General features: G+C 44.3%; 3 protein-coding genes across 3 annotated transcripts in view; 2 read left to right on the top strand and 1 right to left on the bottom strand.

Moving 5' to 3' along the window:
• LOC135504241 (uncharacterized) overlaps positions 1-30,531 on the bottom strand; it is a gene marked incomplete at its 3' end in the record, with an annotated part of 44,894 nt that extends 14,363 nt beyond the window's left edge. Inside the window, exons 1-6 of the mRNA XM_064922623.1 lie at positions 30,419-30,531; positions 29,014-29,171; positions 28,706-28,904; positions 27,891-27,987; positions 27,369-27,540; positions 26,391-26,554 (exon numbers count right to left, since the gene is read on the bottom strand). Coding sequence (XP_064778695.1) covers positions 26,391-26,554; positions 27,369-27,540; positions 27,891-27,987; positions 28,706-28,904; positions 29,014-29,171; positions 30,419-30,531 — 903 coding nt within the window. The remainder of the gene's footprint in view (positions 1-26,390; positions 26,555-27,368; positions 27,541-27,890; positions 27,988-28,705; positions 28,905-29,013; positions 29,172-30,418) is intronic.
• A 1,637-nt stretch (positions 30,532-32,168) lies between these two features.
• Positions 32,169-45,272, top strand: LOC135503850 (methyl-CpG-binding protein 2-like). The gene is made up of 3 exons (XM_064922016.1): positions 32,169-32,200; positions 33,525-33,917; positions 34,867-45,272. The coding sequence occupies exons 1-3, from the start codon at positions 32,169-32,171 to the stop codon at positions 36,866-36,868; spliced, it is 2,427 nt and encodes an 808-aa protein (XP_064778088.1). The 3' UTR covers positions 36,869-45,272.
• Positions 45,273-65,891: 20,619 nt separating this feature from the next.
• Positions 65,892-121,517, top strand: hcfc1b (host cell factor C1b). Its single transcript, XM_064922018.1, is given in 30 exon segments — positions 65,892-66,148; positions 67,700-67,899; positions 70,057-70,205; positions 70,478-70,638; positions 76,915-77,123; positions 81,168-81,252; positions 81,603-81,709; positions 84,433-84,612; positions 84,924-85,046; positions 85,049-85,234; positions 85,431-85,582; positions 90,265-90,441; positions 91,291-91,515; positions 91,964-92,023; positions 92,508-92,618; positions 94,470-94,671; positions 94,929-95,062; positions 96,421-96,559; positions 96,876-97,012; positions 98,182-99,268; positions 100,800-100,951; positions 101,139-101,324; positions 104,122-104,317; positions 105,971-106,137; positions 112,332-112,925; positions 113,707-113,844; positions 115,448-115,633; positions 118,307-118,616; positions 119,075-119,138; positions 119,753-121,517. Coding segments are annotated over 29 exon segments (5,835 nt in total). The 5' UTR covers positions 65,892-66,148; positions 67,700-67,721; the 3' UTR covers positions 119,793-121,517.
• The last annotated feature ends 393 nt before the right edge of the window (positions 121,518-121,910 follow it).

Below are 121,910 nucleotides of genomic sequence, written 5' to 3' on the forward strand. Positions count from 1 at the left end.
GTATTGATCAAACATCTTTTAAACCAGTTGATCTTGAAAGGGTTATTTATGTCAACAGCATCCAACACTTCCAGACCGCCTTCAGCTCTTTTGTTAGAAATGACTGAATTCTTTAGTTTGAGACTTATTTTTCCAGATGAAGTCAAGAAAGGTCTTGTTGATCTCTTTACAAGTAGCAGGATTTACACAAAGATAATGAGGAGTATACAAAATGAGACAGTCCCTCTGCCTTGGACAGAAGTACTCTCCCAAGTATAGAAAGATCTCTGTAGCCGATATTTAAATATATTTTTGGTTTTCTTAATTTTAGGAGAGAAATTCAAATGTCTGACTACGGGTTTTTTTGACAGATATATTCCTAAATATTTAACATATATTAACATAATAATAACATAATATTTAGTCCTTTACAGGAATATTTTCTATTTCTTTATCAGAGTCAAATTAACATAAGATTTCACATTTAGAAATATTCCGTTTTAATCCTGATGCAATATAAAATGCAGTTATAGCATTAAGGGCATGGGAGACCTGGTCTTTGTCTCTTAAGAAAAGAGTAGTATCATCAGCCAGTTGGGAAATGTTGATTTCTTTGATAAAAAATGGTTAAGCAATACAAATTTGCATTATTCAGAATATCTAGAGATAGAAGTTCCACAACCAAAATGAATAAAAATGGTGAAATTGGACATCCCTGTCGTAGACTTCTGTTGATACTGAATCTTTTGGAAGTATTAAGGTTTAGTAGCACAGAACTATTTATAAATATCTTTGTAAAACATGCTAATTAATTTGATACAATTATCAACGAATCCCAAAAGTTTAAGAGACCTGAAGAGAAATTCATGTTCAATTGTGTCAAAGGCTTTACAGAAGTCCAGAAATAGGACAACCGCATCTGAGTCAATTACATCTGAATAATCTATAAGGTCCAAGACTAAACGAATGTTAGAGCTGATGTGACGGCCCGTCATAAATCCTGTTTGAGTCTCATTTATAATGGTATCTATTCCTTTCTTTTTTTTTTAATCTTTTGACATAAACCAGAGAAATCGATTTGTAATCAATATTTAATAAAGTAATTGGTCTCCAATTGTCAATGAGAGAAGAGTCTTTATCAGGCTTCGGAATCAATGAAATAATGCCCTGTTTCATAGTGGAGACCATTTTTAATGCAATCTTGAAACATATTGAAAATCGGGTCTTCTAGTAACTGTTATGAACTTGAGTGAAGACCCAAACGCGGTTTTAACAGAAAACAGAGTTCTTTAATAAAAAACAGGAATGGCATAAATCCTCTTCCAACGTAGTCAATGGAACAAAAGAACGTAGTATAATGCAGGTTGCACCTGCCATGCAGACTCCGACAGGACAGGACAAGGTGGAAGCAAACGAGACGACAGCTTGCCTCTGGCATCAAAAAACACAAACAAGAATCAGACACTGAAAGTAGCAGGAACAGAGAAAGAAATAGAGACCTAATCAGAGGGGGAAGAGAGAACAGGTGGGGAAAGAGAGAATGAGCTAGTTAGGAGAAATGTAGAACAGCTGAGGGATGAGAGACAGAGAAGGTAACCTAAAAAGACCAGCAGAGAGAGAGAATGAAGAGAAAGGACAGGAACAGACATAACAAGACATGACAGTAACTCCCAGAACTGTCTATAGAATTCAACTGACAGGCCATCAGGCCATCAGGGGGATTTCCCTTTTTTTCATTGAATTCAGAGCCTCTCTAATTTCTTCAATTGAAACAGGTGAATCACAAACTGAGTGGAAATCATCCTCAATTACAGGGACACAATTCTGAATGTGGCAAATGTAGCTTTCACAACCATCTTCCTGAAATTGAGAGCTGTAAAGGTTTTCATAAAAGGAATTGACAAATGATGATATTGTAATGGGATCTTTGCATAAAACATTGTTAATTTTGAGTGCAGTTATAGATTTTCTTTTGGAGGTTTCTCTTTTCAAGTGCAAAAAAAAGTACTAGTATTTCTTTCTCCCTCTTCAATACATTTTGCTCTTGATCTTACAAAGGCCCCCTTTTCCAAGATCTGTGTAAAGCTGTTCTAATACTAGTTGTAAAGACTTGAACACAGACTCCTCTTCTTCAGACAGATTATATTTCTTTAGAAAACTGTCAAGCTTGCTCATCATGTCCTTGTCTCTATTGTTCTTTAAGTTCATCAGCTCTTTGGGGCGTTTAATGGCTACCACTCTGACTTTAGAATTTGAACATTTCCCATCTTACTTCCATGACCCATGTCTTTTCTTGCGAAAGTATCTTTAGCTAACGATTTGATGTTTTCAATGAGAATCTTAAAGAAGTGGGTTGTTTATTTTTTCCAATTATCCTCGAGTGCCTTTTCATTTTTTTAGGTGCTTGTAAACTCAGGAAAATCAAGTGATGATCAGAAAAGGGAGCCAATGGGCCTCCCGGGTGGTGCAGTGGTTAAGGGCGCTGTGCCAACAGAGACTCTGGGTTTGCGCCCAGGCGCTGTCGTAATCGGCTGCGACCGGGAGGTCCGTGGGGCGACGCACAATTGGCCTAGCGTCGTCCGGGTTAGGGAGGGGTTGGCCGGTAAGGATATCCTTGTCTCATCGCGCACCAGCGACTCAAGTGTCGGGCCGGGCGCAGTGCACACTAACCAAGGTTGCCAGGTGCACTGTGTTTCCTCCAACACATTGGTGCTGCTGGCTTCTGGGTTCGATGCGCGCTGTGATAAGAAGCAGTGCAGCTTCGTCTCTCCCGAGCCCATACGGGAGTTGTAGCGATGAGACAAGATAGTAGCTACTAAAACAATTGGATACCATGAAATTGGGGAGAAAAAGGGGTAGAATTCAACAAAAAGAAGAAAAAAAGGGAGCCAACTAATGATCTACATCTATAACAAATTGTAACAAAAAGGGGGAAATTAGGAATACATCTATTCGAGATTTACGTGACATCGTTTTATTGGTCCATCCGGATTGAAATAAAGCCAGGCATCCTCAAAACAGAGATCCTTGCATGATCTAGTGATAATATTGCTATTTTGAGGGCTTTGATTCGTTCTAAGAGGAAAACGATCAGCAGATGCATCAGGTGTTTCATTAAAATCCCCTGAAATAATTACAAAAGCCTCAGAGTATTTGTTTAAATCTTGTACTTTACTGGTAAATTGGTTATTAGGAGCTTGTGAGTTATGTCCGTATACATTACAGATGATGAAAATAGCATTGTCAAGTTTAACAGATACTATGACCCATCTGCCGTCTTGTGAAGATGTGGATTCTAGAACGTCACCTTAAACTGTGAAGATGTGGATTCTAGAACGTCACCTTTGAACTGTAAAGATGTGGATTCTAGAACGTCACCTTTAAACTGTGAAGATGTGGATTCTAGAATGTCACCTTTCAACTGTGAAGATGTGGATTCTAGAACGTCACCTTTCAACTGTGAAGATGTGGATTCTAGAACGTCACCTTTAAACTGTGAAGATGTGGATTCTAGAACGTCACCTTTAAACTGTGAAGATGTGGATTCTAGAACGTCACCTTTAAACTGTGAAGATGTGGATTCTAGAACGTCACCTTTAAATTTGTGAATAAGTATCAAAACACCAACAGAATGATTTGACCCAAGACTGAAACAGGCCACATCTCCCCATCTTGCTTTCCAAAAATGTCAAATTACTTTCACCCGAATGAGTTAACTGAAAAAGGACAACATTTGCGTTACTGCGTATACAATATAAATATAAATCTTTCCTTTTTGTAAGATTTCTCAAACCCCTAGCATTCAGACTAGGGATATTGAGTGAATTGAAAAACAAAGAACACAAATGAGATAATACAAGTAGTAATGTGAACAATAAACAATCAGTGAACCTTGAGAGGAATACTCTGACGGAAAACTACGCTCAGCTTTGGTTAACAATATAACAAATCTATTTACTTCTGTTTTTTTTAGTTGACAAGTGTTCATCAGTTGTAGTTCGAACGGTACATGTATAACTGGCAGTACATTAACTGTACTCATGGTAGTACTCACAGTTCCAGTTTGGTTCATGTCAACAGAGTTACCCAGTAATCATTCTTCCTTGGATAAACGCGTGTGGGCCCTTGAACACAGCCTTCTTTCCCTCTTGTCGCCCCTTCTGTATAGGCGGCCACAGTTTCTCCCTGGCAGCCTGATTCTGCGGTATCAGAGCTTATTCCATGCGGAGCTTCTTCTCGTCCAGAAACTTGTTCCCCTTGGCCATTCTCCAGACGATGTCCCTGTAATGGCGCATATAAGTGCAAGATGACATTGCGAGGGGCTCCATCAGATCTTCGTTTCCCAAGTCTATGTACCACATCAATCACGTCTCTTAGCCTGTCTTTGATGCACGGTGCCACCTTTCCCAGGATATTAATGACTACTTAATGACTACTTCTCTAATATCCTCTCCCTCTGCCTCTTCTACACCTTGGATTTTCAGATTCCACCTGCGACAGTACCTTTGAAGTTCAGCTACATTCTCACACGGCTCATTATTTTGGGATTGCATTTTCTTCAACTCTCTAGGAATGTTATTTTCCTTGTTCTCACTGTCACGTTCATGGTAAAGATGAGACCAAGGCGCAGCGTGAGTAGAGTTCCACATGTTTTTAATAAAACCCGAATTCTCAGCTAAACAAAAACAAACCAGCACCGTGACGCTATACAAATAGTGCAGACAGGCAACTAAACAAGATCCCACAAACGCCAAAGGAAAATGGCTACCTAAATATGATCCCCAATCAGAGATAACGATAAACAGCTGTCTCTGATTGGGAACAAATTCAGGCCAACATAGACATACAAAAAAAACCTAGCCATACAAAAAAAACTAGACATACAAAAACCCTGGCCATACAAAAAAACTAGACATACAAAAACCCTAGCCATACAAAAAAAGTAGACATACAAAAAACCCTAGACAATACAAAACTAGCGTACCCACCCTAGTCACACCTTGACCTAAACAAAATATAAAGAAAACAGAGATATCTCAGGTCAGGGCGTGACACTTGCTCACAATTTTGTGTAGCTGACTGACAGTTTCTGACAAATTATCGATCTTCTTTGATGTTTCTTCGGTAGCCTATGATGGACACTTTGGAGAGCGTGGCGTCTTGTTTAGTAGACAGGGACTGGATTGCAGAGAAAAGATCTTTGAAATGTCGTCTTTTACTTTTTTCACCGGGGGATTTTTACTTGGGGTCTGAGGTAAAGAGGTTGCAAGGATTTCATCCTGGTCAGTTTTGTTCTTTCTCTTTTCTCTTGCTTGAGTTTGCGGCTTCTTGTGTATCCATGCTGCTCTGGTTCTCGTTGTGGCTCGCTAGCATGTCTTCCGTCTTCTGTGAGACTTGGATATTTCATCTACTATTGTCTTTCTGTCGGGTTCTTCCCATTCAACTTGTCAAAAACTCAAATCAAATCAAATGTATTTATATAGCCCTTCTTGCATCAGCTGATATCTCAAAGTGCTGTACAGAAACCCAGCCTGAAACCCCAAACAGCAAGCAATGCAGGTTTAGAAGGATGGTGGCTAGGAAAAACTCCCTAGAAAGGCCAAAACCTAGGAAGAAACCTAGAGAGGAACCAGGCTATGAGGGGTGGCCAGTCCTCTTCTGGCTGTGCCGGGTGGAGATTATAACAGAACATGGCCAAGATGTTCAAATGTTCATAAATGACCAGCATGGTCAAATAATAATAATCACAGTAGTTGTCGAGGGTGCAGCAAGTCAGCACCTCAGGAGTAAATGTCAGTTGGCTTTTCATAGCCGATCATTAAGAGTATCTCTACCGCTCCTGCTGCCTCTAGAGAGTTGAAGACAGCAGGTCTGGGACAGGTAGCACGTCCGGTGAACAGGTCAGGGTTCCATAGCCGCAGGCAGAACAGTTGAAACTGGATCGGCAGCACGGCCAGGTGGACTGGGTAGAGCAAGGAGTCATCATGCCAGGTAGTCCTGAGGCATGGTCCTAGGGCTCAGGTCCTCAGAGAGAGAGAAAGAAAGAGAGAATTAGAGAGAGCATACTTAAAATCACACAGGACACCGGATAAGACAGGAGAAGTACTCCAGATATAACAAACTGACCCTAGCCCCCTGACACATAAACTACTGCAGCATAAATACTGGAGGCTGAGACAGGAGGGGTTAGGAGACACTGTGGCCCCATCCGATGATACCCCCGGACAGGGCCAAACAGGTAGGATATTACCCCACCCACTTTGCCAAAGCACAGCCCCCACACCACTAGAGGGATATCTTCAACCACCAACTTACCATCCTGAGACAAGGCCAAGTATAGCCCACAAAGATCTCCACCATGGCACAACCAAAGGGGGGGAGCGCCAACCCAGACAGGAAGATCACATCAGTGACTCAACCAACTCAAGTGACGCACCCCTCCGAGGGACGGTATGAGAGAGCCCTAGTAAGCCAGTGACTCAGCCCCTGTAATAGGGTTAGAGGCAGAGAATCCCAGTGGAAAGAGGGGAACCGGCCAGGCAGAGACAGCAAGGGCGGTTTGTTGCTCCAGAGCCTTTCCGTTCACCTTCACACTCCTGGGCCAGACTACACTCGATAATATGACCCACTGAAGAGATGAGTCTTCAGTAAAGACTTAAAGGTTGAGACCGAGTTTGCGTCTCTCACATGGGTAGGCAGACCATTCCATAAAAATGGAGCTCTATAGGAGAAAGCCCTGCCTCCAGCTGTTTGCTTATAAATTCTAGGAACAATTAGGCGACCTGCATCTTGTGACCGTAGCGTACGAGTAGGTATGTACGGCAGGACCAAATCAGAAAGATAGGTAGGAGCAAGCCCATGTAATGCTTTGTAGGTTAGCAGTAAAACCTTGAAATCAGCCCTTGCCTTAACAGGAAGCCAGTGTAGGGAGGCTAGCACTGGAGTAATATGATCCATTTTTTGGTTCTAGTCAGGATTCTAGCAGCCATATTTAGCACTAACTGAAGTTTATTTAGTGCTTTATCCGGGTAGCCGGAAAGTAGAGCATTGCAGTAGTCTTACCTAGAAGTGACAAAAGAATGGATTAATTTTTCTGCATCATTTTTGGACAGAAAGTTTCTGATTTTTGCAATGTTGCGTAGATGGAAAAAAGCTGTCCTTGAAACAGTCTTGATATGTTCGTCAAAAGAGAGACCAGGGTCCAGAGTAACGCCGAGGTCCTTCACAGTTTTATTTGGGACGACTGTACAACCATCAAGATTGTCAGACTAACTCTAAACTTATCCTATGTCCCTAAAATAAGTTATAGTTAGTTTCTTTCAACATTAATAGACAATATTAGACTGTTAACCACCTAACCCTCTATGTTGCTTTGAAGAGCGAGAAAACACTCCCTCTCACAGCGACGCCATCTTGGCTTCCCCAAGCCATACAGCATTACCCCACTGAGATCTCCAGAAGTTGACGTCGGAAGCAGCTGAATGAGACTCTTGGGGGGGGGGGGGGGGTCTGTTTTAAGCTGTTTTGGCAAATTAAAATAATGCTTTGTGCTTAAAATGATTTCTTAACCCCATTGAGTGAAACTACAGACAACGACAAAGTGGAATATAGAACAAAGTGCTATGAGCTAAACAACAATCGCAAATTGAAAAATGAATGAAAGGAAACCAGCGTTGCATACCATATAGATATAAATGACTGAGTGAGAATTGTTTAGCAGAACAAAGCTAACTGCCAGAACAAGAAACAACAAAGAGCTTGCTCACTTCCTACACACCAGGTAAAAATATCAGAAGTGAGAGAACAAATCAAATAGGAAATACCCAGTAGTCCTGTGCAGTTTGAACGAAGGTCAAATCACCTTAGAGCCGGGAGTGAGATCTGCTCACATCAGTGGTGAACTATCAAGGTAGCCTATGTTGACCACCAGGCACAGTCTATATATTCTTGCTGCGGCAGGGTAGCCTAGTGGTTAAGAGCGTTGGACTCGTAACCAGAAGGTTGCAAGTTCAAACCCCCGAGCTGACAAGGTACAAGTCTGTCGTTCTGCCCCTGAACAGGCAGTTAACCCTCCATACAGTCTCAGATTCCGTCATCAGGAGTAGCTTTCGAGTTCCTCGATTCTTCTTTGGCACAAGTCCATCTTTCCCTCCTCCTTTTCGGACACGCTTTTCGATGTGGGCGACCTTCTTCTTATAACAGACCTTGATTTCCGTGTATGCAAACTCAATTGTTTTTATTTTATTTTTTAAAGCCCTCGATTTTCACTGCGTTGTTGCCAACCATTTTCTCTATGGCATCGGACCGGTGATGAGCCTGGAAGGAGTGGCCGTAACATCATTATTGGCAGCGGCATCTGGGTCCAGTTCAAACATGCCTTTCTTGAAAGCTGGACGTTTGCTTAGGCAAGGAAGGAAAATCCTCGTCTGACACGGTCAGACCAGTATAGTTGACAGTTGTCAATCAAAGCATTTGCATCCTGTGTAACTGTCATCTTTTTTTCTATGTTGTGTTTATGTGTTTGGCCTGGTGTGGTTCTCAATCAGAGGCAGGTGTCGTTCGTCGTCTCTGATTGAGAATCATACTTAGGCAGCCTGTTTTCCCACCTGTGTTTGTGGCGGGTGATTGTTTTCTGTTTAGTGTTTTTCGTCACCTTACAGAACTGTTTTGGTTTCGTTTCTTTCTCTCTGTTATTTTGTTTAGTGTTCTGAGTTTAATAAATATCATCATGAACCCATTCCACGCTGTGCTTTGGCCCTCACCTTCTTCCACCACAGACGATCGTTACAGTAACGACATTGGATGATGCCTGAGCATTACTAGCTGAGGAGTTAGCAATAAGATTTCTCTTTCTGTCAGCGCGCTGTGACATTTTAGAAAATATCATCTTTAAATCGTCAATAACCTGGTGTTTTTAGCAAGCAAAGTATTCGTTTGGTAGTTCAAAAGAATACACTTTTCACTATCTTTCAAAAGTTGGTATGCAAAGCTTGGTAGGAAACGTGCGTTCAAGCTGCCATCTTGGAGCCTCCTCTTAAATCTCTGTAATCTTGCATCGTGGCGCAGGCAGGGGATGGTAATATCATCACTGTATCACATTCAGAAATCGATTTATATTGATGAATCTCAAATCATTTATATATAAAAAAAATAAAATAATTTAATATAATTTAATAATTTATAATTTGCTTATGCAATATTTAGAAAGCATATAAGTAATTTAAAGCTTTATTCATACAGTTTTGTTGAAGAAAAAGGGGATGCCTGGTCAGTTGAACAACTGAACGTATTCAACGTGTCAATGTGTCTTCCACATTTAACCCAACCCCTCTGAATCAGAGGTGCGTGGGGGGGGGGGGCTTCCTTAATCGACTTCCACGTCTTTGGCGCCTGGGGAACAGTGGGTTAACTGCCTTTTGCTCGGGGGCAGAACGACAGATTTTTACCTTGTCAGCTCGGGGATTTGAACCTGCAACCTTACGGTTACTGTGTACTTGTGTTCGCAAAAGTGACTACATCTCAGCAGTGTATAACAATTTTTACCAGAAAGGTGAGATTTTAACCTTTTCTTTGAGTATGCAGCATTACTACTTATTGTTAATGGCCCTCTCACAATAAAAACATCCACTTTGGTGGATTACGGAGATTACATTTTTGGTTACATTTAACTGTTTAGTAAAATAAAATCGACTAACATTCACTCTTTAGAATTCATAACAAAGCTCTTGGATAAGAAGACGGGCAGACAAACAGACAGACGGTTTCAAGTCAATCCAAAAATAAATGTGACCAATATCCTCTTCAGAATTCATAGCAAGCGTCTTAGTTTCTAGAACTGCAAGCCCATTTTGTCCAATGGGAGGTCAAAAAATGCTTCCTGGTTGATTGACTTCAAATTTCTCAGGCCGTGTCCTCCATTAACAAATATGTCAAATTTAGGAAGATTTTTTTTAAAGTGTCCTTTCGAAACCGCCCATATGACCCCCAATTAAGTCACTTCTTGTAGTCAGACAGTCTGATAGACATACAGGCAGAAAGACTGTTTCAAGTTAATCTAAAAAAAAAATCAAAAAAAATGGGACCAATATCCTCTTCAGAATTCATTCAAGAATACACAAGGCTCTTAGCAACAAGGCTCTCAGTTTCTAGAAGTGCAAGACGATTGTGTCCGAATGGAGGTCAAAAAATGCTTTTAGCGTTGATTGATCACAACATTTCTCATGCCAGGTCCCCTGGTCACAAATATGTCAATGTACGGCCTCCTGGGGACATTCTTTATCAAGGCCCCGGGTCTTTACATTTAACATTTGACCGTTCTACAGAGGATATGGAAGCCAGTGTTTTTGTGTAACTGCAGGGAGAGACACTTCCTGTTGCCACAGGAAGCTGAACCTCAACAGGGCATCCCTAGAAGGTCGTGCACGACTGGTTGTGTGCAAGGACGGTTAGCTACCTCAAATCGCAGTCAAACGGGTGCGTCATGAGTATGTGAGAGCTATAGGTCATTATTTTCTGTGGTAGAAATTCATTCACTGTTCATTTGATTAAGGTTGGGGTTATGTCTACGGTTGAGGCCGTAACTCTAGCCCTGACCCCAACCCCAACCCTGACCCCAACCCTGACTAACCTAACCCTGACCCCAACCCCAACCCTGACTCTAACCTAACCCGGACTCTAACCTAACCCTGACCCCAACTCTGACTCTAACCCCGACCCCAACCCTGACCCCAACCCTGACTCTAACCTAACCCTGACTCTAACCTAACCCTGACCCCAGCCCTGACCCTGACTCTGACCCTGACTCTAACCCCACCCTCGCTTCATCTCCACATGTTGGCTGAACCGTTCTGCCGATGCCACGTAAAAGCACATCAACGCTAGGTAGAGCCCTGCACGGGCATGAATTTGATGCCCGAGCCCTACCCATGCGTGTGACGTTCAGGCCCGACCCAACCAAGGCCCGATTGCTTCTGTCAAATTTAAAGCCTGGCCCGAAATCTGAAATAACTTCCTCCGTTAGTAAATCCATTAGCTTCTCCTTTCGGTCTGTCACTCGCTCCCTGAGCGCAGCTCACTCTGCGTGCGCTCTTCTCAAGATGGCTCTGAGTCGGTGAGTATCCACAGCAACGGCTCTGGGCTTGCTCTACTCAATGAGAGAGCAGTTAAATACTTTCTTTGTCAGTCTAACACCATGCATGTTATGATCTTAGTCCTATATGACTGTACCTTGCAGCAGCAGAGGACGAGCAAATGGCTCAGCTTCAAAATGTTAGTGATCAATTTAATGATACCCGAGCCCTGCCCGTAGTCCAGGTATTGATGGGAAAAAAAGAGGCCCTAATTTGATGTATAATGTTGGGGCAGGTGGGGCTCGGGTTGGGTGGCAGAGCTCTAACTATAGGTCAGGGTTCAAGTGAGGTCTACCTTTCTGACATGTAGTGGGCAGGGACAAATTCATTCATTGTTAATTGGATAAAGGTTAGGGTTATGTCAAGAGTTGAGTCCACATGCCGGCTCAACCCTAAACCTCAACCTTTAACTTCATAGAAACCAACCGGCTCACCACGAACACTAACATGTTGTCCACAACAACCCCAACTCCAAGAGCTGAGTCAAGATGTAAAGTTAGCGTTGAGCTGGGATGTGGACATAAAGCTCGGGTCAGAGCAAGTGACGTCACCGATTGAAACGCCACCAGCGCGCACCATGCTAACTAGCTGGCCATTTCACATCCGCTGCACTCGGGTTAGGTTTAGGGTTGAGTTTAGAGTTTGCTGGTCTGCCTGTATGTGAGTTCATATATCTGTCTGTCTGCCTGTGAGTGGATGTCTGTCCGGTTTCCATCCAATTGGTGACACATTTTCATAGGAATATTCAAAAAATTCGCATTAAAAGGAAAAGCGCATTTTTCCCCACCAGAGATGTGTTTTCGTCAAATTGACTTGTTGCAGATTAAAGGCTGTGCGTGATGACGTAGTACACACCATACATTTTGAGGTTCAATTCTCATGTGTCAAATAAATCAACACAAGTAAAATGGTTTTTCATTGCATTTTCAACTACACTGATAGTTTTATCACTGAACAATTTTGCGTTATATTATTATATAGCAAGTCTGCCCACTCTGGTAGTGGTACGTGCGTTCCAGCCAACACACAGCGGGCAGACACGGTCCGTATCGACGCGCTGCTGGCTGGAGCGCACGTGTAGGCGACATGAGATTATTATGAACAAAAAGAGCAAGATTGACAAATAAAAAACAAACGGCAGCCAAGCATCGATTATCATATCACCACAATAAGACTTTTGATATTTATTGTAAAGGAGCATCAAGCTCACATTACACTTTCGCCACCCTGTGAAGTTCATCATGATTTATTTCGTGTGTCGCCTAATAAACTGCATGGATTCCCGACAAAATCGTAGTGAGAGGACCGCACGTCATCATCACGAAACTCGAAGTTTACTTCGATATGTTGGTTATTATATCAATATTTGTGCATAAAAGCGTTTCCACTGACATTGCTCGCATAATTAATTTGACCAACACAAAAAGGTCCCACCTTATCGAGCGTGTTTTGTTTTGTATGTTTCCATGAGGTCTGTCATAGATTTTTTATTTTTACCGACAAGTAATTTATTTGCATAAAAAGGGTTGGATGGTAACCTGGTTTGTCTTTCGCCAGTTTACCCATTACAGCTCTATCACCAACTTTTTTGCCTTGAATGAAATGTATGGATTTATGCGCCAATACCCTTGATGTATACACTATCTATTCTGCAATATCCTGTCTGTGGAGGGAGGAAAGTGGAGAGAGGTGGAGGTTGGAGAGAGAGGAGGGAGAAAAATAGATTAGAGGGAAGGGAAAGGAAAGGAGAGAGAAAAATAGATTAGAGGGAAGGGAAGGAGAGAGAGAGAGAGAGAGAGAGAGAGAGAGAGAGAGAGAGAGAGAGAGAGAAAGAAAGAAAGAAAGAGAGAAGTAGAAAGGGAGAGAGAATGAGAGAGGTCATGAACCCATGGTCTCCTGAGAGAAATAAAGAGAAAGGGGGAAATTAGAGTTGGTTACATGTAGATAAACATGGATTACATTACATACAGGATACAACCCTCTATATCAAAACCTTCAATCCAAATAAAAATGTTACCAAAATTGTGCAATGTTATTTTTAACATCAATTGGTACTGTACTGTAATGCTCCTCAAGGACCATCCAGAGACACTATTTGCTAACTGCTACAAAGAGGGGAATGTAAGCAACATCATTTTCCACACAGACCATCCCCTGGTACAGTGTTATATTAACCAGACCATCCCCTGGTACAGTGATATATTAACCAGACCATCCCCTGTCACAGTGTTATATTAACCAGACCATCCCCTGGCACGGTGCTATATTAACTAGACCATCCCCTGGTACAGTGTTATATTAACCAGACCATTCCCTGGTACAGAGCGATATTAACCAGACCATCCCCTGGTACAGAGCGATATTAACCAGACCATCCCCTGGTACAGTGATATATTAATCAGACCATCCCCTGTCACAGTGTTATATTAACCAGACCATCCCCTGGCACGGTGCTATATTAACTAGACCATCCCCTGGTACAGTGTTATATTAACCAGACCATTCCCTGGTACAGAGCGATATTAACCAGACCCTCCCCTGGTACAGAGCGATATTAACCAGACCATCCCCTGGTACAGTGATATATTAACCAGACCATCCCCTGGTACAGAGCTATATTAACCAGACCATCCCCTGGTACAGTGTTATATTAACCAGACCATCCCCTGGTACAGTGATATATTAACCAGACCATCCCCTGTCACAGTGTTATATTAACCAGACCATCCCCTGGCACGGTGCTATATTAACTAGACCATCCCCTGGTACAGTGTTATATTAACCAGACCATTCCCTGGTACAGAGCGATATTAACCAGACCATCCCCTGGTACAGAGCGATATTAACCAGACCATCCCCTGGTACAGTGATATATTAACCAGACCATCCCCTGGTACAGAGCTATATTAACCAGACCATCCCCTGGTACAGTGTTATATTAACCAGACCATCCCCTGGTACAGTGATATATTAACCAGACCATCCCCTGTCACAGTGTTATATTAACCAGACCATCCCCTGGCACGGTGCTATATTAACTAGACCATCCCCTGGTACAGTGTTATATTAACCAGACCATTCCCTGGTACAGAGCGATATTAACCAGACCATCCCCTGGTACAGTGTTATATTAACCAGACCATCCCCTGGTACAGTGATATATTAACCAGACCATCCCCTGTCACAGTGTTATATTAACCAGACCATCCCCTGGCACGGTGCTATATTAACTAGACCATCCCCTGGTACAGTGTTATATTAAAGGCTGTTGCTCAGCAACTCACTGCCTTCCTGAAGACAAACAATGTATATGAAATGCTTCAGTCTGGTTTTAGACCCCATCATAGCACTGAGACGGCACTTGTGAAGGTGGTAAATGACATTTTAATGGCATCGGACCGAGGCTCTGCATCTGTCCTCGTGCTCCTAGACCTTAGTGCTGCTTTTGATACCATCGATCACCACATTCTTTTGGAGAGATTGGAAACCCAAATTGGTCTACACGGACAAGTTCTGGCCTGGTTTAGATCTTATCTGTCGGAAAGATATCAGTTTGTCTCTGTGGATGGTTTGTCCTCTGACAAATCAACTGTAAATTTCGGTGTTCCTCAAGGTTCCGTTTTAGGACCGCTGTTGTTTTCACTATATATTTTACCTCTTGGGGATGTTATTCGAAAACATAATGTTAACTTTCACTGCTATGCGGATGATACACAGCTGTACATTTCAATGAAACATGGTGAAGCCCCAAAATTGCCCTCGCTAGAAGCATGTGTTTCAGACATAAGGAAGTGGATGGCAGCAAACTTTCTACTTTTAAACTCGGATAAAACAGAGATGCTTGTTCTAGGTCCCAAGAAACAAAGAGATCTTCTGTTGAATCTGACAATTAATCTTAATGGTTGTACAGTCATCTCAAATAAAACTGTGAAGGACCTCGGCGTTACTCTGGACCCTGATCTCTCTTTTGAAGAACATATCAAGACCATTTCAAGGACAGCTTTTTTCCATATACGTAACATTGCAAAAATCAGAAACTTTCTGTCCAAAAATGATGCAGAAAAATTAATCCATGCTTTTGTCACTTCTAGGTTAGACTACTGCAATGCTCTACTTTCCGGCTACCCGGATAAAGCACTAAATAAACTTCAGTTAGTGCTAAATACGGCTGCTAGAATCCTGACTAGAACCAAAAAATTTGATCATATTACTCCAGTGCTAGCCTCCCTACACTGGCTTCCTGTCAAAGCAAGGGCTGATTTCAAGGTTTTACTGCTAACCTACAAAGCATTGCATGGGCTTGCTCCTACCTATCTCTCTGATTTGGTCCTGCCGTACATACCTACACGTACGCTACGGTCACAAGACGCAGGCCTCCTAATTGTCCCTAGAATTTCTAAGCAAACAGCTGGAGGCAGGGCTTTCTCCTATAGAGCTCCATTTTTATGGAACGGTCTGCCTACCCATGTCAGAGACGCAAACTCGGTCTCAACCTTTAAGTCTTTACTGAAGACTCATCTCTTCAGTGGGTCATATGATTGAGTGTAGTCTGGCCCAGGAGTGGGAAGGTGAACGGAAAGGCTCTGGAGCAACGAACCACCCTTGCTGTCTCTGCCTGGCCGGTTCCCCTCTTTCCACTGGGATTCTCTGCCTCTAACCCTATTACAGGGGCTGAGTCACTGGCTTGCTGGGGCTCTCTCATGCCGTCCCTGGAGGGGGTGCGTCACCTGAGTGGGTTGATTCACTGATGTGGTCATCCTGTCTGGGTTGGCGCCCCCCTTGGGTTGTGCCGTGGCGGAGATCTTTGCGGGCTATACTCAGCTTTGTCTCAGGATGGAAAGTTGGTGGTTGAAGATATCCCTCCAGTGGTGTGGGGGCTGTGCTTTGGCAAAGTGGGTGGGGTTATATCCTTCCTGTTTGGCCCTGTCCGGGGTGTCCTCGGGTGGGGCCACAGTGTCTCCTGACCCCTCCTGTCTCAGCCTCCAGTATTTATGCTGCAGTAGTTTATGTGTCGGGGGGCTGGGGTCAGTTTGTTATATCTGGAGTACTTCTCCTGTCCAATTCGGTGTCCTATGTGAATCTAAGTGTGCGTTCTCTAATTCTCTCCTTCTCTCTCTCGGAGGACCTGAGCCCTAGGACCATGCCCCAGGACTACCTGACATGATGACTCCTTGCTGTCCCCAGTCCACCTGGCCGTGCTGCTGCTCCAGTTTCAACTGACCTGAGCCCTAGGACCATGCCCCAGGACTACTTGACATGATGACTCCTTGCTGTCCCCAGTCCACCTGGCCGTGCTGCTGCTCCAGTTTCAACTGTTCTGCCTTATTATTATTCGACCATGCTGGTCATTTATGAACATTTGAACATCTTGGCCATGTTCTGTTATAATCTCTACCCGGCACAGCCAGAAGAGGACTGGCCACCCCACATAGCCTGGTTCCTCTCTAGGTTTCTTCCTAGGTTTTGGCTTTTCTAGGGAGTTTTTCCTAGCCACCGTGCTTCTACACCTGCATTGCTTGCTGTTTGGGGTTTTAGGCTGGGTTTCTGTACAGCACTTTGAGATATCAGCTGATGTACGAAGGGCTATATAAATAAATTTGATTTGATTTGATTTGATTTAACCAGACCATTCCCTGGTACAGAGCGATATTAACCAGACCATCCCCTGGTACAGAGCGATATTAACCAGACCATCCCCTGGTACAGTGCTATATTAACCAGACCATCCCCTGGTACAGTGATATATTAACCAGACCATCCCCTGTCACAATGTTATATTAACCAGACCATCCCCTGGCACGGTGCTATATTAACTAGACCATCCCCTGGTACAGTGTTATATTAACCAGACCATTCCCTGGTACAGAGCGATATTAACCAGACCATCCCCTGGTACAGAGCGATATTAACCAGACCATCCCCTGGTACAGAGCTATATTAACCAGACCATCCCCTGGTACAGAGCTATATTAACCAGACCATCCCCTGGTACGGTGCTATATTAACCAGACCATCCCCTGGCACGGTGCTATATTAACCAGACCATCCCCTGGCATGGTGCTATATTAACCAGACCATCCCCTGGCATGGTGCTATATTAACCAGACCATCCCCTGGCATGGTGCTATATTAACTAGACCATCCCCTGGCATGGTGCTATATTAACCAGACCATCCCCTGGCATGGTTCTATATTAACCAGACCATCCCCTGGCACAGTGCTATATTAACCAGACCATCCCCTGGCATGGTGCTATATCAACCAGACCATCCCCTGGCATGGTGCTATATTAACCAGACCATCCCCTGGCATGGCACAGTGCTATATTAACCAGACCATCCCCTGGCATGGTGCTATATTAACCAGACCATCCCCTGGCATGGTGCTATATTAACCAGACCATCCCCTGGCACAGTGCTATATTAACCAGACCATCCCCTGGCACGGTGCTATATTAACCAGACCATCCCCTGGCACGGTGCTATATTAACCAGACCATCCCCTGGCACAGTGCTATATTAACCAGACCATCCCCTGGCACGGTGCTATATTAACCAGACCATCCCCTGGCATGGTGCTATATTAACCAGACCATCCCCTGACACAGTGCTATATTAACCAGACCATCCCCTGACACAGTGCTATATTAACCAGACCATCCCCTGGCACGGTGCTATATTAACCAGACCATCCCCTGGCACAGTGCTATATTAACCAGACCATCCCCTGGCATGGTGCTATATTAACCAGACCATCCCCTGGTACTGTGCTATATTAACCAGACCATCCCCTGGCATGGTGCTATATTAACCAGACCATCCCCTGGCATGGTGCTATATTAACCAGACCATCCCCTGGCATGGTGCTATATTAACCAGACCATCCCCTGGCATGGAGCTATATTAACCAGACCCTTGCATGGTGCTATATTAACCAGACCATCCCCTTGCATGGTGCTATATTAACCAGACCATCCCCTGGCATGGCACAGTGCTATATTAACCAGACCATCCCCTGGCATGGTGCTATATTAACCAGACCATCCCCTGGCATGGCACAGTGCTATATTAACCAGGCCATCCCCTGGCATGGCACAGTGCTATATTAACCAGGCCATCCCCTGGCATGGCACAGTGCTATATTAACCAGGCCATCCCCTGGCATGGCACAGTGCTATATTAACCAGGCCATCCCCTGGCATGGCACAGTGCTATATTAACCAGGCCATCCCCTGGCATGGCACAGTGCTATAAGAGTACACTACCCGCAGATCAGGGTGCCCACTCCGACAAGGTTAATTGACCCACAGTCCCACACGGTGACATGATATATGTATATATATATCTTTTTTTTAACCTTTATTTAACCAGGTCGGCCAGTTGAGAACACGTTCTCATTTACAACTGACAAGATAAAGCAAAGTAGTGCAACAAAAAACAACACAGAGTTACAATTGGAATAAACAAAAGTACAGTCAATAACAAAATAGAAAAATCTATATACAGTGTGTTCAAATGGAGAAAGAAGGTAAGGCAATAAGTAATTACAATTGAGCAAATTAACACTGGAGTGATAGACTTGCAGATGATGATGTGCAAGTAGAAATACTGGTGTGCAAAAGAGCAAGAGGGTAAATAATAATATGGGGATGAGGTAGTTGGGTGGGCTATTTACAGATGGGCTGTGTACAGGTACAGTGATTGGTAAGCTGCTCAGACAGCTAATGCTTAAAGTTAGAGAGGGAGATAAGACCCCAGCTTCAAAGATTTTTGTAATTTGTTCCTGTCATTAGCAGCAGAGAACTGGAAGGAAAGGTGGCCAATGGAAGTGTTGGCTTTGGGGATGACCAGTGATATATAACTGCTGGAGCACGTACCACGTGTGGGTGTTGCTATGGTGACCAGTGAGCTAAGATAAGGCGGTGCTTTACCTAGCAAAGACTTATAGATGACCTGGAGCCAGTGGGTTTGGCAACGAATATGTAGTGAGGGCCAGCCGACTAGAGCATACAGGTCGCAGTGGTGGGTGGTATATGGGGCTTTGATGACAAAACAGATGGCACTGTGATAGACTGCATCCAGTTTGCTGAGTAGTGGTTGGAGGCTATTTTGTAAATGACATAGCCGAAGTCGAGGATCGGTAAGATAATCAGTTTAACGAGGGTATGTTTGGCAGCATGAGTGAAGGAGGCTTTGTTGCGAAATAGGAAGCCAATTCTTGATTTAATTTTGGATTGGAGATGCTTAATGTGAGTCTGGAAGGACAGTTTACAGTCTAACCAGACACCTAGGTATTTGTAGTTGACGATAGCGTCCCACCTTAACTTCTTGTTAATCCAGCCGCTGTCAGATTTCAAAAATACTTTACGGTGAAAGCACAACATGTGATTATCTGAGGACAGCTCCCTCATACAAAAGCATGAAAAACATATTTCAACCAGGCAGGTGCGCCACGAAAGTCAGAAATAGCGATATAATAAATGCCTTACCTTTTATGATCTTTTTCTGTTGGCACTCCAAAGGTCCCAGATACATCACAAATGGTCCTTATGTTCGATAATATTTTTATATCCATAAAAACTCAGTTTAGCTGGCGCACTTCAGTCAATAATCCACCCAGTTTCCCTCCATCAAAATGCATGCAGAATGAATCCCAAACGTTACTAATGAACTTTTCCAAACAAGTCAAACAACGTTTATAATCAAACCTTAGGTACCCTAATACATATATAAACAATACAATTTAAGACAGAGAATCGTTATTGTCTTTACCAGAGAAAAATACCAAAGAACGCACTCTCTTCCACATGCTTGGAAACACTACAGCCAAAATGGGAGCCACTTAGAAAAACTACAATTTCTGGCTAATTTTTCCAAAAACAAGCATGAAACTCTTTCTAAAGACTGTTGACATCTAGTGGAAGCCCTGGGAACTACAATCTGGGAGGATTTCGCCTTATTATAAAAGTGACAGCCATTGAAATTAGTGGTAGGCTGATTTATTTTGGAGGGGGATGGTTTGTCATCGGGGTTTCACCTGCCATGTCAGTTCTGTTATACTCATAGACATGAGTTTAACAGTTTCAGGAACTTTAGAGTGTTTTCTATCCAAATCTACCAATTATATGCATATCCTACCTTCTGGGCCTGAGTAACAGGCAGTTTACTTTGGGCACGCTTTTCATCCGGACGTGAAAATACTGCCCCCTACCCAAAAAAGGCTAAGTCAGAACCGTCCAGAGCAGTGATGCTAGTTGGGCGGGCAGGTGCGGGCAGCAAACGGTTGAAGAGCATGCACTTAGTTTTACTAGCATTTAAAAGCAGTTGGAGTCCACGGAAGGAGTGTTGTATGGCGTTGAAGCTCGTTTGGAGGTTTGTTAGCACAGTGTCCAAAGAAGGGCCAGATGTATACAGAATGGTGTCGTCTGCGTAGAGGTGGATCAGATAATCACCAGCAGCAAGAGCGACTTGCAGCAAGAGTGATAGACAGAGTCGGAAGCCTTGGCCATGTCGATGAAGACGGCTGTACAGTACTGTCTTTTATCGATGGCGGTTACGATATCACTGGGCATGTGTAGCCGAGTGATCATAGGGTCCAGTTTGTAGCTAGGCGAGCTGGAGACATGGTGATTCAGACAGCTAGCAGGCCGGGACTAGCAGGTTAGCAGATGGGCCTCCTGGGGGACGTCGCAACGGAAGAGCCTGTAGAAACCCCTCGGAAGGTTACGTCAGAAGACCAGTGATGAAGATCGTGATCGGCGGGGCTCCATGTTGGCAGTAAAGGGGTCCAGGCCAATTGGAAAAAGAGGTATTGTAGCTCAGGAACAGGCTGATGGATCTTTGCGGCTAGCCGCGAGATGGGCCTTGCGCCAGGCTAACTGGTGCTTGCTTCGAGACAGAGACATTAGCCAGGAGTAACCACTCGGATAGCCGCTAGCTAACTGCGATGAGCCGGTGAAAAGGTTCAGAGCGTACGGTACGAATCCGGAGATGTGGTAGAGAAAAAGCAGTCTGATATGCTCTGGGTTGATACCGCGCTGTGCAGACTGGCAGGAATTGATCGGGCTGAGGCTGGCTGATGTCTGAGTTAACAGTGATGATCGCTAGCAGTGGCTAACTGACTACTAGCTAGTAGCTAGTTAGCTAGCTGGCTGCTGATGAATTCCGGTTCTGAAGTATTAAAATAGCAGATCCGTACCACATTGGGTGAGGCGGGTTGCAGGAGAGTATATTTAGTCTGTAGAAGGAAAATGAGATTTAAAATATATACGAAATATATAGGAAGAAAACGATATATACAAGGGAATAGACAAGACAAAAACAGACGTCCGACTGCTACGCCATCTTGGAAATCTCAGTCTCTCAGAGCGTTCACAGCCAGTCCACTGACACCCCTATCAGATCACAGCAAAATCAAAGTCTACTTGAGCAATACTCAATCATGAGGCATCAAAGCCAAAGGAAAATCAAAATGTTAAGAAATGCTGGTAGATGGAAGGAAGGTAGTGTAGAAACGTACCAAAAAACAATTAGGCAACAACGAATTCAATCAATTTTCCACAATTTCCTGGACGAAATGTTTCACTGTAATAGTGGCAGTAGAAAACCTAAAAAATTTGACTTCTCAGCTTCCCTATCATACCTAAACATTTCAAGCAGGCAACCTAAGAAAATGAACAACAATGACAAATGGTTTGATGAAGAATGAAAAACCTAAGAAAGAAATGAAGAAACCTGTCCAACCAAAAACATAGAGACCCAGAAAACCTGAGCCTAAACCTCCACTATGGTGAATCACTAAAACAATACAGAAATATAGCACGTCAGAAATCAGCTCAAAGTATTTGAACAATCTTTCAAATCTGGGAAAATTGGAAAACACTAAACAAACAACATGACGAGTTCTCTATCCAAAACAGAGATGTATGTATAAACCACTTCTCCAATCTGTTTGCCTCTATAACAAAGAACAAACAGCAAAAACATATACATGATCAAATACAAATCTTAGAATCAGCTATTAAAGATGACCAGAATCCACTGGATTCTCAAATTACATTGAATGAACTACAGGACAAAATACAAACCCTCCAACCCATAAAGGCCTGGGGGGTTGATGGTATCCTCAATGAAATCTAAAATACACAGACCACAAATTCCAATTGGCTATACTTAAACTCATTAACATCATCCTTAGCTCTGGCATCTTCCCCAGTATGTGGAACCAAGGACTGATAACCCCAAACCACAAATGGGGAGACAAATTTGACCCCAATAACTACCGTGAGATAAGCGTCAACAGCAACCTTTGGTGAATCATCTGCATTATCATTAACAGCAGACTCGTACATTTGCTCAGTGAAAACAATGCACTGAGCAAATATCAAATTGGCTTTTTACCAAATTATCGTATGACCAACTCCATATTCACCCTGCACACAAGCAAACAAACCAAAACAAAGGCAACGTCTTCTGATGCTTTGTTGATTTCAAAAAAAGATGTTGACTCAATTTGGCATGAGGGTCTGCTATACAAACTGATGGAAAGTGGTGTTGGGGGAAAACATACTACATTATAAAGTCCATGTACACAAACAACAAGTGCGTGGTTAAAATTGACAAAAACACACACAGCTTAAGCCCCACCCTCTTCAACGTAAATATCAACAAATTGGCACAGGCACTAGAACAGTCTGCAGCACACGGCCTCACCCTACTAGAATCTGAAGTCAAATGTCTACTGTTTGCTGATGTTATGGTGCTTCTGTCACCAACCAAGGAGTGCCAACAGCAGCACCTCGATCTTCTGCACAGATTCTGTCAGACCTGGGCCCTGACAGTAAATCTCAGTAAGACCAAAATAGTGGTGTTCCAAAAAAGGTCCAGTCGCCAGGACCACAAATACAAATTCCATCTAGACACTGTTGCCCTCGAGCACACAAAAAACTATACATACCTCGGCCTAAACATCAGCGCCACAGGTAACTTCCACAAAGCTGTGAACGATCTGAGAAAAGGCAAGAAAGGCATTCTATGCCATCAAAAGGAACATGCAATTCGACATACCAATTAGGATCTGCCTAAAAATACTTGAATCAGTTATAGAACCCATTGCCCTTTACGGCTGTGAGGTCTGGGTTCCGCTCACTAACCAAGAATTCACAAAATGGGACAAACACCAAATTGCTGAATTTTGGCAGAATACCTGACCACTGAAACTAACCCAAAATGAAGGAAAGCTTTGACTATGTACTCAGCCTTGCTATAGAGAAAGACCACCTTAGGCTTTGTGCACAAAATGAGGTGGAAACTGAGCTGCACAAAAGGATAGCTACACAAAATGGTCATATATATAATATAATATAATATATATACAGTGGACCAAAAAAGTATTTAGTCAGCCACCAATTGTGCAAGTTCTCCCACTTAAAGAGATGAAGTGTACCTATGATGAAAATTACAGGCCTCTCAACTATGAAAATACAAAATGAGAAAAAAAAATATCCAGAAAATTACTGTATAGGATTTTTAATGCATTTATTTGCAAATTATGGTGGGTCCTGTGTGGCTCAGTCGGTAGAGCATGGCGCTTGCAACGCCAAGCGTCGTGGGTTCGATTCCCGCTAGGGCCACCCATATGTAAAAGTAGTGGCCCCAGCCGACTTGTAAGTCGCTTTGGACAAAAGCGTCTGCTAAATGGGATATATATATATATTTTTTTTAAAATAAGTATTAAGAAAGTAACAGTAAGCTATGAGCATCATCTTTCAGATGGAGAAAAAAAGTGAGTTTCCGCTCGCTAGCCTTTGAACAAAATGATTAACACAGTGTGTTAACACACACACACATTAACACAGTGTTGGTCCCATGTTTCATGAACGGAAATAAAAGATCCGGAAATATTCTACACGCACAAAAAGCTTATTTCTCTCAAATTTTGTCTGCAAATTTGTTTACATCCCTGTTACATGCTGACCCCTCAAGTTACAAAATAATTGTACACATACGTTACTCAATAATTTCATCCAAACTGCTTGCGATCGTTGTTAATGTGCGTAGCCAGTCGCTAAAATAAAATGTGGTTCTATTTTTGACCCACTGCAAGTCCCGCCTCTCCCATCCCCTCATTGGTTATTAGGAGCATATACCCACGTGGGTGATTGAAAGATGAACTGAGGTCCACACTCCAGTCCAGTTGGTGGTGGTCATGCACCTTAAAGTTGGTTGCCAACTGCCAAAAAGGTCCACAGAATACTGAAGGAGCGATTACTAGAAACTAAATTTCCCCTTTTATGTGAGAATTAATTGTCGTCGTAGAGAACAAGATTTTGTGCATCTCAATATGGGTCAAAATTCTAGAAAGAAGAAATTCCAGAACAAAAAGGACCTTGTACATTTCAGGTAGAATAAAGTCCCAATGTTTATATCCCAGGACAAGTTATCTAGTAAAATGTTTGTTTCAACCTAAATGAACCCCCCCCCCTCCCTTAAATGATTTAGATGCACTATTGTAAAGTGGCTGTTCCACTGGATGTCAGAAAGGTGAATTCACCAATTTGTAAGTCGCTCTGGATAAGAGCGTCTGCCAAATGACTTAAATGTAAATGTAATGTAGTTGGTTTAGAGATCGTTCTGATATTTCCAGCTGCGTGTCCTGATCGCGTCTGGTGGACAAAATCAACATGCATAAATGTATTAGACCTAATGGATAAATAGACTAGTCAGTATTACACGCCCAGTGTAGTCAGCATGTTAGCGAGCATTTCTCCTTGGCCAAGATAATCCATCCACCTGACAGTTGTAGCATATCAAGAAGCTGATTAAAACAGCATACTCATTACACAGGTGCACCTTGTGCTGGGGACAATAAAAGGCCACTAAAATGTGCAGTTGTGTCACACAACGCCACAGATGTCTCAAGTTGAGGGAGTGTGCAATTGCCATGCTGACTGCATGAATGCCCACCAGGGCTGTTGCCAGAGAATTGAATGTACTCTATACTCTATTGCCTATGTCAATTTAGAGTATTTGGCAGTACGTCCAACCCGCCTCACAACCACGTGTAACCACGCCAGCCCAGGACCTCCACATCCAGCTTCTTCACCCACGGGCTCATCTGAGACCGGCCGATGAAACAGGATTATTTGTCAGTCTATAATAAAAGCCCCTATAAGGGTAAAAAAACGAATTCTGATTGGGATGGGCCTGGCTCCCCAGTGGGTGGGCCTATGCCCTCCCAATGCTGCGCCTCCACCCAGTCATGTGAAATCCATACATTAGAGCCTAATTTAATTTCAATTGACTGATTTGTATTTTTAAACTGTATAACTAAATCATCGAAGTGTTGCATTTATATTTTTGTTCAGTATAGCATTTCTGTACAAAGTTTGATACATTTATCATAAAATGCACGATTATTTCACCTATAGAGGACGACCCCTTTCACACAAACCTGAGATGAGGGTTTACTGGAAAACGGCCAAATCCTCCATCATACAGAAGACGGGTTAGTTTAATTGGAGCTCGACAGTCAGGTGAACACACACACAAAAATATTTTTAAAAGCTTTATTTACTTAAAATACACAAGATTGAGACCGTTTTGCATTACTACATTCCTGAAAACCAGTGATATTCATGGTCATGAAAATTGCCAATATTTAACACATGTATCGTGGAATCAGCTGCTTCACTGAACCAGACAGGTTGAAGCATGAATCATCTCAGTCCATAAAAGTATTTATTCCTTTAGCCAAGGCTGAAGAGCGTTTGGGTACACTTTGATCTAAATCAGTCGGTCTGTCAGTCCCTCGCTCTGTCTGTCCTCAGGCCCAAGTCAGTCCCTCGCTCTGTCTGTCCTCAGGCCCAAGTCAGTCCCTCGCTCTGTCTGTCCTCAGGCCCAAGTCAGTCCCTCGCTCTGTCTGTCCCCAGGCCTGACACAGAAGTACTCCGGTTCCTCAGATTGTAGCGTGTCTGCAGGGACAATCCATGACCATGGAGAGAGAAAAAAAAAAAGAGTTTAAACTAATCCAGGAACAGGGTTAGAGTTTAAACCTACAGGAGGGTCTCTCTCCGGGAACAGGGTGGGATAGGTCTGGAATCGAGAATATCACAAGTAGGGTGGCATAATTCAAGTAACTTTCCCCAAAATTGCCAGGTTTTCCAGAAATCTTGGTTAGGAGGGAATCAGCAGGGAAACAAACAATTCCCCCCCCCCCCAACATGGATTTCTGGGAATTTTTTAGAATGTTACAGAAAGCTTGCAACCCTAATCACAAGTCTACCTGCTTATCCTCCACCAGTATACTGTAGACCAAAGGGGAGGACGGGGCACGTCTAGAGACAGAGGAGCGACGCTGAGGTCTTGCAGGGCTGGGCAGGGTACGTTGGGTCTGGTTGGAGGTCTCCTCTCCTCCAAGGGTGCTGTGACTGCTGTCATACTGCCAGCCTGATGCAACACAAACAACTGGCTATGTTGCAGAATTACTGTCCCTCGCCATACCACATTCAGAACATATCAGACTGTCACATACATCATTCATGAGATGATAACGGAAAATGTGTTTTAATACTTAAGCGTTATACATGCAGACCTCATGCTAGGAGTCGGGTCTCAGACAAATACAGGAAAGTAAAAATATCTTTTTAATTTTTTTTTTACATTGAGTATAATATTGCTCACCATCATAGGTTTGAGTCATGTAGGGTTTCTCTGATGTGAAATCTGAAGTGCTGTTGTTTTCTTCCTTATTCTCGTTCCTACTACTGGGTCGTTGTTCTGACCTTCGCCCTCTTGCTCCGCTGCTCCTCCTGTCCACCGCCTCAGAGAGACACTCTGGACAGCAGTGTCATGTTTTATTTATTCACAACGTTAAAAAATTTACAACAAAAAAAAAATTTAAAAAAAGGGAAAGGGAAACAAAAATAAGTGGTGTTTATGGGACAAATTTAGGTTGGTCCCTCCCAGGTTTCATCCTGTTTGGTTCCTCGGGAATCCTCAGAAAACAATTTGACTGAATTAATTACATTTTTAAAAACGACTTTATGAATGGACTAAAGTCACTTGAAAATCAAATTGATCTGGACTTCTCTGTCTTGATAGTGGAGCTTAAAAACCTCTCAAACCGCTGTCTGTGCACCATGAATATCAGAGCCGTTTATGTGCTGTATAATAGCCAAGTCCCTGTGTCAACCACAAGTTGGCGAGACAATACAAACAGATCTGGGACCAGGCTAAAACTAAGCCGTATACCCAAACCTACCTGCTTTCTGCAGGGCCAGCTGAAGACTTGTACGGGTCTCTTTGAGTTGGCTGAGGATCTCCAGGCTCTCTTTGGTGACGTTACGATACCGTACAGCAACGTAGACCAGAGCCAATAGACCCACTAGAACCATGGCCCTTCTGAGGAGGCCCACCAACAGGCTGATTTGCTCCTGGGCAGAAACACAGGGGAATAGAGTTGAGACTGGTATTCGACCCAGACCATGAGATTAAGACTCCATTGCTGTTTAGAACACAGCACCAGGAGACATTTACAGATGCGTCAACAGACAGCACTCTGAAACGTTGAGTGAACACAGTCAAAATGTAGAAGTTATCCATCATTACTTTTGTTTTTGTCCTATGTGTTGCCATAGTTTCTCTATTAATGAGTAAGAGATGGTCCAACCCGGATCTAGAAATGAGTAGAATTTCTGGGTGGAATTTCCACGTTGTCACAAATGCTTTTAAGATTCCTTGTGGGTTCTCTTGAAGCATCTTAATTGGCACATGCTCTACTCACCATCTGCTGGTAGCCTGGTTCCGAGGAGTCCAGCACCGCTCTACAGAGCATCCTCTCCAGGTACACATTCAGCACTACCAGACCAAACAGGACAAACCTGGATAGGTGACATAAAAAAAGAGGACAGTCTCCAGAAGGGAACATGGGATCACCAACCATTCCAGGGGGCGGGCAGGTAGCTTAAATGTTAGAGGCAGGCAATGATTCAAAGTCAGATGGTGAATTTTTTTTTTTTTTTTTTTAAACAGGTCAGATTCTAGGTATCCTGCCATGGTGCCCTTGAGCATGGCACTAGCCCAGGCCCGGGCAATTATAGTCCTCGGGGGCCTGATTGGTGTCTCCCCCCCATCCCTAGCAAACACAGCTGATTAAATCAAATTGCATTCTAAACTGAAGATCATGATCAGTTGATTATTGGAGTCGGGTGTGTTAGCTGGGGCAAAAGTGTGAGACCAAATCAGAGAGAGAGACACACACACACACACCACCCCCCGAGGACTGGAGTTGCCCAGGCCTGGCATACATAGACACACTGACTTTACTTAAAGATTGAAAAAAAAAGGGGCCTAGACAGCTGCCCTGGAGAGTTCCTGATTCTACCTGGCTTTTGTTGGAGAGGCTCCCAATTAAAAGAACACCCTCTGTGTTCTGTTAGACAGTTAAACTCTTTATCCACAATATAGCAGGGGGGTGTAAAGCCATAACACATAGATTTTCACCCCCAATGGCACTATCCCCTAATCTGCTTTCTAACCCCTTAGGCTAAGTGTTCATGTGTAACTGGATGGATGATATAAACATTAAAAAAGGGACACCTGGCTGGAGCAGTCCGCTGTGTCGAGGTGAGGAAGAAGGAGACGAGGAACCCCAGCGAGTTGTAGAGTAGACTGGAGAGGGTGTGAGACTCTGACATGATGAAACTCTGGAGGAAAGTGACGCGGTTGAAGATCTCTGCGAATGCTACTTGTTGCTCCTGGGTTGACAGTCTCATCTCATCAAATACTGCTCTGATGCCTGAGCAGAGGTGTGATAGGAGACGTGGAACTTCCGTGGATGAGGATTTTCTAACAAGTTAGCCATAAGCATCACTTTTAACAGAATAGGGCCCGAGGTCGGCGACTACCTTGGGTAGAATGGTGGAGAGTGTGTTTGAGTTCCTCCCCGTTGCGTAGGATAGTCTCCTGTGACTTGAGGGCAACTCTCTGGGCCTCCACTAGGCTCTCAGCCATACGCTGGGTAGAGGACAATCGCTCCACCACCCCCGCTGAGCTCTCTGTTAGCCTAGACACCAGAACCACATTCAGCAGAGCACCAGACAGAAGAAAAGGGGTTAAAAACAGGGAAGGACTACTTTTTTTTTTTTTTTTTTAAACGTGTCCAATAACAAAACATCTACGATACGGATCGTCAACCCTCCTGGAGAGCTATTGAGGCAGTTTGTTTTGCATAGCCCGGTGCCCCGGGTGAGTGGAGATTACATTTGACAACCAATGGAATTAGGTAAAATGTGCAAACCCCACCCAACCGGGACACCTGGCGAAGCAAAACCCAACTCACCCACTGAATGAATTGAGGTCAATTGTGAACACTGACTAAACTGCACCTGTAGTCAGGTGTACCGCACCTGTAGTCAGGTGTACCGCACATACCACTGCACCTGTAGTCAGGTGTACCGCACATACCACTGCACCTGTAGTCAGGTGTACCGCACATACCACTGCACCTGTAGTCAGGTGTACCGCACATACCACTGCACCTGTAGTCAGGTGTACCGCACATACCACTGCACCTGTAGTCAGGTGTACCGCACATACCACTGCACCTGTAGTCAGGTGTACCGCACATACCACTGCACCTGTAGTCAGGTGTACCGCACATACCACTGCACCTGTAGTCAGGTGTACCGCACATACCACTGCACCTGTAGTCAGGTGTACCGCACATACCACTGCACCTGTAGTCAGGTGTACCGCACATACCACTGCACCTGTAGTCAGGTGTACCGCACATACCACTGCACCTGTAGTCAGGTGTACCGCACATACCACTGCACCTGTAGTCAGGTGTACCGCACATACCACTGCACCTGTAGTCAGGTGTACCGCACATACCACTGCACCTGTAGTCAGGTGTACCGCACATACCACTGCACCTGTACCTGTAGTCACCTGTAGTGTGTACCGCACATACCACTGCACCTGTAGTCAGGTGTACCGCACATACCACTGCACCTGTAGTCAGGTGTACCGCACATACCACTGCACCTGTAGTCAGGTGTACCGCACATACCACCGCACCTGTAGTCAGGTGTACCGCACATACCACCGCACCTGTAGTCAGGTGTACCGCACATACCACTGCACCTGTAGTCAGGTGTACCGCACATACCACTGCACCTGTAGTCAGGTGTACCGCACATACCACTGCACCTGTAGTCAGGTGTACCGCACATACCACTGCACCTGTAGTCAGGTGTACCGCACATACCACCGCACCTGTAGTCAGGTGTACCGCACATACCACTGCACCTGTGGATGGTGTTCTCAGCCTGGTGTTGCCAGCTCTCACTCTGCAGGTGTCGACAGATGCTGTGGGCGTGGGTGAAGAATTCCGTGTAGGCGTTGAAGGCCACAGGGTCCATGGTTCTAGTACAGCTGCTGACCTCGCTGCCCTCTGGACATGCTGGGAATGAACGGCCAGATCTGACACAATGTATCCTACTGTTATTCAGTCACAATGCCATAATGAAACTGTTTCTGAATCAGTCCCTAGCACAATGCTTAAATGAACTACAACCAGTCTATCTTAATTTCTGGAGGATAAAAATACATACATATATTATATTGCAGTAGCCTAATATTTCTATAGGCCTACTAAACATTTCAATAAGTCTACCTATATTAACCGAGTTCCCAAGGGGGCTTTTTCTACCACGCTACACTTAGAGCTGTCAGCAAACAGTTGTTGAATATTTATAATAAATTAAATAAAAAAGTGTTTAATTACTTGCGCAGGTGACAGTGGGTAAAACGTAGGGCAAGCCTACTCTGTATATCAACTGTGAAGTCTCTGCAACGCGCGTCGATGTTCTCCAGCGCATTAGACCAACATTCACCATAGCGGGGTTGGGCCGCAAGGTTCCGAACCCTCTGCAGCGCCGCTCTGCCTTCAGCCGCAACGTTAGCAGCTGTTTCTGCGTCACGGCACGACGACCATGGTAAACAGACGCAGAGAAGACACAAAGTCCACATTTCCGACACACCAAAAAAAAAAAATATATATATATATATTATTTTTTTTAAAGGTCACCTACAAAGTCAGCAATCAAGTGTTACGGTAGGAAATCAGACAGGGGGAAAAGCAATCAAATGAGGCAGGCAACCCTATTTCTTGAGGCCTACATCCAAATAATCACGGCACCTGACCAACTGAGCTAATTGATCAGTTTAGTGATTGCCTAAATTCAAACACACTCGTGCCCGCTTTGCCTAAGGCATGTTAAGACAAACTTCATTGTTAGAACCATATATATATATAATAATAATAATAATAAACGATATGGTTATAACTATTAACTTAGCCTTAAGATGCTTTTGGAAAACTGGGCCCTGGTCTTCGAGGTTAAGTGACAAAGCTGAAGTGCCTGATGCAATCCAAGACCAGGGTTGGCTGTCAGGTTGATGATGTCACCTGTAGTAGAGGTTGCAAAGAAGGCAAACAATTAACCAGTCCAATTAAAGCTGCACCATAATCAATGGGTATCTGGTGAGTTCAATCTGATCATTTGTCAGTCATCGGGGTTTGGGACTACAAGCAGTGCAGAGAAGAGGAAAACGTTTAAATTAAACTATTTTACCTGTAATTCATCACTTGCATGTGTTTAGAGCTGAACAAATGCAACTGTGAATGGGAGACAGATTGTCAAGGAACGCTATACTGGGGATTTTCTGGTCAGTTTCACCACCCCGACATTTAACACCAGTGTATAGCCTGCCTGTACATTCAGTTTTGCTGTGCGATTATGTGTGTCATGTGTATTTTCTGCAGATGGAGATAGTAGCCTCAGCTCAGAGTTCACAATCATTTACATATATACAGCGTAAGCCAACTTCTCTCGCGAGATCCAAGCGCTTATGCGATGGGTCTTATAAAAGTGTTCCACGGATCTCGCGTGATTACGCCACCGACGGCAGTGGAATTGAGGCAGGGGGCGGGGTTCAGAGAGGTACCCATGAGATGTTTGGAGACATTTTTATCAAATTATTTATTTAAATAAAAATGGCCGCCGTAGAGAGCGGAGAGGAGAAACTGTAAGTGTGAATTACATGTATTCACCATTTAAATGTCGAGTTATATGACTGCAGGTCTTTTTAAAATGTATTGCTGTATTTAACTAAAGTAATGTGGTGTATTTTAGTTCTGAACTGGTCAGCAGGGTAGCTTACTGAAAGAAGCGTTCTGAATACGTCACCAAGTTATAGCTAAGTATTTCCCTTACTTTACAAGATCATGGCTGAGCGAAGAAATTCTCCGTTAGCTAACGTATGTGGTTGGGGGGGGTGGGGGTGTGTGTGGGTGTGTCATTTTCTGACCTCACTGAAAACAGAGCAGTAGATGTGTTAAGATATTAACTGTCAAAATAGATTTGTCCGCATCCTCCACCCTCGTAACCAATTTGGCATGCTGCTAACGGGCTGGCTAAATAGCGGTAGCTGGATACATTGTAGCGTCAGCTGGTTACATACCTTGCCATTTGACATGGTAATGTGGCAACAAAGTAGCCACAACATTGCTGCGTTTGTTATGATAATGCTTTTTTTTCTACAGAGAAAATATCCTAGCGAGGTTTCTGGTTGTGACGACTGGTATCATCTAGCTAAACGCTGGAACTAGCTGACATGAGTTGGCCCATTTTCTAGATTAACTAATACTCATGTAATGAAGCAATCAAAGTGTTGTTTTTATTGCACGAAGGACTGAGTGCCGTGGTAGAAAAGTACAGTGATATACCGTCAAAAAATATCTCCCTGTATTTTTCTTTTTCTACACTGACGTCTGGTAATGAAATATTCTAGATGGGACAATTTTGAATAACAAACAAAATGTATGGGAACTATTGTTTATATGCATTTAAATAAGTGTTGCTGTGTAGATCATGATAAGGTGTGTGTGTGTGTGTGTGTGTGTGTGTGTGTGTGTGGACCATGTGCAGTTCATAACATTTCAACCATACGCATCTCTTGCCCCAGTGGCTTCCCTGGCTGGCTGCATCATTCTATATGCCTGGTATTGGGCTTGGTTTAGACGAGTTCCTCAGCCAGTAGGTTCATGAGTCCAGTCCAGGTGCATTTTCCAAACTTCTAGTCATGTAATATGTTTCACTATGGGAAGAAACAACAACAACAACAATCCCCAAAGTGATGTTTTTTTTACTGCACATTTGTGAATTAATGTAGGTTGGGGGGGGGGGGGGGCAAGCTGAGGTTCGAAAACTTATCTGGGACTTTGAACTCTTGTTTCAAATGTCTTATCAGCCAAAGATAGCCATTCTCCATATTCTGATCTGATAGCCTAAGATGAGATCATGCCTCTGCTCTGCCTCTTCCCACTCATGACTAATGTTTTCTTCCACAGCAGTGAGGAGAAGAGTGAGGACGGCAACCAGAACCGGAGCTCCAACGACAAGGACCCTAAGACACACAGCAAGCCCAAGAAGGTGAGGAGGGATGTGGAGAAGGAGATGCTGGAGTCTTCATCCCGTCCTCCTCCAGCCCAGCAGCCCTGTTCAGACCAGGAACAGCTCCAGCTAGCCGATGCTGAGGCGGGGCCCTCGGAGCCCATGGTCGCTGCAGCTGGCGAGGCCTCGGGTCTCTCTGAGTCCTCTCCTTCGCCCAAACAGAGGAGGTCCATCATCAGGGACCGAGGTCCGCTCTACGACGACCCATCTCTGCCCCAGGGCTGGACACGTAAACTCAAACAACGCAAGTCTGGGCGGTCCGCCGGGAAGTTTGACGTCTACTTGATGAAGTGAGTAGGCTATGATAAGAGAGCCTTATCAAATAGTGTCTCTTAAAAGCATTGTATTATTCTACCTTTTATTTCAACAAGGGAACACAGACTGAGACCAAGGTCTCTTTTAACAGCTGGGCCCTGCGTATACATGTTTACACATACAGTTTAGGTACAACGATTAAGAAACTACAACGAGATCAACAACAAAAACGATCAGAGATATCACACAAAACGAATACAGCAACAGATTACATTTGCACACCGGGTATTCCCCAGACAGAAATGATTTGATATGATAATACTTAGTGTGTTACAGCCTGATCTCCTTTAGGAGTGACATAAAATCCTTCAAAATGTTGTCGGTTTCATCCCCTTTTTGATATAGCTAATGTGACTGAACTGTATAAAGAGTGTTTCACGGGACTGTTTTCAGGTTTAGGGAAATACTTCAATTTGTACATGCATATATACATATGTACATACATGTGTGTATATATACACATACATACATAAACATACAGCACCAGTCAAAAGTTTTGCCACACCTACTCATTCAAGGTTAAAAAAATTATTATATATATATATATTTTCTACAAAGCTGTCATCAAGGCAAATGGTGACTACTTTGATGAATTTTTTTTTTTGGTTACTACATGATTCCATACATGTTATTTCATAGTTTTGATATCTTCACTATTATTCTACAATGTAGAAAATGGAGAAAAACCCTTGAATGAGAAGCTGTGTCCAGACGTTTGACTGGTACTGTATATAATATTGGTTCCTACTTGCCCAGACGCCCACCCACTCTTTATTCCAAGGACACTCACTTTAGTCGATCTCCAGAGGGATGAACATTTAATCTCCATCATATACACACTAAATATTTCAGACTTGTGTTTACAGAAAACACGTTAACAGATCCGTTTACAGTTAGAATGGTTTGGTTTGATCTGTATTTCAGCCCAGAGGGGAAAGCTTTCCGATCCAAGGTGGAGCTGATCGCCTACTTCCAGAAGGTTGGGGACACCACCACCGACCCCAACGACTTCGACTTCACCGTAACCGGGCGTGGCAGCCCCTCCCGCCGCGAGAAGAGACCCCCGAAGAAACCCAAAGTGGTGAAACCGTCGGGGAGGGGCAGGGGCCGGCCAAAGGGGAGTGGAAAGCTACGCCCGGCTACGGAGGGTGTGGCGATGAAGCGTGTGGTGGAGAAGAGTCCTGGGAAGCTCCTGGTTAAGATGCCGTTTGGAGCGTCCAAGGCATCCGAGACAGCTGGGCAGACATCGGAGCTGGTCGTAGTCACCAAGAAGCGCCCGGGACGGAAAAGGAAAGCGGAGATACCACCGCAGACTGCTCTGAAAAAGCGGGGGTGTAAGCCGGGGTCGGGGGTGACTGGGTCGACGCTGTCAGCAGCTTCTGGTGCGGCGGGTTCCAGTTCTTCTTCATACGCAGCGGCTGCTATCCTCGCCGCAGAAGCCAAGAGGAAAGCTCAGAAGGAGTCTTCCGCTAAGCCGGTGCAGCAGACCGCTCTGCCCATCAAGAAACGCAAGACCAGAGAAACTGTTGAGGAGACTAAGGAGACTCCAGCCATCACCACGCCACTGCTCGGGGCAGGGGGTGGTGGTGGTGGTGGGGCAGGAACTGTGATGGGGACAGGGAATGGTGATGGGGCAGGAACTGTGATAGGGATGGGGGCAGGGAGTGGTGGTGGGGCAGGGAGTGGTGGTGGGGCAGGAACTCTGATAGGGACGGGGACAGGGAGTGGTGTTGGGGCAGGAACTGGGAGTGGTGTTGGGGCAGGAACTGGGAGTGGTGTTGGGGCAGGACCTGGGATGGGAACAGGGAGTGGTCAGGCTGTGGTGGCAACAGAAGGGACAGAGCAGGGGCACAAGCTGCCAAAGAGTCCAGGGAGGAAGCACAAGGACAGTCCCCTGGCAGCAACGGTTACCACGGAGACCAGTGGTGTGTCTGAAAGGTGGTCCAGCGGAGGCAGCAGTAGTATCACTACTCCAAAGAGCCACAGCCACAAGAGAAAGGAGCGTACGCCGCACAAACACCATCACCACCACCGTCACCATCACACACACTCCTCTGTAGTGGAGGATCATCCTCAACCCTCCCAGCGGCCCCCTCACCACCACTTTCCCGGCCTGACTATGGGGCTGGTCTCCCATACAGCCAGGTCCTCGGTGGGGCCAGGGGCCCTCCAACAGAACAAGCCCCAGGACCTGAGCACCTCCAGGGGACCCTGCCGGGCCAGCAGCAGGCCAGAGGGCCAAACCACGACCAGAGGAGAGAGGGGAGAGGTCAGCTCGGGTGCGGTGGTAGTCGTGGGAACGAGTGACACCAGAGGCAACAGAAATCGAGCAGACGAGGCAGCAGGGACAGTGGTAGGGAGGGATTTGAGAGACATTGTACCCTCCTCAGCAGTACCGAGGCCCAGCCGAGAGAAGACGGTCTCTGCTGTGTCCAGGCCCAGCCGGGAGGAGATGGTCTCTGCTGTGTCCAGGCCCAGCCGGGAGGAGATGGTCTCTGCTGTGCCCAGGTCCAGCCGGGAGGAGATGGTCTCTGCTGTGCCCAGGCCCAGCCGGGAGGAGATGGTTTCTGCTGTGCCCAGGCCCAGCCGGGAGGAGACGGTCTCTGCTGTGCCCAGGCCCAGCCGGGAGGAGACGGTCTCTGCTGTGCCCAGGCCCAGCCGGGAGGAGACGGTCTCTGCTGTGCCCAGGCCCAGCCGGGAGGAGACGGTCTCTGCTGTGCCCAGACCTAGCCGGGAGGAGACGGTCTCTGCTGTGCCCAGGCCCAGCCGGGAGGAGACGGTCTCTGCTGTGCCCAGGCCCAGCCGGGAGGAGACGGTCTCTGCTGTGCCCAGGCCCAGCCGGGAGGAGACGGTCTCTGCTGTGCCCAGGCCCAGCCGGGAGGAGACGGTCGAGTCTCGGACACCGGTCACTGAAAGGGTTAGTTGACTGTATGGTAGGACCCCTGTCTGTAAGGAGAAAAGGAGCCGTGTGGAGGAGCAGTGGGTTTTATGAGACAACAGAAAAGGACGTGTACATGGAGACACAAGGCAGCTGCTGGTTGATTGTTCTTTCTGTGGGTTGGGCTGTTCATCTGTTTATTGACAGGTAGCACAGCTTAATGGTCAACCCACAACAGATTGCTTCCTGATAAATGAACTTATTATTATTATTATTATTTTTCTTTCTTTGTTTGGTCATTGTCTTGTTCTCTGTTTTGCTCTTTTAAAACCTGTTGTCATTCGACCCATCCAACCCGACCCAGAAGCCTTTGCTTAAAATCTCACAGGAAGTGAAGGACCTACACTTCCGGTGCCATCATCAGACGGAAACCATGGTAACCACGATGATGACTCATGAACCTCAATCATTCAGTTCTTCACTGTGGTTTTAAGATAGCGTATATAAAATTTAAAAAACAAAAAAACAAAGGCATGTGTCCTGTCTGTAGTTCGCTCACAGGTGGTCTTTTCCAGCGTTGTGGCTCGAAGCAACACAACACACACAGGTCATACAAGCTTCCACTGCATCTTCTTCTGTTGTAGCATCCTCTGTTTACTGCAGTACGCTCAGCGTCCAGTCCATCGACGCTTTGCGCTACGTCCCGTAGGGCACCCTATTCCCTAATAATACGATGCTTTTGACCAGAACCTTATGGGCCCTGGTCTAAAGTAGTGGGCTGGAAGTAGTACACTGAATAGGGAATCATTTGGGACACAGTTGGGTTTCCAGTCCTTGCTCTACAGTCAGCATATTAATTTAGGTGACATATGTTTTCCTCGTTGGCCTATATTATGTGGATGCCAAGTCTTCTGTGTGTGTGATGTCGATCATCTCCTTCTATATACAGTCGTCTGACAGAGCAGCCTATTCCCTACACGGGGAGAGACAAGTATTCTCCCAAAGCAGGCTGGAGTTTTTTTTCCCCTTCCACTTCACACAGAGACAAGAGGTACTTGATGATCAGAGAGATTATGATTAAGTTAGAATGTTAATGTGGCCCAGGCAGCAATAGGGCTGAGTATATAGGATGTTGATGGGGCCCAGGCACCAATAGGGCTGAGTATATAGGATGTGGCCCAGGCAGCAATAGGGCTGAGTATATAGGATGTGGCCCAGGCAGCAATAGGGCTGAGTATATAGGATGGGGCCCAGGCAGCAATAGGGCTGAGTATATAGGATGGGGCCCAGGCAGCAATAGGGCTGAGTATATAGGATGTGGCCCAGGCAGCAATAGGGCTGAGTATATAGGATGTGGCCCAGGCAGCAATAGGGCTGAGTATATAGGATGTTGATGGGGCCCAGACAGCAATAGGGCTGAGTATATAGGATGTGGCCCAGGCAGCAATAGGGCTGAGTATATAGGATGTTGATGGGGCCCAGACAGCAATAGGGCTGAGTATATAGGATGTGGCCCAGGCAGCAATAGGGCTGAGTATATAGGATGTGGCCCAGGCAGCAATAGGGCTGAGTATATAGGATGGGGCCCAGGCAGCAATAGGGCTGAGTATATAGGATGGGGCCCAGGCAGCAATAGGGCTGAGTATATAGGATGGGGCCCAGGCAGCAATAGGGCTGAGTATATAGGATGTTGATGGGGCCCAGACAGCAATAGGGCTGAGTATATAGGATGGGGCCCAGGCAGCAATAGGGCTGAGTATATAGGATGGGGCCCAGGCAGCAATAGGGCTGAGTATATAGGATGTGGCCCAGGCAGCAATAGGGCTGAGTATATAGGATGTGGCCCAGGCAGCAATAGGGCTGAGTATATAGGATGGGGCCCAGGCAGCAATAGGGCTGAGTATATAGGATGGGGCCCAGGCAGCAATAGGGCTGAGTATATAGGATGGGGCCCAGGCAGCAATAGGGCTGAGTATATAGGATGGGGCCCAGACAGCAATAGGGCTGAGTATATAGGATGTTGATGTGGCCCAGACAGCAATAGGGCTGAGTATATAGGATGTGGCCCAGGCAGCAATAGGGCTGAGTATATAGGATGGGGCCCAGGCAGCAATAGGGCTGAGTATATAGGATGGGGCCCAGGCAGCAATAGGGCTGAGTATATAGGATGGGGCCCAGGCAGCAATAGGGCTGAGTATATAGGATGGGGCCCAGGCAGCAATAGGGCTGAGTATATAGGATGGGGCCCAGACAGCAATAGGGCTGAGTATATAGGATGTGGCCCAGGCAGCAATAGGGCTGAGTATAGACCTTCTCCAATTATTCCTGAGGCTGTATCCCAAATGGCACCCTGTTCCCTGTATAGTGCAGTAATCTTTACCAGAGCCCTATGGGCCAGCCTAAAGTAGTGTACTACAAAGGGAAGGGGGTGCCATTTGGGACGGAAGACGGAAGCTTTGAAATGGAAACCTCTTGACGCAGACATAACTTCCTATCTGAATGGTTGAGGTGATGAAACCCCAGGGTTTTAGAGGCCTAGATACACCAATGATGTGTGGTGGCTCACAATCACTTTGTTCACTTGACGACAATGTTCACCAAGTGACTAGGTGTTGCCAGCAGTTTGATGACCTCTACTGAAAACAGGTTGAATTTTCTTTCAAGGCTTTAAGAATTCAAATTCTACTGATCAAATCAAATCAAATTTATTTATATAGCCCTTCGTACATCAGCTGATATCTCAAAGTGCTGTACAGAAACCCAGCCTAAAACCCCAAACAGCAAGCAATGCAGGTGTAGAAGCACGGTGGCTAGGAAAAACTCCCTAGAAAAGCCAAAACCTAGGAAGAAACCTAGAGAGGAACCAGGCTATGTGGGGTGGCCAGTCCTCTTCTGGCTGTGCCGGGTAGAGATTATAACAGAACATGGCCAAGATGTTTTGGAAGCTGTGTCGTCCTACAGAAAATAAATAGGATTCATTTAAACCTATACGTTTACCCCAGTAACATGAATTAGCCAGTAAAATTGACAATTTTTACCCAATCACTCCTAAATGGAACGGTTTCCCCACAGTCGGATAGGAAGCTAAAAAGCACAACAGGGACCCAAGACATGATTATGGACGCGCCGTAGATTTCTGGACCCCAGTCCTGTATTTTGTCAATACCTATCAGAAGTATTCTGATATTTAAATTATTTCCAAAATAACATAAATAACCCAACCCCACTGAAGGAATTTGTTTTTCTGTGTTTAGGAAAAAAAAAAAAAAATGTAATGAATTTATATATATAATTCTGTTTTAAGAATTATTTTAAATTAGAAGATGTATTGTTTTGACCAGGAACGTGTCTGTAGGACTTATATCATCACCCAGACTCCTCTCTGCATGCAACAGGACGAGCCTATTTATCCGTGACTTCATCAAACTTGGTGTTAGGCTAGTGGGTTGTCTTTAGTTTAAACTCACAGGTGGGTAGTCAAAAGATATGGCGGGGGGGGGGGACTACTCTTGTCACTGGTGTCGCCAGTGACATCGTCGCCAGATTTCAAATGTATATTTTGGAGTTCAATCAAATCTGCAGTGACCAGAAACCAGAATCTCTGCGCAAACATAGCAAGCGTGTTTTGAATACAACAAGAATGAAATCTGTTTTGTCAACCCCCCCCCCACCACCCCATTGGACAATGTCTTGCTAATTCACATTAGATAAAACCATGCATTTTTCTTCTGGCTCATAATGAATTCTAGCCTACGCTCAATCCCTCTTGCACAAGTACTTCCATCACTGTAACGCCCCTGTCTAGAAAAAACAAGTACTTCCATCAATGTAACGCCCCTGTCTAGAAAAACATTGTTTAAAAGAAACTTTTTTTAAAAACGTGTCCTTGCACGAGAGATCTATTTGTTAGTGACTTTTTAAAGTGTAACATAATATGATAGTAGCTATATTCTCATTTACTTTAATGCACCAATATGTTAAACCTGTAATACTCTTGTCATGTTGTTGGCAGTATGTGGCTGTTACAGTAGAGCAGGCCTGTTTAAAGTAGTTTGCTTAAACGGTAGTAATCAGTTTTGGCACAACACCAGAAATAACAGACATTTTTATTTTATTTTATTTTTTTAAAATCTGCACTAGAATTTTCTCCTTCTAGATCGGATGACTCCGGTCTCCCACCTTGCATTAGGAATATGTCCTATATCGACCAGAGATTCAGACCAATGTATACACCCTGTGGCTTGTCCTCCTCAATAAAATGTAAAGTGTAGACAATAGTTTGGATGTGGCCCATTTCTGTCCTCCATATATATCCCCCTCTTCCTTTCCTCTAGTGACTAGGGAGGTGTATAACTGATGATAATCTCTCACAAAGGGCTATGGAATGTCTTCAGATTCACAACAGCTAGGCCAGTTGATCTGAACCCTGACGTGATCACACTGTCTGCATTTTATTTTTTACAGCTGGATGTTCTGATACAAGTTGTGGCATTTCTCCCCCTGAGTGACCCCAAGTACCACTGTCTCTCTCTCGCTCTCTCTCTAGATTATCAGTCGTAGCTCCTATTCTATTCAAATGCCCTTTACATATAACTAAGCTGTACTGTGCTGGCTCTGATAGGGTTCTTTTCAGCACAGTTCCAGCAACAATGACATGGTGGATGTGTAACTAGGCCAGGCCAGTGCAGTTTGTGTCAGCTCAGCTGGGCTCAGTAGTGTGAAAGGGGTTTAACAATACCAGGGTCTGACTCGGGTCTTCAGTAATATGTCTCCCCTGGTCCAGAAACCTAGAGGTGGAGGCTAGAGGAGGATACGGGTCAGTCAGTAACACCACAGTTTGAAGGCAAAATATACATATTTCGTTTGCCATTTTCACGTTTTTTCTTCTTTAATGAAGCAGAAATTAGTGGAAGTAAATATCAAAAGTAAAATGGAAAAATGTACCCATTGGTACAGTACCAGTCAAAAGTTGACACCTACTCATTCAAGAGTTTTATTTTTTTTACTATTTTCTACATTATAGAATTATAGTGAAGACATCAAAACTATGAAATAACACACATGGAATAATGTAGTAACCAAAAACGTGTTAAACAAATCAAAATTATATTTCATATTTGAGGATCTTCAAAAGTAGCCACCCTTTGCCTTGATGACAGCTTTGCACACTCTTGGAATTCTCTCAACCAGCAATATCACCTGGAATGCATTTCACTGTCTTGAAGGAGTTCCCACATTATGATGAGCACTTGCTGGCTGCTTTTCCTCCACTCTGCGGTCTAACTCATCACAAACCTGATGCAGCCCTCCATCACTCTCCTTCTTTGTCAAATAGCCCTTACACAGCCTGGAGGTGTGTTGGGTCATTGTCCTGTTGAAAAACAAATGATAGTCCCACTAAGAGCCAACCAGATGGGATGGCATATTGCTACAGAATGCTGTGGTAGCCATGCTGGTTGTTTGCCTTGAACTCTAAATAAATCAGACATTGTCACCAGCAAAGCTCCATCACACCACCTCCTTCGTGGTGGGAAATACACATGTGGGGATCATCTGTTCACCTACTCTGCGTCTCACAAAGACACGGCGGTTGGAACCAAAAATTTCAAATTTGGACTCAGAACAAAGGACAGATTTCCACCGGTCTAATGTCCATTGCTTGTGTTTCTTTGCAGCAATTTGACCATGAAGGCCTGATTTACACAGCCTCTTCTGAACAGTTGATGTTGATGTGCCTGTTACTTGAACTCTGTGAAGCATTTATTTGTGCTGCAATTTTTGAGGCTGGTAACTCTAATGAACTTATCCTCTGCAGCAGAGGTGATTCTGGGTCTTCCTTTCCTGCGGCAGTCCTCATGAGAGCCAGTTTAATCATAGCGCTTGATGGTTTTTGCGACTGCATTTGAAGAAACTTTCAAAGTTCTTGAAATGTTCCAGATTGACTGACCTTCATGTCTTAAAGTAATGATGGACTGTCGCTTCTCTTTGCTTATTTGAACTGTTCTTACCCTAATATGGACTTGGTCTTTCACCAAGTAGGGCTTCTTCTGTATATTACCCCTACTTTGTCACAACACAACTGATTGGCTCAAATGCATTTAAGAAGGAAATGACTTCCACAAGTTTACTTTTGACAAGACACACCTGTTAATTGAAATGCATTCCAGGTGACTACCTCCATGAAGCTGGTTGAGAGAATGCCAAGATTGTGCAAAGCTGTCACGGCAAAGGGTGGCTACTTTGAAGAATCTCAAATATAAAATAGATTTGGATTTGTTTAACACTTTTTTTTGGTTACTACATGATTCCATATGTGTTATTTCATAGTTTGGATGTCTTCTCTTTTTCTACAACGTACATTTTTATTTTTATTTTTTATTTTATTTTTTAATAAAGAAAAACCTTTTGAATAAGTAGGTGTGTCCAAACTATTGACTGGTACTGTATGTCCTGAAATCCTCTCATTTGTGATAAGTGTGGACTTGAGGAAAGTGAATGAATCTCTGTCTCCATAGGAACAACATTGATGGCCTGGGATAGTGCCTTGCTTTGGTGGATTTACATGACATGCATGTACAGTATATTTTGTGGCCTTTGATTAACATAACAATATTTTATCCCAATAAAACTAAACTAAAGGTCAAAGGAAAGCAGTGGATGACTTGGACAATTCACTAGCCTGGTCCCAGATCTGTTTGTGCTGTCTTGCCAACTGAACCACCATTGGACTTGGCAACATGGCCCAACCGGATCTGGGACCCTGCTACAATTTCACAACGAGGATCTAGCATTTCCTTAAATCAGTTGAAGTTAATACCAGGTCATAGCATGTGAATAACAGGTCATAACATGTGAATAAAAGGTAATAACACGTTAACAGGTTAAAACATGTGAATAACGTGAATAGCAGGTCATAACATGTTAGCAGGTCATAACATGTTAACAGGTCATAACATGTTAATAACAGATGGTTATTACACTTCAATCAGATTGTCTGTTTTGACTCAACCCTCATTCAGTATGTAACCTGTAGTTGATTGTGATGTATGCTTGTGTCTTGTTCAATGAACATTTTACATTCAAATAATAAATCCCTTCATTTTTTTCTATTTGATTTAATTAAAGAAATATCCATCGATGTAGAATGTAATTTCATGGACACAGCTAGACAGGTGTTTGATGTGTTAGCATGTGGTTAAGAAGAACTAAATAACTATTTCAGTTTTTTATATTTATGAAGAAGGGGGGGGGGGGGGAGACTGTGCCAGGGACTTTGTGTTTCTTTCGGTGATGGGAGATGTGTATTACTTATCTCTGCTCCAGATGTTCGATTGAACTATTTCAGACATGGTAGCTTTGACAATGCTGTTTAAACTCTCTTGTCTCTTCCACCAAATCACTGCTTTTAAAAAAAGCAATAGCCTAGCGCATTAAGAAAACAGTGAATTTACATTTTACTTCATTATTAAACTTATTAACTGCTTAACATTTCTCCCCATACTTTGAAGGTGTGATAAGTAACATTTGTACGACTTGCATGATGTATAGCATTAAGCTCAACGACACCCAAGTTATTTATTGAATGACAATTCAGGTCAAAATAAAAACAGACTTTGATACAAATTCAAAAATCCACTGTTGGAGAAGTTAACTGTCTATTTAACATAGTCTTGTGCCTTGAAGTTGAAGTACTAGAATTTATACTGTGGTCAATGTGTTTTTTTATTCCAAGTCCTGTATTTGCCTCTTGTTACTGTTCTGCGCTTTGAGTGTATAGATATATAAAATATTTTATTAGTTTGATAATTTGCCTGCTTTTTATTTTTCATTTAAATTGTGTTTAGAGGAACTGAGGACTATAACAGGCAATAACGAATATGTCATAAGACCTTGTGACAATTTAAGAGGTTTTGTTTTTTCGTATGTTGTTTTAGCACTTTTGGGGGGGGGGGTGTTTTAACATTTATTTTTATTATTATTATTATTATTATTCACAAATAATTGGTGATCATTAGCCTGCCTTATTCCTTCCAACCATGTCTTTTTATGAAATAATATTTAAATCATGGCCAGTGTATGAAATACAAAAATTTAAATATCTGCACTTTATGAAGTATGTTGCCTGACAGGACGCTCATTACCCTTTTCTATGGATTTTTTTACCTTTGTCTGAATTAGTCATTTTATTTTTGATATTTGTCCATTTAGTTTCAACTAGTAATGCAAAAGGGGATGAGTAGTCCTAAACGTTAGCAGAAGTGTTTTAAATGAAACAATCCCACGTTCATGGTGTCAAGGGTTATAGTGTATTATTATGCCATTTCCAGGCCATGTCTCTGCCTTCCTGAAACTGAAAAGCATAGTTTGTGTCAACTTTTGTAGTAATGTATTTGTTTGTTTGATTTTGCTCCTATGTAACAAACATACTAGTAAACAACATATATCTACGGCGTCTTGTGTGTAAACATTCTTTGTTTGTTCATTCATTTGGGAGACATTAATTTGAGAACCCCAAAGATTCGAGGCAGAGGTTTGTATCCAAATACCCATACTACTTTCACATACCTGCATCCTAAATAGCAGGTCGTTTGAGCATGTGAAAATAAGACAGTTTAATATTATGTGTCATTTCGGAAATGGTGTATACTTTAAATGGCCGGATGTCATACTCTTTTGGGTTTTGACACTTTAAATGACCGGATGTCATGCTCATTTGGGTTTTGTCAGCTGCTGATCATTAGATAAGGGGAGGAGCTACTGAAATCAATGAATACCGGGAAACAGCACAATCGCGAATGATGCATTCTCGTATGCCAACATTGAATGTTTTATAGTATGTGCATTTTTGTTGTTGATCGAATAGGATTTAAATGTCAGGATGTTATAGACCTACTCATGTCGGCATTTCATCAAGTAGAATTCGCTGCACACTTCGGGGATTTCATATCCAAAATGCATGTTTGCATCAATATAAGAGAGAGGGCTGCTAGTTTTGATATCTAACGTTAGCTATCTTCACGTAAACAAAAAAAACAACTTGGAAGATGGCGAATAGCGAAGCTTCTGCGGTGGTGTTCAAATATAAGTCGTGTTTTTGTTCTACTTAAAATGATCACTACTATTTCATGGTAACGTTACATATTTGAAAACATATGGTGCCTTTTAGCTAGCTAGGTCCTTTGGTAGGACTAGAAGTTAGAACAGTTGTAACAGTAACGTTAGCTCCATGGTGACTTGCTTGCTGTTGAGCTACAACTTTATATTGACCTTGTTAGTTCGCTACTTGTAAACAACAGGTATTGTGTTCAAACTGTTACGCCTCGATCACACCGACAGTGTGGTTGCGTTTTGGGTACACCAGAAGTACAGTTGCGTTTTGGGTACACCAGAAGTACATTCATTTCCAATGGAACGCTGCGTTTGTGTTGCAGTACGTTCTGTGTGGTGCACACGTTGGATTTGTCAACCTGTACGTGCAGACAGCTTGACAGAAATGGTAGCGGTAGGGGCATGTTGAACTTTTGTTGCACACGTACCCAGTTGATGCCGCGCCCCATTACGCGCAATGACAATGCAGGGGTGGTGGAGGCGTTATAGGGTCTGATGACCAGGGCCGTGCACAGACCTTAAAATGTTTTATTTTCATAATTCACAGCTCGAAATTCATAACATACAAAATGCCTCTATTGAACACTTTGAGCATAAACACTGGAGGGGCATGTGCTCTGAACGGGTAGAGCCCTATTTGTGCAGATGACAATACCAGGCATTTATGTCAGTGGCGAACAAGGCAGGAGATATGCCACAAGCAAAGGGTTTGACTAACGTTCATTCAACTGGCCATAGTTGGCCCTCTTGCCACTAGCTATAGCACTATGCACTGCCACTAGCTATAGCACTATGCACGGCCACTAGCTATAGCACTATGCACTGCCACTAGCCATAGCACTATGCACGGCCACTAGCCATAGCACTATGCACGGCCACTAGCCATAGCACTATGCACGGCCACTAGCCATAGCACTATGCACGGCCACTAGCCATAGCACTATGCACGGCCACTAGCCATAGCACTATGCACGGCCACTAGCCATAGCACTATGCACGGCCACTAGCCATAGCACTATGCACGGCCACTAGCCATAGCAATATGCACGGCCACTAGCCATAGCACTATGCACGGCCACTAGCCATAGCACTATGCACGGCCACTAGCCATAGCACTATGCACGGCCACTAGCCATAGCACTATGCACTGCCACTAGCCATAGCACTATGCACTGCCACTAGCTATAGCACTATGCACTGCCACTAGCTATAGCACTATGCACTGCCACTAGCTATAGCACTATGCACTGCCACTAGCTATAGCACTGCCACTAGCTATAGCACTATGCACTGCCACTAGCTATAGCACTATGCACTGCCACTAGCTATAGCACTGCCACTAGCTATAGCACTATGCACTGCCACTAGCTATAGCACTATGCACTGCCACTAGCTATAGCACTGCCACTAGCTATAGCACTATGCACTGCCACTAGCTATAGCACTATGCACTGCCACTAGCTATAGCACTATGCACTGCCACTAGCTATAGCACTATGCACTGCCACTAGCTATAGCACTGCCACTAGCTATAGCACTATGCACTGCCACTAGCTATAGCATTATGCACTGCCACTAGCTATAGCACTGCCACTAGCTATAGCACTATGCACTGCCACTAGCTATAGCACTATGCACGGCCACTAGCAATAGCACTATGCACTGCCACTAGCTATAGCACTATGCACTGCCACTAGCTATAGCACTGCCACTAGCTATAGCACTGCCACTAGCTATAGCACTATGCACTGCCACTAGCTATAGCACTGCCACTAGCTATAGCACTATGCACTGCCACTAGCTATAGCACTATGCACTGCCACTAGCTATAGCACTATGCACTGCCACTAGCTATAGCATTATGCACTGCCACTAGCTATAGCACTGCCACTAGCTATAGCACTATGCACTGCCACTAGCTATAGCACTATGCACGGCCACTAGCAATAGCACTATGCACGGCCACTAGCTATAGCACTATGCACGGCCACTAGCTATAGCACTGCCACTAGCTATAGCACTATGCACTGCCACTAGCTATAGCACTGCCACTAGCTATAGCACTATGCACTGCCACTAGCTATAGCACTATGCACTGCCACTAGCTATAGCACTGCCACTAGCTATAGCACTGCCACTAGCTATAGCACTATGCACTGCCACTAGCTATAGCACTATGCACTGCCACTAGCTATAGCACTATGCACTGCCACTAGCTTTGCACTATGCACTGCCACTAGCTATAGCACTATGCACTGCCACTAGCTATAGCACTATGCACTGCCACTAGCTATAGCTAACGTTAGTAACACTGTAGCCTACATTCCTCTCTCAACATTTCTCTCCTTCCAGTTCTTCTGATTTGTCATGTCTGTTTGTTTTATGTGCATGAATATTAAAATCAGTTTATGCAACATGAGTTTCTACCTGAATGTTTACAGCCTGAATGGGTCTAGCTAGTTTCATGAAACATAGCCTGTTTATGGTGAAAGTAATGGTAAACTGAACGTGTTACTGTTTAACCTTGGCACTCCAATTTGAATAAGTATGTGGCAGTCTAGCTCGCTACAGAATGTTCACACAACTCTACATTGCTCATGTTTTGGTAAATGTTGTACTTTTTATTTAGTCTTTTTCAGGATTTAGTGAGTGTGAACTGGATGGGTGAACTGGATGGGTCAGCGTGGGTGATCTGGATGGGTGAACTGGATGGGTCAGCGTGGGTGAACTGGATGGGTCAGCGTGGGTGAACTGGATGGGTCAGCGTGGTTGAACTGGATGGGTCAGCATGGGTGAACTGGATGGGTCAGGATGGGTGAACTGGATGGGTCAGCGTGGGTGAACTGGATGGGTCAGCGTGGGTGAACTGGATGGGTCAGCGTGGGTGAACTGGATAGGTCAGCGTGGGTGAACTGGATGGGTCAGCGTGGGTGAACTGGATGGGTCAGCGTGAGTGAACTGGATGGGTCAGGATGGGTGGTCAGCGTGGGTGAACTGGATGGGTCAGGATGGGTGAACTGGATGGGTGAACTGGATGGGTCAGCGTGGGTGAACTGGATGGGTCAGCGTGGGTGAACTGGATGGGTCAGCGTGGGTGAACTGGATGGGTCAGCGTGAGTGAACTGGATGGGTCAGGATGGGTGGTCAGCGTGGGTGAACTGGATGGGTCAGCGTGGGTGAACTGGATGGGTGAACTGGATGGGTCAGCGTGGGTGAACTGGATGGGTCAGCGTGGGTGAACTGGATGGGTCAGCGTGGTTGAACTGGATGGGTCAGCATGGGTGAACTGGATGGGTCAGCATGGGTGAACTGGATGGGTCAGCGTGGGTGAACTGGATGGGTCAGGGTGGGTGAACTGGATGGGTCAGCGTGGGTGAACTGGATGGGTCAGCGTGGGTGAACTGGATGGGTCAGCGTGGGTGAACTGGATAGGTCAGCGTGGGTGAACTGGATCGGTCAGCGTGGGTGAACTGGATGGGTCAGCGTGAGTGAACTGGATGGGTCAGGATGGGTGGTCAGCGTGGGTGAACTGGATGGGTCAGCGTGGGTGAACTGGATGGGTGAACTGGATGGGTCAGCGTGGGTGAACTGGATGGGTCAGCGTGGGTGAACTGGATGGGTCAGCGTGGTTGAACTGGATGGGTCAGCATGGGTGAACTGGATGGGTCAGCATGGGTGAACTGGATGGGTCAGCGTGGGTGAACTGGATGGGTCAGGGTGGGTGAACTGGATGGGTCAGTGTGGGTGAACTGGATGGGTCAGCGTGGGTGAACTGGATGGGTCAGCGTGGGTGAACTGGATAGGTCAGCGTGGGTGAACTGGATCGGTCAGCGTGAGTGAACTGGATGGGTCAGCGTGAGTGAACTGGATGGGTCAGGATGGGTGGTCAGCGTGGGTGAACTGGATGGGTCAGGATGGGTGAACTGGATGGGTCAGCGTGGGTGAACTGGATGGGTCAGCGTGGGTGAACTGGATGGGTCAGCGTGGGTGAACTGGATGGGTCAGCGTGGGTGAACTGGATGGGTCAGGATGGGTGGTCAGCGTGGGTGAACTGGATGGGTCAGGATGGGTGAACTGGATGGGTCAGCGTGGGTGAACTGGATGGGTCAGGATGGGTGAACTGGATGGGTCAGCGTGGGTGAACTGGATGGGTCAGCGTGGGTGAACTGGATAGGTCAGCGTGGGTGAACTGGATCGGTCAGCGTGGGTGAACTGGATCGGTCAGCGTGGGTGAACTGGATGGGTCAGCGTGAGTGAACTGGATGGGTCAGGATGGGTGATCAGCGTGGGTGAACTGGATGGGTCAGGATGGGTGAACTGGATGGGTCAGCGTGGGTGAACTGGATGGGTCAGCGTGGGTGAACTGGATAGGTCAGCGTGGGTGAACTGGATCGGTCAGCGTGGGTGAACTGGATCGGTCAGCGTGGGTGAACTGGATGGGTCAGCGTGAGTGAACTGGATGGGTCAGGATGGGTGGTCAGCGTGGGTGAACTGGATGGGTCAGGATGGGTGAACTGGATGGGTCAGCGTGGGTGAACTGGATGGGTCAGCGTGGGTGAACTGGATGGGTCAGCGTGGGTGAACTGGATGGGTCAGCGTGGGTGAACTGGATGGGTCAGCGTGGGTCAGTGTGGGTAAACTGGATGGGTCAGCATGGGTGAACTGGATGGGTCAGGATGGGTGGTCAGCGGGGGTGAACTGGATGGGTCAGGATGGGTGAACTGGATGAGTCAGCGTGGGTGAACTGGATGGGTCAGCGTGGGTGAACTGGATGGGTCAGGAGGTGCATGTGTGAACTGTCCTTTTTATTTTATTTTTATTTTTTGAAACCCAAAGTGGATTTCTGTTTTCTCTTTGGGAAGTGTTGTCTTGTTTTTTAATAAACATTTTAATTTGATACCGGTACATCGACTGTTGGTGTGTTTTTTTTTCTTTCAATATTTCAATATTAAACATCTGAGCTATCTTGTTACAGGTACATGGTAACAATTATACAGAGCTATCTGGTAACAGGAGAAATAGCCACGCCTGACCCTCTCACAGAGAAAAGGATGAAAGCATGTGGCAATGCTAAGTACACAAGCCACCAAATCAAGAACGCAGTTCTTAGCAGCTCAGCTGAGATGGTACAACGTTAAATAAGTTGAGTGTAATTGCAGATGAAACCAAAGATTTAAAGGAAAAAAAATGTTTTTAGTTGTGAGGTACTATTACAACGTGGCCATCCACAAAAACCTTTTACACTTTCAGTCAGCTGAAAGCTTAGATGTAGCAGGTCTCGCAAAAATGATAATTGATTGTCTTGGAAAAACGTGGTCTGGACTACAGAAATAATTGGTACATCCGTCATGAGCAGAAAGCATTCTGGTGTGTCTGCACGGTTTAAGAACAGTGCAGGATTTGCAATTTATGTGCACTGTCATGCACATTTACAGTGCGTTGCGAAAGTATTCGGCCCCCTTGAACTTTGCGACCTTTTGCCACATTTCAGGCTTCAAACATAAAGATATAAAACTGTATTTTTTTGTGAAGAATCAACAACAAGTGGGACACAATCATGAAGTGGAACGACATTTATTGGATATTTCAAACATTTTTAACAAATCAAAAACTGAAAAATTGGGCTTTCAGTGCAGCAAACTCTCTCCAGAAGTTCAGTGAGGATCTCTGAATGATCCAATGTTGACCTAAATGACTAATGATGATGAATACAATCCACCTGTGTGTAATCAAGTCTCCGTATAAATGCACCTGCACTGTGATAGTCTCAGAGGTCCGTTAAAAGCGCAGAGAGCATCATGAAGAACAAGGAACACACCAGGCAGGTCCGAGATACTGTTGTGAAGAAGTTTAAAGCCGGATTTGGATACAAAAAGATTTCCCAAGCTTTAAAAATCCCAAGGAGCACTGTGCAAGCGATAATATTGAAATGGAAGGAGTATCAGACCACTGCAAATCTACCAAGACCTGGCCGTACCTCTAAACTTTCAGCTCATACAAGGAGAAGACTGATCAGAGATGCAGCCAAGAGGCCCATGATCACTCTGGATGAACTGCAGAGATCTACAGCTAAGGTGGGAGACTCTGTCCATAGGACAACAATCAGTCGTATATTGCACAAATCTGGCCTTTATGGAAGAGTGGCAAGAAGAAAGCCATTTCTTAAAGATATCCATAAAAAGTGTTGTTTAAAGTTTGCCACAAGCCACCTGGGAGACACACCAAACATGTGGAAGAAGGTGCTCTGGTCAGATGAAACCAAAATTGAACTTTTTGGCAACAATGCAAAACGTTATGTTTGGCGTAAAAGCAACACAGCTCATCACCCGGAACACACCATACCCACTGTCAAACATGGTGGTGGCAGCATCATGGTTTGGGCCTGCTTTTCTTCAGCAGGGACAGGGAAGATGGTTCAAATTGATGGGAAGATGGATGGAGCCAAATACAGGACCATTCTGGAAGAAAACCTGATGGAGTCTGCAAAAGACCTGAGACTGGGACGGAGATTTGTCTTCCAACAAGACAATGATCCAAAACATAAAGCAAAATCTACAATGGAATGGTTCAAAAATAAGCATATCTAGGTGTTAGAATGGCCAAGTCAAAGTCCAGACCTGAATCCAATTGAGAATCTGTGGAAAGAACTGAAAACTGCTGTTCACAAATGCTCTCCATCCAACCTCACTGAGCTCGAGCTGTTTTGCAAGGAGGAATGGGAAAAAATTTCAGTCTCTCGATGTGCAAAACTGATAGAGACATACCCCAAGCGACTTACAGCTGTAATCGCAGCAAAAGGTGGCGCTTTAAAGTATTAACTTAAGGGGGCTGAATAATTTTGCACGCCCAATTTTTCAGTTTTTGATTTGTTAAAAAAGTTTAAAATATCCAATAAATGTCGTTCCACTTCATGATTGTGTCCCACTTGTTGTTGATTCTTCACAAAAAAATACAGTTTTATATCTTTATGTTTGAAGCCTGAAATGTGGCAAAAGGTCGCAAAGTTCAAGGGGGCCGAATACTTTCGCAAGGCACTGTATTTGAATGTGGTTCTTGTCGATGCTGTACAATCCGTGCCTGAGGCAGTTCACTTTTTTTTCTTTTTTGCTCTACTGCAGAAACTTTAGAACTCTGATTTGTACGTTTGTCTCAAGTGGCTTGCAGTTCAGAAAGAGATGAATTCACAGCAGCAGCCCAGGGAACTACGGAGACTTACGGATGTAAGGTGGGCCTGCAGATACATGGCATGCCGGGATCCGAGGGACAGGCTTCCAGCAGTTCCGAGAGTGCTACTACAGGATATCACACTTGAACATAGTGGTGACAGATCAGCGGAGGCAAGGGGCTTTCGTTCTCAGATTTTTATTTCATAGGGCTTTTGGTTACCTTGTAAAGTGCTTGGTGATGCCAAATGTCTTTCTGACATGCTCCAATCAAGCTCTCTTGAACTTGCAAGGGCTGTGGCTCTAGTAGGTGCCCTTACAGACACATTACAGGAAGGGCTGTGGATCTAGTAGGTGCCCTTACAGACACATTACAGGAAGGGCTGTGGATCTAGTAGGTGCTGTGGATCTAGTAGGTGCTGTGGATCTAGTAGGTGCCCTTACAGACACATTACAGGAAGGGCTGTGGATCTAGTAGGTGCTGTGGATCTAGTAGGTGCTGTGGATCTAGTAGGTGCTGTGGATCTAGTAGGTGCTGTGGATTCTAGTAGGTGCCCTTACAGACACATTACAGAAGTGAGGGTTACTATGGAGAACTATGGGAAGAGGTTGAAGAGATTGCAGAGCTCTGTGAAATAAGTGTACAATAAGTGAACAGGCAGTTAACCCACTGTTCCTAGGCCGTCATTGAAAATAAGAATTTGTTCTTAACTAGTTAAATAAAGGAGAACATTGATAGTGGTACTCACAGTGATTGGTAGAGGTAACATTCAATGTGCCAGTGGATGAGAGGGCACATGAGACATGGTTTCAGTTCATGTCGGGGGATTGAGATGGCAGTGGAGTGGAGTATTCATCACCTCTTTTAATCACTGAACAGGTGGGGGACTTAGCTGTAAATACTAACAGCAGAGACATTCCATGACAGCTGCGCCATCGTAGGTTTGGACAACGAGTTTCTCTACGAAGTTAAACTCAAGACGTCTCAAAATTCTTGAAGTCAAACACAGACTGCGCATCTCGCCCACTTGACACATCAAAAGTATCCCAAGAAACGTTCCTGAGTAAAAATGGGCTTTCCCCTGACACCGCCTGACACCGCCTATTATATAGGTCCTGGATGGAAGGAAGCTTGGCCCCAGTGATGTATTGGGCCGTTCACATTACCCTTTGTAGCGCCTTACGGTCAGATGCCGAGCAGTTTCCATAACAGGCAGTGATGCAACCGGTCAGGATGCTCTCGATGGTGCAGCTGTAGAACCTTTTGAGGATCTGGGGACCATTACTAAATCTGTCTCCTGAAAGGGAAATGGTTTTGTCGTGCCCTCTTCACGACTGACTTGGTATGTTTGGACCAAGATAGTTTGTTGGTGATGTGGACACCAAGGAACTTGAAACTCTCGACCCGCTCCACTACAGCCCTGTTGACGTTAATGGGGGCCTGTTCGGCCAACCTTCTGTAGTCCACGATCAGCTCCTTTGTCTTGCTCACATTGAGGGAGAGGTTGTTATCCTGGCACCACACTGCCAGTTCTCTGACCTCCTCCCTATAGGCCGTCTCATCGTTGTCGGTGATTAGGCCTACCACTGTTGTGTCGTCAGCAAACTTAATGATGGTGTTGGAGTCGTGTTTGGCCACACAGTCGTGGACGAAGAGGGAATACAGGAGGAGACTTAAAACACACCCCTGAGGGTCACCAGCGTTAAGGATCAGTGGAGCAAACGTGTTGTTGCCTACCCTCACCACCTGGGGACGGCCCGTCAGGAAGTCAAGGATCCAGTTGCAGAGGGGGGTGTTTAGTCCCAGAGTCCTTAGCTCAGTTACGAGCTTCGTGGGCACTATGGTGTTGAATGCTGAGCTGTAGTCGATGAACAGCATTCTCACATAGGTAGTCCTCTTGTCGATTGCGATTGCGTCATCTGTGGATCTGTTGGGGTGGTATGCGAATTGGAGTGGGTCTGAGTGTCCATGAGGATGCTGTTGATGTGAGCCATGATCAGCCTTTCAAAGCACTTCATTGCTAAAGTCATGAGTGCCACGGGCGGTAATCCTTTAGGCAGATTACCTTCACTTCCTTGGGCAAGAGACTGTGGTAGTCTGCTTGAGACATGTAGGTATTACAGACTCGGTCAGGGAGAGGTTGAAAATGTCAGTGAAGACACTTGACAGTTGGTCCGCGCATGCTTTGAGTACACGTCCTGGTAATCCGTCTGGCCCAGCGACTTTGTGAATGTTGACCTGTTTAAAAGGTCTTGCTCACATCGGCTACCGAGAGCGTTATCACACAGTCATCCAGAACAGCTGGTGATCTCGTGCATGCTTCAGTGTTGCTTGCCTCGGAGCGCATTTAGCTCGTCTGTTAGGCTCGCTTCACTGGGCAGCTTGTGTCTAGGTTTCCCTTTGTAGTCTGTAATAGTTTTCAAGTCCTGCCACATCCAACGAGCGTCAGAGCTGGTGTAGTAGGATTCTATCTTAATCCTGTATTGACGCTTTGCTTGTTTGATGGTTTATCTGAGGGCATAGCGGGATTTCTTATAAGAGTTTGGATTAGTCTCCCGCTCCTTGAAAGTGGCAGCACGATCCTTTAGCTCAATGCTAAAAAGATCTTTGAAAGCGGTAGCTCTAGCCTTTAGCTCGATGCAGGTGTTGCCTGTAATCCATGGCTTCTCAGGGGTGTGTTTTAAGAATGACCTTCTTGATCCAAATCAGTCAGGTTACAAGACTAGTCATTCAACTGAGACTGCTCTTCTCTGTATCACGGAGGCGCTCCGCACTGCTAAAGCTAACTCTCTCTCCTCTGCTCTCATCCTTCTAGACCTATCGGCTGCCTTCGATACTGTGAACCATCAGATCCTCCTCTCCACCCTCTCCGAGTTGGGCATCTCCGGTGCGGCCCACGCTTGGATTGCGTCCTACCTGACAGGTCGCTCCTACCAGGTGGCGTGGCGAGAATCTGTCTCCTCGCCACGCGCTCTCACCACTGGTGTCCCCCAGGGCTCTGTTCTAGGCCCTCTCCTATTCTCGCTATACACCAAGTCACTTGGCTCTGTCATAACCTCACATGGTCTCTCCTATCATTGCTATGCAGACGACACACAATTAATCTTCTCCTTTCCCCCTTCTGATGACCAGGTGGCGAATCGCATCTCTGCATGTCTGGCAGACATATCAGTGTGGATGACGGATCACCACCTCAAGCTGAACCTCGGCAAGATGGAGCTGCTCTTCCTCCCGGGGAAGGACTGCCCGTTCCATGATCTCGCCATCACGGTTGACAACTCCATTGTGTCCTCCTCCCAGAGCGCTAAGAACCTTGGCGTGATCCTGGACAACACCCTGTCGTTCTCAACCAACATCATGGCGGTGGCCCGTTCCTGTAGGTTCATGCTCTACAACATCCGCAGAGTACGACCCTGCCTCACACAGGAAGCGGCGCAGGTCCTAATCCAGGCATTTGTCATCTCCCGTCTGGATTACTGCAACTCGCTGTTGGCTGGGCTCCCTGCCTGTGCCATTAAACCCCTACAACTCATCCAGAACGCCGCAGCCCGTCTGGTGTTCAACCTTCCCAAGTTCTCTCACGTCACCCCGCTCCTCCGCTCTCTCCACTGGCTTCCAGTTGAAGCTCGCATCCGCTACAAGACCATGGTGCTTGCCTACGGAGCTGTGAGGGGAACGGCACCGCAGTACCTCCAGGCTCTGATCAGGCCCTACACCCAAACAAGGGCACTGCGTTCATCCACCTCTGGCCTGCTCGCCTCCCTACCACTGAGGAAGTACAGTTCCCGCTCAGCCCAGTCAAAACTGTTCGCTGCTCTGGCCCCCCAATGGTGGAACAAACTCCCTCACGACGCCAGGACAGCGGAGTCAATCACCACCTTCCGGAGACACCTGAAACCCCACCTCTTCAAGGAATACCTAGGATAGGATAAGTAATCCTTCTCACCCCCCTTAAATGATTTAGATGCACTATTGTAAAGTGGCTGTTCCACTGGATGTCAGAAGGTGAATTCACCAATTTGTAAGTCGCTCTGGATAAGAGCGTCTGCTAAATGACTTAAATGTAAATGTAATGTAATGCTTCTGGTTGGGATTTGTACATACAGTCACTGTGGGGACGATGTCATCGATGCACTTATTGATGAAGCCGATGACTGAGGTGGTGTACTCCTCAATGCCATTGCATGAATCCAAGAACATATTCCAGTCTGTGTTGGCAAAACAGTCCTGTAGTGTAGCATCCGCTTCATCTGACCAATTCCTTATTGAGCGAGTCACTGGTACTTCCTGCTTTAGTTTTTGCTTGTAAGCAGGAATCAGGAGGATAGAATTATGGTCAGATTTGCCAAATGGAGGGCGAGGGAGAGCTTTGTATGCATCTCTGTGTGTGGAGTAAAGGTGGTCTAGGATATTTTTTGTTATATATTGTTCATAAATGACCAGCATGGTCGAATAATAATAAGGCAGAACAGTTGAAACTGGAGCAGCAGCACGGCCAGGTGGACTGGGGACAGCAAGGAGTCATCATGTCAGGTAGTCCTGAGGCATGGTCCTAGGGCTCAGGTCCTCCGAGAGAAAGAAAGAAAGAGAGAAAGAGAGAATTAGAGAGAGCATACTTAAATTCACACAGGACACCGGATAGGACAGGAGAAGTACTCCAGATATAACAAACTGACCCTAGCCCCCCGTCGCATAAACTACTGCAGCATAAATACTGGAGGCTGAGACAGGAGGGGTCAGGAGACACTGTGGCCCCATCCGATGATACCCCTGGACAGGGCCAAACAGGAAGGATATAACCCTACCCACTTTGCCAAAGCACAGCCCGCACACCACTAGAGGGATATCTTCAACCACCAACTTACCATCCTGAGACAAGGCCGTTGACTCCTTATCAGACATTCTGTCAAAGATGTGTCGGTCCACTGTAAGACACATACATACCACTGCCCTATTCACCCATACACTGTCCTCCTTCCCATCTCCCCCATAGTGACACGAGAGCAGACCCCCAGACCTCCTTTCCATGTGGTGGGGCCTCTGGGACAAGGGGAACAGTTATGGTTGGTCTTAGACTAGTCAGTTGGCTACGCTCCAGTTCACCATACTCATCATCAGATATCTCATAGCCCAGGGTCAGGGTTCACAGCTCATCTCCATGAGGGTTGCAGTCAGGATGATTTTAGTTTTAATTCGTTCAGTGCCCCCAGAGAGGACCAAACATCTTGGTTGTGTTCATTTGCCACAAAAATAGAAGAAAGTGGACTGAAACAGAGACTGGACATGTCCAAGAAAAACACATTTTACTCAGTTTCAAAACATTTTGTTGTGATGTGCCCTTCAGAGGTAACCCTGCTTTCCCAGGTATAAACCAGTCATTGATTTAAATGGCCACAACTAAAAACAACATAACCTGACTGCATTCCTCAAAACCTAAGAGTTGTGTACCTCTCTGTTCTAAATCCAACCGTGTTGCCACTGGTTAACAGATGTTCTACCTTACCAGTTACCTAACATAGTCCCACTCTCTAGAATAACACTGCCAGGCTTGCCCTCTCTAGAATAACGCTGCCAGGCTTGCCCTCTCTAGAATAACCCTGCCAGGCTTGCCCTCTATGGAATAACCCTGCCAGTCTTGACCTCTATGGAATAACCCTGCCAGGCTTGCCCTCTCTAGAATAACCCTGCCAAACTTGCCCTCTCTAGAATAACCCTGCCAGGCTTGCCCTCTCTAGAATATCCCTGCCAGGTTTGCCCTCTCTAGAATAACCCTGCCAGGTTTGTCCTCTCTAGAATAACCCTGCCAGGTTTGTCCTCTCTAGAATAACCCTGCCAGGCTTGTCCTCTCTAGAATAACCCTGCCAGGTTTGCCCTCTATGGAATAACCCTGCCAGGCTTGCCCTCTCTAGAATAACCCTGCCAGGCTTGCCCTCTCTCTAGAATAACCCTGCCAGGCTTGCCCTCTCTAGAATAACCCTGCCAGGCTTGTCCTCTCTAGAATAACCCTGCCAGGCTTGCCCTCTCTGTAGAATAACCCTGCCAGGCTTGCCCTCTCTAGAATAACCCTGCCAGGCTTGCCCTCTCTCTAGAATAACCCTGCCAGGCTTGCCCTCTCTAGAACAACACTGCCAGGCTTTCCCTCTATGGAATAACCCTGCCAGGCTTGCCCTCTCTCTAGAATAACCCTGCCAGGCTTGCCCAGCCATGGAATAGGGGCAGCAGCGTAGCCTAGTGGTTAGAGCGAGGGCAAGCCTGACTAGTAACCAAAAGGTTGCAAGATTGAATCCCTGAGCTGACAAGGTACAACTCTGTCGTTCTGCCCCTGAACAAGGCAGTTAAACCCACTGTTCCGAGGCCGTCATTGAAAATAACAAATTGTTCTTAACTGACTTGCCTAGTTAAAATAAAAATAAAAATAGTTGTTAATGCGTGCAAAGAGCTTTTCCTCCACAAGATGGCGCTCTGTGAGGAAGGCAGAATACAGACCGGCGAGCTGCTTTCCTCTGATGAACTTTGTAAGCTGCTCTTTCATTTCACAATTTGAACTTGAATTTAACTGTAATAACGGTATTATTGTTTAATGGCATGATGACATTTTTTGTTTTTAAATATGCATTTACAGTGCCTTCGTAAAGTATTAAGATCCCTTGACTTTTTCCACATTTTGTTGCGTTACAGCCTCATTCTAAAATGGATCAAATATTTTTTTCCCTCATCAATCTACACACAATGCCCCATAATGACATCACAATACCCCATAATGACATCACAATACCCCATAATGAGAAGCAAAAACATTTTTAGCAAATTTACCAAAAAAAGTTAACAGAAATACCTTATTTACATAAGCATTCAAAAATTGAGCTCAGGTGCATCCTGTTTCCATGGATCATCCATGAAACGTTTCTACAACTTGATTGGAGTCCACCTGTGGTAAATTCAACTGATTGGACATGATTTGGAAAGGCACACACCTGTCTGTATAAGGTCTCACAGTTCAAAGTGCATGTCAGAGCAAAAACCAAGCCATGAAGTCAAAGGAATTGTCCGTAGAGCTCCAAGACAGGATTGTGTCGAGGCGCAGATTTGGGGAAGGGTACCAAAAAACGTCTGCAGCATTGACATATGGGCGAGGGGACGGTCTAAAATTATACTGTTACATTGATGCTGTTGACCCGGATCACTGGTTGCTGCGGAAAAGGAGGAAGGTCAAAAGGGGGGTGAGTGTAACGGATGTGAAATGGCTAGCTTAGTTAGCGGTGCGCGCTAAATACCGTTTCAATCGGTGACGTCACTTGCTCTGAGACCTTGAAGTAGTAGTTCCCCTTGCTCTGCAAGGGCCGCGGCTTTTGTGGAGCGATGGGTAACGAAGCTTCGTGGGTGACTGTTGTTGATCTGTGCAGAAGGTCCCTGGTTCACGCCCGGGTATGGGCGAGGGGACGGTTTAAAATTATACTGTTACACTGGCCACCCGGCCAAACTGAGCAATCGGGGGAGAAGGGCCTTGGTCAGGGAGGTGACCAAGTACCCAATGGTCACGCTGACAGAGCTCTAGAGTTCCTCTGTGGAGATGGGAGAACCTTCGAGAAGGACAACCATCTCTGCAGCACTCCACCAATCAGGCCTTTATGTTAGAGTGACCAGACGGAAGCCACTCCTCAGTAAAAGGCACGTGACAGCTCGCTTGCAGTTTGCCAAAAGGAAGAATGTTGGTGGCAGCATGATGCTGTGGGGGTGTGCTTCAGCGGCAGGGACTGGGAGACTAGTCAGGATCAAGGCAAATATGAAGAGAGCAAAGTACAGAGAGATCCTTGATGAAAACTTGCTCCAGAGCGCTCAGGACCTCAGACGAGAGTGAAGATTCACGTTCCAACAGGACAACGACCCTAAGCACACAGCCAAGACAATGCAGGAGTGGCTTCGGGACAAGTCTCTGAATGTCATTGAGTGGCCCAGCCAAAGCGCGGACTTGAACCCTTATCGAACATCTCTGGAGAGACCTGAAAATAGCTGTGCAGCAACACTCCCCATCCAACCTGACAGAGCTTGAGAGGATCCGCAGAGAAGAATGAGAAAAACTCCCCAAACACAGGTGTGCCAGGCTTGTAGGGTCATACCCAAGAAGACTCGAGGATGGAATCGCTGCCAAAGGTGCATAAAAAAAATGGAAATATATAACATTTACATAAGTATTCAGACCCTTTACTCAGTAATTCAAAAAATAATCAGCAAGCATTTCTAAAAACCTGTTTTTGATTTGTCATTATGAGATATTGTGTGTTGATGAGGTGGAAAAATGTATTTAATCCAATATATAATAAGTCTAGAAGATAACAAAATGTATTTAATCCATTATATAATAAGGCTAGAAGATAACAAAATGTATTTAATCCATTATATAATAAGGCTAGAAGATAACAAAATGTATTTAATCCATTATATAATAAGGCTAGAAGATAACAAAATGTATTTAATCCATTATATAATAAGGCTAGAAGATAACAAAATGTATTTAATCCATTATATAATAAGGCTGTAACATAACAAAATGTGGAAAAAGTCAAGGGATCTGAATACTTTCTGAAGGCCCTGTAAGTAGTTTTTGGCTTTCATTGATCTTTCAGATGCTGAGATGAAACCACCAAGCGGAGGACCAAAGGAAAGCGATGAGCTTGACTACCTTTCAGGAGAGGCCATATAGTCAAGCCAACACATCCAGACCAACCTAAACCCACAGCTAACATCCAAGCCTACGGGGATTTGACAGAAATCATAATAATAATTGTTCTATTGTTTTATGTGTTGAAATTGTCACAAAAAAAGTGTAATAATTAAAAAATAAAACTAGCTTACCGGCCCAGAACACACTGCAATACATACGGACACAGAGTTGTCTGTGTGTCACACTGCACGACATTTGGGCTTTTATCTAAGTCAGTTCTGGAAGAGCAAAGCAAATGTTTAGTAGCAAACAGTATAGGAGTATTTTCCATTAAATTAAAAATACTGAAGCATACAGTTGGGAATCAGTGAAACTACACTCATCGTCAAGCTTTAATTACTTGAATCAGCTGTGTAGTTCTAGGACAAAAAAAAACACAAAATGGTTTGGTAAACCCTGCCCTAGGCCACAACACATCACTAGTTCTCAACACCAAAGCATTGTTCGCAATTTGTATAAAATCCTGTTTTAGTATTCACAATGTATCTTTTAGATCATTTTAAAAAATGTATGATTTGTATTTGTACGATGTATGTCAAGGTTTTCATGAAATATGCCAGTTACAAATAGCCTAAGAGTTCGAAAAACCCCCAACTTAAAATAGAAAGTCTACTGTATTTAAAAAAAATGTATTTTATTTCACCTTTATTTAACCAGGTTGAGAACAAGTTCTCATTTACAACTTCGACCTGGCCATGATAAAGCAAAGCAGTTTGACACATACAACAACACAGAGATACACATGGAGTAAAACAAACATACAGTCAATAAATAATACAATAGAAAAATAAGTCCATATACAATGTGAGCAAATGAGGTGAGATAAGGGAGGTAAAGGCAAAAAAAAAATGGTGGTGAAGTAAATACAATATATCAAGTAAAATAAATAAATACAGTAGGGGGAGAGGTAGTTGTTTGGGCTAAATTATAGATGGGCTATGTACTATGTACAGGTGCAGTAATCTGTGAGCTGCTCTGACAGTTGGTGCTTAATGCTAGTGAGGGAGATAAGTGTTTCCAGTTTCAGAGATTTTTGTAGTTCATTCCAGTCATTGGCAGCAGAGAACTGGAATGAGAGGTGGCCAAAGGAGGAATTGGTATTGGGGGTGACCAGAGAGATATACCTGCTGGAGCACGTGCTGCAGGTGGGTGCAGCTATGGTGAACAACGAGCTGAGATAAGGGGGGACTTTACCTAGCAGGGTCTTGTAGATGACCTGGAGCCAGTGGGTTTGGCGACGAGTATGAAGCGAGGGCCAGCCAACAAGAGCGTACAGGTCACAGTGGTGGGTAGTATATGGGGCTTTGGTGACAAAACGGATGGCACTGTGATAGACTGCATCCAATTTATTGAGTAGGGTATTGGAGGCTATTTTGTAAATGACATCGCCGAAGTCGAGGATCGGTAGGATGGTCAGTTTTAAGGTATGTTTGGCAGCATGAGTGAAGGATGCTTTGTTGCGAAATAGGAAGCCAATTCTAGATTTAACTTTGGATTGGAGATGTTTGATGTGAGGTCTGGAAGGAGAGTTTACAGTCTAACCAGACACCTAGGTATTTGTAGTTGTCCACATATTCTAAGTCAGAACCGTCCAGAGTAGTGATGTTGGACAGGCGGGCAGGTGCAGCCATCTATTGGTTGAAAAGCATGCATTTAGTTTTACTTGTATTTATGAGCAGTTGGAGGCCACGGAAGGAGTGTTTTATGGCACTGAAGCTCCTCTGGAGGGTTGTTAACACAGTGTCCAAAGAAGGGGCAGAAGTATACAGAATCGTGTTGTCTGCATAGAGGTGGATCAGAGACTCATCAGCAGCAAGAGTGACATCATTGATGTATACAGAGAAGAGAGTCGGCCCAAGATTGAACCCTGTGGCACCCCCATAAAGACTGCCAGAGGCCCGGACAACAGGCCCTCCGATTTGGCACACTGAACTCTATCAGAGAAGTAGTCAGTCGGTGAACCAGGCGAGGCAATCATTTGAGAAAACAAGGCTATCGAGTCTGCCGATGAGGATGTGGTGATTGACAGAGTCGAAAGCCTTGGCCAGGTCAATGAATACGGCTGCACAGTATTGTTTCTTATCGATGGCGGTTAAGATATCGTTTAGGACCTTGAGCGTGGCTGAGGTGCACCCATGACCAGCTCTGAAACCAGATTGCATAGCGAGAAGGTGCAGTGGGATTCGAAATGGTCGGTAATCTGTTTGTTGACTTGGCTTTCGAAGACCTTAGAAAGGCAGGGTAGGATAGATTTACGTCTGTAGCGGTTTGGGTCTAGAGTGTCCCCCCCTTTGAAGAGGGGGGTGACCGCAGCTGCTTATTTGGGAATATCAGACGACACAAAAGAGAGGTTGAACAGGCTAGTAATAGGGGTGGCAACAATTTTGGCAGATAGTTTAAGAAAGGGTCCAGATTGTCTAGCCCGGCTGATTTGTCGGGGTGCATATTTTGCAGCTCTTTCAGAACATCAGCTGACTTGACTTGGGAGAAGGAGACATGGTGAAGGCTTGTGCGAGTTGCTGTGGAGGTTGCAGTGCTGTTGACCGGGGTAGGGGTAGCCAGGTGGAAAGCATGGCCAGCCGTGGAAAAATGCTTATTGAAATTGTCAATTATAGTGGATTTATCAGTGGTGACAGAGTTTCCTATCCTCAGTGCAGCTGGCAGGAGGTGTTCTTATTCTCCATGGACTTTACAGTGTCCCAGAACTTTTTTGAGTTTGTGTTGCAGGAAGCAAATTTCTGCTTGAAAAAGCTTGCCTTGGCTTTTCTAACTGCCTGTGTATATTGGTTTCTAACTTCCCTGAAAAGTTGCATATCACGGGGGCTGTTCGATGCTAATGGAGAACGCCATAGGATGTTTTTGTGTTGGTTAAGGGCAGTCAGGTCTGGAGAGAACCAAGGGCTATATCTGTTCCTGGTTCTAAATTTCTTGAATGGGGCATGCTTATTTAAGATGGTGAGGAAGGCATTTAAAAAAAAATAACCAGACATCCTCTACTGACGGGATGAGGTCAATATCCTTCCAGGATACCCGGGCCAGGTTGATTAGAAAGGCCTGCTCACTGAAGTGTTTCAGGGAGCGTTTGACAGTGATGAGTGGAGGTCGTTTGACCGCTGACCCATTACGGATGCAGGCAAGGAGGCAGTGATCGCTGAGATCTTGGTTGAAAACAACAGAGGTGTATTTAGAGGGCAAGTTGGTTAGGATGATATCTATGAGGGTGCCCGTGTTTACGGCTTTGGGGTGGTACCTGGTAGGCTCATTGATAATTTGTGTGAGATTGAGGGCATCAATCTTAGATTGTAGGATGGCTGGAGTGTTAAGCATGTTTCAGTTTAGGTCACCGAGCAGCACGAGCTCTGAAGATAGATGGGGGACAATCAGTTCACATATGGTGTCCAGAGCACAGCTGGGGGCAGAGGGTGGTCTATAGCAGGCGGCAACGGTGAGAGATTTGTTTTTAGAGAGTTGGATTTTTAAAAGTAGAAGTTCAAATTGTTTGGGTACAGACCTGGATAGTAGGACAGAACTCTGCAGGCTATCTTTGCAGTAGATTGCAACTCACTGCTCGAATTAACAAAGTAGAGTTATTTAGCTATTAATGTGAATTATTTGTCTGATGTCATGATTTTGTTATCAAGAGTAAATCAATTGTTATTCTTTATTTTTAAACATGACCCACAATGTACTTGATCATGTTTGGGGAACAGGCCTTCAACTGTCCTAGGGTCCTCGGGCACATTTATTTTTATGATCAAACTAGGTCAGTAGTCATCTAATGATATAAGTCTGAGTGACACTTGGCTCATGCAATGTCGTGTCCTGTCAACCTTTGCCACCTGTTGTCGTGGGAGCCAGCTGTAATAATATTTTCCCTCAATTTGCTGCATTGGTGTCAGCAGTGGGATGATGGCTGTGTCACAGTTGCATTGTATTTTTTTTTTCTTCACGCAATAATATGGCTACATAGCCTACTCTACAGTAGCATGCAGTTTGCCAGAATGACAATCGTTTCTCCAGGTTCAGTGGTCTTATCAAGCTTGTCTTTGAATGAGCAATATATATATGATTTTTGAATTTAGAAGTTGACCACCAACCATTCTGTAGCATGTAATCAGTGAGAATTTGTGACAGTGGCCACACCGTGCTCGACATCTCTCCACTGTCGGTTTATGGAAAGCGGTGTTTGAGGCGGATGAGAAAATGGCGGCTTCCTGGGCGGCATGAGAACATGTAGCTTTTTCTCATTTTTATTTAGAATTATCCCGGGTTCAAATTATTAAATTGAGTCCCGCTCTCGATACTTTTTTGGGGATTAAAGTTACAGTTTACGAGTAAGTATAATGTGCTAACGATAACGCGACTAACTTTTTTTCGCGTTTTATTGTGACGGCTAACGTTATCTCCGCCATTTTTCTTGAGGGAAGCTAGCTAGCTTGCTAGCAAGGCTAATACAAAAAAATAACTTATTGCTATGAATGCATCAATGAAAGAGACGTTTAATAAAGAAGTAAAACTTAATTTCGTTAAATGATTCTATCATGTTAGGATTTATTAAGGTTGTTCTTCATTTTATAACCAACTTCTGTTTTTAATTGGTCAAGAAGGATATTAGCAAGCTAACGTTAGCTGTAGCCTCCAAGCTGAAAGCTAACATTTTAGCAAGCTAAGAAATTAGCTGTTAGCCTATTTGCTATTTAGCTTAGCCATTTAGCTATCTGGTTTGTATTGGAATGTCTTGTATAATCTATCAGTAACGTTATTTTTAATGTTAATTTGCAGCATCCGCTAACGTTAGCTAGCTCACTAGCAAATATGCTTCACCAAGATACTAGTGTAGCTTTTTCACTGCTGTAGCTTTTTAATTATGTCAAAATGGCGACACCCAGAACAGAAAGGCATGACTTTTTTTTTTTTTGGTCTGGAAAGCTAGGTTGTTACCATCACAGTGCAACAAAACTAAACACCAATAAACATTGGCTGTAAAATTACAATTACTTATGACACTTGAAGGTTTACAGACTGAAACAAGTTGATAAATAATTTCTGCTCATGAAGAAGCATGAATAGCATGAATATGCAATAGTATTTCTCCCGGGATAATAATGTTCAATCATAATGTGTCTTGCACATTATAATCGACATTGGGTACATATATTAATCTAAAGGTATCTGAAACGATTAAACAAGCAAACCAGGTTCAGGAGCCAGCTGAATTAATATTTGTATTATTAGTCAGGCTGTTTTCTGGATGGTTTGTTTAGTTTTGTTGGCTACAAGATGGCGGCACCCATCGAATCGCACCGCTTTGCTTCCTTGGAAATATAACTCTACAACACAGAAAATTAAAGCGTCAATTTTTGAAGAGATTAGTACAACAACAACAACAAAAAAATAATATTTGTGTGTCAAGAGTTCCACAATTTTGATGTCTGTACATTTTCATGTTTCCGGATCTACGTTTCATAATTTTATTCTCGGCGTCTTGTTTGCTAAAATGGCGGCTCCCATAGATGTTTTTTTTGTGCTTCTTCTTGGCTAAATAAACTTGCGAGCTAGCAACCACAACCTGGACATATTTATATTCTCTATACAATTATATACAAGTGGTCTTGAACTGGGAACAACGTATACAAAATCTCGATACTATATTTTGTGTTTGAGTGCAGTATTTTAGTAGGACGCGAGGTTTTTAAAAATCCTGTGTAACGTTTAAACGTTACCGTAGCCAGCTACTGTTAGCTTGTTGTCAGTTAACGTTAGCTGGCTAGTCCTATCGGATGCTAGCTAACTCGTTAGCTTAGCATTATTATACATTTAGACATTTTAGCTATATTGGAAAGCTTTTCAAGTTGGACATTTTTTTTCTAACTTCCTTCTCAAAGAGAAACTGAATCTACCGGCACCATGACATCTGGGACCTCTGGCTCAGTTCTGCAGCCACGGTGGAAGCGGGTGTTGGGTTGGTCCGGCCCTGTCCCTCGGCCCCGACACGGACATCGTGCAGTTGCAATTAAAGAATTGATGGTCGTTTTCGGGGGTGGCAATGAAGGAATTGTGGATGAACTGCATGTGTATAACACAGGTAAGATGATGCTTTGTTTATACATTCGGTATTGTTCATAAAGTATTTGCTATGCTACCTAGCTAACATTTTTTTTTAGCAATTGGATACGAACTTGCCCATCGGCTAATTTGTGCTAGTTAGCCATTTCATGGGCTGTAGCGCTAACTAGCACAAATATTTTCAACAAGTAGTTATTGCTTTTATCCTCTTAGGCAATGGTCGTTCAACATAGTCAATTACCAATGTACCTCTGTGGTTGTGACAGTGAGTAAGTAGGTGGTTTAAAGTGTTTGACTCCTGTTTTGCTCATATATTGTTGCAAGGCAATCATGCGCCAGTGTTCACGTGCCGTGAAATTTAATGGGACCAGAAGCTAGCTCGCTAGTTATATGGCTAATGGTACCCAGTTGAGCTGCGAAGCCTTTGGCAAAACCGAAGTCGCCCAGTGGAGATTGGAGGGAAACTGCAAAGAGAAATGGCGGGTTAAATTAAAACAAACACGTCATATCATCAACAAAACCTCTGTAACTGCACAATAAATATAAAATATAAACTGACGATTTAATCTATGTTCTGCATTTTTAATAAGCGTGCATTTGTGAAAATCCACACTCATGGTCATTTCAAGGGGTGTGCAACACAACAAAAAATGTAAACAACGCATTCCTTTCACTGGCATCAATTGATTTCTATGGTCTGCCAGTGGTGCAGCATCAGTAATTACTTTACATATTGGCATATTTGGTAGAATTCCAGTCATTTCAATTAATGAAATAGACGAACAGGCTGTGGCCTTTGACAGTCGTGAGTTAAGCAGGTTATTGCCAGTGATCGACCAGGACTGAAATAGGTGCTGTGCTGGTACTATTTATATTTAGGTGCAAGAACTCTGCAATGCTTTTGAGCTAATATTCTATAAGGTACAGTACTCAAGAAGTAACATAGTGTTGTCACGATACCAACATTTTTACTAATAAGATACTGCACCAAGTATCAGGTTACCACAGTGACAATTCAGTGTCCCATCGTCCTGTTCGACCCGTCCCCCGATTCCTGTTTTCTAAACATTATGCGCATGCGCTACACAACCGGTCACTGATATTCACACTTGCTCATCCAGTATCGGAAAGGCCTACCAGTGATTTGGATGAAGGAATAGTAGGAATTAATATACATGCATAATGATGCAGAGGGAGAGAAGCAGGTGAGTGATGGCTGTAGGGGGGATGCACTAGCATATTTACAGCTGTCACACATGACATGAGCATGAATGTGAAGTTGACATTATTGGACCAGCACAAACAAGAGACTAGTGACCGTTGCTTAGATTTAACAGAATTGATCAAAACAGCTGACTTTAATAAACATTTTATAACAGGAGCCAGTGGGTTCTTTAGATCAGTAGGATTGAACAATTTGGTAGTATCATATGAAACGGTACTGTGGTATTCTAAAATGTTGGTATTGTGACATTTTTGGTACCGGTATCTTTTATTTATTTTTTATTTTACCTTTATTTAACTAGGAAAGTCAGTTAAGCACATTCTTATGGGTTAACTGCCTGTTCAGGGGGCAGAAGGACAGATTTGTACCTTGTCAGCTTGGGTATTTGAACTTGCAACCTTCTGGTTACTAGTCCAACGCTCTAACTACTAGGCGATCCTGCCATCCCTACACTCTAACCACTAGGCTACCTGCCGCCCCTACACTCTTAACTACTAGGCTACCTGCCGCCTCTACACTCTAACCATTAGGCTACCTACCTCCTCTACACTCTAACCACTAGGTTACCTGCCGCCTCTACACTCTAACCACTAGGCTACCTGCCTCCCCTACACTCTAACCACTAGGCTACCTGCCGCCTCTACACTCTAACCACTAGGCTACCTGCCTCCCCTACACTCTAACCACTAGGCTACCTGCCGCCTCTACACTCTAACTACTAGGCGACCCTGCCGCTCCTACACTCTAACCACTAGGCTACCTGCCACCCCTACACTCTAACCACTAGGCTACCTGCCGCCTCTACACTCTAACTACTAGGCGACCCTGCCGCTCGATACCGTGCAACACTACGTAGATTTGACTAGCCGACCTGCCCAAGTCAAGCACTGGTTATTACTACAGTAACTTCAGTTACAGGGTTTTATAATCCATAAATTCAATGTGTTTCAGCCACCAATCAGTGGTTCATTCCTGCTGTCCGTGGCGACATCCCGCCTGGCTGTGCTGCGTATGGGTTCGTGTGCGACGGCACCAGGCTGCTGGTGTTCGGAGGGATGGTGGAGTATGGCAAATACAGCAACGATCTGTATGAACTGCAGGTACATGTTCAGCCCACAGAATTAAGCTCTGACAGTTATTTAGTGGGATTTGGGGTGTAAACTAAACACTAAATAGTTTGCATAAATACCTGTATACTAATTTCCATCCTCAATTTTAAACCATAACTAACATTCCTTGTCATTTATATGTTTTGCGTTAGATGTGCTTGAATGGGTATAGGCTAATTAGAGATCTTAGCTCTGTAGGCACAGCTGAGCTTGTTAGTGAGTCACTGCATTCATGTCGTCGTTGACTGCTGATCTCTCCTCAGGCCAGTCGCTGGGAGTGGAAGCGTCTGAAGCCCAAGTCTCCTAAGAACGGCCCTCCTCCCTGTCCCCGCCTGGGACACAGCTTCTCCCTGGTAGGGAACAAATGCTTCCTGTTTGGAGGACTGGCTAACGACAGCGAGGACCCCAAGAACAACATCCCCAGGTATACATCATCCATATATATTATCCACCCCCCCACCAAGTATGTGTGTACTGTGTAGCCCACAGTGCATTTGGAGAGTGTTCAGGCCCCTCAACTTTTCCCACATTTTGTTACTGAACAGCCTTTTTCTAAAATGTATTAAATTGTTTTCGTCCCCCCTCTCTTCAATCTACACACAATACTCCAAAATGACAAAGTAAAAACAGTTTTTTTTAGAAATGTTTGAGTATTCACACCCTTTACTCAGTACTTTGTTGAAGCACCTTCGATAGCGATTACAGTCTCGGGCCTTCTTGGGTATGACACTACAAGCTTGGCACACCTGTATTTGTGTAGTTTCTCCCAGTCAAGGACATTGAGACTTTTCCTGAAGCCACTCCTGCATTGTCTTGGCTGTGTGCTTAGAGTCGTTGTCCTGTTGGAAGGTGAACCTCTGCCCCAGTCTGAGGTCCTGAGCACTCTGGAGCAGGTTTTCATCAAGGATCTCTCTGTACTTTGCTCCGTTCAATATTTGCCTTGATCCTGACTAGTCTCCCAGTCCCTGCCTCTGAAAAACATCCCCACAGCGTGATGATGCTGCCACCACAACCATGCATTTTTGGCAAACTGAGTGGTGGCTTCCATCTGTTAACTGTACCATAAAGGCCCGCTTGGTTGGGTGCTGCAAAGATGGTCGTCTTTCTGGAAGGTTCTCCCATCTCCACAGAGGAACTCTAGAGCTCTGTCAGCGTGACCATTGGGTTCTTGGTCACCTCCCTGACCAAGGCCCTTCTCCCCCGATTGCTCAGTTTGGCCGGGTGGCCAGCTCTAGGAAGAATCTTGGTGGTTCCAAACTTTTTCCACTTAAGATTGGTGGAGGTCGCTGTGTTCTTGGGGACCTTCAATGCTGCAGAAATGTTTTGGTATCCTTGCCCAGATCTACGGACAATTCCTTCAACCTCATGACTTGTTTTTTCTCTGACATGCACTGTTAACCGTGGGGCCTTTTTATATAGACAGGTGTGTGCCTTTCCAAATCATGTCCAATCAATTCAATTTACCACAGGTGGACTCCGTTCAAATTGTAGAAACATCTCAAGGACGATCAATGGAAACAGGTTGCACCCGAGTTCAATTTTGAGTCTCATAGCAAAAGATCTGAGTACTTACGTAAATACCGTATTCGTTTTTATTTTTAATACATTTGCAATCAGTACCTATCAAACGTTTGGACACCTATTCTTTCAAGATTTTTTTTCTTTATTTTTACTATTTTCCACATTGTAGAATAATAGTAATGACATCAAAACTATGACATAACGCATGGAATTATGTAGTAACCTAAAGTGTTAAAAAAATATTCAATTTTAGATTCTTCAAAGTAGCCACCCTTTGCCCTGATGACAGTTTTGCACACGCTTGGCATTCTCTCAACCAGCTTAATCTGGAATGCTTTTCCAACATTCTTGAAAGAGTTTCCACATATACTAAGCACTTGTGTCCTGCTTTTCCTTCACTCTGTGGTTCAACACATCCCAAATTGTTTCAATTGGGTTGAGGTCGGGTGATTGTGGAGGCCAGGTCATCTGATGCAGCACTCCACTCTCCTTCTTGGTCAAATAGCCCTTACACAGTCTGGAGATGTGTTGGGTCATTGTCCTGTTGAAAAACAATTTAATAGTCCCACTAAGAGTCAAACCAAATGGGATGGCATATCGCTGCAGAATGCTGCGGTAGCCATGCTGGTTAAGTGTGCCTTATTTGTCAACAACAGCTGGTGTGCCATCTCTAATATTAATTATCTCTTAAGGTTTGCTCACCTGAGGTATCGTAACACAACCTGTAGACTATTTATTTACCAAGAGTTTTCGTCAATGTTTTTTTCATAGCTGTCTATTTACCACCACAAACCGATGCAGGATCGGAGACCGCACTCAACAAGCAGTATAAGGACATAAGCAAACAAGAGGATGCTCACCCGGAAGTGTCTGGGGACTTTAAATGCAGGAAAACTCAAATGTGTTTTTCTTCATTTCCACAAGCATGTTACATGTGCAATCAGAGGGGGAGAGAAGAAAAAAAACTCCAGACCACCTTTACAACACACACAGAGACTCATACAAAGCTCTACCTCACCCTTCATTTGGAAAATCTGACCATAATTCTATCCTCCTGATTCTGGCTTACAAGCAAGTACTCAAGCTGGAAGTATTTGGGTCGGCAGGGTAGCCTAGTGGTTAGAGCGTTGGACTAGTAACTGGAAGGTTGCAAGTTCAAACCCCCAAGCTGAAAAGGTACAAATCTGTCGTTCTGCCACTGAACAGGCAGTTAACCCACTGTTCCTAGGACGTCATTAAAAATAAGAATTTGTTCTTAACTGTCTTGCCCAGTTAAATAAATGTTAAATAAATAAATAATAAATATATACATATATAAATATATACAACTATACAACTATATAAATGTATACTTAAAGGTAAAATAAAATACCAACGACTCGCTAAATGCCAAAGTGGTCTGATGTGCTACACGACTGTTTTGTTAGCACAGACTGGAATATCTTCCGGAGTTTCATCCCATTGAGGAATATACCACACCAGCCACCGGCTACATCAACAATGTTGTCCCCACATTGACCATACATACATATCCAAACCAGAGGCCATGGATTACAGGTAGTGAAGGAAGTTGTTTGTTTATTTATATAAAATAAAATATTGGTCGAACAAAAGTCAGTTCTTAATTACAGACAATTTGGTTGAACATTTTTCAACATGTATTTTTCCATATACAACCCACCTTATGTGTTTTAATAAAATCAACTATATGCATTGATCTTGTCTGATGCTTTATGCGGTTTGATTAAATAAGACCCAAATGACTCGAGTGAGCCCAAGATCTAGATATCCAGAGAAAGAGAAAATAAATGCAATCTGACCCTCCTCTTCCTGCTGGCTTTCACAGATTCTGCCATTACTCTCCAGAAGTTGCCTGTAATGGGCTATATAAAGAGCTGGCAACCTTTCTGATGTTTAATGCCAATTTCTTACAATTACAACCAATCTGTTTGTCAGCTATGGTTTTCATAATGCACATTTTTGTGGAACAGTTTCATTTAATTTATAATAATATATAATAATGTCTCATCTTAAACTCATTGTCACGTGGTTTTAGCAAAAAATTCTATCTAAATGGAAATGATACATTTTAGGTTTGTAACTTCTATTGCCAACTATGTAAAAATCGCCTACATAAAGCCAACAAAAATAAACATTGTAGCCTGCAGGTGGAAAATACACTGATCAAAGTAAATATCCTATAAATCACATTGGCTACGCATGGCCTGTCTGCAACGAACTTGAAACGGTTCAACTGTTTATCCTGGGTCCGGCCTGATGCACCTAAATATAAACAGTACCAGCACCTATTTCAGTCCAAGTCGAGCACCGATAAGAAGTAATCAGGTTGGCCTATTTAAAAAAAAAAAATGTTTTCCACTAGATCAGTGCGTGACATTTTTCCCTTTTCACGTCGCCAAGTGGTTATTGAAAGGGAGAGAGCTGGGAAGATTTTTTACAAATATATTAAGGAATAGTCGTTCTCAATGGATGTAAACACACTTTGTTACCTTGCTGTTTTGAGGTGAAGAAAATATGACTTTGAGAAGCTCCACAGATATTTTTTTTATTTTTTTTTTACCTTTATTTAACGAGGCAAGTCAGTTAAGAACTAATTCTTATTTTCAATGACGGCCTGGGAACAACGGGTTAACTGCCTGTTCAGGGACAGAACGACAGATTTGTACCTTGTCAGCTCGGGGGTTTGAACTTGCAACCTTTCAATTACTAGTCCAAAACTCTAACCACTAGGCTACCCTGCCGCCCCAGATCATTAGTTGTGATGCGTTAAACCAATCATGAATACTATCAGAGCCACAAATGCAGCATTATTATGCAGGAAGCCTATAGGCCTACTTCTGAGCGTAATCGGCGTCCTCAATCAACATTGACAGGAGCACTCCAAACAAAATGACAATGACTAAATTACATTTTAAAAAACCTCGGAAATGAAATGAGACACAACTTGTTTCTCACGCGTGTTGCGTAATGTTGTGCTCTCTGCAAACAACGGTAAAATGTAATAATCATATATTGAAATGACAAACAAACATCGTAGATTAGAAATGATAGGAGTTCATGCTAAATATACTACTGGTGATATATGTAGAGTGGCTGTTCCACTGATGTCAGAAGGTGAATTCACCAATTTGTAAGTCGCTCTGGATAAGAGCGTCTGCTAAATGACTTAAATGTAAATGTAAATGTAGTGGGGAATTCATGCCACAGTGGAGTTATGAAACAATGAATGTGCACAAATTGGCAGGAGAGCGGAGAGCACATTCTTATAGAGAGTGCGTTACGCATCTGGGCGCTGCATGTTCACTTCCACGCACTGGCCATGCAGCTATTACGGTGATACTGCAGAAGTCACAATACACAGCAGTGTAGAGCTGTTGTCAAGGGAGTGAGTTTGTTTATACAGAATGTATCACCCCCCCCCCCCCATCAAAGCCAATCAAAGCTATACAGAGGGAGGCGCATGACGATGGGGTAATGAGCTTCATTTGACCTCTCTCTGCATGCCTCCGATGGTGCCTCTGTAGCGTCACACCCTCCATTTTAATTATTATTTCTTTTTAAATTATTTTTTATTTCACCTTTATTTAACCAGGTAGGCTAGTTGAGAACAAGTTCTCATTTACAACTGCGACCTGGACAAGACAAAGCATAGCAGTGTGAACAGACAACAACAGAGTTACACATGGAGTAAACAATTAACAAGTCAATAACACAGTAGAAAAAAGTCTATATACAATGTGTCCACTAATCTGGATGCTTTTGAAACATCTCGCTATGCCCTCCGATGAACCATCAAACAGTCAATACCGGACGAAGATTGAATTCTACTACATCGGCTCTAACGCTCATTGGATGTGACTGGGTTTGCAAACTATTACAGATTACGAAGGGAAACCCAGCTGCGAGTGTTCCAGACGAACTGAATGCCTTCTATGCTTTCTTTGAAGCAACAACGCTGAACCATGCATGAGACCACTTGCTCTTCCAGACGACTGTGATCACGCTCTCCATAGCCGATGTGAGTAAGACCTTTAAACAGGTCAACATTCACAAGGCCGCAGGGCAAGACGGATTACCCAGACTTACCCGGACTCTTACTCTGAGCATGCGCTGACCAACTGGCAAGTGTCTTCATGGACATTTTCAAACTCTCCCTGACCGAGTCTGTAATACATGTTTCAAGCAGACCACCATAGTCCCTGTGCCCAAGAACGCCAAGGTAACCTGTCTAAATGACTACCGACCCGTAGCACTCATGTCTGGAACCATGAAGGGCTTTGAAAGGCTGGTCATAGTTCACATGAACACCATCATCCCAGAAACCCTAGACCCACTACAATTCGCATACCGCCCCAACAGATCCACAGATGAGGAAATCTCTATTTCACTCCACGCTGCCCTTTCCCACGTTGGCCAAAAGGAATAGCTACGCGAGGATGCTTTTCGTTGACTACAGCTCAGCGTTTAACACCGTAGTGCTCTCCGAGCACATCACTAAACCAAGGACCTTCCCTTTGCAACTAGATCCTGGACTTCCTGACGGGCCACCCCCAAGTTGTAAGGGTAGGCAACAACACATCGGCCTCACTGATCCTCAACACGGGGGCCCCTCAGGGGTGCGTGCTTAGTCCCCTCCCTGTGCTCCCTGTTCACCCATGACTGCGTGTCTACGCACGACTCCAGCACCATTAAGTGCCGACGGCACCTTAACAGGTTCTACCCCCGAACCATAAGACTGCAAAACAGTTAATGAAATGGCTACCCAGACAATTTGCCTTGAACCCCCCCCCCCCCCCCCCTTTTATTTTATTTAAACTGCTGCTACTTGCTGTTCGTTATCAATGCATAGTCACTTTACCCCTATCATGTACATATTACCTCAATTAACCTGTACCCCCACACATCGACTTGGTACTGGTACCCCTTGTTATTTTGCTGCTTTTTCTTAATTTGGTTAGCTTATTTTGTTAATTTACATTTTTTTTTGTGTGTAATTTTCTTACTTTAAAAAATAATTCTGCATTGTTGGTAAAGGGATTGTAAGTAAGCATTATCACGGTGAGGTTGTGCTCCTCCTGTTGTATTCTGCACATGTGACAAATAAAATGTGATTTAAATATAAGGCACAGATTAAGACTTTTTCCCTCCTCCACCCCAGATACCTGAACGATTTGTACACGTTGGAGCTGCGTGCCGGCTCCAGTGTGGTGGGCTGGGACATCCCCATCACCTACGGGGTGTTGCCCCCGCCCAGAGAGAGCCACACTGCCGTCGTCTACACAGAGAAGACCTCTAGCAAGTCCCGTCTGGTCATCTATGGGGGTATGAGTGGCTGTCGACTGGGGGATTTGTGGACACTAGATATAGGTGAGTGATTGGTCAAATTCCTGCCGAGTTTTGTTTTGTTTTGTTGGGGAGATCAAATCAAGTTCATTTTTCCTATGCACAGGATACACGTGGTGTACACGCATTATTAATTAATTAAACTTGCAGGTTGCATTCTGGGTCTTTTCCTGTATCAAAGGGGAGCTTCGGTGGCAGAGGGTGTGGCAATGGGCACACACAGCTGGTTTTTAGAGAACCTTTTTTAGATGCCCCCATCTTGTCGGTGTCGAGAACGTTTTGAATATTCAAGCTAATTTCCTGCCATTATTCATATTTCTCCATTGAGCTGAGAGATTGTTTCTGTTTTAAATGTGATTTACTGCCATTTTTTAAACATTTTAATGTAATTTTTTTTACAGTGCCTTCAGAAATTATTCATAGCCCTTGACTTATTCCACATTTTGTTGTGTTAACTTCTGAATTCAAAATGAGTTGACATTTTTCTCACCCATACATACAGAATACCCCATAATGACATCACAATACCCCATAATGACATCACAACACCCCATAATGACATCACAATACCCCATAATGACATCACAATACCCCATAATTACAAAGTGAAAACATGTTTTTAGACATGTTTGCTAATAATAATAATAATAATAATAATAATTAAAAATATATATATATAGAAAATGAAATACATCAATGTACATAAAGTATTGAGTAATGGGTGTGAATACGCGTAGATGCACCTTTTGGCGGCGATTACAGCTTTAATTGTCTTGTCTGCATCTGGATTTGGGGAAATTGTTCCAGATTGATGAAGTGCTCTGGGGACTGTTCTGGAAGGTTCTCCCATCTCAGCCAAAGAACTCTGTAGTTCAGGCAGTGGTCATTTTGGTAGTGATGTGATTAAATGGACATTTTTATTTTATTTTATTGGTTTTCTGTTACAACGTGAAGAAAAATAGAAATTCCACAGCAATTAACAAAGTAGAATAATAGTCCTATTACGCATGTGTGACCACTAGGGCGATAAAAGTATATCTACTGAAACCCTCTGCAGACATGGAACTCAGTTATACTGGTTATACTTTACCAAGGCACACCTGTTAATTGAAATGCATTCCAGGTGACTACGTCATGAAACTGGTTGAGAGAATGCCAAGAGTGTGCAAAGCTGTCATCAAGGCAAAGGGAGGCTACTTTGAAGAATCTGAAATCTAAAATATATTTTTGATTTGTTTAACACTTTTTTTGATTACTACATGATTCCATATGTGTTATTTCATAGTTTTGATATCTTCACTATTATTCTACAATGTAGAAAATTGTAGTTATCGATGAGCTTGCCCTCAGAAGCAAATTGCCCTTATTCTTCAGTGTTTGTTGGGTGCAACCAATTGATGTTTTCAGTTGTCATTATAGGTTAAGGGGTGAGATTGAGATTTGGACTTCTCATTGGCTACTCCAGAACAGTCCAGCGTTTTAAATGATTATTTTTAACCATTCCAGGGTGCTTTTTATGTGTGTTTTTGGGGTTTGTTGTCCAACTGGAAGACCCACAACCTTCAACAGACAGTTTTTGGACACTGGGTTGAACATTGCACTCCAAAACACCTTGATTTTTTTTTTTAAACTATATTTTTTCCCCACCTTTTATTTAACCAGGTAGGTCAGTTTGAGATCAAGTTCTCATTTACAACTGCGACCTGGCCAAGATAAAGCATAGCAGTGCGACACAAACAACAACACAGAGTTACACATGGAACGACGAATATGTAGGGAGGGCCAGCCGTCTAGAGCATACAGGTCGCAGTGGTGGGTGGTATAAGGTGCTTTAGTAACAAAATGGATGGCACTGTGATAGACTGCATCCAGTTTGCTGAGTAGAGTATTGGAAGCTATTTTGTAGATGACATTGCCGAAGTCGAGGATCGGTAGGGTAGTCAGTTTTACGAGGGTATGTTTGGCGGCGTGAGTGAAGGAGGCTTTGTTGCGGAATAGGAAGTCGTTCTTATAATTATAATTATAATTTGTGATTGGAGATGTTTTAATATGAGTCTGGAAGGAGAGTTCACAGTCTAACCAGACACCTAGGTATTTGTAGATGTCCACATATTCTAAGTTAGAGCCGTCCAGAGCAGTGATGCTGGACAGGCGGGCAGCGAACGGTTGAAAAGCATGTATTTGGTTTTACTAGCGTTTTAAGAGCAGTTGGAGGCCACGGAAGGAGAGTTGTATGGCATTGATAATCTGATTTCATGATGTCTTGCACACATTAAAGGCCCATAGCCCCACAGTAATATTCAACTGATTTGAACTTCTCAATAAACCCGCCTAAATCCCTGGGGGGAAACATTCTGTGGACCAATTGAAACAAAATTAGAGCTCTTTGGCAATACATGTCAGCGCTGTGTTCACTGACGATCAGATGAAGCAATCCATGGAAAGAGCATGGGGGGGGGGGGGGTTCGGTGAAGCTGTGGGGTTGCATTTATACTTCGGGGGGGGGGCTTTGAACAAGGCATCGTAAAATCAGCAGATTATCAGGTGTTTTTGCAGTCCAATTCTCTTCCCAGTTTACAAAAACTGGGTCTCCATTCAAGGTTGTGGGTCTTCCAGCAGGACAACGACACCAAACACACACACACACAAAAAAAAGCACACAGGAATGGTTAAGAAGAGATGCTGGACTGTTCCGGAATGACCAGCAAGAAGTCCAGCTTTGAATCCCATCCAAAATTTATGGTGAGATCTGGAAGGCACCTTTCGAAAGATTGAAGAATGCGATCAGTTTGCTGCTGAATAGTGAGACAAATTGCCAGTAGAAAGGTGAGCAGCTCTTGGGGGTTTTAGGCCGGGTTTCTGTGTAAGCCTTTTGACATCTACTGATGTAAAAAAAGGGCTTTTATATAAAAAAAGATCGCATAAGTCCCAAGATGCATTTGTCTGCAGTTATCTTCGCCAAAGGCTGTGCAACCATGTACTAGCTCTGGGGTGCCAATAATTTTGTCCGTGCCAAAAAAAAAAAAAATCCAATGTGTGATGATCAAAATTGGTCAAATTTCTATTTATTTTTATAAGAAATCAGTTCTTATACGAAAAGTGCAAGAGAGACATGGAAAGAACAAAGTTATTGGCACCCCAGAGCTAGTTCATGGTTGCACAGCCTTTGACCAAGTTAACTGCAGACAAATGCTTCTTGGGGCTTACGCAAACATTTAAAAGAAAATAAATGATTAAGCCCTTTTTGCATCAGCAGATGTATGTGGGGTGGACTGTATGTGCTCGACTGTACGTGCCAGTTCAGTCTGGCTGCAACCTCTCTCTCTCCTTCTCACTGGCTTGCCTGTTCTTTATTTTTGTTTTCAGGTCTGTTGCGTGTAGAATATCTCATAGCCTATTCATTGATGATAGGCCCTGCTTTACTGACGTTGCGAGACATTTCAAGCCAAGAAATTGCGAGACAGACGGGCCTAGCGCGCGGTCCTGACTCCGTCTGCATGGTGGCCGACCGGCCTATACTGTGTTCTCTGAAGTACGGCTACTAATTAGTCTCCTCCATTACAAAAAAACCCACAAACATTTAATCTTAGCAGTTGGCAGACTCGACACTAAAATGGCAGTCGATATGCAAGGAGTTGACGAAATCAATTATTTCGGAGTCGTCTCTTCCGCTAAGAAAGACCATTGTCCGTAAGTTGGAACAATGGCAGAGACGGGCAAGTGACAGTCCTGTATGGCAATAATTTGAGGAAGGAAATGCTATCTTTGCGAGGCAGAGTCAATGTAAGGGTGGTGCTGGTGCAATTCTAAAGGGACGCGCCATGAAACCCAAAACGGTTCCCGGTAGCAGCACAGCCGCAATGTGAATTCATCATGGATTTTAAATGTATTTTCGTTTTTTATTTTATTTTTTATTTTTTTAATATCGTTTTAACAGAACCAATTAAAAAAAAAATATATATAAAAAAATATATTTTTCCCCCTCCCTCTATTTGTCACATCTCTACTACTTAGTAGCGCGGCCGTTTTAACGCAGGAAGTTGATAAGTCCTTGTCTTTCCTGTGCAGACACCCTGACATGGAATAAACCGTCGATCAACGGGACAGCTCCTCTTCCCCGCAGTCTCCACTCTGCCACCACCATCACCAACAAGTGAGTTAACACAATTGTGTTAACTTGAGCAACACATTTGTCTTTTCAGGGAGAGGGACTTTTATTTTTTTATTTTTCTGTCGGCAAGTAACTGGATGTGTGTACATTTTTACTTCTGAGCTGGTCTGGTGCATGGTTGGTCCATCAGGAGCTCACCTGTCTCCCTCCTCACCTGCCTGTCTCCCTCCTCACCTGCCTGTCTCCCTCCTCACCTGCCTGTCTCCCTCCTCACCTGCCTGTCTCCCTCCTCACCTGCCTGTCTCCCTCCTCACCTGCCTGTCTCCCTCCTCACCTGCCTGTCTCCCTCCTCACCTGCCTGTCTCCCTCCTCACCTGTCTGTTCTGTAACAGGATGTTCGTGTTCGGCGGCTGGGTTCCCCTGGTGATGGATGACGTCAAAGTAGCGACACACGAGAAGGAGTGGAAGTGCACGAACACACTGGCCTGTCTCAACCTAGGTATGTCAGGCTGACCAACACACTGGCCTGTCTCAACCTAGGTATGTCAGGCTGACCAACACACTGGCCTGTCTCAACCTAGGTATGTCAGGCTGACCCACACACTGGCCTGTCTCAACCTAGGTATGTCAGGCTGACCAACACACTGGCCTGTCTCAACCTAGGTATGTCAGGCTGACCAACACACTGGCCTGTCTCAACCTAGGTATGTCAGGCTGACCAACACACTGGCCTGTCTCAACCTAGGTATGTCAGGCTGACCAACACACTGGCCTGTCTCAACCTAGGTATGTCAGGCTGACCAACACACTGGCCTGTCCCAACCTAGGTATGTCAGGCTGTCTAACCGACCAACCGTTCTCTTAAGGGCCGACCGGCTCTGTGTGTCGCTATCTGCGTAGTTTTACATTTGTGCCGTTGAATACTTTTGAAGCGGGTTGTATACAACACTGCGCTGTTCTGTGTTGAGCCCCTTAGCTAAAATTGCCTAAAAAATTACATTATTTTTGTGCTCAATTTTTAATAAAATGTTGACCGCAAAAAAATGTACAAATTTCTAGACAAAAAAAAACTAAACTAATGACAGACAGAAACCCGTCTCTGCTACAATTGACCTCTCAACTTAATAATGTGAAATGCTATCTTCTGCCCTCTGTCAAGTGTCTATGGACAATAACATTGTATTGGCCTTGGTATGTCTGATCATCAATCAACTGTTTGAAATGTTATCGATCATGGGGAAAGAGATTCTTATTTTGCTAGCTATTGGCTTAATTTGTTTCTCCATGGTTAGAAAATCATATAAAACCTTTTATTTAAATTTTAAACAAATTTATTTAAATTCGGCGTGTTGTAACCAGGCACATTTCTGTATAAAACAAAACAAAAAAAACAGTCAAAGCTGTGTAATGTAAAATGTTTTCCCGGGCACTAGGCTTGGCCAGTATCCAGCTTGTCATACCTTCATAAGACCTTGTACCTTACCAGGATATTATCTAATACCTGGAACTGAACAAGGGCCGCTGTTTTCAAACTCCATTCGCAATGCTAACAAGTACATGTAAAATCCCATAGAGAATGCTAATGAGCACATGTAGAATCCCATAGAGAATGCTAACGAGCGCATGTAAAATCCCATAGAGAATGCTAACGAGCGCATGTAAAATCCCATAGAGAATGCTAACGAGCGCATGTAAAATCCCATAGAGAATGCTAACGAGCACATTGCGTACATTTTTGTTCAGTTTCTAACCTAAACTATATAATGCTAGACCGCTGCACGCACAAAACATTAGCATTAGGAAGACTCTTTATCCAGGAGGGGATTCTCTGCTGTTACCAAGCCAATGCTTGAGTATGGAAGAAGCTAACCACTTAGCAAGATAGCTAACGTGCTGCTACATTGGCAAAATAAATGCCAAAGCATTTAGCACATTTTAGACAGTTAACTATAATAGTTATATGGTATCTAGCTGGCTGACATTTTAGTAGTGAATTGCACACGGTAACTAGATCACCTGGCTCATTATGTACAACAGTGAGTGACTCATAAGGCTCCAGCTTCTCGTTGCTTGTAAATAAACACACGACTAAGGAAGTACCACAAGCATTATCATAATGTGACAGGCGAAATTGAGAACGCAATGTTCTTTTTATCACCTCTAACGTATTGCACAAGTTGACTGCAGGTACAAATATTGTATCTTTTTTTTGGGGGGGGACTTCAATGAGGTGGTTAAGCAGGTATTGAAAACCATCCTGAGGCTTTGCCCACATCCCCCAGTATACGGCGTACCACCCACATCCCTCGGTAATCGGCGTACCGCCCAAACCCCCCGGTAATCGGCGTACCGCCCAAACCCCCCGGTAATCGGCGTACCGCCCAAACCCCCCGGTAATCGGCGTACCGCCCAAACCCCCCGGTAATCGGCGTACCGCCCAAACCCCCCGGTAATCGGCGTACCGCCCAAACCCCGGTGTCGGCGTACCGCCCAAACCCCCGGTAATCGGCGTACCGCCCAAACCCCGGTGTCGGCGTACCGCCCAAACCCCCGTGTAATCGGCGTACCGCCCAAACCCCCGTGTCGGCGTACCGCCCACATCCCCCGGTAATCGGCGTACCGCCCACATCCCCCGGTAATCGGCGTACCGCCCACATCCCCCGGTAATCGGCGTACCGCCCAAATCCTCCCGGTAATCGGCGTACCGCCCAAACCCCCCGGTAATCGGCGTACCGCCCACATCGCCCGGTAATCGGCGTACCGCCCAAACCCCCCGGTAATCGGCGTACCGCCCAAACCCCCTCGGTAATCTGCGTACCGCCCAAACCCCCGGTAATCTGCGTACCGCCCACATCCCCCGGTAATCGGCGTACCGCCCACATCCCCCGGTAATCGGCGTACCGCCCAAATCCTCCCGGTAATCGGCGTACCGCCCAAACCCCCCGGTAATCGGCGTACCGCCCACATCGCCCGGTAATCGGCGTACCGCCCAAACCCCCCGGTAATCGGCGTACCGCCCAAACCCCCTCGGTAATCTGCGTACCGCCCAAACCCCCGGTAATCTGCGTACCGCCCACATCCCCCGGTAATCGGCGTACCGCCCACATCCCCCGGTAATCGGCGTACCGCCCAAGCCTAACCGGGACATGATGACTCGATCCAAAAATCAAATGTTTAGTGACTTGACTACACCACTGATGTTTCTCTTCTGTCCGCTCCAAGACTCGATGGCGTGGGAGTCGGTGCTGATGGATTCTCTAGAAGATAACATCCCCAGGGCCAGGGCCGGTCACTGCTCCGTGGCCATCAACTCACGCCTCTACGTCTGGAGCGGACGGGACGGATACCGCAAGGCCTGGAACAACCAGGTGTGCTGTAAGGACCTCTGGTACCTGGAGACAGGTGAGTTCTTTAGTTCACTTAATTGGTCTGTAATGACACTTGTTCAGAAACATGCGTGTTGCTTATTTGTGTGTGTGTGTTAATTGAAAGTATCGATGATACATTTTGATGTAGGACACTTTATTTTATATATATATATTTTTTTTAAATAGAGTGAATCTCAACGTGATAATCTGTGAAGTACTTGTGTGTTGGGAATTTAACCGTACAAATAAGTTAGGTGGCGTACAGCGAATCCTTAAGTTATTCAGGTTGTTATTTTGATTTGTTGAACACAAACCGCTGCTCTGTTTTTATTCGTCTCCCCACAGAGAAGCCCCGCCCCCCGTCACGGGTCCAGCTGGTGAGAGCCAACACCAGTAGCCTGGAGGTGAGCTGGGGCGCGGTACCTACTGCAGACACCTACCTGTTACAGCTGCAGAAGTACGATATCCCCCCTCAGCCACTACCACGCCCGGTGTCAGCCCCGCGACGTCACTACCGGTCAACTCCCCCAAGAGCCCTGTCACAGCCCCTGCAGCGTCCGCCCAGGGCCTGCCTCTCCAGGGCATAACGCTGGTCCCCTCCCCCACGACCACAATGCCTGGGAGTCCACTGGCTGCTGCGAATGCACGCGGGCCAGGTACCGACTACTGAATAACTTTATTTCTGTAATATTTTAAAATGTTCTTTTTAAAAAAAAAAAATCATTGTTTGGCTTAACTTCTCAAAACTGTTTTGATTATATTTGTGTCCAAACATAATTATAATCATAAAACATAATCTTTCCAGATCAGCCTCTTAAACGTTGGTTTAAACATTGTTTTTGTTTTTCCCAGCTATCCTGAAGGTGTCTGCTCCCCATTCCACCACAGGCACCTCCATCGTCACGGTGAGGCAGGCCAACCAGGGCGGGAAATCTCCCGTAACGGTGACATCACTTCCTGCCGGGGTCCGCATGGTGGTGCCGGCCCAGGGTGCACAGGGAACGGTAAAGGAAATACTTATTGGTTCTTGTGTACCAAATGCTACTCTATTTCCTATAGAGTACACTACGTTTGACCGGGGCACATAGGGGAATTCACACTACAAACTTATCACCCTCGTGCACTTAAGGAAATCAAGGAGGTATTGGAATTAGTGGATATATGGAGGATTAAATAACCTGACCTACTGAGATATACATGGAGGTTTAATATCCTGACCTAGTGAGATATACATGGAGGTTTAATATCCTGACCTAGTGAGATATACATGGAGGTTTAATATCCTGACCTAGTGAGATATACATGGAGGAGGTTTAATATCCTGACCTAGTGAGATATACATGGAGGTTTAATATCCTGACCTAGTGAGATATACATGGAGGAGGTTTAATATCCTGACCTAGTGAGATATACATGGAGGAGGTTTAATATCCTGACCTAGTGAGATATACATGGATGAGGTTTAATATCCTGACCTAGTGAGATATACATGGAGGAGGTTTAATATCCTGACCTAGTGAGATATACATGGAGGTTTAATATCCTGACCTAGTGGGATATACATGGCAGAGGCTCAATCAAGCTCGTCGTCTTGACTACCCATGTCATTTTTCCCGCAAAAGTGAGTGTTGATTGACAGCATTCTGTCCCCTAACAATCAAATCGTTGGTATACACAATACTCATAGAGAATTTATGATGTTGGAAATGTAATCAAAGCCTACTAGATGAAATTGTTTTTAACCTAGACAGAAGAATTTAAGGGACTTTTTTTTCCCTACCTAAAATAGATACAACAGATCCCCCTATTTTATTTAGATAAAATCTATTTTTTCCAGGGCGTCCTGGCCAAGATAGGCAGCTCCAAGTCATTACAAAAATTACAGACAAACATGGAAAAACTACCAAGTAATCTAGTAAAAACCATTGAATTCATAAGAGTATAACAAAATCAAAAACATCAAATTTAAAAACATTGACAGGTCAGGGAATCAGCCTCAAAATCCTTCATCAGTGATTTAAAAACACCGATCGGGACAGGTTCTTCCAGTTTTAAAGTATTTTGTAAGGCGTTCCAAGACGATTGCGCAGAGGACATAAAAGCCCCTTTACCAAATTCAGTTGGGACGTTTGGAACAGTTAGCAGGATAAAGTCCTGAGAAACGAAGAGACGACCCACCACATTTCTGAACAATACAAATGCCCAAATAAAAAGGTAGTAAACCCAACATGGCTTTGTAAATTATTGTATTGGACACTTAAAATGTACCCTAAGATGTCATGCAATTCAATACTCCTCTTTTTTAAAACAACAAATATTTAGGTAAAAAGAGTTCATCTCAAACAGAGGAACTAAAATAATAAAAACTAATAAATAAAAAACTAAATAAATAAAAACTGTACCGTAAAGGCTCAGAATAAGTTAGAGGAAAAACAAAAAGAAATGAAGGAACGTAATAAAGATCAAGTGTATAAAATATTTAAGCGTTATTAAAAAATAAAAGGGAACTGGATGGAATGTGGGGGGGAAAATGCACCGAATTCTTAAAAAAATAAAAATAAAATCTTCAACATAGAAATGCTTCCAAAAATGATTTACTTGTTACAAATGGAGTCACCCACGATTCACCAAACAATATTGTAAAAGAGGAAACAAAACTACTTTAAACATGTGTTCTCATTTCATTCTCCTCCATCTCCATAAACTCAAGTTAATGGTAAGGGTATTTTTTTCTAATAATAGTATAAAATTAACAGCTATACAGAGACTCAAGTGAAGGCCTAATTACAGAGGAACTTCTTGAGGCAATGAAAGCCTTTAAGTCTGGGGAAACTCCAGGGTGGAAGTATACCAAACTTTATTTGATATACTGGATGGCATGTAAGTTGAGGTGCAGTGCATTCGGAAAGTATTCAGAACCCTTGGCTTTTTCCACGTTTTTTTACATTTAGTGATGCACCAATATTATATTTTTGACCGATATCTGATATTTTCCTTGCTAAAAAAAATGATGCCTAATATTTATTTTTTTTGCCGTCTTTTTAAGCATTCTAGCACAGTTAAATAGTACCTAAATATACCTTTCTAGGGCGGAACCTCTTGACAACATTCCGCTGAGAAGGCAGCGTGCGAAATTCGAAAAATATTTTTTAGAAATATCTGACTTTTAACATAAAGTCCAATACAGTAAATGAAAGATAAACATCTTGTTAATCTACCCATCGTGTCCGATTTAAAAAATGCTTTACAGCGAAAGCACAACATATGATTATGTTAGGTCAGAGCCAAGTCACAGAAAAATACAGCCATTTTTCCAGCCAAAGATAGGAGTCACAAAAAGCTGAAGTAGATCAAATGAATCACTAACCTTTGATCTTCATCAGATGACACTCATAGGACATCATGTTACACAATACATGTATGTTTTGTTCGATAATGTGCATATTTATATCCAAAAATCTCAGTTTACATTGGTGCGTTACTTGCAGTAATGTTTTGATTCCAAAACATCTGGTGAGTTTGCAGAAATACTCGTAATAAACATTGATAAAAGATAGACTTCTCCTAAATGCAACCGCTGTGTCAGATTTAAAAAAAAAAAAAAAAAAAAAAAAAAAAAAAAACACTTTACGGGAAAGCATATTCTGAGAACGGCGCTCAGAACCCAAAACAGCCAGAGGAATATCCTCCATTTTGGAGTCAACAAAGTTAGAAACAACACCATAAATATTCACTTACCTTTGATGATCTTCGTCAGAAGGCACTCCCAGGAATCCCAGTTCGACAATAAATTGATTTGTTCCATAAAGTCCATCATTTATGTCCAAATAGCCACTTGTTGTTAGCGTGTTCAGCCCAGTAATGGGTGATTTTGATCATGATATTATTGATCGATTTGACTGACTTATCTTAGCAATGGTGTTCATCTACAAACTGTAGAAGCTTATATGAATAGAAACATTCAGAACTTTAGTGAAACGGCACAGTGGAAAAAACATATGGCAGCTCGATATCAAAACAGGATGGTCTTCGGAGACACTGAACACAAATATAAACGCATCATGCAACAATTTCTAACATTTTACTGAGTTAAAGTTCATATAAGGAAATCAGTCAATTGGAAATAAATTCATTGGGCCCTAATCTATGTATTTCACATGACTGGGCCTTGAAGGGCATAGGCCCGCCCACTGGGGAGCCAGGCCCGCCCACTGGGGAGCCAGGCCCAGCCAATCAGAATGAGTGTTTCCCTACAAGAGTGCTTTCACCAATTTGTAAGTCGCTCTGGATAAGAGCGTCTGCCAAATGACTTAAATGTAAATGTAATGTAAATGCTTTATTACAGACAGAAATACTCTTTAAATTTCACGGGAAGTATATTTTACATTATTTATGTAGTGTGTGTGTGTGTGTGTGTGTGTGTATAACCAGGAAATAGAAGCCTCAGTGTTGTTGTCTAATTAGGGGAGGAGGGGTGGTAGGGTTAGGGGAAAATTATAAAGGAAATATATTTCCATAATACAGCCTCAGGCTCATTAGCATAAGCAACGTTAACGATTTCTGAAAATCGCAAATGAAATGAAAATAATGCGCCTGCTCTCAAGCTTAGCTTTTTCTTAACAACACTGTCATCTCAGATTTTCAAAATATGCTTTTGAACCATAGAAATTCAAGCATTTGTGTAAGAGTATTGCAAGCTAGCTTAGCATTTTGCGTAGCATTTAGCACGCAACATTTTCACAAAAACCAGATAACCAAATAAATAAAATCATTTACCTTTGAAGAGCTTCTGATGTTTTCAATGAGGATACATACCAAATGCGCAGTTTTTCCTGAAAGAATCTGTGTGTAGGAGAAATCGCTCCGTTTTGTACATCACATTTGGCTACCGAAACGAACCGAAAATTCAGTCACCAAAACGTCAAACTTTTTCCGAATTAACTCCATAATATCGACCGAAACATGGCAAACGTTGTTTGGAATCAATCCTCAAGGTGTTTTTTCACATATCTCTTCATTGATATGCCGTTCGTGGAAGCCTGCTTTCCCCTCAGAATCCCATGGAAAAATACCAGCAGCTGAAAATGACGCACCAATTTTGATGGAGGACCCTGGGCGGACACCTGGAAAATGTAGTCTCTTATGGTCAATCTTCCAATGATATGCCTACAAATACGTCACAATGCTGCAGACACCTTGGGGAAACGACAGAAAGGGCAGACTTACTCCTCTCGCATTCACAGTCATATAAGGAGACAATGGAAAACAGAGCCTCAAAAATCCTGCTCATTTCCTGGTTGCCGTTTCATCTTGGTTTTGCCTGTAGCTCCTGTTCTAGGGCACCCACAGACAATATCTTTGCAGTTCTGGAAAATTCAGAGTTTTCTTTCCAAAGCTATCAATTATATGCATAGTCGAGCATCTTTTTGTGACAAAATATCTTGTTTAAAACGGGAACGTTTTTCATCCAAAAATGAAATTGCGTCCCCAGAGTTTCAAGAGGTTAACTATAGTTATCCCAGGGCTGATTCATGCACAACCAGTTCAGTTCCTTCTATTCCATATTCTCTAGTCCTATGAATAACCAAACGTTATGCACTTTGAGATTATTCTTGTAAAACAAAAAGTGACTTATAAATGTTAATAATTGTAATTATTTTGTACTTGTCTGCTCTCCCCCCTTCAGCCAATGGGCAGCAGCCCTCAGATGAGTGGCATGGCTGCATTGGCTGCAGCGGCTGCTGCCACACAGAAGATCCCGCCCTCCACGGCCACCATGCAACTTCCAGCTGGTGCTACTATGGTCAAGACCGTGGCCATGAGCCCCGGTTCACAGACTGTCAAAGTAGCCTCGCCTGTTATGGTAAGAGATCCCTGGACGAATAGTAACACACACATACACCATGTAAACCTCTGCTGTCAATTATGAACTCTTCAGGTGCACTAGAAGTGATTTTTGTTTATCAAGGCTGTGCTCCAATACCCACATTACCTACTGTACCACGTGGAGTGAAGCAATGTATCGGCCGAGCCTTCTGAATGCTATAGGGGCTGTATCAGCTGTGCCTTCTGAATGCTATAGGGGCTGTAACAGCTGTGCCTTCTGAATGCTATAGGGGCTGTAACAGCTGTGCCTTCTGAATGCTATAGGGGCTGTAACAGCTGTGCCTTCTGAATGCTATAGGGGCTGTAACAGCTGTGCCTTCTGAATGCTATAGGGGCTGTAACAGCTGTGCCTTCTGAATGCTATAGGGGCTGTAACAGCTGTGCCTTCTGAATGCTATAGGGGCTGTAACAGCTGTGCCTTCTGAATGCTATAGGGGCTGTAACAGCTGTGCCTTCTGAATGCTATAGGGGCTGTAACAGCTGTGCCTTCTGAATGCTATAGGGGCTGTATCGGCTGTGCCTTCTGAATGCTATAGGGGATGTCTTGGCCGTGCCTTCTAAATGCTATAGGGGCTGTCTTGGCCGAGCCTTCTGAATGATATAGGGGATGTCTCGGCCGTGCCTTCTGAATGCTATAGGGGCTGTCTTGGCCGTGCCTTCTGAATGCTATAGGGGATGTCTTGGCCGTGCCTTCTAAATGCTATAGGGGATGTCTTGGCTGAGCCTTCTAAATGCTATAGGGGATGTCTTGGCCGTGCCTTCTAGCTACTCTCTGTCTCTCCTGTCTCTCTGTCTGTGTCTCTCTCACCCGGTGTTGTCCTCCTAGGTTAGTAACCCAGCAACCCGCATGCTGAAGACTGCTGCGGCTCAGGTGGGCACGTCAGGTGTTGTCACACCCGGAACGCCTTCTCGCCCTATCATCACCGTGCACAAGTCTGGCACGGTGACGGTTGCCCAGCAACACCAGGTGGTTACCACGGTAGTGGGAGGAGTCACCAAGACAATCACCCTTGTCAAGAGTCCCCTTACTATGGGGGGAGGTGGAACACTGGTAAGATGTTGTTGAGTTGCCTTAGCAGGATCCATAAATTGGCTGTCTAACTTTGAGAAACATTCAGAAAAAAATAGATTTTTTGGGGGGTGGGTTCTACAGTTTGGAGTAGTTGTTTTCAATCAATTTAATTAAACCATTTAATAACAATATTAATGATAATAATAGAACAACTTTTATCGTTCAGAAATAACTTTTAGTTTTTCTGGCATGTTTTTCTGCTTATGCCAAAGCTAAACTTGGAATATGGGTTGTAAAAATTGTTGGTTTGAATTAATCCCAATTCCCATTTCATGCATCCTTCCTATACAATATGTTTTTTAAACAAATCTGAATATTGAAGCTAAGCAAGTTAGCTGTCTATCTCATTGACCCCAGTTTTGTGACATGCCCACACCCCTGGGTTTAGCAGTGACTCACTGCGTCTGTTTTGTGCCCCCGTTCTAAGCTGACCGCGGCCAACCAGGGTCAAAACAAAGTGATGTCTGGGAAGGACGTGCAGCATTGGGTTAGTTAGGATGTCTTCTGTTGTCTTTTACATGAACAGTCCATTCCCCCCTCACATATTAAACATGTACAGTGGAACAGTCCATTATCCCCATGGGGGGGGGTCACATATTAAACATGTACAGTAGAACAGTCCATTATCCCCACGGGGGGGTCACATATTAAACATGTACAGTATGGAAGTTGCTTTAAATAAAAACATCTAATTTCCATTAATTAATTAATTTCATTAGTGACACATGTAAAAAGCAGTTTCCTCAGCCATGTAAGTACAACCACACCCACCTATGTACAATATTATCTAAATAAAGGTGAAATAAATAAAATAAAATAAATCTGACATTTAAATTGGCCTATCTTGATAAAAGTCACGTGAAAGCGTCTGCCAAGTGGAATATGTTATATTAGTTTTTTGATGGGTCTGTCTTGATAAGGTAAGACGTGTTGTTTTGACCAGTCTCTCTCTCCTACTTCCTGTCCTCTAGCTGTCTAACCTGTCCAACCTGGGGAAGGTGATGTCCGTGGTCCAGACCAAGCCTGGTCAGACAGGAGCGGTGACGGGACAGGCTGGCTCCAGCCTCCAGCACATCATACAGGTCAGTAGTCAAGTAGCTTAGTGGTTAGAGTGTTGGGCCAGTAAACCAAAAGGTTGCTGGTTCGAATCCCCGAGCTGACAACGTAGAGGCAGTTTAACCCACTGTTCCCCAGGCGTCGAAGACGTGGATTTCGATTTAGGCAGCCCCCCCCCGCACCTCTGATTCAGAGGGGTTGGGTTAAATGCTGAAGACACATTTCAGTTGAATGCATTCAGTTGTACAACTGACTAGGTATCCCCCTTTCCCTTAGTTTTATGGCGGCAGGGTAGCCTAGTGGTTTGAGTGTTGGACTAGTAACCAAAAGGTTGCTGGATCGAATCCACAAGCTAAAAATCTGTCGTTCTGCCCCTGAACAAGGCAGTTAACCCCACTGTTCCTAGGCCACCATTGAAAATAAGAATTTGTTCTTAACTGACTTGCTTAGTTAAATAAAATATTTTTTAAAAAGTACAATCTGGGTCATTTAGTTCGGGGATGTGTTAACTCAGTCATCGAGGGCCTGATTGGTGTCTCACTTTTTCCCCATCCCGAGCATCTGATTTAAACAAATTACATTTGAATCCGAAAGACCTTGATTAGTGTATTTGCAGGCACTGGGGCAAAATTGTGCCACCAATCAGGCCCACGAGGACCGGAGAGTTGCCCATCCCCGATTTAGGGTTTGTCTCCACGGCTAGTCTTAATCTGGAGGGAAAATCTCTTAAACAGCCTAGTCCAGTACGGGATCAGCCTAGTCCAGTACGGGATCAGGCTAGTCCAGTACGGGATCAGGCTAGTCCAGCACGGGATCAGCCTAGTCCAGTACGGGATCAGGCTAGTCCAGCACGGGATCAGCCTAGTCCAGCACGGGATCAGCCTAGTCCAGCACGGGATCAGCCTAGTCCAGCACGGGATCAGCCTAGTCCAGCACGGGATCAGCCTAGTCCAGCACGGGATCAGCCTAGTCCAGCACGGGATCAGCCTAGTCCAGCACGGGATCAGCCTAGTCCAGCACGGGATCAGCCTAGTCCAGTACGGGATCAGCCTAGTCCAGTACGGGATCAGCCTAGTCCAGTACGGGATCAGCCTAGTCCAGTACGGGATCAGCCTAGTCCAGCACGGGATCAGCCTAGTCCAGCACGGGATCAGCCTAGTCCAGCACGGGATCAGCCTAGTCCAGCACGGGATCAGCCTAGTCCAGCACGGGATCAGCCTAGTCCAGTACGGGATCAGCCTAGTCCAGTACGGGATCAGCCTAGTCCAGCACGGGATCAGCCTAGTCCAGCACGGGATCAGCCTAGTCCAGCACGGGATCAGCCTAGTCCAGCGCGGGATCAGCCTAGTCCAGCGCGGGATCAGCCTAGTCCAGCGCGGGATCAGCCTAGTCCAGCGCGGGATCAGCCTAGTCCAGCGCGGGATCAGCCTAGTCCAGCGCGGGATCAGCCTAGTCCAGCGCGGGATCAGCCTAGTCCAGCGCGGGATCAGCCTAGTCCAGCACGGGATCAGCCTAGTCCAGCACGGGATCAGCCTAGTCCAGCACGGGATCAGCCTAGTCCAGTACGGGATCAGCCTAGTCCAGTACGGGATCAGCCTAGTCCAGCACGGGATCAGCCTAGTCCAGCACGGGATCAGCCTAGTCCAGTACGGGATCAGCCTAGTCCAGCACGGGATCAGCCTAGTCCAGCACGGGATCAGTACAGGATTCTGATGAACGGGGATCAGCCTAGTATTCTGATGTATGGGATCAGTCAAACAACCTGAGATATCCGTCTCGAATGACCATGTTTCTTGTTGTATGTCAGCTTCCACCTCTATCTTGACCTCCGACCCCTAAACCCTGAAACCCCTCTGATCGCCTTCCTTTCAAACCAGACGAAAGGTCCCCTCCCGGCGGGCACCATCCTGAAGCTGGTGACCTCAGCGGACGGCAAGCCCACCACCATCATCACTACGTCCCAGGCTGGGACCGCGGGGGGCAAGCCCACCATCCTATCCTACAGCGGCATGCCCACCACCACCAAGCCTGGCACGCACATCATCAAGACCATACCTATGTCTGCCATCGGACAAGCAGGTCAGTCCTGTCTGCTTCCGAAACATCCACCAATTGAAAGGCAATTTGTGATTTTAAAATATTGTTGAAGAGGGTTTTACAAATGTTGAGTTTTTTTCTTCTTGATCGTTTGATTCATAGTCAGCACTACATTTTGGGATTTTGTAGAGCGTTTTCACAGTGGCCCATTGATGCAACCACATGGCTCATGTTCAAATGTGTCTACATATGACAATAACTTCCTGTTACTAAATGTATTTAATCTGTTGTCTGGTCAGGAGTGACAGGAAGTGGTATGAAGTCCCCCATTACCATTATCACCACTAAGATGATGACACCAGGCACCGGGACACCAGGCAAGATCATCAGCGCAATGCCCAGAGCTGGGGCTGGTCAGCAGGGACTCACACAGGTACCCCAACCCCTCTCTAACCTTTAATCCTGGCACAATAACCTCAGGCAAAAGACCATCAGCACTATGTCCAGAGCTGTACTCATAATATACATGAGAACTATCGCCTTATGGTGAGGATAGCTGTGCTGCAAGCCCAGCTTCAGACGCAATCGTTAGGCAAGGGTCATTTCAGTGTAGGACAGGATGAAACCGCGTCTGTGCCATCAGTAAGTACAGATAGTATTATAAATCCCCCCCCCACCCATCGGTAGCACAGATGCTGTTCCATCCTCAGTTGGTGTCGCTCATTCAGCCGACACTATTTCAACCGGTCCTCTCCATGAATCAACGAGTCAAGAGGCCGAGACTGCTCAGGTCTCTCCTCCGCGCGCCACCGAAGCCTCCTACCATTTAGCTCTGACAAATTTAAAAACCTAGTCATTGGCGACTCCATTACCTGCAATATTAGACTGAAACATAATAATCTAGCGAACATACATTGTTTACCAGGGAGCAGAGCTACCGACATAAAGGTTCATCTGAAGAGGGTGCTGGCTGAGACTAAAACTGGTGAGTGTTTAGAGTATAGAGATATTGTTATCCACGTCGGCACCAACGATGTTAATTTGAAACAGAGATCACCAAGCGCAACACAGGTTCATTGTGTACAGTGTCTTCCCGAAATTGTTCACCACCCTTGACATTTTTCCAATTTTGTTGTCTTACAACCTGGAATTAAAATAGAATTGTTTTTTTTTTTTTTTGGGGGGGGGGGGGTTATTGTTGTTATTGTGATTCTACCTGGTTGTTGTTATGATTCTACCAGGTTGTTGTTGTTATTGTGATTCTACTAGGTGGTTGTTGTTGTTGTTATTGTGATTCTACTAGGTGGTTGTTGTTATGATTCTACTAGGTGGTTGTTGTTGTTGTTATGATTCTACTAGGTGGTTGTTGTTGTTATTGTGATTCTACTAGGTGGTTGTTGTTGTTGTGATTCTACTACGGGGTTGTTGTGATTCTACTAGGTGGTTGTTGTGATTCTACTAGGTGGTTGTTGTGATTCTACTAGGTGGTTGTTGTGATTCTACTAGGTGGTTGTTGTGATTCTACTAGGTGGTTGTTGTGATTCTACTAGGTGGTTGTTGTGATTCTACTAGGTGGTTGTTGTGATTCTACTAGGTGGTTGTTGTGATTCTACTAGGTGGTTGTTGTTGTTGTGATTCTACTAGGTGGTTGTTGTTGTTGTGATTCTACTAGGTGGTTGTTGTTGTTGTGATTCTACTAGGTGGTTGTTGTTGTGATTCTTCCAGGTTGTTGTTATGATTCTACCAGGTTGTTGTTCTATCAGGTTGTTATTAATATTATATTTCTACCAGGTGGTGCTGAAGGGTGCCCCTGGACAGCCCGGGACTATTTTACGGACCGTCCCCATGGGAGGAGTACGTCTCGTCTCCCCGGTTACTGTTTCCGGTGTCAAACCTAACGTCACCACCCTTGTTGTCAAGGGAACCACAGGTAAGGATGTTCAGTGAACCTCCGACAAACAGCTCTTTGCTAGTCGCCGCGCTTAGCTTCATCCTTGACTAGTTGTGTTCCTAAAGATTTGTTTAGTTTTAGTGACGCGTTGAATCATCCACAGTTGAACAATCATGCTTTAGTTTGTACTGTTTTGAAGCATCTGTCCCAATAGATTAGCCTGGGTACCAGACTGTTAGCACTGACATTCCACTCCTTAACACACCTGGTGGAATGTTAACACAAAACCGGTCTGGATTGCAGGCTACCAATATACACAATCGACAATCGATTTAACGTTGTCCCTTCCCCTTAGGCGTGACAACGTTTGGTACGGTGACTGGTACAGTGTCTTCGAGCCTGGCGGGTGGAAGTGTTGCCACGGCTACTCCCATCACGACCTTGGGCACCATGACCGCTCTGCCTGGACAGGTCACCGTCTCCGCAGCGCAGGTACAGTTCATGTGGAACAACGACGGAGGCTGCGTTTAACACAGGCAGCCCAATTATTGGAAAAGGGGGGGATCTGATTGGTCAAAAATAACGGATCAGAATCGGGCCGCCTTTTGTAAAAGCGGTGTCGTCGGTGCCTTATCCCTCATGTTTCTTACGGTCGGGAAACGTGTTCGTGTTTGGTGCAGATGCATCCATCCTGTCATGCAATGGGTTGACTCCCCTTTATGTATTTATTTGTTATTATTTATGTATTTATTTGTTATTATTTGTGTATTTATTTGTTATTATTTGTGTGTTTATTTGTTATTGTGTAATTATTTGTGTATTTATTTGTGTATTTATTTGTTATTATTTGTGTATTTATTTGTTATTATTTGTGTGTTTATTTGTTATTGTTTGTGTATTTATTTGCTATTATTTGTGTATTTATTTGTGTATTTATTTGTTATTGTGTAATTATTTGCTATTATTTGTGTATTTATTTGTTATTATTTGTGTATTTATTTGTTGTTTGTGTATTTATTTGTTATTGTTTGTATTTATTTGTTATTATTTGTGTATTTATTTGCTATTATTTGTGTATTTATTTGTGTATTTATTTGTTATTGTGTATTTATTTGTTATTGTGTAATTATTTGCTATTATTTGTGTTTTTATTTGCTATTATTTGTGTATTTATTTGTGTATTTATTTGTGTATTTATTTGTTATTGTTTGTGTATTTATTTGTTATTATTTGTGTATTTATTTGTATTTATTTGTGTATTTATTTGTATTTATTTGTGTATTTATTTGTTATTGTGTAATTATTTGTTATTATTTGTGTATTTATTTGGCTGCTATGCTTGTCCTGCTGGCACATGCAGTGATACGCCTGGGAAGCTGTCTGTGAAAAGCTTCTCGTATGAACAGCGGCGGCCCTTTTCTGGTCAGACATGCCGTCATGAGAGAACCTCATACTTGGAATGATTTAATTGTCATTTAAATATGTTTTATTTATTCAAATATGTGTTATTATTTTTTTATGGGCAAGATTGATTTTGTATTGGAACTTTGGTTTATTGACCTCTTCTGTGTGTTGGAAAATTAATGCTTACACTTCTTTAAAACAGTTTCTATTGACTTCCTGATTGACCCCCTCCCCCCTGTACTCTTTATGTCCTCCAGGCGGGAGCTCAGCCCACTCAGGTGACCCTGATCACGACCCCCAGTGGTGTGGATGCTCAGCCTGTCCACGACCTCCCGGTCTCCATCCTGTCCTCCCCCACCTCCGCCGACCCCTCGTCCACCCAGCCCGAGGCAGGCGACCCAGGAACGGTAACCCTGGTCTGCTCAAACCCACCCTGCGAGACCCACGAGACCGGCACTACCAATACAGCTACCACGGCCTCCGCTAACATGACTGGTAATGGTGGGGTGGAGAGGGTGTGTTCAAACCCGCCGTGCGAAACCCACGAGACCGGCACCACCAACACTCAAACAACAGCGTCCTCCAACATGGGCCAGGTACAGCAGGTGTGCACCAACCCGCCGTCAGAGACCCACGAGACCGGCACCACCAACACTCAAACGACAGCGTCCTCCAACATGGGCCAGGTACAGCAGGTGTGCACCAACCCGCCGTCAGAGACCCACGATACAGGTACCACCAACACCCAGACCACCGCCAGCTGTAACATGGGATCCAACCAGCAACAACAGGGCTCCTGTGTAACCAACAACACCAGCGGGTCTGATCCCCCGTCCTCTCCGCCCCCCTCCTCCTCCGGAGACCTCTCGCCGTCGGCTGTTTCTGGTACCAGCTCTGTGCCCGGGGTGCTGCGACCGGAGACTCTGAGAACAGGGACCACCTACACCTCGACCACCGCACGCTCTAACATGGGCTCTGACCAGATGGGCATGACGCTCAGCTCCTCGTCCTCAGATAACCAGAGCAAGTCATCCAGCGGAGGAGGAGGAGGAGGAGGACCCCCCCTCACCTCTCCTGTCTGCTCCAGTCCACCTTGTGAAACGCACCAGACTGGCACTACCACTACGTCGACGCAAGCCAACTCCAGTATGGGCATCGGGCAGACTACAGGGACGGTCCAGAGGGTGTGTTCCAATCCGCCGTGTGAAACACACGAAACGGGCACCACCAACACCCCGTCTCAGACAACGTCCAACCAGACCGGGACGGGCACGGTCCAGAGGGTGTGTTCCAATCCGCCGTGTGAAACGCACGAAACGGGAACCACCAACACGGCGACTACAGGTGGGAGCTACTGCGATCTATCTATCCACTAAGCCGAAGACTGTCTTTGAACCCATTTTGTTCTCATAGGCGTTTTAGAGGGAGGATTTGTTTTCAGACCCAGATTCATTCAGGTACGAGACTACAAAAAAAAATCTACGCAAAGGAGAATCTCCAGAAGGATTAGATTAGATTATTAATCTAGGTCTGGGGGAAATGGTCCCGTAGGCTCCTTTTACACAGGCCTACGTATTCTGATATTTTGTCCAATTATTGGGGAAAAGGTTGATCTGATTGGGCCAAAGATCAGAATTGGTCTGCCTGTATAAACGCAGCCTTAGTGTTTTAAAACAGAAGATTTAAGAGTTAAGTAATGTTATGTTAGTAATATTTTTTTCCTACCAACATACAGGATGTTTTGGTCTCTCTGTTGGGGTGTTTTGGTCTCTCTGTTGGGGTGTTTTGGTCTCTCTGTTGGGGTGTTTTGGTCTCTCTGTTGGGATGTTTTGGTCTCTCTGTTGGGGTGTTTTGGTCTCTCTGTTGGGGTGTTTTGGTCTCTCTGTTGGGATGTTTTGGTCTCTCTGTTGGGGTGTTTTGGTCTCTCTGTTGGGGTGTTTTGGTCTCTCTGTTGGGATGTTTTGGTCTCTCTGTTGGGGTGTTTTGGTCTCTCTGTTGGGATGTTTTGGTCTCTCTGTTGGGGTGTTTTGGTCTCTCTGTTGGGGTGTTTTGGTCTCTCTGTTGGGGTGTTTTGGTCTCTCTGTTGGGGTGTTTTGGTCTCTCTGTTGGGATGTTTTGGTCTCTCTGTTGGGATGTTTTGGTCTCTCTGTTGGGGTGTTTTGGTCTCTCTGTTGGGATGTTTTGGTCTCTCTGTTGGGGTGTTTTGGTCTCTCTGTTGGGGTGTTTTGGTCTCTCTGTTGGGGTGTTTTGGTCTCTCTGTTGGGGTGTTTTGGTCTCTGTTGGGGTGTTTTGGTCTCTCTGTTGGGATGTTTTGGTCTCTCTGTTGGGGTGTTTTGGTCTCTCTGTTGGGGTGTTTTGGTCTCTCTGTTGGGGTGTTTTGGTCTCTCTGTTGGGGTGTTTTGGTCTCTCTGTTGGGGTGTTTTGGTCTCTCTGTTGGGGTGTTTTGGTCTCTCTGTTGGGGTGTTTTGGTCTCTCTGTTGGGGTGTTTTGGTCTCTCTGTTGGGATGTTTTGGTCTCTCTGTTGGGGTGTTTTGGTCTCTCTGTTGGGGTGTTTTGGTCTCTCTGTTGGGGTGTTTGGGTCTCTCTGTTGGGGTGTTTGGGTCTCTCTGTTGGGGTGTTTGGGTCTCTCTGTTGGGGTGTTTGGGTCTCTCTGTTGGGGTGTTTGGGTCTCTCTGTTGGGGTGTTTGGGTCTCTCTGTTGGGGTGTTTGGGTCTCTCTGTTGGGGTGTTTGGGTCTCTCTGTTGGGGTGTTTGGGTCTCTCTGTTGGGGTGTTTGGGTCTCCGCGTTGGGATGTTTGGGTCTCCGCGTTGGGATGTTTGGGTCTCCGCGTTGGGATGTTTTGGTGTTAATTGTGTGACGTCCCTCCTCCCTCCAGCCCAGCCTGGTGACTCGACACAGGGAGACAACGGAACTACAGAGGCTCCCTCGTCGTCCTCAGTAACCACAGAGTCCAGCGCCGTGGTGGCGGCTGGCCGAGCAGTTACCACGGTTACCCAGTCCACACCCACACCTGGACCCTCTGTACCTGTAAGGGCCACACCACACACACACACACACACACACAAGGCTGTTATAGTGTTTACTCTCTTGAAGTTGTGGTTAGCTGGTTCAGACACTCACTGCACTAACAGACTGTTTGAGCTGTTTATTTTGGGATCATTTTACTTTTGACCGTTCAAGCCTTCCTGTCCCCTTCCTTCCTTCCTTCCACCAGGAGATCTCGTCGATGTCTGGGTCGTCTGAGGCGATGGTGGCGGCATGTATAGAGGGAGAGGAGGCCATGCAGACGGACTGTCTCCCAGAGGGCACAGTGAGGGTCGTGACCCTGGAAGAGGCTGCTGCAGCTGGGATACAGGTCCATGTGGAGGGCATGGAGGAACAGAACCAGGAGGAGCAGGAGGTACAGTACATACTGATGGATATATATATATATATATATATTACCTGTCAAACGTTTGGACACACATGCTCATTCCAGGGTTTTTCTTTATTTTTTACTATTTTCTACATTGTGGTGAAGACATCAAAACTATGAAATGACACATATGGAATCATGTCGTAACCAAAAAAAAGTGTTAAACAAATCAAAATATATTTTATATTTGAGATTCTTCAAAGTAGCCACCCTTTGCCTTGATGACAGCTTTGCACACTCTTGGCATTCTCTCAACCAGCTTCATGAGGTAGTCACCTGGAATGCATTTCAATTAACAGGTGTGCCTTGTTAAAAGTTGTGGAATTTCTTCCTTCTTAATGCGTATGAGCCAATCAGTTGTGTTGTGACAAGGTAGGGGTGGTATACAGAAGATAGACCTATTTGGTGAAAGACCAAGTCCATACTATGGCAAGAACCGATCAAATAAGCAAAGAGAAACAACAGTCCATCATTACATTAAAACATGAAAGTCAGTCAATGCGGAACATTTCAAGAGTGCAGTCGCAAAAACCATCAAGCGCCATGATGAAACTGACTCTCATGAGGACCGCCACAGGAAAGGAAGACCCAGAGTTACCTCTGCTGCAGAGGATAAGTTCATTAGAGTTACCAGCCTCAGAAATTGTAGACCAAAAAAATTATTCACGAAGTTCAAGTAACAGACACATCAACATCAACTGTTCATTAGAGTTACCAGCCTCAGATTGCAGCCCAAATAAATGCTTCACAGAGTTCAAGTAACAGACTCATCTAAACAACTGTTCAGAGGAGACCGTGTGAATCATGGTTGATTGTGGCAAAGAAACCAATACTAAAGGACACCTAGAAGAAGAGACTTGCTTGGGCCAAGAAACATGAGCAATGGACACTAGACCGGTGGAGATCTGTCCTTTGATCTGAGGAGTCCACATTTTGGGTGTTTTGGTTCCAACTGCCGTGTCTTTGTGGCAGGCATTATATGTCAACGGATGATCTCTGCATGTGTTCCCATTGTGAAGCATGGAGGAGGTGTGGGGATGCTTTGCTGGTGACACAGTCAGTGATTTATTTACCACAGCATTCTGCAGCGATACGCCATCCCATCTGGTTTGGGCTTAGTGGGACACTTTTTTTTGTTTTTCAACAGGACAATGACCCAACACCTCCAGGCTGTGTAAGGGCTGTTTGACTAAGAAGAAGAGTGATGGAGTGGTGCATCAGATGACCTGCCTCCACAATCACCTGACCTCAACCAAATTGAAATGGTTTGGGCTGAGTTGGACCGCAGAGTGAAGGGAAAGCAGCCAACAAGTGCTCAGCATATGTGGGAACTCCTTCAAGACTGTTGGAAAAGCATTCCAGGTGAAGCTGGTTGAGAATGCCAAGAGTGTGCAAAGCTGTCATCAAGGCACAGGGTGACTACTTTGAAGAATCTCAAATTATAAAATATATTTATATATTATATATATTTATATTTAACTTCTCTGGGATATGTGGGACGCTAATCCAGCCACAGTGTCTGATTTCAAAAGGCTTAACGGCGAAAGCTCACCTTGCGATTATGTTAGGTCAGCGCCTCGTCACCGAAAAACACACAGCCGTTTTCCAAAGAAGGAGAGGTGTCACAAAACCCAGAAATAGCGTTATAAATATTCACTTACCTTTCATGATCTTCGGGAATGCACGCCCAGGAATCCCAGTCCCACAAATGTTTGTTTTGTTCGATAAAGTCAATCATTTATGTCCAAATACCTCCTTTTTGTAATTCAAATGCACAATGCGCGAGCAATCAGTCCAGACAAAAAGTAAAAGTTATATTACAGTTCATAGAAACATGTCAAACAAAGTATAGAATCAATCTTTAGGATGTTTTTATCATAAATCTTCAATAATGTTTCAACCGGACAATTCCTTTGTCTTTAGAAATGAAAAGGAACTCGGCTCGTTCTCACGGCCGCGCGCCTGATTTAGCTCAAGGCATTCTGCCAGACCTCTTCGTCAAACAGCTCTTATTCGCTCCCCCTTCACAGTAGAAGCCTGAAACAAGGTTGTAAAGACTGTTGACATCTAGTGGAAGCCTTAGGAACTGCAATCGGACCAAATTTACACTATCTTGGATTGGCAATGACTTAAAAAACTACAAACCTCAGATTATCCACTTCCTTTTTCTCAGGTTTTTTGTCTGTCATATGAGTTCTGTTATACTGACAGACATCATTCGAACAGTTTTTTTTTTTTTTTAAACTTCAGAGTGTTTTCTATCCAAATCTACTAATTATAAACATTATTCTAGCTTTTGGGCCTGAGTAGCAGGCTGTTTACTCTGGGCACCTTATTCATCCAAGCTACTCAATACTGCCCCCCTGTCCCAAAGAAGTCAACGCTTTCTTTAGTAACTACATAAACATATGTGTTAATTTATAGTTTTGATGTCTTCACTATTATTCTACAATGTAGAACATTTTACAAATAAAGAAAAACCCTTTGAATGAGTAGCTGTGTCCAAACTTTTGACTGGTACTGTGTGTATATATACATACAGTGCAACACACACGTAAGGGAACCACCATCCACAGGTCCTCTGTCATGTCTTGGAAACGCTGTTTCCTCCCAGCAGCACACACGAGCGACTAAATTGTGTGCCGACAAAACATTTTTAGTAACATTGGAAAAAAAAGTTAAATTGTCCTGATTTTAATTTCCAATTTGTAAGTCGCTCTGGATAAGAGCGTCTGCTAAATGACTTAAATGTAAATGTAATTATTATTTTTTTGCCTCCAAGGGCCTGCCTGCAGAGCTGATGTCTGAAGGTGACGCAGGGGGCCAGCAGACCCTGATGGTGACGGGTTTAACCCCCGAGGAGCTGGCTGTTACCGCTGCAGCCGAGCAGGCAGCACAACACGCTGCTGCTGAGGAGGCTAACGCCCAGGCCATGGCCATACAGGCTGTCCTGCAGGCCGCACAGCACGCTGTCATGAGTGAGTAGACACACACACAGCCCTGGTCCTGGTCATACAGGCTGTGCCACAGACGGCCCTGGTCATCCTGGATTTTTTTTCTCATTTTGTCTGTCATAGTTGAAGTGTACCTATGATGAAAATTACAGGCCTCTCATCTTTTTAAGTGGGAGAACTTGCACAATTAGTGGCTGACTAAATACTTTTTTGCCCCACTGTATATATAATTTCTTTAGGTAATGTTTTTTAATATTACATCAATCAATTAAAAAATCAGCATATCAGCCAGGATGGAAATGAGACTTTAGCACATTTGTGTTTGGGAGCATCACCTGCATTGTGAGAGATGACTGGACCATTGCTCAAGGATAAGACCGGCAGTCAAACTGCAGCAGGGTTCGGCTTAGAGAATGTGAACGAGAAACAGACTAATGACTAGCTAGCCAACTCCGGTAACTGTGTTTTTAGCTATTCTATACACTCAACAAAAAATATGAACTTAACATGTTGGTCTCCCATGTTTTAATGATCTGAAATTAAAGATCCCAGAAATGTATGGGTCACGACAGGGTCGTGTTTCGGAGGACACATGGCTCTCGACCTTAATTTCTAATAATGTGTTTATGTCCCTGTTAGTCCATGTGTTTACATCCTTGTTAGTGAACATTTCTCCTTTGCCAAGATAATCCATCTGACAGGTGTGGCATATCAAGAAGCTGATTTAAACAGCATGCTCATTACACAGGTGCACCTTGTGCTGGGAACAATAAAAGGTCACTAAAATGTGCAGTTTTGTCACACAACACAATGCCATCGACGTCTCAAGTTTTGAGGGAGCGTGCAATTGGCATGTTGTATGTCCACCAGACAGAGAATTGAATATTAATTTATCTTCAATAAGCTGCCTACAACATCAGACCACGTGTAACCACGGCAGCCCAGGACCGCCACATCCGGCTTCTTCACCAGCCGGATCGTCTTGAGACCAGCCACCTGGACAGCTGATGAAACTGCGGGTTTTGCACAACCGAAGAATTTCTGCACAAACCGTCAGAAACCGTCTCAGGGAAATTCCGTGCTGGTCGTCCTCTCCGGGGTCTTGACCAGACTGTAGTTCGATGCTGTAACAGACGTCAGTGGGCAAATGGTCACCTTTGGATGACCACTGACCGGCTGGAGAAGTGTTCTCTAAACGGATGAATCCACGTTTCAACAATACATTCTTTTATCAAACTAGTTATCAAACTAGCAAAAATCACCGATCTGTCTTTCAAGTCTATGAAATGCCTTCTTTTTTAAATTTGTATTTTTTTAACCAATTTAACCATAATCGTGCATAATACACACTCACTAATAGGCTAACTTATTGTAGCAGGTATTATAGAAAATCAACACAGGTCTCAAACAATATCTCAAACCCCCATCCTAGTAAGTAGCCAGCTAATATGTATTTAAAGTTTAGCCAACTTGGCTCTGTTTGCTAGCTACTAAGATACCAAAAAGATGAAAATGAGAACAAGCGGACTTAACTCTAACATTAAAATAAAATATTCCTGCAGTACTGGCGTTTGTAATATCGTGCAAAAACATATATTCAAATTAATAGATGTATCACCCAGCCCTAGTTAGCAGTTTGGTAGATTGTAACAAGTCCCCCCCCCCCCCCCCCTCCAGATGAAGGAGACAGTGGCCAGGAGGGCCAGCACCAAACCACCACCATCCCCATTGTGTTGACTCAGGCTGAGCTGGCAGCCCTGGTGCATCAACAACAACAGCTGCAGGAAGCCCAGGCTCTGGCCCAGGCGGCGGCGGCGGCAGCAGCAGCAGCACAGCACAACCAGGTCAGTCCACCGTTGTTTTGCTTTCTTCATCAGTCTGTCTGTTCGTTTCATTTTCAAGATGATTCGATGCGATTCTAGATATGTCGACTCTTGAACCATACGTCTTAATTTGAAACGATTCTAGATATGTCGACTCTTGAACCATACGTTTTAATTTGAAACGATTCTAGATATGTAGACCTCTTGAACCATACGTTTTAATTTGAAACGGTGCGATGTGATTCGATTCACTAAAGTTTGTTGCATAAACACATTAATTTTCAATTCTAATATATATCACAGCCATGGATGTCACCCCTCATGGAATGGTTCAGACCATTTGGAAGTTGATGGACTTCAATGAGCTTCTCTTACAGTTCGTTCATCGTAGTCTTTTAGCAGGCGCTCTTATCTAGAGACATAATTACTGCGTTCGTCGTAAGATAGCTGGTGGGGCGGTAGAGCTGGTGGGGCGGTAGAGCTGGTGGGGCGGTAGCGCTGGTGGGGCGGTAGCGCTGGTGGGGCGGTAGCGCTGGTGGGGCGGTAGCGCTGGTGGGGCGGTAGCGCTGGTGGGGCGGTAGCGCTGGTGGGGCGGTAGCGCTGGTGGGGCGGTAGCGCTGGGGGTGGGGCGGTAGCGCTGGGGGGGTAGCGCTGGGGGGGGGGTAGCGCTGGGGGGGGGAGGTAGCGCTGGTGGGGGGGTAGCGCTGGTCGGGGGGTAGCTCTGGTGGGGGGTGGAGGGGGTAGCGCTGGTGGGGGGGTAGCGCTGTGCTGGTGGGGAGGTAGCGCTGTGCTGGTGGGGGGGTAGCGCTGGTGGACTAGTAGGGTGATATGTGATCATATAACAGGAGCTGAGTGACTTTGTCTATCGTGAGATGGGGAGAAATCCATCCTCATAGCAGTGATAGGAGAGGTCCATCCTCATAGCAGTGATAGGAGAGGTCCATCCTCATAGCAGTGATAGGAGAGGTCCATCCTCATAGCAGTGATAGGAGAGGTCCACGTGAGGATATGACAGAGCTGAGTGACTTGGTGTATCGAGAGGAGAGGGCTTAGAACTGAGCCCTGGGGGACACCAGTAATGAGAGTACATGGTGCAGACATAGATCCTCTCCACGTCACCTGGTAGGAGAGACCTGCCAGGTGTGATGTAATCCAGGAGTGTGCAGAGCCTGACGCGCCCAAACCTCTTCAACCATGCAGGGAAGGGTAGCAAACGTGATTTGCTTTCTTCGTTATGAAATGATCAACTTTACCCTGTATATCTTAAATACATTTTTTTTTTAAAGACCATTTTAATTACTGATTGCTTCAAGCAAAACTACCACAACTATTGCTGATGGTAAATGTAATATAAACACAGCAGTGATATTGGGTTGTTCAGCTCAATGAATTAAAATGCCTTGATTTGTATGTTGAGTGGAAACTGAGGCGTTTGGGCTGCATGGCCTTCGTCTTTTTATTTTATTTTGGAGGAGCTTTTTCCAATCAACCCCGGATTTGGTCAGCGATACTATACACATTAACAAGTTTATTTTATTTTACCTTTATTTAACTAGGCAAGTCAGTTAAGAACAAATTCTTATTTTCAATGACGGTCTAGGAATGACAGATTTGTACCTTGTCAGCTCGGGGATTTGAACTTGCAACCTTCCGGTTACTAGACCAATGCTCTAACCACTAGGCTACCCTGCCCATCCCCACAAGTGAAATAGTGTAGACATGTTATCAAAATGCAACTCAATGCTATAAGCATCAGAACCACTAGTAAGGTAGTTGTAACCTTTTTTGAACTGTGGTAAGAATAGGAGAGATCTATTTTATACTCCACGAGATCACAGCAAACATGAACCACAGCAGTCTAAACAGCATAATGTCCACTAGATGACAGCGAAGGGACCTCTCATGACCCCACAGGTAAGGAGAGAAATTTAAATGTTCATTTCAACCAGGGTACCTAGTGGCCTGTAGTTTGTAAATCCATATCTTCATTTAAACCAGGGTATTTAGTGGCCTGTAGTTTGTAAATCCATATCTTCATTTAAACCAGGGTATTTAGTGGCCTGTAGTTTGTAAATCCATATCCCCATTTAAACCAGGGTACTTAGTGGCCTGTAGTTTGTAAATCTCCATTTAAACCAGGGTATTTAGTGGCCTGTAGTTTGTAAATCCATATCCCCATTTAAACCAGGGTATTTAGTGGCCTGTAGCTTGTAAATCCAGATCTCCATTTAAACCAGGGTATTTAGTAGTTTGTAAATCCATACCTTCATTTAAACCAGGGTACTTAGTAGTTTGTAAATCCAGATCTCCATTTAAGCCAGGGTACTTAGTGGCCTGTAGTTTGTAAATCCATATCTTCATTTAAACCAGGGTATTTAGTGGTCTGTAGTTTGTAAATCCATACCTTCATTTAAACCAGGGTATTTAGTGGCCTGTATTTTGTAAATCCATACCTTCATTTAAACCAGGGTACTTAGTGGCTGTAGTTTGTAAATCCATATCTTCATTTAAACCAGGGTACTTAGTGGCCTGTAGTTTGTAAATCCATATCTACATTTAAACCAGGGTACTTAGTGGCCTGTAGTTTGTAAATCCATACCTTCATTTAAACCAGGGTACTTAGTGGCCTGTAGTTTGTAAATCCATATCTCCATTTAAACCAGGGTATTTAGTGGCCTGTAGTTTGTAAATCCATACCTTCATTTAAACCAGGGTACTTAGTGGCCTGTAGTTTGTAAATCCATATCCCCATTTAAACCAGGGTACTTAGTGGCCTGTAGTTTGTAAATCCATATCTCCATTTAAACCAGGGTATTTAGTGGCCTGTAGTTTGTAAATCCAGATCTTCATTTAAACCAGGGTATTTAGTGGCCTGTAGTTTGTAAATCCAGATCTTCATTTAAACCAGGGTACTTAGTGGCCTGTAGTTTGTAAATCCATATCCCCATTTAAACCAGGGTATTTAGTGGCCTGTATTTTGTAAATCCATACCTTCATTTAAACCAGGGTACTTAGTGGCTGTAGTTTGTAAATCCATATCTTCATTTAAACCAGGGTATTTAGTGGCCTGTATTTTGTAAATCCATACCTTCATTTAAACCAGGGTATTTAGTGGCTGTAGTTTGTAAATCCAAATCTTCATTTAAACCAGGGTATTTAGTGGCCTGTATTTTGTAAATCCATACCTTCATTTAAACCAGGGTACTTAGTGGCTGTAGTTTGTAAATCCATATCTTCATTTAAACCAGGGTACTTAGTGGCCTGTAGTTTGTAAATCTCCATTTAAACCAGGGTATTTAGTGGCCTGTAGTTTGTAAATCCAGATCTTCATTTAAACCAGGGTACTTAGTGGCCTGTAGTTTGTAAATCTCCATTTAAACCAGGGTACTTAGTGGCCTGTAGTTTGTAAATCCAAACGTTCCCTTTCTTTTTTTTTGCTGTTTAAGAGAAGGTCCCATTTTCTAATTGAGGCCGGAACATAATCAATACCCATAGCTTGTAGGGAGGAGGATTTGTAGTGCCTTTTGCCATGGGTTAGTCTTCATTGGCTACCCGTATGGAGCCGGTTTTGTGTTCCGCTAAGTGGTCTTGACGGTGTCTCTTTGTCCATCCAATGTCGAACACCTTGCGCTGTGGACATTCCAATCTGTCGGTGAACGAGTGGTTTTTGCAGTTCATTCAACGCTTCAACTCGATTCAATTTTAGCTGAGTCAACTGAATACTTATTCCCGTTGCAATATTTCTACAATGTTTGCCCTGGTTACATGTAAACAATGAGCCGTTTGGGTTTTGTGGTCGAGCCAAGTGTTTTGAGAGTCACCCGGAAGATAGCTGTGGATTTATTTTGTCATTTAGGTTAGGGCATCTCTTAAAGGGTAGGGCATCTCTTAAAGGGTAGGGCATCTCTTAAAGGGTAGGGCATCTCTTAAAGGGTAGGGCATCTCTTAAAGGGTAGGGCATCTCTTAAAGGGTAGGGCATCTCTTAAAGGGTAGGGCATCTCTTAAAGGGTAGGACATCTCTTAAAGGGTAGGACATCTCTTAAAGGGTAGGACATCTCTTAAAGGGTATGCCTGGTGGCTCAGTGAAATACTTGGCTTAGAAGTGTATCACTTTGGATGATTCCCTCGATTATTTTGAATTATTCTTTTTTTAGAATGTTTTCTGGTTCTGTGATATATTATCTAACACATTAATGTGTCGTCCCGGCTCTTATAACTGCATCTTTCAGGATCTGAGCGCTGTAACAGCGATTCTCCAATTCAGCAGATTTGACACTGTGGTCTGTTTCTTGATCGCAAATTATGTGGGCTCTTTGGAATTGGCCGTTTTGAAATGTTCTCTTTTAGCAATTTTTTTGGGGGTGGGGGTGAAAGCTGTCTTGCCCTCAGGATGGTATTCCCATCTGTAGGCTTCCTAAGGATTGATGTCATTTTTCGTGATCTCAAGGTCCCCCCCAAAAAATGTGTCGTTATCCTTGCTGTACTCCATAGTTAGTTTGTTATGGTTAATTCTCTTATGGTATTGGTGGAAGGAAATAAACGCATCTTCTCAGCCAGATCAGAACAGGCAAACATTAATATAGCGCCTCCACCACCATATCATCCTGTCAAATAACTGTTGTTTCCAGAGGATCCAAAATCATTTTCCCATTTCCTTAAGTAGAAACCAGGGCAAGAAGGGCTGTAAGCAAGCTCCCAGTTAAGTAGAAACCAGTTTAAGAAGGGCTGTAAGCAAGCTCCCAGTTAAGTAGAAACCAGTTTAAGAAGGGCTGTAAGCAAGCTCCCAGTTAAGTAGAAACCAGTTTAAGAAGGGCTGTAGCAAGCTCCCAGTTAAGTAGAAACCAGGGCAAGGGCTGTAGCAAGCTCCCAGTTAAGTAGAAACCAGTTTAAGAAGGGCTGTAAGCAAGCTCCCAGTTAAGTAGAAACCAGTTTAAGGGCTGTAGCAAGCTTCCAGTTAAGTAGAAACCAGGGCAAGAAGGGCTGTAGCAAGCTCCCAGTTAAGTAGAAGCCAGTTTAAGAAGGGCTGTAAGCAAGTTCCCAGTTAAGGAGAAACCAGCTTAAGAAGGGCTGTAGCAAGCTCCCAGTTAAGTAGAAGCCAGTTTAAGAAGGGCTGTAGCAAGCTCCCAGTTAAGTAGAAACCAGGGCAAGGGCTGTAGCAAGCTCCCAGTTAAGTAGAAACCAGGGCAAGGGCTGTAGCAAGCTCCCAGTTAAGTAGAAACCAGGGCAAGAAGGGCTGTAGCAAGCTCCCAGTTAAGTAGAAGCCAGTTTAAGAAGGGCTGTAAGCAAGCTCCCAGTTAAGTAGAAACCAGGGCAAGAATGGCTGTAGCAAGCTCCCAATTAAGGAGAAACCAGGGCAAGAAGGGCTGTAGCAAGCTCCCAGTTAAGTAGAAGCCAGTTTAAGAAGGGCTGTAAGCAAGCTCCCAGTTAAGGAGAAACCAGCTTAAGAAGGGCTGTAGCAAGCTCCCAGTTAAGTAGAAACCAGGGCAAGAAGGGCTGTAAGCAAGCTCCCAGTTAAGTAGAAACCAGGGCAAGAAGGGCTGTAGCAAGCTCCCAGTTAAGTAGAAGCCAGTTTAAGAAGGGCTGTAAGCAAGCTCCCAGTTAAGGAGAAACCAGTTTAAGGGCTGTAGCAAGCTCCCAGTTAAGTAGAAACCAGGGCAAGAAGGGCTGTAGCAAGCTCCCAGTTAAGTAGAAACCAGGGCAAGAAGGGCTGTAGCAAGCTCCCAGTTAATGAGAAACCAGGGCAAGAAGGGCTGTAGCAAGCTCCCAGTTAAGTAGAAGCCAGTTTAAGAAGGGCTGTAAAGCTCCCAGTTAAGTAGAAACCAGGGCAAGAAGGGCTGTAAAGCTCCCAGTTAAGTAGAAACCAGTTTAAGAAGGACACCGTTGTCAGAATGTTTATTTTGGGGGGGTAGAAAGAAAGTAATTTCAGATGGAAAATAAAATATGAACCAGCGTTTCTTAACGTTTTAATTGATTTTGAGACCGATGCCGGTAACTTTTGGGTCTGTTTGGGGTCCCGCGCACCAATGCACTCATGTTAAACATTTGAACCGGGGGGACCCGATGCGTGCAGGTGAAGCGTTGCGTATTAAATCTATAAATCGATTTGGTTTTTGGTGTTTTTTTTTGTTTTTTTTTCCTTTTTCTGTTTAACACTTTGAACAGATATGTTTTTTTAAAGAAATGTGCTGTGTAAATGAAGTTTGATCTGACCCAGCCCACCGAGGGCCTGGCCCCAGCAGACAGCCTGAACGACCCGGAGTCAGAGAGTAACGGCCAGGAGCTGGCTGCAGCAGTGACCCAGGCGGTGGCCCGGCTAGCCCCAACCTGCACCATGGTGGTGACAAACCCGGGTAAGACTCAGCCCATGATGGTGGCCACCCCTGCTAAGACTCAGCCCATGATGGTGGCCACCCCTGCTAAGACTCAGCCCATGATGGTGGCCACCCCTGCTAAGACTCAGCCCATGATGGTGGCCACCCCTGCTAAGACTCAGCCCATGATAGTGGCCACCCCTGCTAAGACTCAGCCCATGATGGTGGCCACCCCTGCTAAGACTCAGCCCATGATGGTGGCCACCCCTGCTAAGACTCAGCCCATGATGGTGGCCACCCCTGCTAAGACTCAGCCCATGATGGTGGCCACCCCTGCTAAGACTCAGCCCATGATGGTGGCCACCCCTGCTAAGACTCAGCCCATGATGGTGGCCAGCCCGGCTAAGACTCAGCCCATGATGGTGGCCAGCCCGGCTAAGATGCAGGCAGCTGCGACCCTGGCAGAGGTGGCTAACGGCATAGAGTCTGCTGCAGGGGTGAGTGGACTGAACCTTGTCAGAATTGTTGTCATCTGTTGATTGATTGTTAGATGTCTCGGATTTATGTTAACCTCTTGATACTGAAAAATGATTCGTTTTCTTGAGATTTACTGTCTAAGTAGAATATTTTGTTTAAAAAAATATAATATTTTTGACCCTATTTCCAGAGATAGATGTTAAATGATGTTTATTACATTGTCTTCTAATCCTCCAGATTATTACCTTGTCTTCTAATCCTCCAGATTATTACCTTGTCTTGTAATACTCCAGATTATTACCTTCTAATCCTCCAGATTATTACCTTGTCTTCTAGTACTCCAGATTATTACCTTGTCTTCCAGTACTCCAGATTATTACCTTGTCTTCTAGTACTCCAGATTATTACCTTGTCTTCTAGTACTCCAGATTATTACATTGTCTTCTAATCCTCCAGATTATTACCTTGTCTTCTAGTACTCCAAATTATTACATTGTCTTCTAATCCTCCAGATTATTGTCTTCTAGTACTCCAGATTATTACCTTGTCTTGTAGTACTCCAGATTATTACCCTGTCTTCTAATACTCCAGATTATTAACTTGTCTTCTAATACTCCAGATTATTACCTTGTCTTCTAGTACTCCAGATTATTACATTGTCTTCTAATCCTCCAGATTATTACCCTGTCTTCTAATCCTCCAGATTATTACCCTGTCTTCTAATCCTCCAGATTATTACCCTGTCTTCTAATACTCCAGATTAGTACCCTGTCTTCTAATACTCCCATATTGTTTATTTAGAGACAAGGAGCTCCTCCTGTGGTGGCCAAAGCCCCGGTGAAGAAAGACAACCAGTGGTTTGATGTTGGCATTGTCAAAGTGACCAACACCGTGGTCACACACTACTACTTGCCCACTGACGACCAAGCCTCTGTCGATGTAAGACACTCCCACACCACACACACACACCACACATACTACCCGCTGATGACCAGGCATCTGTCGATGTAAGACTATAAAGGCATCAGCATGCTTCAGTTCGGCTGGTGCCTGTACTCACATAATCCCTTATTAAAAGGACCTTGGCTTGAATTATAATAATTTTTTTTAAAGCGCTGATAGTACTTTTTGTCCATTTTTGAGATGCCGTAGCCTGTTTACACTTCCTCAAAATAAATCCGAATTAATCTACGATAACTCATGTCATTCATGTTGATGTTTTTGCAGAGGAGATCTTTGTTGTGATTTTACGTTTTAAGATATTTAGTGCAGTATTTCTCAATGACAAAAATTTGCATGAACGAGTCTTCTCTGGTTGAGTGACAACGACCTTATTGAAGAATCCTTACTGTTGACCAATCACTGACACTGTTGACCAATCACTGACACTGTTGACCAATCACTGACAAATGGGGCATGGACTTCGGCTCCGAACTTCGGCTTGTCACTCAAAAAATTTTGTGTGCCCGAACAGTCGGGAGAAAATGGAAAAATGAAAAAACTTACCGAAGTCCCAAACAAACAAACTTCACAAAATGTTGTCATAATATATGCAGTAACTCTTCCAAAGCGTTCCTGCTGGGAAGCAGACGCCTTAACAACAAGGCTGCTGTTCTTTCACATGCTCACTCATCCTCTCCTTTTCAAAACACTTCTGACCTTCTCGTCCAATATTTTGAGGAGGCGAGAAAGAGAGAACGCGTAGAATCCATTGCGTTTGGTTTATTTTGTGCTTTTCGAATATATATATGCACACGCACACCTTAGCAGACACTTTTATCCTCAGTCATTTACAGTACATTAAGTGCATACATTTTTAATATAGGGGTGTGGTCCCTGCTGGGAAAAAAATGTAACTATTTGCCCCAGCAATGCTTTATAATGAGTTAAAGATGGAAGTAAATGAAAAGCATAGGTAAAGATGGAAAATGATTACCTCAACTGTGCTGACGGACATAGACAATATATCCAGAGAGACATGATACATTGATGTCTCTCTGGAAGGAGATCCTCGCCCTGAGCTCATCTACTTTATATTGTCCAGGAACGTTAGTGAGTAATATACTCTGAAGTGCACGCCAACTTCTTCCTCTTCTCCTGCGTTTTGGATGAATAGAGCTTGCCTCAGATTTACTAGAGGGTGCTGACGGACATGGTCGCTCTGTTTCTAGCTCCTAGACAACTTTACAGTTTTATTATTGTTATGATTATTTTTTAATTATTTGTTCTTACATTATTTCCTGTATTACCTACAACATTAAAATTAACTTTCGGACATTAGATTGGCGGTCATTCACCAGAAATTCAAGCCGAAATTCCACCATCTAAGCTCGGGTCCTTTGTTTGAAATTTCTACCGGTGGCTGTATTCATCCCGGGGCAAGAAGGTGGCAGGCACACCATCCACCACTTCAGACTATATTAACTATACTACTATTTAATATACTATGTATAAAGTAGATGAGCTCAGGGCGAGGATCTCCTTCCAGAGAGACATGTCGTGTGTGTGTGTGTGTGTAACTGAACTTGTCCTGTTCTTGCAGGATGACTCTGGGGCGATCCCAGACTACAGTCAGATGAGGAAGATGGATCTCCAGCCTGGAACGGCCTATAAATTCAGAGTGGCCGGGATCAACACCTGTGGCCGGGGGAACTTCTCAGAGGTCTCGGCCTTCAAGACGTGTCTACCAGGCTTCCCCGGAGCTCCCTGTGCTATCAAGATCAGCAAGGTAACACATTTGCGTTTTTACACAACAAATATGAAGGCAACATGCGCAGTGTTGGTCCCGCGCTTCATGAGCTGAAATAAAAGATCCCAGAAAAAGCTTATTTCTCTCAAATGTTGTGCACAAATTTGTTTACATCCTTGTTAGTGAGTATTTATCTTTTGCCAAGATAATCCTTCCGTTTGACAGGTGTGGCATATCAAGAAGCTGATTAAACGGCATGGTCATTGCACAGGTGCACCTTGTGCTGGGAACAATAAAAGACCACTCTGAAATGTTTTGTGCAAATTTGTCACACATCACAATGCCACAGATGTCTCAAGTTTTAAGGGAGCGTGCAATTGTCATGTTCACCAGAGTTGTTGCCAGAGAATTGAATGTTCATTTCTCTACCATAAGCCGTCTCCAACATCGTTTTAGAGAATTTGGCAGTACGTCCATCGGCCTCACAACCGCAGACCACGTGTAACCACGGCAACCCAGGACCTCTACATCCGGCTTCTTCACCTGCGAAATCGTCTGAGCCACCCGGACAGCTGATGAAACTGGGGGTTTGCAAAACCGAAGAATTTCTGCACAAACTGTCAGAACCCGTCTCAGGGAAGCTCATCTGCATGCTCGTACGTCCTCAACAGGGCAAATGCTCACCTTCGATGGCCACTGGCTGTATGAAGTTGCTGGATATTGGCGGGAACTGGAACGCGCTGTCGAAGTCTGCTCGTCACAGATGAATCCCGGTTTCAACTGTTCCAGGAAGATGGCGTCGTGAGTGCGAGCGGTTTGTTGATGTAAATGCTGTGAACAGAATTCCCCATGGTGGGGTTATGCTACAGACAATGAACACAATTGTATTTTTTCAATGGCAACTTGTATGCACAGTGATACCGTGAAGAGATCCTGAGGTCCATTGTCGTGCCATTCATCCACCGTCATCACAGAAACACTAACAATATCCCGAGGTCCTTCATCCATCACCTCATGTTTCAGCATGATAATACACGGCCCCATGTCACATGGATCTGGACACAATTCCTGAAAGCTGAAAATGTCCCAGTTCTTCCATGGCCTGCATACTCACCAGACATGTCACCCAATGAGCATGTTTGGGATGCTCTGGATCAACATGTACGACAGTGTGTTCCACTTCCCGCCCAATATCCAGCAACTTCACACAGCCGTTGAAGAGGAGTGGGACAACATTCCACAGACCACAATCAACAGCCTGATCAACTCGATGTGAAGGAGATGTGTCACGCTGCATGAGGCTAATGGTCACACCAGATACTGACTGGTTTTCTGATCCACGACCCTACCTTTTTTAATTTACGGTATCCGTGACCAGATTCATATCTGTATTCCCAGTCATGTGAAATCCATAGATTAGGGCCTAATAAATATATTTAAATTGGCTGATTTCCTTATGAACTGTAACTCAGTGAAGTCTTTGAAGTTGTTGCATGGTGTTTTATAGTTTTGTTCAGTGTAATTTATTTAACCACGAAAGTTGTTTAAAAAAAAACGTGTTTTTGAGCGTCCTTTGCCCAGGGAGCGTTATTTTCATTTTAATGTTTTATTTTGTTTCTTTGAATTTGTGTTCAAAACTCAGAACATGCCATGTCAGAGGTCAGTAATGCTACATTCGTTTCACTGGAATTTAAAGTTTGTCTCCCTTCCCCTCCTCTCTCTCTCCCCACTCTTCCCCTCTTCCCTCTCTCCCCTCTTCCTCCTCTCTCTCCCCCACTCCTCCCCTCTTCCCTCTCTCTCCCCACTCCTCCCCTCTTCCCTCTCTCTCTTCCCTCTCTCTCTCCCCTCTTCCCCCTCTCTCTCCCCTCTTCCCCCTCTTCCCCCTCTCTCTCCCCTCTTCCCCCTCTCTCTCCCCTCTTCCCTCTCTCTCTCCCCTCTTCCCTCCCTCTCTCCCCTCTTCCCCCTCTCTCTCCCCCTCTCTCTCTCTCTCCCCTCTCTCTCCCCTCTCTCTCTTCTCTCCCTCTCTCTCTCCCCTCTTCCCCCTCTCTCTCCCCTCTTCCCCCTCTCTCTCCCCTCTTCCCCCTCTCTCTCCCCTCTTCCCCCTCTCTCTCCCCTCTTCCCTCTCTCTCTCCCCTCTTCCCCCTCTCTCTCTCCCCTCTTCCCTCTTCCCTCTTCCCTCTCCCTCTTCTCTCCCTCTCTCTCTCCCCTCTTCCCTCTCTCTCTTCTCCCTCTCTCTATCCCCTCTTCCCTCTCTCTCTCCCCTCTTCCCTCTCTCTCTCCCCCCTCTTCCCTCTCTCTCTCTCCCCTCTTCTCTCTCTCTCTCTCTCTCTCTCCCCTCTTCCCTCTCTCTCTCTCCTCTCTCCCCTCTTCCCTCTCTCTCTCCCCTCTTCCCTCTCTCTCTCCTCTTCCCTCTCTTCTCTCCCTCTCTCTCCCCCTCTTCCCTCTCTCTCTTCTCTCCCTCTCTCTCCCCCTCTTCCCTCTCTCTCTCTCCCCTCTTCTCTCTCTCTCTCTCTCTCTCTCTCTCTCTCTCTCTCTCTCTCTCTCTCTCTCTCTTCCCTCTCTCTCTCTCTCCCTCCTCTTCCCTCTCTCTCTCTCCCCCCTCTTCCCTCTCTCTCTCTCCCCTCTTCTCTCTCTCTCTCCCCTCTCTCTCTCTCCCCTCTTCCCTCTCTCTCTCTCCCCTCTTCCCTCTCTCTCCTCCCTCTCTCCCCTCAGAGCCCAGACGGCGCCCACCTGACCTGGGAGCCTCCGTCGGTCACATCTGGTAAGATCATTGAGTACTCGGTGTACCTGGCCATCCAGAGCGCCCAGAGCGGGGAGCAGGCCAAGCCCACCACCACCACCACCCCAGCCCAGCTGGCTTTCATGCGAGTGTTCTGTGGGCCCAACCCTTCCTGCCTGGTGCAGTCGTCCAGCCTCTCCAACGCACACATAGACTACACCACCAAGCCTGCCATCATCTTCCGTATCGCAGCCCGCAACGAGAAAGGTTACGGTCCTGCCACGCAGGTCAGGTGGCTCCAAGGTACGGAACGCTAAGGGAACCTCCTCTGGCTCTAAAGTGTTGGAATTGTGTCACTAATTCCTCATTGTGTATGTATTTTGTGCTGCTCTTAAGTGAAACAGAGCTCCCATTGATCTCAAAGGGAATTAATTCCCTGTATCAATCAATACATATGAAGGAAGGTTGAAATTTTATTATACCATAGGACTCTGGTTATTTCTAATGGAACAAATCCAAACTTGACTTGTGTTGACCTTGATATATTGAAATGAAGATGGATGGACCCCATACCAACATCCATACTTCATCTTTCCTTTAAAAACAACGTCCATACTTCATCTTTCCTTTAAAAATAAAAAACGCTAACGTGTTTGCCACCTTTACTCTGACAAGTTTTTAAAGCGTCTTTGAGATTTTCATTTTAATGAAATGTGCTATAATAAAATATATTATTACAATCCTATGTCCTCTCCCTGTAGAGATAGGTAAAGATGGCGTTGCAGCTAAACCAACTGCTAAGAGACCAGGCTCCTCACCTGACATGTGAGTACCATTCATCCCCCCCTCTCTCTATTTCTCTCTGTTTCTCCTCTGTCTCTCTCTCTGTGTCTCTCTCTCTCTCTCTGTCTCTTATCCACATGAAATAATAGGTTATTTAACTATACATTCCTAAAAATAAAAAATAAAAATGGTATGAATTTATTTGAACAAAGTACTTGAGTAGTCAGTTGTGACCCCTGTCATAATTCTTAACTTTACGCTCAACTTCTAACGCTCCACTACGATATTTTGGTATTTGTTTAATTAGTCCGCTGTTGATACAGTCTGAAACGCTTTGCATGTCAGCAATTAACTTTTCAAGATATCAAACAAAAACACCAAGCTCGGTACGATGCGTTTTGCCTCATACCGGCTGTATTTCTGCAAGAGTTTCTGATCAAGATCTTAGATCAACATGAAATGACTCGATACAACATCACTTCAAAGATGCGCACAAATTTTTTATTTATTATAACATTCAACACGGGTGAACCTTAAACTCTCCACTTTTATTCTGGTCTTGACTCTCAGCTCCACTCGTAACGCTCTCTCGTGACTCTTTTAACAGCCCCCCGTCTATGTTCATCTGTTGAATCGTGTTGTTTCTCTCCTTTTAGGAAAGCTGCCGGTCCTAAGAAGGCCAGATCAGACCAGTAAAGGGAGTTTCCTTCTTCTCCCCTTGTTGTCCATGATGACTATTACTGAACTGAATACAACACCCCTCAACCAGCCCCCAACAAGACCCCTCACCAACTATCTACAATATCCTTGCCTCAACCTCAGGCCCACAAACCTGGACCCAGACCGGCCCACAAACCTGGACCCAGACCCATCATTCTCAAAATGGATACAAAAAAAAAAACAGATGAAAATAATTCCAGAGCCCTCATCACTCGAGGTTGTGGTGCCACGGACACCTTGTTTCCAACCTCGTGTTCTTTATTGGTTTATTACTGATCTTCTGTTTAAAACGGTTGAAAGCACACAAATTACATTTTTCTTGGCTTTTTTTTATTTTATTTTTAATGATTTTCGGTGAAATCAACAACAACAAAAAAAATACAAAAAAAACCACTGTGGAGTTTTAACTGTAGTTGCTAGCTAGTTTTTTTTCGTCTCTGTCCCAGGCTTTTCTCCATCCCGGTTTAACAACACGAGCAATTACACGGCACAAATAGCTGTGTATGTCCGATGTCATTTGCGCTTCGGTTGATTGGTCACATGTAGAAGGATCAGATGGTTGCAACAGAAGAACACAGCATCATCGCGTTGCCATGGGGAGGAAAACACCAATGGGAAAACAGACAGCACTTGGGGAGGACAAGAGGGGGGAGTCGTCGTCGTCATCATCATCATCAATCGATTTAAGACTTCATATTTGTCCTGGCTTTCGTCTTGCTTTGTGACATCACTGTGTTCACAGGGAGTAAAAAGAGAACAAGTGTTTCAATCAAGTAAAGAACGGGAAGTGTTTGTTTTGGTGTAGGTTTTAGGAGACTACTTTAATTCTCTAGTCTGTTTCCTTTCGTTGGAGGGTGTGTGGACACTGGCTGACTGCCAACCAGGGTGAAAAGTACAATGTTTTGTTTTTTTACAGCCTTATCCGACAGGTAATTTGACACTTATTTCAGAATTGGTGGTCTAATGAACCGTTAAATAAGGACTTTTGTTACTTGCTCTGCTGCGGAAGATGAGAGAACAGAAACGAAAGATTTGACTGAAAGAAAGAGGCGAGTGGATGTTTTTTTGTTTATACTTTCAGTAAAAAAAAAAAAAAAATGAATTAAAGGAATTGATTTGCAGAAGGAAAGCTTACTTTTCACCTGTCCTCCTCGTCGTCTCAACCTGTCGATAGTCCACGGAATGCATTTGTTGACAGCTATGGAATTCAGAAGGTTCTTTTTGTTCCAAGCCTTGTTTTTTTAGAGTTCTGAGAATTAACTGGGATATTTTCTGCCCCTCCCCCCCCCCTCCCCAAAATGCGGACAAACTGTTGATATTGATAACCATTCACATTACTTTTGGTGTATTGTTGTTGTTGTTATTATTATTATTTGCTTTACATATGTTTAGGTATGCAAGTATGTGTGTAATGTTTTCCATGTAGTTGGCATGTATTTTTGAAACAGAGCATTTTATTTACCGAGAGGTGGGAAATGTTTCGTAATGAAGAATGATTGAATGGTGCAGCAGCAAACAGGGTTTGAGCTCAGTTGTAAATTAGTTCCTTCCTTCACGTAGCAAGTAAAGTTTAAAAAAAATAAAATATAATAAAAAATAATCTCTTTTTTATATAATTATCTGTAACAAAAAATGTTTTTACATGTTTGTCATCTTGGTTGCTTTATGTCTTGATATATATAAAAAAAAAAACTGAAAATGTCTCGTCTCCCTGCTCAGTAATGTCTTGTCACCAACGGTGTAAAAAAAAGTACCCAATTCACATACTTGAGTAAAAGTAAGAATACCTTAATAGAAAATGACTCGTGAAAGTATTTGGGTTTTAAATATACTTAAGTATTAAGAGTGAATATAATTGCAAAAATATACTTAAGTATCAAAAGTAAATGTATAAATCATTTTAAATTCCTTTATATTATGAAAAACAGACGTCACAATGTTCTTGTTTGTTAAATTTACGGCTAGCCAGGGGAACACTCCAACACTCAGACATAATTTACAAATAAAGAATAGTGAGTCCTCCAGATTAGGGGCAGTAGGGATGACCAGGGATAAACTCTGTTTAGTGAGTCCACCAGATCAGAGGCAGTAGGG

Source organism: Oncorhynchus masou, chromosome 18 (genome assembly GCF_036934945.1).
Source record: "Oncorhynchus masou masou isolate Uvic2021 chromosome 18, UVic_Omas_1.1, whole genome shotgun sequence".
Classification (NCBI taxonomy): domain Eukaryota; kingdom Metazoa; phylum Chordata; class Actinopteri; order Salmoniformes; family Salmonidae; genus Oncorhynchus; species Oncorhynchus masou.

Excerpts from the sequence above, each read along its gene's own strand:
- LOC135503850 (XM_064922016.1), top strand. The coding sequence starts at position 32,169 with ATGGCCGCCGTAGAGAGCGGAGAGGAGAAACT. Across the intron at positions 32,201-33,524 it reads GAGAGCGGAGAGGAGAAACT|CAGTGAGGAGAAGAGTGAGG; the intron begins GTAAGTGTGAAT and ends TTTCTTCCACAG. Across the intron at positions 33,918-34,866 it reads TTTGACGTCTACTTGATGAA|CCCAGAGGGGAAAGCTTTCC; the intron begins GTGAGTAGGCTA and ends TCTGTATTTCAG.